Source organism: Podarcis muralis, chromosome 5 (genome assembly GCF_964188315.1).
Source record: "Podarcis muralis chromosome 5, rPodMur119.hap1.1, whole genome shotgun sequence".
In the NCBI taxonomy this organism is placed as follows: domain Eukaryota; kingdom Metazoa; phylum Chordata; class Lepidosauria; order Squamata; family Lacertidae; genus Podarcis; species Podarcis muralis.
Genome location: NC_135659.1, coordinates 44562103 through 44666571, shown reverse-complemented (window position 1 = coordinate 44666571; position 104469 = coordinate 44562103). Strand labels below are relative to the sequence as shown.

General features: G+C 45.2%; 4 protein-coding genes and 3 long non-coding RNA genes across 8 annotated transcripts; 4 read left to right on the top strand and 3 right to left on the bottom strand.

Annotated features, from left to right (window-relative positions):
- The first annotated feature begins 24554 nt into the window (after nt 1-24554).
- Nucleotides 24555-36441, top strand: LOC144327789 (uncharacterized). The gene is made up of 4 exons (XR_013392922.1): nt 24555-24652; nt 26241-26362; nt 34866-34962; nt 36311-36441. It is a non-coding gene; the product is annotated as an uncharacterized LOC144327789 (long non-coding RNA).
- Nucleotides 36442-37353: 912 nt separating this feature from the next.
- On the top strand, nt 37354-39361 carry LOC144327791 (uncharacterized). Its single transcript, XR_013392924.1, has 3 exons — nt 37354-37464; nt 38868-38986; nt 39269-39361. It is a non-coding gene; the product is annotated as an uncharacterized LOC144327791 (long non-coding RNA).
- An 896-nt stretch (nt 39362-40257) lies between these two features.
- On the top strand, nt 40258-50491 carry LOC114598445 (lanosterol synthase-like). Its single transcript, XM_077928706.1, has 11 exons — nt 40258-40760; nt 41135-41206; nt 42201-42251; nt 42498-42647; nt 43671-43767; nt 44682-44787; nt 45525-45590; nt 47747-47827; nt 48160-48330; nt 49308-49386; nt 50312-50491. Exons 1-11 carry the CDS (start codon nt 40710-40712, stop codon nt 50489-50491), a joined length of 1104 nt encoding a protein of 367 aa, XP_077784832.1. The 5' UTR covers nt 40258-40709.
- A 10-nt stretch (nt 50492-50501) lies between these two features.
- Nucleotides 50502-70420, bottom strand: TTC22 (tetratricopeptide repeat domain 22). 2 transcript variants are annotated; one of them, XM_028733362.2, is made up of 9 exons: nt 70168-70420; nt 67123-67868; nt 64281-64336; nt 61091-61206; nt 60578-60696; nt 58500-58661; nt 56679-56831; nt 54799-55297; nt 50502-50636 (listed from the first exon to the last, which is right to left on the bottom strand). In XM_028733362.2, exons 2-9 carry the CDS (start codon nt 67681-67683, stop codon nt 50617-50619), a joined length of 1686 nt encoding a protein of 561 aa, XP_028589195.2. In that variant the 5' UTR covers nt 67684-67868; nt 70168-70420; the 3' UTR covers nt 50502-50616. The 2 variants fall into 2 exon arrangements, with proteins under 2 accessions (XP_028589195.2, XP_028589192.2); XM_028733359.2 differs by lacking the exon at nt 50502-50636 and having other exon boundaries at nt 54663-55297.
- Nucleotides 51036-54398, bottom strand: LOC144327790 (uncharacterized). The gene is made up of 2 exons (XR_013392923.1): nt 53878-54398; nt 51036-53088 (listed from the first exon to the last, which is right to left on the bottom strand). It is a non-coding gene; the product is annotated as an uncharacterized LOC144327790 (long non-coding RNA).
- Nucleotides 70317-86020, top strand: CIMAP2 (ciliary microtubule associated protein 2). The gene is made up of 11 exons (XM_028733364.2): nt 70317-70421; nt 70737-71083; nt 73523-73610; nt 75797-75967; nt 77067-77189; nt 79830-79958; nt 80229-80372; nt 81491-81655; nt 82598-82726; nt 85105-85235; nt 85710-86020. Exons 2-11 carry the CDS (start codon nt 71031-71033, stop codon nt 85753-85755), a joined length of 1179 nt encoding a protein of 392 aa, XP_028589197.2. The 5' UTR covers nt 70317-70421; nt 70737-71030; the 3' UTR covers nt 85756-86020.
- Nucleotides 86021-87167: 1147 nt separating this feature from the next.
- DHCR24 (24-dehydrocholesterol reductase) lies at nt 87168-100588 on the bottom strand. The gene is made up of 9 exons (XM_028733363.2): nt 99900-100588; nt 97512-97667; nt 95652-95757; nt 95306-95424; nt 94955-95218; nt 92135-92278; nt 90976-91173; nt 90651-90829; nt 87168-90212 (listed from the first exon to the last, which is right to left on the bottom strand). The coding sequence occupies exons 1-9, from the start codon at nt 100128-100130 to the stop codon at nt 90059-90061; spliced, it is 1551 nt and encodes a 516-aa protein (XP_028589196.2). The 5' UTR covers nt 100131-100588; the 3' UTR covers nt 87168-90058.
- Nucleotides 100589-104469: the final 3881 nt, after the last annotated feature.

The window sequence follows — 104469 nt, the reverse complement described above, 5'->3', positions numbered from 1 at the left end:
AGAATTTTAAGCATAACCTTGCTAGCGTGTGAAATGAGTGCAATTGTGCGGTAGTTGGAGCATTCTTTGGCACTTCCCTTCTTTGGGATTGGGATGTAGACTGATCTTCTCCAATCTTCTGGCCACTGCTGAGTTTTCCAAATTTGCTGGCATATTGAGTGTAGCACCTTAACAGCATCATCTTTTAAAATTTTAAATAATTCAGCTGGAATATCATCACTTCCACTGGCCTTGTTATTAGCAATGCTTTCTAAGGCCCATTTGACTTCACTTTCCAGGATATCTGGCTCAAGGTCAGCAACCACACTACCTGGGGTATATGAGACATCAATTTCTTTCTGGTATAGTTCCTCTGTGTATTCTTGCCACCTCTTCTTGATGTCTTCTGCTTCTGTTAGGTCCTTTCCACTTTTGTCTTTTATTATGGAAATCTTTGTACAAAATGTTCCTTTCATATCTCCAATTTTCTTGAACAGATCTCTGGTTTTTCCCATTCTATTGTTTTCCTCTATTTCTTTGCATTGCTCGTTTAAGAAGGCCTTCTTGTCTCTCCTTGCTATTTTTTGGAAATCTGCATTCAATTTCCTGTATCTTTCACTATCTCCCTCGCAACTTGATGCAACTATGAACATCCAAAAAAGCTCTTAACAGCAGAGCACTGTGGCAGTGGAGCAAGGGATAAAGTTACTTGTTCTTCTGGTTTGCTGCGGGGCCAGATTTCCCAGATTTTTCTTTTACCTTTGCACTCTCCTAGCCAAGTTTTAAGATACAGGTAAATACATTTTCATGGATCTCAAGTGCTTGGCAGCTTGCAGAAAGTGCCATCACTTCAGAAAGGCACTCTCACAATTTCTGCATATGATACAATTCTCTTCCCTGCCTTATATAGTCTCCATTTTGGGGAATCTTCATGTTAGGTTGTATAAGCATTCATAGTGCACTAGGGTAGATGGTTCAGATAGCATAGCTAAGAGTTCGACCTTGAACAAATCTATACATACATCTTTGGAGGAAGCTATTTTACTCATGATAGATTTTTATCTTCAGAACCAGTCCCTAGGCATACTTTTAATTTATTACATTAACACTCCTGATCCCTGTAAAATTATTCTTGCTGTGATTGGTTAGGTCAGTCTTTATATAACCTTCAAGTATTTTATTGGGAGCATGAATATTTTAGAAATTGTGGAATGTCCAAGGCAGGAACTCTAGCCCAGAGTCCAAGAGTTCAGTGTCCTATTCAGTGTCCTGTGTGCCTGTCTGGCAACATCTAAAACATAACCAGAACAATCCAAGACAGTCTTCTTCAACCCAAGAAGATGTCTGATGGGACGTAAGTACATTGTGTGCAATCTATATGCTATGATGGATATGCTAGGCAGAGGCATAGCAAGGTCAGGTGGTACCTGGTGCTGAAATTTTTTTGTCACCCCCCCCCAAAGAACTACTTCCAACCTCCACCGTCAGTTAACTCATTATTATTTATTTGCTGCAGATATTGATACCTATTTTCAACTTTCCCTCCACCCTTTCAGTTTTGCAAAACGTTTATCAGTTTTTACAATTCCTTGCGGAAATGTTTTATCAAGCACTTTTCTTTTCTCATTTTATATCATGCACTTGTACATGCACATACAACTTTCATAGCAGCGTAGAAAGGGGTCACATGAGCAGATTTTACATGTCTTGTAGTCCACTTTTATGCATGTCAACTTGAAAATAAATTTCACTTAGATAACGTGGCTTATTTATTTATTTATTTATTGAATTTATATGCCGCCCTATACCCTGGTGTCTCAGGGCGGTTCACAGAACAAAATCACTTCTTGGCTTAGTCCCAAGTGTGCAGAGGATACCAACTTTAAAATAAATTTTGAAAAAGCACCAGCAGGACACACCGTGGGGTGGGGGGTGGGAGGTGAAAAACTAGGAGAAGGAGGAAAAACTAGGAGGGGGAGGAGGTGAAAAACTAGGTGAGGAGGAGGTAGGCCTTTCATAGGGTATAAGGCTTACATGCATGCATACCAAAGAAGATTCAGAGCAAGAAGCCAAAGTATGACCATAAGTATTCCCGCAATTTTTTAAATATTTTTATTGTGAGCACACGAGGAACAAGATTTACCACCACAGCAGGTAAGTCTGTGTGTTCCAGTAGTGGCTGGCACCTGTTGGGACTGATAGGGTGGAAGGGAGGGAGCCCAGCAGCGCGCGGCACCAGAGCAAATGACAGGCAGAGCCAACTAATTCTAGTTTTGCCGTCATCCTCTTTCCCTGCTGAGTTTTACAAGAGACTAACGAGAGGAAGCTGCCACAACCAAGGCCACCCCCTGCACTGGATATTTGTAAGAAGGCAGGCAGGTGGGTGGTGGCTGATGTTGGTGGAGCACTGCCCCATTCAACCTGACACACCAACTTCCATTGCCAGTGTGTACTTGGTCTCCAGCAAGCAGAAGACCAGTTGAATGTTCCTCTTCTGCTCCCTCGCCCTCCCCACCACTCCATTTTGCCTGAGTGGCAGCAGAGATCAATCCGCTGGCAAGAGATGCCCATGTGTTCTATGGCACAAAACCACTTCCTTTTGATCTCTAGAAATGTAACCCAAGGTACCACTGTAGAAACAAAGACAAGCGTGCAAGGTGAACAGGCCAATCTACTGGAAATACTGAAGTACCTAAGCCTGCAATTCTTACCTTTGGAAAGGGAGTTGGGCTTCATGATCTTCTGGTCCCTCCTATCCTATGGTTTTCTGATCTGAGAGCTTAGTCATGTTCTCCTAGAAAACAGCCACTGTCTTGCTCTCGATGATCAGTCTTCAATATACTGTGCCTGATACTCATCTCCACGATGCACAGATGGTACACTTGCATGAGGCATTTTGATGTGTGTGAAAATACAGAGAAAGGCCTCTGACTGATTGCTGGATTTCTAAACTGCTGTGATCTCCCACTGATGTGAAGCATTGTGAGATGTTTGCAGCTGTAGATTTCAATTGAGGAATCATGGTGTGGTTGTAAAACATTATTTTGGAACGGTCTCTCATAGCTAAACCGTCCATTACATCAAACAACTTATTGTATTTAGCATGACTATTATTTTAAACCAAAACAACAAGCGCAATCAGGATGAGCATTGTGGTGGCTGGAGAAGAGGAAGTTGCTTCTTTCCCAGCCTGCTGGTATCGCCAGGCAAATACAAGTAGCAGCTGGTAAGGGGCAGCATTTCATTGTGACTCCTTCTGGCAGAAGAAGTGTTAAATGACACCTCCCCATCTGCCATGGTCCCAATCCTGACTACCCTTCCCTGTTCTATTTATTTTTAAATGACCGACCATTAAATGTAACAAGACAAATGTTACATTTCCATACCTTGTGTTGTAGATAGTGTTTATAGTGTTTGTACATTTCTCTTATTTTCCCTATTTTGTTTTACAGAGCAAGTTCTTTCCAGACTTGCCCAAAGCCAACACGGCTCTGGAAGCACTCCAGAAAGCAATGAATTTCTTCTCTGGCCTGTAAGCAGAAGATGGCCACTGGGCCATGGAGTGCTCTGGTGTCCTCTCCCTTGTGCCAGGTACAGGAACACCAGCAGATTTATATTAACTGGCTAAGAAGGAACTCCTTGTATATTTTCTATAAAGCCATTTATCTTTTTTTACCAGATAGACTAGGCACAAATAGTTGGACATTTGGAGAAACCCCTGAAACTACTTAAAACTAGTTTTGACTGTGCCAAGCTGCTCATCAAAATAACTACCTTACCCCACTGGTCCATTTAACGGGTAGTAACCCTCTGTGGTTTCCACAGCTCTATGTGGAGATGCCCAGGAACGAACTTGGGATTTTCTGCAACAAAGCAAAAGCTATCACTCTTTCCAATGAAGGCAGAATAATCTAGAAGAATAGACCTGTGAGTCTTTAGCTATGAAAGGAAAAAAGAGATCTTACCTGTGACCTTACAGCTAAATAGGTTTTCCTCTTCTTGGGTAAGCAGAGATGTTTATCTTATTCAAGCCAGTTCAGACTGCCTTTGGTCACATTTTTGGAATATTCTCGAGTCTCAGAATTGCCACTAGTCAATGTTTTATCCTTTAAACAAAACAATTCACCCCTGTTTAGGAAAACTAAGCCTTTCTCACAAAGCAGAATATGTTTTCAGTACATTCTGAACAGGGGGATAATCCATTGAATCCATTGGGCAGGATATTGTCCATTGTTGGCATTACATAGGGGATGTGTTTTTTTAAATTTTTACTCTCAATCTGAATTATCTATTGTTTTTATGGATAATTTTAATATTTCTTGTAAACCACTTAGAAGTTTTACTACATCGAATCGGTAAATAAATAAATAAATAAATAAATAAATAAATAAATAAATGTGATTGGCATGAAGATTGAGATGAGAGAGAGGCCTTATTAGCACTATTGGAAACAACTCAAGAATTGAAACACAAGCATGTTTTTGAAATTCACTCTTTGCTGAATTTTGTAGTGTAGTTCTCATGCCAAGTAATGTGTCCAACTGCATATTCTAGACTAAGGTGTGCATATAAATGCATTTATTCATGAAAATAACATAAAAAAATGCATAGTATCAGGAAAATTGCTTTGCAAAAATGTGTATATTAGGATGGTGAATTTTCATGAGGAGTTTTCTTAAAAATCACAAACTGATGTGAAAAGGTAAACTGAACTTTGAAATGAGGAAGTGAGAGGAGCTGAATTCAGGGTCAGGTTTGTCCTGTGGCATCTCCTGATAGGACTGGGTAAGACCTCTCTGAATCCCCAGATGGACCAGCAGTTTGAAGGTGCTTCACAGAGAAGCCTGGCACCTGCAGTTCAGTGGTTCACCACACAGGGGAAGTGCATATACCTCCAGGCAATCTCTGTAAGCAGCACCTCACATTGAAAATTGCAGGTACAAATTATGCACCTTCAAGTAAAGTGACAGAAGCGATGATCTTTTGCCTCAACTTGCTGGATGATGAAATATTGTTATCTTTGACCCTTTTCTTCTGTTTCAAGGTGATAAGAAAACTCAATCGTGATATAAAAGCACAATATAATTTTTCATATCCAAACAGGTGATTTAGTGGCAAATCAAACCAAAGCTGAGATAGTCAAGTATTATAAATTGTTCTTCTTCTTTTTTTAATCAAACAGGTCTTTTGATGGAATGCTATATTGCCAGGATATCATTGCCAGAAGAGGTCAAGAGAAAGTTCCTGTGCTATATCCTCTCAAAACAGCTTCCAGATGGTGGCTGGGGCCTGTAAGTAGTCCAAGGAAGGTGTGAGCTTCTCTAGAGTGGCCTGAGAAGAGATGCTCTAATTCTGCATATCTTTGTCTTGGGCTGGTCCATGTTAAAATTCCCCTGTCAAGGCTTCTTTAAGTCACTTCTGCATTCTGCTGTCTTTTGACTGTGAGCCTTTCATTTGCAATAATCACCACGTGGACAGGGCAGCAGGGTAGATGACCAGAATGCAAGCTGGGCTCAGCCTGTACAGCTGTGGCAGAGAAAAATAAAATTGTGGCATGAGGGGTGGAGATAGGCAGCAGTAATGAAGACATGATATTGGACTTCACTATTGCCTTTGAAAACCACCATCTGTAAGAAGTACTAAAATTGATAAATCGTCTGGTGAAGCCAGGCTGGCATCATCCAAATGTATCCTGTCAAACCAATAGCAAACCACAAAATGGTTCACAGTTTGCATTAAGGTAATATACCAGAAGAATGGAAACTAAACAATTCAAAGAGATTTCTCGACATCTGGAGTCACTGGTCTATTTTCTAATGGCTCTTTGATCTCTCTTTATGGTAGCCATCTCAAAGAACAGTCAACAGTATGTGGCACAACCTTCAGCTATATAGCTATGCAAATCCTTGGACTTGGGCCTGACCATCCAGATGTAGTGTGGGCTCAGATAAATCTCCATAAGAACGGTAAGGCAGAAATCTCTGGTAGGGCTGGATCAATCCATATGCTGGAGAGTAGAGCCCAAACAAAGCTGAGGGGTTCTGATGTTGTACAGTTATTCGGGAAACCTCTCTATTCTTCCTTCTTTCCTTCCTTTGTGGGCCCTTTTTGAAATCTCCATAGAAACAATACACTGAGCATAGTTGAAGGCTGTGCAACTGCTACTAGACTTGCCCTCCAATGTGTGGGGTGTGGCCAGACAATGAGGGTGTGACAGGGCAGGGGTGTAAAAATGTGGTTACAAAGCACAGATCGACAAGGATTCTCAGGATTTTTGCATTGGGCTACTCCAAACTCACCATCAAATCACATGTCTGTGGCCACAGCATGAACCACAAAAATCATACACCCACTGTTTTGTTCAGAATATATTTTTCTCTTTTTTCCCCTCCTCTTATGGTCAGGTGCGTCTTATGGAGCGAAAAATATGGTATATTTCTTTTTCATTAAGTGAAAAATATGGGGTGGTGGTGGTGATTTTCTTCTAAATGGAAGAGCACACCCTCAGGTTGCTACAATTAAGTTGAATGAATGTATATATCCAAAATCAGGTTATAAGGATATGAGTATCAATATATGGCTACATTAAGTTTTATTATATTTTATGGCTGGTGGTTAACTACTTATATGAAGAAGTGACTGGAGAAATGTGAAGGCTAATGATATACTAATGAAACCTCTTTGATATGTGCAAACACGCCCCTAAAGGAACAGGACGAAGAGGCACATTTACTTAATTTCCTGGCAGGTATTCACACCACTTCAAATCCTTTCTTGGTAAATTTGACAGAAATCTAAGAAAGGCTTTGTTCACTGAGTGGTTCTTGACATGACCCTCCCCCAGCGCAACACAAAATATAGCTTAAATTTGTGTGCTTGAGCAGGAATGACAGAGGATATGCAACATTCAAGAGATGTGGATTCAGTGGTGAAGGCTGCACATGCTAGGCAATAATTTGGGAGGACAGGATACTCCCCACCCTGAATGAAGCCCAGCACAGGGGAAGCTCAGCAGTTAGGACAGTCCCTGTCTGGAGAAAAGACATCACACACAAGGAAAGGAAGGTAAGAAGAGAGGATGATATTTATTTTATTATGCATTCACATATAGCTTGTTTGCATCTGTTGCACTATCACTATGCTTTGGGGCCCATTTAGGTGCTATCTGTGATCTTTAATGCTTTACATGATCTGGGATCCATATAACTAAAGGACTGGCAGTCCTTTTATATGGCTGTGTACCAAAGTAAAAAATCTTCCTCTTTCAGTAGCTCCATTTGATACTTTCAGTTGGCTTGCTGGTTGTCTCTCTGTTGTCAACAACTTTCTGGTTCTAAACCATTTCCCACTGAAGTCTGTCACACTGTTGTTCTCCATGCTGGCGATTCTTCTCCAAAGCTTGCTTCACTGTTACTTGCACAATACAGTATACATTTTTCAAAACCTGATCAGCCATATATTTCAGGTTTGTTTTTTCGTTATCTGATCAGGCATAATAGCAGTGAGATTTTCTTCTTCAAATTGAGGAAGCCTGGTAGCTGTAGGATAGAGTTAGTTTTGGTAATATGGGGAAGTTTTACTAGTTCCTTCTGTTTCTTTCTTCCTTAAGCACTGGGTGGTTTCCTCAGGGCAACAACATGGGGGTGGGGGAAGGTCGTGGATGGTAGCAAAATTGACCTTCCTTCACTGAGTGGGCATTCTCAGGCTATCCTAGGGTAAGTGTGGCAAATTCAGTTATGTGCAGTCATTAGGGCTATTGTTTTTGTTTCAATGTGCTTCATTTTACATCAAGGGTTGACAACATTTTGTGGCCCATGATCACTTTTGAATTTTGAAAGCGTGTCATGGGTACCACTCTCCCTGATTGCTTCTCCCTTCACCAGTCATTCCCCTTCCCAAAGACAAGGCTCAGGTTAATTTGCTGCTGGTTAACTTTTGGGTACTTAAACAATCGATGGCTTTTAAACTGTGGTGTGTGTTGGGGTATTGTTTTTGTTTGCTACTACGTTGTGTGTGTGTGTGTGTGTGTGTGTGTGTGTGATATGTTATATATGAGTATAGCAAGATAGTTTGAAATAATGTCTGTGTCATAATTAATGTAATTACTGACATACTGTAATAAATAGTCCCTGAAGATTTGAAGTATGAACCAATGAGCAATAGGCATGTATATTCCTAATAAATCCTGCCTTATATAACATAGTATGAAATCACTATGTCCCAAGTGAATGACCAATAGCTTTGTATAAATGAGGAACAACAACAAAACTCCTGGCTTTCCAAATTCTTCACAGAACTGTTCTGGTCTTTGGACACAAAATTCTTGTTTTCCTTGTTTTTAGACTAAAGGCTGTCAGTCATGCATGAGCAAAAAGGGGTAGGAGTGTGACAATTGAATTCATCTGGGATTTGTGTATAAAGGCTAAGTCTTCTGTAAAGATTTGAAGAGGTAGGATTGTGCAGTGGAGCATAGTGATTAAAGTTATATGAAGGCATCCACCTGTCTTGAAAGAAGATGGAAGAGTGCGCCATTGGGGGTAAAGTCAAACTGTTGGAGAGGTATAGTGCCTGCCATGGCTGTAGAGACCAATATGGGAGAGATATGTTTTATTGCAGAAAAGATATCTGGCTTTGCTGGTGCAGATGCAACATGGTGTTTTGTCTATCTCCACTCTTCAGTTTATCCGAACAGTAGTACATCAGGGTAGAACCAATTCAGATAAAGTTTTCTTATTAGTAGGAACACAGTGTTGGGTGTCAACATGGGAGACCCATATTCAAGTGCAGATTCACCCAAAGTTGCTTGGATGACTTTGGCCAGACAGTGCTTCTCAGTTAAATCCACACCACCAGGTTAGGGTGAGGACAAATGAGATATGAATTTGGATTCCCTTTGTAGCTCTCTGTCTTTCCCACCTCGGCTATATACGCACCACACATTCAGAACATCCTTCCCAAAGAATCCTAGGAACACTTAACAAACAACATCTCCCAAGATCCTTTGGGAAAGAGAAATGTGCTTTAAATGTTCACTTGAGGATTATCCCACAGAGTCAACTCTACATAGAAGAATAGAGCTGTATCCACATCATAAGGAACATGCAGCCCCATTCTTCCATGAAGAGTTGGCTCTGTGGAAGAATCCTCAAGTGGACAATTACAACAGAATGGCATGTAAAGATAATGGGGGATTTAAGAAATCAATTAATTGAAACAGCAGATTCACATGAGTGGCAATAGTCAAACATTTAGCCAGCTGTAGAAGATATAATCGCTTTGGGGAAGCAATCTGGCAATACACCCATCTTTGGCATCTCTTTGACTTCTGTTTTGGCCCTGATACACTCAGAACAACACAGTATAAAAAACTCTTTTATGAATTCCCTGTGCTACAGTGGTTACAATGAAATAAAAGCCAGGGACTTCCGGGTTAGCGCCTCCGGCAATGGCGGATTTCCTCTGATCGGGAGGAATCTGCTTCGTGGAAACTAGGGTCTGGACCGCCACGGTGAGGCGGAGACCCACTAAAAACCACAGGCGGGAGAAGCCTGTGGACCTGGGATTCGGCTGGCACCTTTTGCGCCTCCCCTACTCGCGGGGAAACCCGGTTTCGGGGATCCGGAGTGACGTGGGGTGAGCGGCGCGGTGCTTCGAATCTACTGCTCTTTTCACGGAGTGAAGCCGCATTGCTGTTGCCGGAGAGTGCTGACTTTTTCCTGTGGACAATTGGACTTTAAACAACTACCCGTGAGTAGAACAGAAAATTGGAATACTAAACATCGCAATTTGGCACCAAAGCGGGAAGGTTCTAAACAGGAAGTCTGCCTTCCGCTTTTGTAAATAGATTGAAGCAAAGACATTGCAAGCTAAAGTCTGGAAAGTTTTTTGTAAAGGATTAAATTCCCATCGGTTAAAACTACAAAACCCCCCTTGGAAGCAGGAGAAGAGGGGGGAAATCTTAAACTGTTCAAACCTGCAGGAGAGAGAGTAAAGAAAGATAAATTTCTACCGTCTTGAACCTGGGAACGGGCTGTCAAGACAGACGTTTTGGGAAAGTTCATTGACTGTGAATGAAATGTACGTTGACAGATAGTTAAATAAGAGAAACATACTGATTTCAATGTTTCCTTTTGCACTAAAAAGGAACAAAATATTTGAAAAACGAAAGTAATTTTGTTGCTGGATCTGCTTTTAAAAGGATGGATACAAATAGAAATTGTTTCCTCTAGAGGGAGCTTTTGAACTGTTGTTGGAGTGGACCTGGGGAACTCTACAGCTGTAGAGATTAAAGATCGTGAGAACTAGACATTGACCTTGAACAAAAATGTGGACAGAAGAAGCCTTAGTGATTGCTTTTTGCAAAACAAGTGCCTTATTGGAACAGCTTCATGAGAAGATGGATTTGATGACTACTGCAATTGATAATTTCGGACAAACAGTGAACACCTATATAGAACCTGCTCAGGAACTGACCCAGGAATCTGCTCTGACAGGGCAAGCTGCGGAGATGACAAAGGAGGAGGTTGTTGTTGAACCTCAAGTAATACAAGTGGAGAGAGCTGCGGCCCTGCAGGAACATAAGCTGTTGTTTCTGATGACTGAATCTGGAGTGAGTCAGACTTGGAGAGATGGAGTCCCGTCTGGATTGGAGATGGGAAGTTGGACAGATCCCCCTATGCAGGGATGTCCTGGCTTTTGGGATCTGGTTTTGGGCCAGGGGGAGACTGGAGTTGTGGGGGCCCTTAACTTTGGAGGGACATTGAAGCATGCTTTGGAATATCTTTTGGATTTTAGTGCTGACCATGGAGAATGGGCTGACCTGTCGAGAAGGGATAAAGACATTGTTAGGTTGGAGTTTCCCTGAGATCTACTCCTCAGTGACAAAGGAAGGAAATTAAGAACAAGACCAGCAGAAGACAAAGTAAAGTGCAGGTACAAATATGAAGAAGATCTGCAGAAGGGACATGGAAAAGAGTTAAGAGCCTCGGATAGAAGATCACCAGGTTGATGGACTAGATGGAATAGATAGAAAGGACTGACAGAACCCGAGACCAGGAAGAAGAGACGGTGGATGAAGATTGGAAGAAAGTTTAAAAAATCATTTAGAGAAATATTGTAAAATTAATGAGTGTTAGAAAAATCTTGGAATGAAACTATTTGGCTTTAGTAGAAATGTTATAAGGAGTTATGTATAAATAAGTTTTTAAGTTTTAGGGTTTTTTATGGTAAGATAAGGTTAAAATAAATTAAGACAACCAAAGGACAGAATATAGTGAAAGATGGAAAGGATTTGCTGAGATAATTAACAACTAGAATACAAAAAAGGGAGGTGTGAGGAGGTCGATGAAACAAGTTAACGAAGATAAGGATATGGGAAAATTGTATTTGTTTTTGAATTTTTTTTTTGCTTTTGTTTTTGATTTTGATGTGTCAGGGAACTGACATCGGAGCCGAGTGGAGAGGTTAGGCTCCCTAATGATGCCGGAGAGGGAACCAGTAAAGGAAGAGAGAGAACTTCCGCTGGGGAAGGAAGTAAAGGTGACACCAGGAAGAAAGGAGAGGCAGAGAGCACTTCGGAGGGGAGGCTCTGAGACTCTTCCAGTGAGGTCAGTGAGGAGAGTGGAGGACCACCACTTGGCATGCCCAATCTGCGCAGAAGGCTTCCGCGCAGAGAGGCGCGGAGGAGGTTGTCCGTTAAGGAATTCTTATGTTGGAAGAAGTTCAGGAAACGCCCACTGACGGATTCTGCCAGCGACTGAAGCAGCTGTGCCAAGGGCTGCTCAGCCTGGGAAAGGCGCAACCACCCCAAGCAGTTTGGAGCAGTTTGGAGGTTTACACACAAGCAACCCCAATTCCCATTACAGCAATCCGTCAGTCTCTTACGTTGCTTGTGTGCAAGAGGAGAGGGGCACAGTCATGAGTCAAACCGGAGGAGCTGGCGCAGGAGAGGGAGCCAAAGGAGGACCAAGTCTGGAGGAGAGAAACAGAGATTTGGAACAGCAACTGGCTCTACTAGCGGCACGGCTGGATGAAAGGAGGACTCAGGATGCCCAGGGGAAGATTACCCCCATCGCAAGGAAGGTACCCGGACTAGTGCAGAAGTTTGGGGGCAACCCCAGAGATTATAATGCATTTAAGACAGAAGTGCAGTATGCGCTGGACCTGCAGTATGATGACTTTGCAGACGAGGGGGGAAGAGTCGCTTTTGTGGTGGGGCACCTGGAAGGGAGGGCCAGAGATTGGGTCAGGCCCTTAATGGCGGCGGAGAACGCAGCTTTGAAGGACTTGAGAAAGTTTTTTAGCGCCATGGACCACATGTTCTCGAGTGATGTGCAACAAAGCGTAACTCGCAAAGAACTGATGGGGTGCATACAAGGGAACCAATCAGTGAGAGAGTACTGGTCGCGATTTGCGATGTTGATCCATAAACTTGAGTGGGATCTGAGTTCCGAACCAGTGCAAATGTTATTTGAAGAAGGCTTATCCTCTTGGGTGAGAGATGAGCTTTCCCGCTCACCCCGCCCGGAGTCGATGGACCAGCTGACCAAGTTGGCGCTCGCTGTGGGAGTCAGGCAGGAGACGCGCGCTCTGGAAAGGCGGGAAGGGAGAGCAGAGCGTTGGCATGACATCCGCATTCCAGACGTGCCGGCGTCAACTGTGCCGCCCGAGGAGCCAATGGAGATTGGAGGAGCGAGCGCGCGCGGGGTTTCAAACTCTGGCGAGGTTCATAAGAAAGAGGGGAAGGCAAATAAGAAGTGTTTCCTCTGCCAGCAGCCGGGACATTTTGCCAGAGTATGCCCTCAGAAAAAGGCAGGGCAAGGAATGGTGGGGGCAGTGAGGAGTGAAGAGGAAAGGGGTAAGGCGCAGGGAAACGACAGTGCTTGGCTGCAGGAAGGCGGGCACAGCAGCCAGGCGAGCAACCAGTATAAGTGCCCAAACCAGACCCCCCCCGAGCAGCCATAGCCATAGAGGTGGTGCTAGAACTCCCAAACGGACACCCAATCAAGGTGAAAGCGCTGCTGGATTCAGGCAGCTCTTGCAACTTCTTTAGCAAGGATTTTGCGCTGGAACACCAGCTCCAAGTGGTGCCTCTAGAACATCCCTTGCAAGTAACAACCATTGATGGGAGAGAACTCTTGGGGGGGGGGAAGTGACCCACCAGACCCCACCCATGAAAATGACGGTCTCCAGACACACAGAGACAATTGCTTTTCACGTAGCCACCTTAGCGGGACCACCTATCATACTGGGAATGAGTTGGCTAGCACTGCACGACCCAGTGGTAGGGTGGCACCAGAGGACAGTCACCTTTGGGTTGGCCCACTGCGTAGAGCACTGCCACGGGGGAGAAAACCTGAGGATGGCAGTAGCCAGGGTGGCAGGAATGGCAGTAGGGGAAAAGGGGAAGGTACCACCTCAGTATGCGGACTTGGAAGAAGTCTTCAGCGAGAAGGAGGCGGATAGACTACCCCCTCACAGGCCCTTTGACTGTCAGATCAACCTACTCCCAGAGGCTCAGCTGCCAGTGGGTAAGCTGTACGCCATGTCAGATAGGGAGATGCAGGAATTGCGGAAGTTTATTGACAAGAACCTGAAAAGAGGATTCATAAGGGAATCTAGGGCGGTAGGGGGTAGTCCAGTGTTCTTTGTGGACAAGAGGGACTCCAAGGAGCCCAGGCTCGTAGTGGATTACCGGGGGTTAAACCGGGTGTCGGAACCAGTGACCTTCCCAATGCCCAGAATTGATGACATCTTAACCAGGGTAAGGAAGGGGAAGATTTTTACCAAACTGGACCTTCGGGGGGCGTACAATTTGATAAGGATGAGGGAGGGGGATGAATGGAAAACCACCATGTTCACCCCTCTGGGGGCCTTTGAGTACCTAGTTATGCCCTTCGGACTCCAATCAGGTTCCAGCACATTTCAAAGTTTTATGCACCATGTGCTGGGGTCCCTGCTCTACAAGAATTGTGTAGCCTTCCTGGATGACGTGCTAATCTACTCAGAGAACGAGGAGCAGCATGTAAAGGACTTCAGGGAAGTGCTAAAGAGACTGCAGGAGCACCAGCTGTGGGTCAAGTTGGAGAAATGCCAATTCCACGCCCGAGAGGTGGAGTTCCTGGGTTACAGGTTGTCGGACAAAGGCTTAGCCATGGACCCAGGCAAGGTGCAGGCAGTGCTAGAATGGAAGCCTCCCAAGAGCCGGAAGGACGTACAGAGGTTCCTGGGGTTTGGAAACTTCTATAGGAAGTTCATCAAGAACTTCGCCCATTTAACGAAGACCTTGCGGGACCTTGCTCCCCCTGGCGACTCATTGACTGAGCTTGTTGAGGGCTGGAATACCCAGCTCCTGGCAGCCATCGATGAGATCGCACCTAAGCGCCCTCTGCGACCCCGCAGAAACCGGGCTCCATGGTTTACCGAGGAGCTCCGGAAAATGAAGCGGGACCTCAGACGGCTAGAGCGAGTATGGCGGGGTGCCCGTGACGGAGCCTCAAGAACATCTTATAGGGCTTTTATGAAAACCTACGAGATGGCGGTGAAGGCTGCTAAGAAGTCATACTTCTCGGCCTCCATTGCATCCGCTAGCTCTCGCCCAGCGCAATTATTTAGTATAATCAGGTCTTTAACGTCCCTTGAGGGACAGCCAAATTTAAATAACAATTTGACACATAGCTGTGAGGCATTTGCGAGCTTTTTTGCGGAGAAGGTCTTGTTGCTCCGCCATGACCTCCCTGCCAATTTGGATACAATAAAGGAACTGGAGGCCCCTCGACTGTCCTCGGGTCCAGTATTGGACCACTTCGACCGGATATCCCCAGCCGATGTGGACAGACTCCTCCGAGCTGGAAAGCCCACCACTTGTCCTCTTGACCCATGCCCGTCTTGGCTGATTAGAGCGTGTCCAGACGAGGTGCGGGCCCTCCTGGGGGATATCATCAATTTGTCCCTTGGCACGGGGACATTCCCAGGGGAACTGAAGGAGGCAGTGGTGCGCCCGCTCTTAAAGAAAACATCATTAGATCCTTTAGATCTATCCAATTACCGCCCGGTTTCGAATCTTCCGTTCCTGGGTAAGGTGATTGAGAGAGCGGTTGCTGAACAGCTTGGTGGGTTTCTGGATGAAACATTGGCTCTGGATCCATTCCAGTCCGGCTTCCGCGCTGGTCATGGGACCGAGACGGCTCTGGTTGCCCTAACAGATGATCTTCGTAGACAGCTGGATCAAGGCGGGTCGGGGCTGCTGATTCTTCTAGATCTGTCAGCAGCTTTTGACATGGTCGATCATGAACCTCTGGACCACCGCCTTGCCGACGTGGGGATCCAGGGCACAGTCCTTCAATGGCTGTGCTCGTTTCTCTCTGGTCGGGGACAGAGGGTGGCGCTTGGGGGGGAATTGTCATCACGCCACCCCTTGGTATGTGGAGTACCTCAGGGTGCGATACTCTCCCCGATGCTTTTCAACATCTTTATGCGCCCCCTCGCCCAGCTTGTTCGGAGTTTTGGGCTGGGTTGCCATCAGTATGCTGATGACACCCAACTCTATTTGTTGATGGATGGCCATCCTGACTCGGCCCCAGACACACTGACCAGATGTTTGGAAGCTGTGGCTGGATGGTTACGTGGGAGCCGGTTGAAGCTAAATCCTTCGAAGACAGAGGTCCTGTGGCTGGGACGGAGCGATATGGGATGGGGGGGCAACTCCCATCTCTTGCGGGGGCGCAATTAGTGCCAGCACCGTCCGTTAAGAGTTTGGGTGTAATCTTCGACACCTCCCTTTCCATGGAGGCGCAGATTGCAGCTATAACAAAGGCGGCATTTTTCCATATCCGCCAAGCTAAGCAGTTGGCTCCTTACCTCTCTCGCCCTGACCTAGCCACTGTGATCCACGCGACGGTCACCTCCAGACTGGATTATTGTAACTCGCTCTACGTGGGGCTGCCCTTGAGACTGACCCAGAAACTCCAGCGGGTGCAGAATGCTGCAGCGAGACTCCTTACAAGGTCTTCGCTGCGAGATCACATTCACCCGGTGCTATACCAGCTGCACTGGCTCCCGGTGGAGTACAGGATCAGGTTTAAGGTGCTGGTTTTAACCTTTAAAGCCCTATACGGCTTAGGACCCTCGTACCTACGGGACCGCCTCTCCTGGTATGCCCCACAGAGAAACTTACGGTCTTCAAATAAAAACATCTTGAAGGTCCCAGGCCACAGAGAAGTTAGGCTGGCCTCAACGAGAGCCAGGGCCTTTTCGGCTGTGGCTCCGATCTGGTGGAACACTCTGTCACAAGAGACCAGGGCCCTGCGGGACTTGACATCTTTCCGCAGGGCCTGCAAGACAGAGCTGTTCCACCAGGCCTTTGGCAAGGGCACAGCCTGACTCCCTCCTTCGGCAATCTTCGCGGAGCTCTGGCCCAATGGCTGCCAGTGGCTTGAATTAATTAATTTTAGAATGAATGATTTTAGAGTGTTGTTTATGTTGTACTTTTGTACTGTTTTATTGTTGTTAGCCGCCCTGAGCCCGGCTAAGGCTGGGGAGGGCGGGATATAAATAAAATTTATTATTATTATTATTATTAACGGCACCCATAACGGATTGTCTCAGCAGTAAGAAGAAGTTTGAATGGACGGAAGAGGCACAGCGGTCCTTTGAAAAGCTTAAGAGGGCGTTTGCATCGGAAGAGCAACTCCTGCATGTGGATCTGCAGAAGCCGATGAGGCTGGAGACTGACGCGTCAGACAGAGCTGTGGGGAGCATATTGCTCCAGCCGGGAGATCGGAGAGTGTGGAAGCCGTGCGCCTTTTTCTCAAGGAAGCTGAACAAGTCAGAACAAAACTACACGGTGTATGATCGGGAGCTGCTGGCTATTCACGAGGCCTTTCAACGCTGGAGACATTTTTTAATAGGTGCTCAGCACAAGATCCAGGTGTGTACTGACCAGAAGAACCTGGAATATTGGAGAACTGCGCGAGTACTGAACCAAAGACAGGTGCGGTGGGCTCAGGAGTTTTCCAAGTTTAATTTTGAGATTAGGTACGTGCCTGGGAAGGAAAACGTCAGAGCAGACGCTCTTTCCCGCAAGCCCGAGTACTCGGAAGGGGAGGGAGTGCCGGAAGTATGTCATGTCATACCCGAGGACCGATGGGTGTGTGGGGGAGTGTTGGTAGGGAGACAAGAGCTAGCCGGTTTGACGAGGGAGGACCAGTACGCCCAAACCAAGATCAGGGAGATCGGTAATGCCGAAGGAAATCAGGGGGGATTTGAGGTAAAGGACGGGGCTTTGTACTATAAGGGTGCGTTGTACATACCGGAAGGAGATTTGAGGAGAAGAATACTGAAACAACTTCATGACAACCCCACAGCGGGACATTTTGGCCAACACAAAACAATGCTACTGGTCACCAGGCAGTTCTGGTGGCCAAGGGTGAGGGAGGATGTGAAGGAGTACGTACGCGGGTGCCAGCGTTGCCAGGAAGCTAAAGGGGAGAGGGCAGCACCCGCGGGGTTACTGGAGCCTTTACCCACACCCGAGAAACCATGGGAGGTGGTATCAATCGATTTTATGACTGATTTACCCAAGGCCAGGGGGAAAACGGCAGTAATGGTGGTAGCTGACTTGATGACCAAAATGTGCCACTTTATTGCTTGTTCGCATGCAGTGTCTGCAGAAGAGACTGCTAAGCTGTTTGTAGAGCATGTTTTCAGGTTGCATGGCGCCCCCTTGAGGATTTTATCCGACAGAGGCCGGCAATTTACTTCCAGATTCTGGAGGAAGCTGATGAGCCTGCTGGACGTCAAAGTGAGCTTCTCAACGGCCAGACACCCAGAGACCAACGGACAAGCAGAAAGAGCTAATAGCATACTTCAACAATACCTACGCTGCTTTGTCAACGACAGGGGGAACGATTGGGTGGACAAATTAGCGCTGGCTGAGTTTGCATACAATAACGTGGAACATGTGTCCACGGGGATGACTCCATTTATGGCGAATTACGTGTGTCACCCCAGGGCTTTCCCTGGGGCGGGGGAGGGGAGGTGGAGTGTGCCAGCGGCCGAACAATTTGTGGAAGAAATGGAGGCTTTACACCAACAGCTTAAGATCAACCTAGAAAGGGCAAAGGAAGAGTACAAAAGACAGGCGGACAAGCACCGCAGAGAAGGGGAAACTATAAGAGTGGGGGACCAGGTGTGGTTGTCTACCCAAGGGTTACCTTTCAAGGGAGGGTAAGAAATTACGGCCAAAGCGGTTGGGACCGTTCGAAGTAACCCAACAGGTGAATCCTGTGACCTTTAGGCTCAAGTTGCCCTCTAACATGAAACTGCACCCGGTGTTCCACAGGTCCTTACTCTCACTGTTCAGGGAGGGGAGAGAATTTCTGGGCTAACAAGGAGAAACATCCCTGCATCCACAGATGGAGGAAAGGGAATTCAGTGGACATGCAGCTGAAATTCTCGATTCCAGGTGGAGAGGGGGGCGAGTGGAATATTTGGTGGCTTGGGAGGGGGAGACAGAATCGGAAAACACATGGGTTCCAGCAGAAGAGATTAGGGATGAGTATCTGCAGGAGGCGTTTCATCGCAGGTACCCTAGGAAGCCCAAACCACCAGAGAGAGTATGGGGGGAGCAATTTGGGACCACAGATGATGAAGAAGAGTTTGTGGGATTTCCCGCTTCCGAAGAGGAGGAAGGGGAATTATCCGAAGAAGAAGAATCCGACTGGGAAGATTGGGGAGCGGGTAGAGACAGCAGCAGGTGGAGAGAGGTGTTTGAATCATCAGATGAGGGGATAGCGCTTTCCGAGGGTTCCCTGCGTCACCGTCCAAGGAACGGGCGGGGGAGGAGGAGGGCCCTGGGAGGGAGGTGGATGTCAGGGAACTGACATCGGAGCCGAGTGGAGAGGTTAGGCTCCCTAATGATGCCGGAGAGGGAACCAGTAAAGGAAGAGAGAGAACTTCCGCTGGGGAAGGAAGTAAAGGTGACACCAGGAAGAAAGGAGAGGCAGAGAGCACTTCGGAGGGGAGGCTCCGAGACTCTTCCAGTGAGGTCAGTGAGGAGAGTGGAGGACCACCGCTTGGCACGCCCACTCTGCGCAGAAGGCTTCCGCGCAGAGAGGCGCGGAGGAGGTTGTCCGTTAAGGAATTCTTATGTTGGAAGAAGTTCAGGAAACGCCCACTGACGGATTCTGCCAGCGACTGAAGCAGCCATGCCAAGGGCTGCTCAGCCTGGGAAAGGCGCAACCACCCCAAGCAGTTTGGAGCAGTTTGGAGGTTTACACACAAGCAACCCCAATTCCCATTACATGATGTATTGTATGTTTTGTACTTTTTTCTTCTTTTTATTGACTTGTATTTTTAATCTCTTTTCTCTCTCTTTTCTTTTTCCTTTTTTCTGTAATTTTAAATTCTTAATAAATATCATTTAAAAAAAAATACAATGAAATAAAAGCCAAAGCCAAGCCTAGATTATTTAGTCAGTATAGCGTATACAGAAATGAAAAGGACTACACCTAAATCAGTGATTATTTACATCAGAATTGAATAAAAGTGTGCATGTGTGCAGCGGAAATAGTGATTCAGAAATCTGAAATCAAATATTTGGAAGCAAGAGATAATTGCTAGTAGGTTTTCCTTATGTTCATGGATGCACAGTGCATTAGACTGTATTGACAGCACAGGGGCAATGGGATTTCTGAGAGTGATTGGTCCTGGGAATACAATGCATTGCAAACCAACCAGTTTGGCTTTACCCCTGAATTAAAGCATTCTGGAGATAAAACCGGTTCTATCAACCTAATACATTTTTATTTCAATCATCTCTTGATCTGAGGCTGTATAACTTTGCGTGGATTCTTTAGTGAGCTGATATTTAGAAATGCTTTGGTGGTTGATGCAACTGTGGACATTAAAAAAAAAGCTCTTAACAGCAGAGCACTGTGGCAGTGGAGCAAAGGATAAAGTTATCTGTTCTTCTTATTTGCCCCTGGGCCAGATTTTCAAGATTTTTCTTTTACCCTTGCACTCTCAACCAGGTTTTGAAATATATATATAGACATTTTCCTAGATCTCAGGTGCATGACAGCTTGCAAAAAGCACCATCACTGCAAAAGAGGCACTTTCACAATTTCTACGTATGATACAATTTGCTTCCTTCCCATATGTGGATGTTGTCCTCATTTTTGGATATCTTCATGTTATGTTGTATTAGCATTCATAGGGCGCTAGGGTAGAAGGATCCGATAGCATAGCTAAGAGTCTGGCCTTGAAGAAATCTCAACACACATCCTTTGGGGAAGTTACTTTGAGTAACTGGTAGATAAAAATGGTAGATTTTTATCTCAAGAACCAGTCTGTGCAAGCCCTGTCATACATTGACCTTTGTTATTGTGGGTGTGTCTTTCATTGATTACATTAACACTCCTGATCCCACCCTGTAAAATTATTCTTGCTGTGATTGGTTAGGTCAGTCTTTATATAACCTTCAAGTATTTTACTGGATGTGAGCCTGAATGTTTTAGGAATTGTGGACCTTCAGAGGCAGGAACTCTAGCCCAGAGTCCAAGAGTTCAGTGTCCTATTCAGTGTCCTGTGTGCCTGTCTGGCAACATCTAACATATAACCAGAACAATCTGAGGCAGTTTCATCAACCCAAGAAGATGTCTGATGGGACGTAAGTACATTGTGTGCTATCTATATGCTTTGATTAGGATGATGGTTAAATAAAATAACAAAGTGTGCCAGTTGCTTGACTTCATTCATATTGATTAAGCAAGCTTTATTACAGGAGAAGTTTGCAGAAATAAGATGGGAAGAGCAATTAACCTGATGAATTAAGTAATAAAAAGGCAGCAATTTGGTTATTCTTGATTCAGAAATACTGTGGAAAATAGAATAGAAGTTTTTTATTGTGGTTAGGAACAGAAATGAAAATTGGTGTAAAGAAGTTCCATTGGCTATAATAACTTTGAAGTAAAATATATGCAGTTGAGAAATGACATGAAACTAGATGTGTTGATGATGTTAAACTTAGCAAACCCAATTTGATAAATGATGGGAATAACTAGAAGATGGGCAAAATATCTGGCTGCATATAAATAAATTACTAAAGCAGAGTGCAGCACAGTACATACATATTAACTCTCTTTGGAACTGAATCAGTGGTCCTTATTATTTGTCAATTATTGATGTTGAAAACAGTTCAATTAGTGGAGGCCTATAATAGGCCAATTACGAGAAAATCACCCCTAAATTTTAAACATGGAATAGTCTACTAGAACAATCCTATGCATGCTTACTCAGAATTAAGTACCACTATTTCACTGGGGCTTTTCTCCAGGAAAGGTATGCAAGAGATTGCACCAAAGAGATAATGTGAAAGACAGACACGTGAAAATTCATCATTTCCAAGTTAGAAGAGATATTGTAAAATAACTAAGAGAAGATGGGGGGCAGTTTTAGGAGCAGACTTGGGGAAATGAACATATTTGGACAGATTGGAAATTAAAGCTGTGGTCCTATGCCAAATTATCTGAGAATAAGTCCTGTTGATCAGTCTCGGACTTCCAAACTTAAGAACCCTAAAATGAGCTCTGTCATTGGAATGAAGCTGGATATAAAAGAAACTCATAAGCCATCCCTGTCAACCGCTTTCTGCTCTGAACAACTGGGAGAAAAATATGGTTGTAGAGAATAGGAAGTGTTTCCATAATGAGCTAGTTAGAAAAAGCAAAGGATCTATGGGTGGTATATGAATATGCCATACTCAGAGTAGGCTCACTGAAATCAGTGGACAAATTAGTCATGAATAGACCCACTGAAATCAATAGACATGTCAGTCCCTCACTTCTGGCTGGAAGGACCACAGAATGGGGTTCAGAATAACTTTCTGTGATAGGATAACAAACCGATAGTCTGCCTGCATGTTTCAAACTCCCCACCTCCTCTGTGTTCTTTGGCAGATGTCTGCGCAGAAGAAAAGGTGCACATGAAATAGAACCCAAAACTGATCTGACTCGCTGGCGATTCAGCTCCGTGGAAGGGCGGCAGAAATGGTACTACGTGGCAGACAGTGAAGAATGTGCCCGTGAACAGAATGCACTAGAGGCTTACACTTTAGGGCTGGACACTGTAAGTGGCTTAATGATAACAGATGGCACAACACTGAAAGGCTACAAAAGGAGCACAGGGCATGAGGACTGCTGTCTTGGCCCTGCCCAGCAGCAGTTTCCCAAGGGCTGGGTCATTTTTCTTTTGGGTTCTCATCTTCTGACACCTCAGTTAGGAGCACAGGAAGCTTGGTTATTGCTTTCATAGAATCATAGAATTGTGGAGGGGATCATGAGGGTCATCTCCTCCAACCGCCTGCCACTTGGTGCTGTACAACTGCAACTTGATAATGTCAGGGTTGAATATGAAACCCTACTTGAAAAAAGACAAGCCTGCAAGATGAATATGACAGTCTACAGGAAATACTGAAATACATAACTTGGTTATCACTTTCTACAAGGTGGCTGCTCTGTGCTTGATACCTAGAAAGCTGAATGAGTTCATCTGCAAGCCAGAGTCAGTGTAGGGTTCTTACTTGTGGAAAGGGAGTTGGGCTACATGATCTTCTGTTCCCTTATATTCTATGGTTCTCTGATCTAAGAGCTCAGAGGTGTTCTCTAGAAAGCCACTTTCTTGCTCTCAATGATTATTCTCCAGTATACTGATAATCATTTCCATGATGCACATATGATGCATTTGCATGAGGGACTTTATGTGTGTGAAAATACTGAGGCACATGCATTCTCTATGCAGTTTGTTTAGAGAAAAACTCCTGGATTTCTGAACAGCTGTGATCTCCCACTGATGTGAAGCATTGTGAGATGTTTGCAGATGTTGATTTCACTTGCGGAATCACGGTGTGGTTGTAAAACTTTGTTTTGGAATGGTCTCTCAGGAACAAACTATTCATTACATTAAACAACTTTTTGTATTTAACATGACTGTTGTTCAACTACATGAGGACCCAGGCAGGATGGGGATTGTGGTGGGTGGGAAGGAGGGAGTTTTGCCTTTCCCCGCCTGCTGGTGTCCCCAGGCACATACAAATAGCAGCTGGCGAGGGGCGGGGGGATTTCATTGAGACTACTGCTAAGAGGGGAAGTATTAAATGACACTTCTCCATCTGCCATGGTCCCTATCCTGACTACCTTTCTCTGCTATATTTATTTTCAAATGACCCAACAGTTGCATTATATGTAGCAGGACATTTAACACTATGCATACTTTGTACTGTAGCCAGCCTTTTTAATTTCTGTACTTTTCTCTTACTTCCCCCATTTTGTTTTACAGAGTAAGTTCTTTCCAGACTTGCCTAAAGCCAATACGGCCCAGGAAGCAGTCCAGAAAGCGGTTAAATTCTTCTCTGGCCTGCAAGTGGAAGATGGACATTGGGCCATGGAGTGCTCTGGTATCATCGCTCTTGGACCAGGTATAGGGATGCTAACAGACTTACCACAAATACATTAACGGGCCTCCCTGTATATTTTCTATAAATCTATTTCTTTTTTTACCAGATAGGCTAGGCACAAATAGGTAGACATTTCGAGAAACTGCTTAAATCAGTTGTCTTTCTTTTGCCTGTACAAAGCTCTTCATCATAATAACATAGGAAGCTGCCTTATCCCACTGGCACATCTATCTCATCACTGAACTGGTAGCAACCCTCTGTGATTTCCCCAGCTCTATGCCCAGGATCCAACTTGGGAGTTTCTGCAACAAAGCAAAAGCTATCACTCTTTCCAATGAAGTCAGAATAATCTAGAATAATGGACCTGTAAGCCTTTAGTATGAAAGGAACAAAGAGCTCTCACCTTTCAGAAACAGCATGAGAACTGAAACACAGGCATCCACTGACATTTGCTATTCACTGAATTTTGTAGTGCAGGTCTCCAGTCTCATAATGTGCAGAATGGCATATACTAGAGTAACAACAACAGCAGAAACAACAATAATAGCTTTGCAAAAATTTGTATATTGGGATGATGAATTTTCATGGGAACTAAAATAAAAATAAAAATCACAAACCGATGCGAAAAAGTGAACCAAACTTTGAAATGAAGTGAGTGAAGCTGAATTCAGTTCAGTCCCTGCATGCAGAAGGTCCTAGGCTTGTCCTCTGGCATCACCTGACAGGATTGAGTAAGACCCCAGCAGTCTGAAGAAAATTCACTGAGAATCCTGCTGCCTGTTGTTCAATGGTTCACCACACAGGGGATGTGCATACAGCTCCAGGCAATCACTGTAAGCAGCATCCAACATTGAATAGTCCAGAATGAAATCATGCACCTTCTAGTAAGGGGGCAGAAGTGATGATCTTTTGCCTAAACTTGCTAGATAATTAAATCTTGTTATGTTTGACCTTTTTTCTGTTTCAAGATAGGAAAAAAACACCCCATCTACCAGGGGTACAAAAGCACAAATTACATTTTGATATCCAGTCAGGTGGTATCCAAACAAATCAAACCAAAATTGAGATAGTCAAGTATTACACATTGTTATCTTTTTTGAAAAATCAAACAGGTTTTTTGATGTCATGCTATGCTGCCAAGATCTCACTGCCAGAAGAGGCCGAGAGAGAGCTCCTGCGCTACATCCTCTCAAAACAGCTTCCAGATGGTGGCTGGAATTTGTGAGTAGTCCAAGGAGGGTGTGATGTTCTAATTCTGCATATCTTTGTCTTGGGCTGGTCCATGATGCAATTCCCCCATGAAGGCTTCTTTAAATCACTTCTGCATTCTGCTGTCTTTTGACTGTGAGCAATACTCACCATGTGGACTGGGCACCAGGGTAGATGACCAGAATGCCAGCTGGCCTCAGCATGGACTGAAGCTGCCCAGCTGTGGCAGAGAAAAATAGAATTGTGGCATGAGGGGTGGAGAGAGGCAACAATAATGAAGACATGATTGTGACATTAACATATGAGAGAGTGCTGGAGGTGAAATAGTTAAACAGGTTACCCAATCAGGACCCAGGGGGGTGGAGTCAGAGGGACTATAAAACCAGCTCTGGGAGGGGCGAAGGGGGGAGTTTGTTGGGAGTTGGGTGGTTGGTTGGAGTGGGAGTGAATTGGGCTAGAGTTTGTGGGTAGGTTTAGTTAGTGTAACGAAATAAGCTGAGTCAGGAATACTTAGGGGCTAGGAAGACAAGTAAATATCTGAGAGGTGGTTTAGTGAGCGAGAGCATGTAGTGGAAGTTATAGGTCTGGATAGGCACCCCATGTTTGTAATTGACTGATACCGTTTATTAAACCACACGCTTGTTAAACTGCAATAAATAAACAAAAGTTTATGTTCCAATTTAACCCTGACTGGACTCAGGGTTGTACGAGGTAGAGCCTGGGTGGTGGCAGCGGGAAATATAGTGGTGGCACAGGGATCAATAGATGGTGAAACGTCCGGGGACCCTGTGTGATCACCACAATGATATCTGACATCACTCTTTCCTTTAAAAAGCACCATCTCTAGGAAGTATTACAATTGATAATGGTCTGGTGAGGCCAGGTTGCCTCCATCCAAATGTATCCTGTCAAACCAATAGCAAACCACAAAATGTTTCGGGGTTTGACTCATCTTTGAATCTAAATTCAGAATCTGAATTCAGAATCTACATTCTCATTGACCAAGATCAGCTTTATTTATCCGGAATGGAATTTCAACTGGTATTCTGGCTGTATGAGCTGCTCTCAAGCCCATGCTGTCTCCTGAAAAGAAACATTTCAAAGCAGTACATGTCCTTCATTAAGGCATTACTTTTTAAAAAAGGAAATAGAAAACAAAAGTAGGTATTCTGTGGTATCCCGGCTAATGGCTAGCTAACTGGGTATTCTTGGAGTACAGTGGTACCTCGGGTTAAGTACTTAATTCGTTCTGGAGGTCCATACTTAACCTGAAACTGTCCTTAACCTGAAGCACCACTTTAGCTAATGGGACCTCCTGCTGCCGCTGCGCCGCTACCACGTGATTTCTGTTCTCATCCTGAAGCAAAGTTCTTAACCTGAAGCACTATTTCTGGGATAGCGGAGTCTGTAACCTGAAGCGTATGTAACCTGAAGTGTATGCAACCCGAGGTACCACTGTATTCTGACAAGTTCTCAGAGAAGTTTTTGAATTTAAGTGAATGCACCAGAAGAATGGAAACTAAACAATTCAAACAGCTTCTTAGATATCCAAACACTCTGGTGTACTTTCTAATGGCTCTTTGATCTCTCTTTATGGTAGCCATCTTACAGAACAGTCAACAGTATTTGGCACAACCTTTAGCTACATAGCTATGCGAATCCTTGGACTTGGGCCTGACCATCCAGATGTAGTGCGGGCTCGGATAAATCTCCATAAGAAAGGTAAGGCAGAAATCTCTGGCAGGGCTGGATCAATCCATTTTGCTTGAGCGTAGTACCCAGGCAAAACTTGGGGGTCCTGGTGTTGTACAGTTATTTGGGAGGACCTCTCTATTCTGTCTCTTTTCCTTCCTTCCTTCCTTCCTTCCTTCCTTCCTTCCTTCCTTCCTTCCTTCCTTCCTTCCTTCCTTCCTTCCTTCCTTCCTTCCTTTGTGGGTCCTTTTAGAAATCTCCATAGATTGGCACATTGACACCATTTCTATGATCAAACAGAAGATGCTGGTCATATCTTCCCTCCTGTTTTTTTCCTCCTCCAAAATTTATATTGGGAACTCTTGGGAGGGTCTGGACACGGGCCCTTTTGTGCCACTCCGTAAAGCACAAATACAGTGATAAAATATTATTTAATAAACACAAAGAATGAGGTGAGTTATAGCCTTTTTATTGCAGTAGCATTCATACACAGGGTTTAATGGCACAGTGGGAGGTGAAGTACAGTGGTACCTCGGTGTCAGGGAACTGCCATCAGAAGGACAGGAGGTGGAAGGGCTCACAGAGGTTGGGAGAGACTTAGCAGCTGAGGAGGGAACCAGCAGGGGGAGAGAAGGAGCTCCGAAGGAAAGTGAGTCGGAGGGATGGCTCAGAGACACTTCCAGCGAAAACAGTGGGGAGGTTTCAGGACCTCCTATAGGGACACTCACTCCTCGCCGGAAACTGTCGCGCCGAGAGTCCAGAAGACGCGTTTCCGTTAAGGAGCTTTTATGCTGGAAGAGATTCCGTAAGCGCCCACTGTCGGATTCTGCTAGCGACTGACGGAGCCATGCTTAAGGGGCTCCGTTATAGACAGAGGTTTGCGGACTTAACCAAACTCTGAGGGACTAGGATTTTACGCACAAGCAGCTCATCATCCCATCACAGCAATCCGACAGTCTCTGAAAGCAGCTTGTGCAGGGAGAGGCATCATGAGTAACCCAGCCGAAACCGGAGAAGCAGGAGGAGCTGGAGCGGGTCCAAGCCTGGAAGAAAGGTACAGGGTGTTGGAAGTCCAGCTAGCGCTGCAGACGGCGAGGCTCGAGGAGAGGAGGGCTCAGGATGCAGAAAAGGGAAAAACCACCCCGCTCGCAAGAAAGGTGCCAGGATTGGTGCAGAAGTTTGGGGGGGATCCCAGGAACTATCAAGCCTTTAGGACAGAGATGCAATATGCCCTCAATCTGCAGTTTGATGACTTTCCCAACGAGGAATCGCGAGTGGCTTTTGTGATTGGCCATCTCGAAGGGGGGGCGAAAGACTGGGTTAGGCCCCTGATGGCAGTGAATAATGAAGTCCTAAAGGACACGAGGAAGTTTTTTCGCGCCATGGACCTGATGTTTTCCAGCGACATTGAGCAGGGAGTGGTGCGCAGACAGTTAATGGCTTGTAAACAGGGGAGCCGATCTGTCCGTGAGTACTGGACTGAGTTTACCATGTTGATCCATAAATTGGGGTGGGATCTATCAGCGGAACCCATACAAATGCTTTTCGAAGAAGGGCTTTCTTCGGAGGTGAAAGACGAACTTTCCCGGGTGCCCAGGGCGGAGTCTATGGACCAGCTGACCAAATCCGCGCTGACCATAGGAGCACGCCAGGAGGCGAGAGCTTTGGAGAAGCGGGAAGGGAAAGGGGAACGTTGGAGGGATTTCCGCATTCCAGAGATTCCAGAGCCACCTTTCCCGCCAGGAGAGCCGATGGAAATTGGAACAGCGCGCGCGCAGTTTCAAATCCCAGTGAAGGGCGGAAGAAGGAGGGGAAGAGCGCCAAGAAATGTTATCTCTGCCAACAGCCAGGTCACTTTGCCAGAGTCTGCCCACAAAGAAAGGAATGGCAAGGGATGGCGGGAGCTGTTGGGGGAAAGGAGGAGGAAGTCAAGGAGCAAGTAAAAGCCAACGCCTGGCTGCCACTGTCGGGGCACAGCAGCCAGGCCAAAGAGCAGTGAAAGTGCCCACGCCGGAACCTCCAAGACCAGCCCTAGTGATAGAGGTGTTGCTAGAGCTGCCAAACGGACACCCACTAAAGATAAAGGCGCTATTGGACTCAGGCAGCTCCTGTAATTTCATGAGTAAGGAGTTTGCAGCTGAACACCAGATACAGACTATCCCTTTAAGTAACCCCTTGCAGGTGACCACGATCGATGGGAGGGAGCTGTTGGGAGGAGAAGTTAGCCAACAGACCGTCCCAATGATAATGAGGGTGGCAAGGCACACCGAACGGATAGCATTTAATGTGGCTACCTTGGGAGGAGCTCCCATTAGTTTGGGGATGAGCTGGCTAGCGCTACATGATCCGCTAGTGGGCTGGCATCAGAGAGTGGTCTCCTTTGGGTCAGCACATTGCCTAGAACACTGCAAAGAGGGGAAGGCTCCGGAAGGGGCCAGAGCCACTCTAGCAGGGACAGAAGTAACGGACAAAGGGAAGGTGCCCCGACAATACACCGACCTGGGCAACGTCTTCAGCGAAAGGGAAGCAGACAAACTACCGCCACATAGACCCTTTGACTGTCAAATCAATCTACTCCCTGGGGCCCAGCTCCCAGTGGGCAAGCTGTACGCCATGTCAGACAGGGAAATGCAGGAGTTAAGGGAGTTCATTGACAAAAACCTGAAGCGAGGTTTCATCAGAGAGTCCAGAGCGGTGGGGGGCAGCCCAGTGTTTTTTGTGGACAAAAAAAACACGGATAAACCAAGGCTTGTAGTGGACTACCGGGCCCTAAATGCAGTGTCGGAACCAGTGGCTTTCCCTATGCCCAGAATTGATGACATTTTGACCAGGGTGAGGAAGGGAAAGATTTTTACTAAACTGGACCTGAGGGGGGCGTACAACCTGATACGAATAAGGAAGGGGGATGAATGGAAAACCACCATGTTCACCCCTTTGGGGGCTTTTGAATATCTCGTTATGCCCTTCGGTCTACAAGCAGGCTCAGCGTGTTTTCAATCGTTTATGAACCACGTCCTGGGACCTTTGCTCTACAAGAATTGCGTGGCCTTCTTAGATGACGTGTTGGTATATTCAGAGAATGAGGAGCAGCATGTAAGGGACGTCCGGGAAGTGTTGGGCAAACTGCAAGCAAACCAGCTGTGGGTGAAACTGGAGAAGTGTCAGTTTCATACCAAGGAGGTGGAATTCCTGGGGTACCGCTTGTCAGACAAGGGATTGGCCATGGATCCAGGCAAGGTCCAGGCGGTGCTGGAATGGAAGACACCGAAAACGAAGAAGGATGTGCAAAGATTCCTAGGGTTTGGAAACTTTTATCGGAAGTTCATCAAGAACTTTGCCCACTTGACGGCTCCCATTACTGACTGTCTCAGCAGCAAGAAGAAATTTGTTTGGACGGCGGAGGCGGAGCGAGCATTTGAAGAACTGAAAAAGGCGTTCGCTTCGGAAGAACAGCTCCTGCATGTGGATTTACAAAAACCGATGAGAGTAGAAACTGATGCATCAGACCGGGCGGTAGGGGCGGTACTTCTCCAGCCGGGGAAGAGTAAGTCGGAGTGGAGACCGTGTGCCTTCTTCTCGCAAAAGCTGAATAAATCCGAGAGGAACTACACGGTGTATGACCAAGAACTACTCGCCATTCACGAAGTGTTCCGGAGATGGAGGCACTTACTCATTGGTGCACAACACAAGGTGCAAGTGTGCACCGACCACAAGAATTTAGAGTATTGGAGAACGGCACGAGTACTCAACCAACGACAAGTGAGATGGGCCCAGGAGTTCTCCAAATTCCACTTTGAAATTTGTTACGTGCCAGGCCCAAAAAACGTCAGGGCGGACGCTCTCTCACGTAAACCTGAATATTTGGAGGGGGAGGGAGCACCCGAAGAGAGACATATCATCCCAGAGGACCGCTGGGTGTGTAGGGCGGCATTGGTGGGGCAAAGAGAACTGGTAGAGGGAACGGAGAATGATGAATACGCCCAGGATAAGCTCAGAGGTCTTAGGAGGGAGGGAGAGAACCCCGGAGGTTTTGAGGAAAGAAACTGGGCATTGTATTACAAAGGGGCACTGTATATACCCGAAGGAGAATTGAGGGGGAGAGTACTCAAGCAGTTGCACGACAGCCCCACAGTGGGCATTTTGGGCAACACAAGACCATGTGGTTGGTTACCAAGGAATTTTGGTGGCCCAAGGTGAGGGAAGATGTACGGGAGTATGTAAGAGGGTGTGACCAATGCCAGCGAGCCAAAGGGGAGAGGCGGGCGCCGGCGGGGTTATTAGAACCGTTACCCACACCAGAACGACCATGGGAGGCGGTATCGATAGATTTTATGACTGATCTGCCGAAGTCCAAGGGGAAAACAGCCATCATGGTCGTAGTAGACCTGTTAACAAAGATGCGCCACTTTGTAGCATGCTCACATGCAGTCACGTCGGAAGAGACAGCGAAATTGTTTGTAGAACACATTTTTAGGTTGCATGGCGCCCCCTTGAGGGTGGTCTCAGACAGAGGCAAACAATTTACGTCCAGGTTCTGGAGGAAGCTCATGAGCTTACTGCACGTAGAGGTCAATTTTTCGACTGCCCGGCACCCTGAAACCAACGGGCAGGCGGAAAGAGCAAACGGTATCCTCCAACAATACCTGAGGTGTTATGTCAATGACAGAGAGAACGATTGGGTCGAAAAGTTGGCGCTGGCAGAATTTGCCTACAATAATGCGGAGAATGTGTCCACCGGGATGAGCCCCTTTTTGGCTAATTATGGGTGTCACCCCAGGGCATTTCCAGGGGGAGGAGGGGAGAGATGGAGCGTCCCGGCGGCCGAACATTTTGTAGAAGAAATGGAAGCGATCCATCGTCAGCTCCAACTCAACTTAGAAAGGGCCAAAGAAGAATATAAGAGGCAGGCAGACAAGAACAGGAGGGAAGGTGAAACCATAAGGGTGGGGGATCAGGTGTGGCTGTCAACCCAAGGGTTGCCGTTCAAAGGGGGTTGTAAGAAATTGAGACCCAAAAGATTGGAACCATTTGAGGTCATTCAACAGGTCAACCCAGTGGCTTTCAAACTCCGGTTACCGAACCACATGAAACTGCACCCAGTATTCCATAGGTCATTACTGTCACCGTATAGGGGGGGACGTGAAGGGGTGTCCACACGTGGACCAGTCTTAGAAGAAAGGGAACGCAGCAGCCACGTGGCGGAAATCATCGACTCCAGGTGGAAGGGTAATCAGGTGGAGTATTTGGTAGCGTGGGAAGGGGAACCGGAGTCAGAAAACACCTGGGTAACGGCAGAGGATGTCGATGACGAGGTCTTAATAGAAACGTTCCATCAAAGGTTCCCGAGGAAACCTCAGTCTGTAGCGAGGTTCCGGAGGGAGTACTTTGGCACCACCGACGAGGAGGAGGAACTGGAAGGATTCACGGAATCGGAGTTGGAAGAAGGAATAGATTCCGATGAGGAAGAGTACTTAGAGACCAGGAACAGCAACCGGTGGAGGGAAATGTTCGAGACTTCGGAAGATGATGGAGGTTCTTTCAGGGGTTTTGCTTCCTCGCCGCCCATAGAGGAGGGGACGGGAGGGGGTGAAGGGGGCCCTGGAGGGGAGGTGGATGTCAGGGAACTGCCATCGGAAGGACAGGAGGTGGAAGGGCTCACAGAGGTTGGGAGAGACTTAGCAGCTGAGGAGGGAACCAGCAGGGGGAGAGAAGGAGCTCCGAGGGAAAGTGAGTCGGAGGGATGGCTCAGAGACACTTCCAGCGAAAACAGTGGGGAGGTTTCAGGACCTCCTATAGGGACACCCACTCCTCGCCGGAAACTGTCGCGCCGAGAGTCCAGAAGATGTGTTTCCGTTAAGGAGCTTTTATGCTGGAAGAGATTCCGTAAGCGCCCACTGTCGGATTCTGCTAGCGACTGACGGAGCCATGCTTAAGGGGCTCCGTTATAGACAGAGGTTTGCGGACTTAACCAAACTCTGAGGGACTAGGATTTTACGCACAAGCAGCTCATCATCCCATCACACTCGGGTTAAGTACTTAATTTGTTTGGGAGGTCCGTACTTAACCTGAAACTGTTCTTAACCTGAAGCACCACTTTAGCACCACCACTGAAGCGTATATAACCCGAGGTACCACTGCAGTTACTTCTGCATGGATACAGTCTGAGAAGCATATGCATATGCTTTATGCGCCCCCTCGCCCAGCTTGTTCGGAGTTTTGGGCTGGGTTGCCATCAGTATGCTGATGACACCCAACTCTATCTGTTGATGGATGGCCATCCTGACTCGGCCCCAGACACACTGACCTGATGTTTGGAAGCTGTGGCTGGATGGTTACGTGGGAGCCGGTTGACGCTAAATCCTTCGAAGACAGAGGTCCTGTGGCTGGGACGGGGCGATATGGGATTGGGGGGGCAACTCCCATCTCTTGCGGGGGCGCAATTAGTGCCAGCACCGTCCGTTAAGAGTTTGGGTGTAATCTTCGACACCTCCCTTTCCATGGAGGCGCAGATTGCAGCTATAACAAAGGCGGCATTTTTCCATATCCGCCAAGCTAAGCAGTTGGCTCCTTACCTCTCTCGCCCTGACCTAGCCACTGTGATCCACGTGACGGTCACCTCCAGACTGGATTATTGTAACTCGCTCTACGTGGGGCTGCCCTTGAGACTGACCCAGAAACTCCAGCGGGTGCAGAATGCTACAGCGAGACTCCTTACGAGGTCTTCACTGCGAGATCACATTCACCCGGTGCTATACCAGCTGCACTGGCTCCCGGTGGAGTACAGGATCAGGTTTAAGGTGCTGGTTTTAACCTTTAAAGCCCTATACGGCTTAGGACCCTCGTACCTACGGGACCGCCTCTCCTGGTATGCCCCACAGAGAAACTTACTGTCTTCAAATAAAAACATCTTGAAGGTCCCAGGCCACAGAGAAGTTAGGCTGGCCTCAACAAGAGCCAGGGCTTTTTCGGCTGTGGCTCCGATCTGGTGGAACACTCTGTCACAAGAGACCAGGGCCCTGCGGGACTTGACATCTTTCCGCAGGGCCTGCAAGACAGAGCTGTTCCACCAGGCCTTTGGCAAGGGCACAGCCTGACTCCCTCCTTCGGCAATCTTCGCGGAGCTCTGGCCCAATGGCTGCCAGTGGCTTGAATTAATTAATTTTAGAATGAATGATTTTAGAGTGTTGTTTATGCTGTACTTTTGTACTGTTTTATTGTTGTTAGCCGCCCTGAGCCCGGCTAAGGCTGGGGAGGGCGGGATATAAATACAATTTATTATTATTATTATTATTATTATTATTATTATTATTATTATTATTATCATCTTTAATTATGTTATTTGTTCAAGTTCATTTTTATTTTGTTCTGTCATATTTTTAACCAGCATTTTTGATTTTCCTTTATTTAACTTAAAACCTGCCACTTGGCCAAATTCATTCAATTTCTCTAATACTTTTGGTACCGATTCCAAAGGATTTTCTACTGTTAATACTAAATCATCTGCAAATGCCTTAAGTTTGTATGACCTAGTTCCAATTGTGATGACTTTGATTTCTTCATCTGTTCTTATCTTTCCCAACAAAGTCTCTAACACCAGAATAAATAACAGGGGTGACAATGGACACCCCTGTCTTGTTCCCTTTGTTATATTACATTTTTCAGTAACTGTATTGTTTACTATTAATTTAGCCTGTTGCTCAGAATAAATTGCCTCAATACGCTTAACAAAGACCTGTCCAAAATTCATTATTTCAATTACTTTTTTCATATATGCCCATGCTTTCTCTGCATCAATAAAAATCAAAGCTGCTTGCTTATCAGTTCTAACTTCTAGATATTCAATCGCATCAATAATGTTCCGTAAATTATCTTTCATATATCCACCTGGTAAAAAAACGGCCTGATCTCCATGAATTCATGGGTGTAATTCAGGGTGGTACTTTCTGTCAGTTTCCCAACCTTCTATAAATCTTACTTGTGAGGCTCCTCTAGTATAACAGACCAGGGGATCAGCTCACCCGTCTGACTGGTTTGGGATTCTTCTCTTTCAAGAAGATCTCTCCCCTTCTTACTGAATTGAGAATCCAAATAATATGTCCTCTCACATGTGCTGTTCCCAATTCAGCTTCCCAGTTTTCTCTTGTCTATATACTCTTAAAATACACTAATCACTGTCTCTCAAACTAAGTTCAGAGACTTTTTTTCTGATTATAGAGTGGATTTAACACACAGCTCAGGAGCTATACAACTATCCAGCTGAATGCCAGAACGCCAATTCCTTAGCTGCTTTTTTCTCTTGCCTACGCCAAGTGCTGTCACCACCTCCCTCTGGCTACCTGTACCCACAACCAATCAAAAGGAGGCTGTGGCACAGAACTCTAGTGGAATTCTGAGGCACTGCATCACTAAACTCTAAACAAGTTGAGCTTTCAATCTCACAAGGCTATAAACATATCTCGGTTTTCACTGAAGGTTTCTTTGACTTTGCCCCTTCAGTCTATGGAAACGAAAAATTTGTTAATTCTCTTTCCAGGTGGTGCTCTTGGAATCCCTCATCTGGGCAAAGTTTGGCTGGCTACTATGAATTTGTACAGCTGGGAGGGAATGAATACACTGTTTCCTGAGCTATGGTATGTGTCCTAAAGTTTACTCATCCCCAACCCACCCTGCCGATCATGAATTGCCAGAGAAAGGTCTCTGCCTCAATAGTATTACACAGTAGACAGATCCTTCACTAAATAGCAATGACTTGGAAATGGAGACATCCATATTAATCTTCACTACTTTGTGTCTTTGTGACAGAACCTGTTCCTCACAGGATATCATGTAGAGGTTACTCAGATGAAGAACATCTACTCATGAGTCAGAGTGAGGTATGGCTGGTTGCCATACCTCTGCCTGATTGGTGAGCAGACACATGTCATGGATGTGGCATATTCTGCATGTTAAGGAGCAAAAACTGCAAGCCGCAAACGGAGCTTAAACTGCAGCCCATAGGCCTGGGAAATGATTTTAATGATTTTAGGACTGCTTTAAGCAGTGCTTTTCCCCCTAAAAAATTGTTTAGGGGTACTCATTTTCTGACTCATATTAAAATACTGCCCCTCAATGAGGCCAAACTTAGATTCACAAAATGTTTAGATGTATGTGCACCCCTGCATACCCCCAGAAAAGAAGCACTGGTTTTAAGAAAGAAGTAACCAGAAGCTTGCAGAAGATACTAGGTTTCAGGAACTACCGTATGTGTGTAAAGAAATGCTGAGACCATTTGGTCTCTGTGACCAGTGAATTCTTGTCTATCACATTTTTTTAAATTTTTTTTTGGTAATAGGGTATAACAGAGTTTCAATCTGTATATATAAGAGACTATGGACTCAGCTATACAGCTGCAAATAAAACGTTTTAAGTGTGTTTTAAGTGCAATATACAATGTGACACAAGATGGCGATGGTGAGCCATATGGAAAATTCAAGGTATTTTTAAAAGCATTTTCAGAACATTTTTTATATGTGTGTAGATTCTACCTATATAATAGTTTGCTCATGTGCAACCATCTCTCTGCCTTTTTGATGTGCTTGGGATTACAAAACACAGCTACAAAGATGTTTGGTGCACATTATGCCAATGTGCACATCATGGCAATACTGCACTGGTGCCCTCCAAACTTTATTTCCAAGCTCAGAGCACAGGCACTCTCAGAGGTCCAAAGAGGCCTGGGCCGCTTCCAGTTTTTGAGATCCCTAGCTATAATAAAAATGAAGATTAAAAACGACAATACTGGAAAGCAAAATAAGGCACAAAAAATATAGTGGATTGTTTTGTTTGTTATTATGTTATGCATTTTTGTCTTTTTATACCATAAACTGCCCTGTGATCCTTGGATGAAGGGCAATATAACCTGCCCTTAGTTTTACCCCTACATCCAGGATTCCTGACATTGTCTTCCATGAACCTGTTTCTTCCATCTTTCTGAAATAGGCTGTTTCCTACATGGCTGCCGGGACATCCCTCAACATACTGGTGTCTCATTCGCCATATCACCCTCGTGATGAGCTACTGCTATGCCACTCGCCTGACTGTAGAAGAAGATGAATTGATCCAGAGTCTAAGAGAGGCAAGGCAACATTCTCCAAACATCCCACCATCCTTGGTCAAAGTGGGACCCTCAAACTCCCTTGGATCTGCACTTGGAGGATTGCTTGCTTGTATCTGACAGGGAGAAGGCTGAGCTGGGTGTCCTTTTTCCATTTAAGGCAGAAGTCGAGCTCAGAGTATCAGTGTTTCAAAATGCCATGGGAATATTTATTTTGGAGAGAGGCGGGGGCATGTAAACATGCCACTTGGCCATCCCTATTCCATAGGGGAGGGCAACTTTGGGAGGGTGGAATATGGAGTGGAGATGGTACCCAGGGCATCACCCTGCCAAATCATGTAAGTCTCTCTCCTACCATGTTTTTGTTTTAATTTATTTTAATGGCTCTGTGCTTCGTGCTCCACAGAGAATTGCTTCAGACCTTTGCCTCTTCTCCTAAAAACTGACAGACAACACCCATGTTGCCTTCTCTATCGCAGTACCGTAATACCAGACTCCCCCTTTTTGATGCATCTTTTTCTTTCTTTCTCCCTTTCTTTTTGGGTGGTAAAAGGTGTTTTCTCCTCCCCTCTTCAGAACTACTGAAAAACAAATCAATGAAGAACTGTTGAACCATTAATCTCTGGAGTTTCCTCCTCTAATATTTAATTCATTAATTCATTAATATATTATTTATTATAACATACCTCTTTTCATATAAGTATCAAAATGGTGATGAGGAGGACCATGAAAGCTGATGCCATAACACAGGGAGGGGTGGGCTCCTTTCCTAGCACAAAGCATTGCGTTATGTGGGTACAGAGCAGATTTTGCCACACTAACATGAATTTTCTGGGTTTTTTAAAGCTCTGAAATGACAGTTGTCAAGTACACTAATATCCTGCCTCTTCTTTACTATGAAAGTCATTTCACTTCATGGTTTCCTTCTAGGAGATTTATGTGGAGGACTTCTCCACCATTGATTGGCCAGCCCAGAGGAACAATATTTACGAAGCCGATTTGCAAGCCGCACACAGCTGGATGCTAGATGCCGCTTTTGGTGAGTGATGTAGACAAACACATTGTCTGAGGAATAAGACGTGGATGTTTTGCATGTCCTTGACCCAGACATATATCCATCGAAACATACAACACCTTCCAGGTTGCATATTATCACAGCTTGTTAGCTGGAAGCAAACAATCAGCTCTGAGAACAAACACAATACAAACCTTTGTAGCAAATACAAGTAAGAGCCTTGCTTTGTGAGCAAGAGGCCTGAACCATGCCAAGGACATATCCCATGGCATTATGGGTTTTGTTGTCTTGGAACCATTCATGGTGATCATCACTGTGGTTTTGCCTGTCAGACTACAGGGTAGTTTGGGACAAATGATCGTAGAAAGGTTTTGAGAAGGGGATCTGCAAAATGTTCATGGAAGTGTGGGCGGGGGTTACTGCAGATGGAAGGCATGGCATTTGGGGGTTTTTCTCTGTGTTAAAAAAATGATTTTTTATTTTTTAAAAAATCTTTAACTGTTGAAAGCTAAATTGTGTTTGTCTTGGCAGACTCTGGCTGGTATCTGCCATTTTCATCTACAGAGAATGCCCTGAATTCTGGGGGATATGTCAGCTGCCACAGTAACCACCATTGGTGGGCACAATTTTGGTGTGGTAGCAGCTGTTCTCCTTTCCCCACTGAATTCTGGGGGAAAGAAAATGGTCACAATCAGCCTGCAGCTGCTGAGAATTCCGCTTACCCTTTAAATGGGTAACAAGATGGCCAATCACAAATCTGCTAAGTGGTGTCACTTGGGTCCACACATGAAAGAGGGTGTCCCATTAAAGGGATCCACAAGGAGTTGCTTCTGTCTGAACATCCAGGCGGGGCTTAGGGTCTTATCACTCATTGACCAGGGACCCTTTGGGGGGTACCCCAATTTGGTGTAGGTCATAGTATTGGGTTGACCTAGAAAAACTTCCACTCGGTAGGTTGGACTTCAAATGATATACCCAATGCCTATGGCTAACATTCACACCCGTAATCAATAAAGTTGTGGCCTATTTGACCCATTTTACATTTACTCTCTTTGTCCTGTCTGGTTATTTCACTGTAATGGGGGCAATGGGGTCATGGTGACTTGGCACACAAGCTCCTCACTTTTAGAAAGGCAAAGGGAAAAAGCCAAATGACCCTAAACCACTGGTACCCATCCGTGGTAAACCCCTTGTTCACACCCATGTTACTTTTGCAGATTCCCCCCGAAATCATCTTTGAAATTTGGGGGCTGAAATCCTGCCTCTATTTTGAGCCAAAATATCTTTTGGAAGCAAGTGCCATTGAATTCAATGGAGCCTTCTTCCAGATAATTGCATGGAGGATTGCAGCCCAAAACACACGAGGAAGATAGAACCGCATTAACATGACTGTGATGTTCATAGTGTCTCTCTTATTCCTTCTGCAGCTACCTTAAATTTGTATGAGAGATACCATTTCTCCAGTTTCAGAAAGCAAGCTATTGCAGAAATGTATGAGCAAATCAAGGCTGACGACATATTCTCAAATGCCACCAATTCTAGTCCGGTAGGTCCTTTGTGAATGTCTTTCAGAAATAATTGTATCGGGACCAAATTACTTTTGATGGCAGCATATGTTCCTTCTCCTGAGGAAGATTTCCCCCAGAAACCAGTATACTTCCAAAGGTAGAGCTATGCTTGTGGCAATCTTGTTCTGCCCACTTGAAGGAGTTTCTGTGTTTGGCTGGTGACATGCAGAGACATAGCCATGTGGCAGATGAGTGTGCTAAGCATGGAGGTATAGTGGAGGAGAATTTCTAACTGGAATGATATCTCTTTTGTCCTGTAGATTTGTAAAGCGTTTCATGTGCTAATAAGCAGGTATGCTGATGGAGCCAATTCTCCAGCTTTTCAAGAACATATCTCCAGAATTTATGACTACCTTTGGTAAGGCTGGCATATTTATTCCACCCATCTTTGTAGTGTCCTGAACATGGTCTTGCATAAGTGTGGTTTTGCAGACCTGGATCTTTCCTCAAAAAAGGATCAATCAGACTAGAAAACGTAAAGCACATTCACATCGTACTTCAGAATGGTGTGTATACCTGTGGCATCTGTCACATGTGCACAGATGAGCACAGATGCTCAGATGGCAGTTTCATCACTAGGAGTTCCAGGGGGTTGCAGGGGGAGGGGCAGAAAGGGCATGCACACTCTATAAAGATATCTCTGCCCCCTCTGATTTGAACAACCCTGTGCAAATGTGGCTTGCAGTGCAGTGGGATAAAATGACCTTGCTGCGTTTTAAGCCATTGATGTGAACATATCCTTATTTGCAGTATAGGCAGATCTCATGCACACCTATGCCTCACTCATGGTGTTGTATGTAAGAGATATCAGGATGATTTGGGTCTCCTATTATGCAATGCAGATAGGTAACTACATGGTCTTGTGTCTGCTATAATCTCTGCTTTTTATATCTCTGCAGGATGGGACAAGATGGTATGTTAATAAAGGTACAATAGTGTGAACCAATATGTTGGGAAATATTATGGGCTGCAATTTGCATTGCTTTGGTGACTCTGAAGCTCAGCTATCTTCTCCTTGCCTGACAGCGCCAGCTTCTTTGAAGTGAATATCAAAATATCAGGAGATCCAGTCATGGCTCTCCTGCATAAAGTGTAGCTTCACCCCAGGGTTAGGGCTAGGAGATAAGATGTAAAATAACACCAGGTCATGTAGCACCTTTTTAAAATGCTGATTCAGATCTTATCTGATGTGCCAAGAATCCGAAAACACATGCTGCTTAACTGAGAGAACAAGAGGAAAAACTCTTGGACTTGGGGGAATTGATCAGTACACAATACAATCAAAACAAGGGCCAAGCGAAGGTGCAGAAGAGCCCTTTAGTTAGTGATTTACCCCCAGTTCTCTTGCTTTCTTTTAAAATAGTGTATTATTAAATAAAAATGGGAGGAAACCAATTGTTCACCACTCCCACACAATTCTGACCACATGAAATTCAGAGGCTTCCACACCAGTCCACCCACATCTTTCCCCATCTTCCACTCAGTTAAGCAGGAGGCCTTATCACAGTTCCATGAGACGTTCCAGCCCTTCAGGAGTGTGCAGAGCAAGGCCAGTGGGGGAGGGTGTAGGGCGGGAAGTGGACATGACTGGGGAAGCATCCAAAGGGCTGGTTAGAGAGGACTTCATTCAGCTCCCAGGCCAGTGGTTCTCCACCCCTGATCTAATGGACAAAACTGTTCTTCCTTTCTTTATATCAGGTCATGGGATCACAGACCTGGGATACAACATTTGCCATTCAAGGCTTCTTGGAGGTATCGTTTTATATTATCAAATCTTCTGCTTTTGTTCTCTCCACAATAATTTCCATTTACATATATATATTTTAGATGAATGAACTGGCATGTAGATGGTGTGTGTTCATTATTTAACCAAAGCGCATGCATTACGAGATCCGAACACCTCGTATGCCTGTCATGGTTCACCAGGAAAGGCATGTTCTCCAGGTGATTCTTAGGACATGAGGTCCAGAAATCCACACCCTGAGTATTCCTTTTGTAGCACTGAAGTTATCATTGAAGAACTTGCATTTATTTTTGTGGCTGTCCAAAGTGATGCTTTTGTCTGAGATTTTCTCTGTGACTTTCCTGGGTCTGAATCCTTAAGCATGACTTCTGTCTTTTTCTAGGCTGGGGTTCAGAACAATCCTGACTATGCATCTTGTCTGAAAAAAGCCCACGAATTCTTGAAAGCCTCTCAGGTAAAGCACTGATCCTTGGAATAACATACACAGGGAATCAATACTGCTTTCAGCTGTCTCAGCAAAAGAATCAGGAGGGAAACGCTTGTCTCTTTTTGCAAAGTAACATGTGTTACTCATCTTTCATGTGTTACTCATCATGAGAAGGAGCTATTAGGGTATCAAAGGCAATGGGCCTACTTGACCTAGATGTTGAAGGGCAGCTTCCAAGGTTGTATGGTTTCCCCCAGCCCTGCCTCTGATATCCGTGCATTTAGACATGGATGCCTGCATAGGCAAAGCTTAATGTGTGGGTGTTGTGGTCATGAAATGTTGTGCAACCTTGGAAGCAGAGCTAGAGAGTGGTCCAGCTGCCTCTTGATCGCATGAGATTCATTCAGCTGGATAATGTGTCATGGCAGGACTATAGAATAATAGGTTTTTAATCTGAAGCCCATGTGATCCTTGACTGTAATGTCAATTCGGTTCTATAGTGTGGCTTCAGTCCTGTGTAAAACCTTGTATATCCACTGCAATTTACCTCAACCGACACTATGGGTTGTGCACAGTATGAATCCTATTCACAGCAAACCAATTCAGGTTAATAAACCTGCCCAATCTGAGTTCATAAATTTCAGTGAGTTTGCTTTGAGTAGCGTTAGCACTGGACACAACCCTATGTGCTGCCATTGTATCAGGTTGTAGCCATATTCTGTCTTCTAAATTACAGAACATATTTCTGATTGAGTTAATTTTTTTATTCTTTTCTATTGTTTGTTAATTACTGCATAGCCCATCTTCTTCTCCAAGTAGCTTAAGGTGGCATACATGGTTTTCTTCCTCCTTACTGAATCCGCACAACAACGCTGTGAGGAATTTTAGGCTGAGAGGAAGTAGGGATTGGCATCCTGGTCCCTCAGGTCCAACACTCAAACTGTTATGCCACACTGGCTTTCTCTGGTTATAAATATATTCTGATTATCTTTTATTAATATGCTGCTAATCTGTTTTTCAGATTGTAGATAACCCACCTAACTACCAGAGATATTATCGCCAGATGAACAAGGTACATCCAGAATTGTGTCCTGTCTGTGTGACACATAGCCAGCAAAAAAAGAGTCTTTAAGTGTTAATTCTGAGAACCTAAGGAGCCTGCTGGTTTAGGCCAGGGCCCATCTAGTCTAGTGTCCTGAAGAAGAAATATGGATCACCTGTCAAATTCCTGGTTGCTTTATTGGGATCTTTCTGGGAGGAGATTATTCTACACTGATGGCTGCCCAAGGAGTCCTAATGTATTTTCTTCAATATCCAGGGTGGATTCCCCTTCAGCAATCGAGAGAATGGCTGGATAGTCAGTGACTGCACTGCTGAGGCCATGAGGACACTGATGCTACTGGAGGAAAAATGCCCCTTCATAGAAGATCATGTGGCACCTCAGCGCCTCTTTGATGCTGTCAATGTGGTGAGAAGGGGGAAAGCTCAGAAGAGAAAATGGGAAGCAGGCAGGAGGAAGCTATTGTGGGAAGACTGAAGTCATCTAGCATTCAGTAATAGTGCTGAGGAGAATATTGGCTTTGTGGGACCGTATTGGTTTTTTGGGCTAAGAGAATTGGTGGAAGTGTCCCTGTGGCAGCAGTTTATCCTCTGTGAAGGATGATCAGTCTTGAAGTTTGAGTTTCTTAAGCTCAGGTAAAGGGTTGTAAGGTAGCAGGACTGAGAGCAATCTTCCCCAATAAGCTGGATCAAAAGCTCACTGGGCTTTAGGATTCACAACAGCTGGACCATTGATCTTGTTCATTAGAAAGTAGCTATTGCATCATTACAGTTTACTTACAGCAATTCGAAGTCAAATACATAATCTGTTAATCTCTGTCCCTACAGTAGTAATTTGGAGATACAGTGCAAATTAGCAAATTTTGTCCTGGAATCCTCATCATAGTCATGAGGAGCAATGACACTTTCTAGGGTTTGCTAGAACAACGGAATCTCCCCATCCACTGAGTTCTCCATTGGCCTAATATGGTGAGAGAGGGCCAACTGGCATGACTACATATGTACGGAGAACCACTCTCCTTTTGTTTAGTTCCACTTAAAATAAAGAGATTGGTTCGTCAAGAGCTCAGACTCTGATTTTCCACACCATTGTAGCCGGGTGGAGTGGCGCCTGAATTGCATTTGGTGCTTGTGGCAAAGTCTGAAACAGCAGGAATCTATCCAGACTTGAAAAACAGAAAATGGCCACATGAATCATGGGAATTCTTGCATAGGAAGGGGCAACTAAAATGATGAAGGAGTTGGAGGATCTCCTCCATAACATTTGGGGTTTTTTAGTTTATAAAAAAGGCAAGTGAGGAAGGGGCACAGGAGTGGCTGGTGGGGCTGGACAGGAGCGACCAGCCATGTTCCTCTGCAAGTAGGACAAGGAACACCATGCCTGTTCTTAAACCCTCTCCCCGCCCCCCCTCCCACTTGTACTTTTTTGCAGATTCTGAGCATGCGAAATTCTGATGGTGGTTTTGCTTCTTATGAAACCAGACGAGGGAGTAGGCTACTGGAGATAATGAACACCTCAGAGATGTATGGTAAGAACACAGCCTTGATATCAGAATAACTTAAATGGGAATCTTTTGTGAATTCTGGTCCTCTTTACAATTTCATAGTTTTGGGGATAGAGACCATGAACTGAAGTCACATGTTTGAAGGCAGTTTGTTTTGGCCATAGGACCTTGGCAATTGTTCACGTTGTCAGAGTCCACTGTAGGTGCTGATAGGGGAGATGTTCTAAGGCAGGCTGGTGGTTGGTTTCTGGAACAGGCAGAACAAAGATGGCGTGATACGGACAGTCCATGTGGCTCTGACCATGGAACCAAAATGATAAACAGGTACACAAAGTCAGCTAGAAATCAATGGTCTCCTCACATCACACATCGTCTGACCTGTCAAAACTCTGAAGCCACCTCTCTCAGGATGACCCCACCACCTCACAGCCTTCAGGGAGGGGACACTTTCCCTTGAGGGCATTCTGCTGTGAACTGCATGCCAGCAGGGAGTGTGGCCAGAGCCATCTCTCCCTCCTTTCACCACACCCTCTTCTCTTCCTCTCTCTCTTTTGCTCTGTGCCCAACAGGCTGCTAGGGGAGAGACCAATAATTCTTGCAGGGTTCTCAACTGTTTGCTTGCAAAGGGATTTCCTCTCACATCACCCCATCTGTTTCACCTCCACCACCATCTTCCTCTCCCTTCAGGCTCTTCCTGCACTTCTAAAAATAGGCTGAGGTCTGTATGTGAACCTCTGGATGCAGGTTGCCAACCCCTGATCTAGACAAAGAAGGATCTCGCTGATAGTCCTCTGCACAAAATGTTTAAACTGTTTAAACTGTTTAAACTGCTAGGTTTTGCCTCCCTTTTAAAGGATATTTCCGGGGATGCTAGCATTTTATAAATCTGTAAGCCACCTTGAAACATAAAATAAAATACTTCACTTTATGATTTTCAGCTGACTGTATGGTCGACCACACCTATACAGAATGTACTTCATCCATAATGCAGGGATTGAAACATTTTGGGAAACGATTCCCAAATCACCGGGAAGATGAAATCAGGTAAAGGTATGGGGGGAAATTCCCAGAAGCTGAGAAAGATATTATTGTTACAGCATGAATTCATATTCTATAGTCTTGAATTCTGTATTCTAATAGAATATTCCACGTTAAGAGCTCAGGAGTTGCAAAGACTGTTTTTTTTTTTTATTTGATTGCAACTCCAGTCAATATTTAAAATATATACATATACCTCCATCTGCTTACATCCCTGGCAACTAATGATCACACGGTATATCTGAAGTGGACTCCAGTCCAGAAAAACTTTTGCCACAATAAAATGTGTTAGGCTTTAAGGTGGCACAAGACTCTTAGTTGTTTTTGCTGCAGCAAACCACCACAGCTACCCTCTGAAAATGTTTATGTACATGTAACTTACAGCATACATGTTATTTCCAACATAGAAGTGATACAGTATGTAAAGTTGTTGCTGGTGGTTTAAACAAAGACTGATGAGGAACACTCTTGATCTTAATTAGCCATCACCTGGGAGGCTGGTAGGACCCACTACTGGATCACAGCCTGCTCTAAGGTGTGTCACAATAGCAACACTAACGTTGTTAAAACATTAAGAAATGGGCCACTGAATGAATGTTTTGGGTGGGTCCAAGTTCTGAAAAAGTGGAAGGCTTCTTTAGGCCGTTGAATACCATTGTTACACAGAGCTTGCCTTAATGATTGTCTTATCCAGAACCTGGTTAGCTTGAAATGTAAGAAGACTCCTTTGTTTTTCTTCCCAGTGATACTCTAAGTAAGGCTTTGCAGTTTTGTCGTAATATGCAGAAAGCTGATGGCTCCTGGTTAGGGTGAGTGGCTTACAAATATCCCACACTGAACTTGACTGTGGCACTGGTTGGCGGAGTTTCTGAATGCATACATGGTGTTCTCAAAGAATGACTTTGCTGACTGAGCTGTAGAAACCTTCACCTTTTGAATGCCTTTCTTACACAACAGTTTGACAGATAAAAAGGAGAGAACTAGCTAATGCAACACGCTGTTCCATTGTTTCAGCTGGTGTGTCATCCTAGTAGACGAAGTGCTGTGGATCAGCTGACCACTTGTAGTGTAGTTGACAGTCAGCTGTACTATGTTGATACGGACTATGATTGTGGCCCAGTGCAACCCCTCGGGGGACGTGGATGGGGCAGGTCCTTTGTCCTTCATGGCCAATTGTTTTCTTCAACTGACCAGAGGGGATGATGGGAACACCTGTCAGTTTTTAAAATATAAATTGGCCAATAGTGACCTGATAGTGGAGTGGGGCTTCAGCAGCAGAGATAGATACTGAGGGTTCACTCCAGTCCTCCGCTGGAGTATTTAAGCCATCTGCACTGGGAGCCAGCAACATAGTTGGCAGCTGATCATCCCACCCACCTAAAAATTGGCATTGCCTTTGAGGTAAATGGGCAATGTGTATGGAGGACCTTGCTGTGGAGATAATCGCTCACTGTTTTCAGGACCAGGAAGGAATTGGCATGCAGACAAATTGGGCCCATTTGGTGGTTTTGCCTTCTCATAGCAATTGTCACAACTTTCAGTGGATAAGGCATGGGATGAATTTTTGGTCTATTTCTTGGGGGGTAAAATGGCGCATCACCCCCTTCATTTGGTGCCTTATCTCAGGGAACCCTGGTAAAGGGGTTTGGGTAGAAGATTCTGTCCAGAAGTCCAGATGGGGGCAGACAAGCATAGAACTTTCATTTGGTGGCCTGGGGTGGTGGTGGTCAGTTTGGTTGACCTGTGTCTTGAGGTGACCCATCACAGGCACAGTCCTGTTTATCTGCATTTGCACTGGCGACAGCTTGCTCTTTTGGTATGATCTACAAATATGAAACTATTTTGGGATGGAGGGTAAAACACAAGCAAGGAACGGGATTTCTCATAAATGCACAGAATTGCCTTCTCGCTGTGGAGGAGAATGTTGCAGCCTAACTCTATGCACGGGAATGAAAGGATGAGTATGCAGCCTCTTTTTTGATGCAATGAGATCCTAAAAATAAACAGAGCCGGATCAGACTTAACCCTGATGCATGAAATAGGCAAATTCAGCATGTGGCAGCTAAGAGGGCAGTCAGGGGTCTTCTTCACAACCAATAACTGATGTTAGCCTGACTGAGGAATGATTTGAAACCAGCAGCCTAAAATGTAGGACCAATATCTAGGCATCAGCAGCTTTTTCCACCCTCAGTAAATCTATGTCTGTTCTGAGGCAGGATTTTGTGACCATTCAGCTGAGCAGTGTTTTAACGATGTGTCTGCATAAGGTAGTTGCACAAACCTTCACATTATCATTAGACTTAGAGGGGAAACATACTGGTATTTTAAAATGGGGGGAGTGGGTCTTTTTGTCAGTAACATTGTGTACGGATCCCATACCGATCCCTTCATGAGTCATCATGAGAATTCACACCCTTAGATCTACAGCCAGTAAGAAAAATAACTGGTTATATAAATTAGATCTAGTTAAATGTACAACAAGAAAAAAATAAAATAACAAGTTATATAGCAATAAGAGATTCGACTTTGACTAGGAACATGAAATTCGAAAGATTCTCGCATTGTAGGGGGTTGGACTAGATCAGGGGTCAGCAAACTTTTTCAGCAGTCTCTTAGACTTGTGGGGGGCCAGACTATATATTTTTTTGGGGGGGGGGGGAGAACAAATTCCTATGCCCCACAAATAACCCAGAGATGCATTTTAAATAAAAGGAGACATTCTACTCATGTAAAAACACGCTGATTCCTGGACCGTCAGCGGGCCAGATTTAGAAGGCGATTGGGCTGGATCCGGCCCCCGGGCCTTAGTTTGCCTACCCATGGACTAGATGACCCTCATGGTCCCTTCCAACTCTATGATTCTATGAAACAAACAGTGAATGGAAGGGCATACTCAAAGGGTGTAGTCTGTCATTTGTCTCAGTATCTTTCATTCAGCGGCTGATGGGTTTTTCTTCCCTGACAGGCAATGGGGCATATGCTTCACATATGGCACCTGGTTTGGACTAGAGGCATTTGCATGTATGGGATACATCTACCGTGGTGGGTGAGTAAGCAGCCTTTCGGGCAGAAGATTAGTATGAATGTTGCTCTGCTGGGAGCCCTTGATGGAGCTTAGTTTCAGGGGGGTGAAGCGGAGAGACCGTCAGGCTCCTCCACCCAAAATATCAAAGGCGGGAGAGTCATGTGCATATAATATTGACAGTGCCAGACCCTATGCATGCTTACTCAGAAGTAAATCCAACTGAGCTTAGTGGGCCTTACCTGCAGGTAAGTGTGCATAAGATTCTTTGGATGCAGTCAAGGCGAACAGTGGAACAAAACCCAATGAGGCATCTCATGGGCTGTTTTTTCTCTCTCCTCTCTCATATTTTCCAGGGAGGCATGCAAGGAAGTGACCAAAGCCTGTGAATTCTTAGTCTCCAAGCAAATGGAAGACGGTGGCTGGGGAGAGGAATTTGAATCCTACAGGTTTCGCAAATATATTCAGCACACTGTTTCCCAGATCCACCAAACCTCCTGGGCTCTGTTGGGGCTGATGGCTGTTAGGTAAGCACAGAAGATGGCAGTTACCTACCTTAGCAAAGGCTTCTGTCTGTTTTTGCCCAAGTGGTTTCTGCAGCAGTTAGACAAACCAATTAAGGCGTGCTAAAGAAACATGCTTCTAAGTTCATGGGGTTTGGCAAGAGGGGGCTGATCTGCCCCAAGTCCATTTCCTCCAAAGCCTTTTTCACAAAGAAAAAATTATCCATACACTATGAGTGTGTTGCATCACTTGCATAAATTTGTTCTGGGCCTGTTATCCGAAGCAGGCTAGCCATGGGAGATGGAGCTACCAGCACCCAAAAGCAGTGAGCTGTGTACCTTTAAAGCACATGACTTTCTCTAGAGAATCCTGGGAACTGTACTTTATCCTTCACAGAGCTGCAGTTCCCAGGATTCCTTGCAGGAAGTAATTTGCTGTAAACCTATGGTGTGTATGCAACCTAATCCTCCATCACAAGAGGCGCCTCCTTCTGAAAGTATCTTTGGTTGTTCTTATTTTCGTTGGGTGCCATTACTCCTTTGAAAACCTGTGGAAAAACAGGCCACAGACTTCCCTCTCACATGTTGTGTCCCTCATGCCGCAGAGCTAGCTTTTGTAAACTTACAGAGGACTGAATTTTCCTGCAGCTTGGTATGTAGGTGTTCCCAGGTGCTTCTTAGTCCAAACAATTGAAATAATGCCAAACAAAGAGGCAGTTAAGGCCGTCTTAAGGAATGGGATGGGGGCCTCACAATTTCATTTATTTAGCTTCACTTTTCAGAACTTGTGTGAAGGACTCATGCACTTACAGGTCTTTCCACTACGGGGACCCATTCAGTTTCTTTGAACCCATGAGGGGCTTTTTTCTTTTAAAAAGAAATTGTAGTCATATAAGCTTCTTCCCAGAAGAAAACTGATAGGCTTTCCCCTCGCTCCATCCCCCAGCCCTCACTGGGTGCTGATAACAAAACTAATGTCCAGTATTCTTGTGGCATTGCAGATATCCTGATGTTCGGGTTCTGGAAAGAGGAATACAAGTTTTGATTGACAGACAGACATCGATTGGGGAGTGGCCTCAGGTTTGTTAATACTTTTAATTTCTTTTCCTAATCAAATATCCTCATAGCAATATAATTTCAAGGTTCACAGAAACAGTATATTTCAGCCAGCTATGAAATGGACCATGTCCTCCAAATATATGTAAAATGAATGAATGCAGAGCATTTTCCACCAAGTACTGAGAGTGGGGGTGGCTAAGTTGTTGCCTTCCAGCCTACATAGGCAATAGACAGGGATGATGGGAGTTGCAATTCAGCAATATTTGGAGGGCCAAAGGTTATCCACCCCTCACTTACTGAATGAGGCAGATCAGAATGTACTCTCATTGGCATTGTTGTTGTCATAAAGATGCTTCTTGTACATGGCTGCAATGTATTGTGGACACACATGGACACTTGTGTGGCATTGGCAGGTGAAATCTTACAAGTGCTTCCCATATTCTCCCTCTATTGGACACTCTGATGTTCCTGTGGGAAGTATTCTGTTGCCTTAGGCACCCAAGTGATTCATGCACCTGTCTTGTTCCTGCTGTGGCATCAAAATGTGCCATCAGGATTGAGTTTGTGTGGTATCAGAGCACAGGACACAGCTGGCCCTACTGTTACATACATGTGGCAGCTCAGAGGGGTGCCTTTAAAAAGCCATAGACTGCCAGTTAATTATTTTATTTTTTAATCATGGAACCATTTGGATATTCTGCCTGAGATGCTACAATGTCTTTAGTTGCCTTTCCTACATTTTAATTGGCTCTGGTCTCTGATTCCTGCTTCCAGAGTCTTGTTTGCCAAATAAAAGCTCGGTTATAATATATGTGACAGTTGCTCTTAAAAGAGGTTACAACGATCAGGTTACAACTGGGTTCTCAAATGGAATTTAGTCACCATGAAGTCAGGACAGAAGACTGCATGTCGGTTGTTCAGGAATTTCTCTCTTGCCTCTCCTCAGGGTGACATTGCTACAGCGTTCTCCAAAGCTGGTACTCTGCATTACAATGCCTACCGAATCATCTTCCCTATCTTTGCACTTGCCCGCTTCACCCGGCTATATCCCAGCAGCCCTGTTGCTAAAGGACTCCTGAAGAATGGATCTGTGCATTCAGAGCAGAGTCAGAATGGAAGGTGCTGAGCAGAGGTGCACTGTCATTCCTGAGAGCTTGGGTTTCATCCTTCTCAACATCACCCAGTGCTTTTCTCTCTTGGCTGATATTCGCTGTGTAGCATGTGCTGTTTTTCTTCTATTATAATGCCACATTAGATCACTTGAAACATTCCTATAAGATCAGAATGAAGGGCGCATTGACAATTGAGAGACTGTCTTTTCCACTTCCGGGTTGGCGCCAGCGCCGAATGGCGGATTCCCTCCGAGCTCCGGAGGGAGTCTGCTCGACAGGGGTCAGGTCCTGCCGCGCCGGCGACGCGGGGACCCTCAAAAACCACAGGCGCGGATGCCCGTGGACTTGGTGACTCGGTGGGCACCAATAGCGCCCTCCCGACCCGCGAAGGAGCCTTTTTAAAGGCTACGGAGCGGGGGACGGGGAGCGGCGCAGTGCTGCGAGTCTACTGCTTCCCCTGCCAAGCGAAGCCGCATGCCATTCGACGGAGAGCGCTGACTTCTTCTTCTGAAAATCTGGACTTAAACTAAAAACAACAACCCATGAGTAATTTGGAAATTGGATTAAAAAATTTCTTTATTGGATTCGGCACGAGCGGGGGGAGGTGCAAAGAGGAAATCCGTCTCCCCCCCATTGTAAACATTTCAAAGCAAGGATTTGACAACCAAGATCGAGAGAGGAGCTTTTGTTTTGGATAAAAGTTATTAATTGCATGGATTGACAATATAAGTGATTGTGCTGGAGGAGAAGAGTTAATATTTTGATTAAAGTGCCACCCCCCCCCCCCGAGACTGGGAGCGATCCGCGAGAGGAGCCTGCTGAGGAGACATAGAAGACTTTGACAGCTGTCAAATTAGCTGTCAAAGTTGGAAAAATAGAGAACTTTGTTTCTGACGTTCTTGCCGGTTACATTGGACATAATATAGTTACAAGTTGCTGAAAATAAATAAGGACTGAAACAAATTAACTTGGCCTTTGGGTTTGAAGTGAAAGGAATACTGAATAACCATAATCCCTCTAGAGGGGATTCAGGGACATTACAAGAATGGAAATAGGCCGGAAAATACTAGCTGACCTGGATGAGGTTGCCTTTCTCGTGGGAAGGTTACAAAGGATGTATGAGCAAGGCCATGTTTTGTCTACAAGTGCCATAACTTTTGAGTCAACAATAAATGCACCTACTGAGTTGGAAAAGGACTTGACGTACAAAACCCAGGCAGCAGAACAAGGAAAGAATTTAGGGAAAATTGAGGAAGTGGAAGAAGTGGAAGAAGATGCTGATCAGAAGGAGCAGGAAGGAGGGGCTGCAATGCTGCAGAGGGCAAGGGTGAGCCGGAGGCCTGCTAAGATGGAGACTACAAATTTGATCAAGGTGGAAGCTGGAGTCTTTGGGACATTTGGATTTAAAAATATTAAGAAACAAGATTTGAGCTCCACCTTTAAACATGGAGGTCTGGCTGGAAAGATCATGGAAATTATAGGGATTGTGCCCCTCCGAGCCTTGGTGTCAAATACAAAGGACTTTCAAAGAAACCAGCAGAGAGGGACTGAAAGAGATTTAAGAGCCTCAGATGTGAGGTTGCCAGGCTGACAGTAGATGGACTAATGGACAATGGTTCTGGGATCGAAGCCGGGGAAGGGAGGGTGGGGCCTGGAAATCCAAAGGCTGTTTGATATCTTTTATTTCTTTTTTAAATTTCTGTTGTTATTAGTATAAAGATGGGGAATCCGTGGAAGGGAAACTGGGCTGATCTTAGGAAGGAAATCTTTAGTATAAAGGATTAATGTATAAGTTAAAAGCTGATATGTAAATTGAATTAAACATAATAAATAAATTAAGGTTAAAACGTTAGGGATAAGAACTTGCTAGATAAATATTTGGATGTGGAATGCAAGAAGGGGAGGTGAGGGGAAGTTCTGGAAAAAATGTTATTGAAAATTTGGAATTGTAAAGGGGGAAATTTTCTTCTTTGTTCTCTTTTTTTTTCTTTTTATCTTTTGTATTACTTGAAACTTTAATAAATATTATTTAAAAAAAAAAGAGAGAGACTGTCTTTTCCTTGCCAGGCTAACAACATGTATTGCGACCAGGAACAGCTTAAACTATCACATGAGCTAATGTCCAAGCATGAATCAACAGGTGTTGGCTATTTGGCAAGTCCCGCAAGAAATTCATTATTTAAATGCAGTGAGTACATCTCAGAATAGCAGCACCAATGTAACTGGTTGCACAGGAGTGCCAGCTTGGCCCCGTGGCCATGGGTGCCATGCAGCGTGTATGGCCTTGGCACTGAAATGTGTGGGTGCCCGTCCTCTTTATGGGGAATTTTGTAGGTGCTCAGCCACACAGGGCCTCAGGGAGTTGGCACCCACGGGTTGCATACTTGATAAGATCAGTAAATAAGTTACTGAATATGTGATTCTGAATATGACTGTTAACTTATCTGGTGGTTTTAATCAATTGCTCTGGAAATGTGACAAAAGAACAGCCCCACAATCCGTTCAGAATTAATCCATTCTGTGAGTTCAGTATGTGGCCTAGCAAGAAGCCCACATGATATGTGAAGACAATGATTGATTCAAAGGCAGGTGCAGAAAATGTAAAACATACCTGTCAGGGGTTCAGGGAGAGAGGCACAGATGAGGGAGGAGACTGAGAGCGAGGGGGAAGAATCCAGGAACGAGGAGGAGGAGGATGACAATGACTTGAGGGTTTCCATGAGTCTTTCAAGTGAATCGGAGGATTCTCAAAAGGGGGCGCCCCTGGTCAGGCCAAGGGGAGCCACAGGGGGGACTCGTCAGGAGCAGGGGAGCAGCAGGGAAACCCCGAGTGGGAGTTGGAGATCGGGGCCGGCTTCCCCGCCGGAACGGAGTGAAGAGGGTGGAGTTCCCAGTGTGACAGATGAAGCAGAGCAGGAAGCAGAGAGGGGAAGGAGATCGGGGCAAGACGTCCTGCCGGAAGGGGCGGAGAGTAGTACAGAGAGTAGTGTAACTGTCAAGAGGAAGGTCAGGGGTAGCGAACGCGCGCCAAGTTCAAATGTGGAGGCGCGCGGAAATGCGGAGAGCCCGGAGGAGGAGCCTGGTCCCAAAGCACGGAGGAGGGGGGAACAGGCGTCTGGGGACTCAGCGTCAGGGGAAAGCAGGAGGGAAGGAACCCAGGGGGGCAGAAAGACCCTGCGGAAAAGGAAGGACAGGAAGAGGTGGACCAGCACAAGCCTCTTAAACTGGTGTAGAGGCGGGACTGATTCAGAGGGGACTACAGCGGTCTAAGCGTAACAGACGTGGGGCTGCGCGCCTCGGCTGTGGAACAAACAATGTACTTCAATAAAGACTTTTGTAAATAAAGTGGACTTGGCGTTGGTCTCTTGTGAGCTGGGACCTGAGACGGCCCTGACAATACCTAACAACAAAATATAGCGAATTTGGAGGCTTTCATTCTATATTTTCAACAGACAAAACCAAACAGGTACATACATATTCTTGTTTTTAAAATTCTAAATAAACACCTGCTATTACATCTCTTTTTCATTAAGTGAAAAATATGGGGTGATGGTGGTGGTTTTCTTCCAAATGGAAGAGCACATCCCTAGGTTGCTACAATTAAGTTAAATGAATGTATATATCCAAAGCAAGGACATAAGTATCAATATCTGGTCACATTAAGTTTTGATGGTTGAGAAATGATACATGTAAAACGTTGTCAGAGTGTTGCTGTAAATCACTTACACCTTACCTGCTTCCCAGGAATAAATGAAGGCTATTTTATCTCCTGTTGACCTGCTTCTGTGTGCTATACATACATACATAGTGTAAATGTTTTGAGCTTCTTTAATGCTATGCTTTGAAAAAAATTAAGCACGCTTTTATTTAATATGAGCACACATACCTCGACTCCTCCATGTATATGGGATACTAATACTTGGAGAGCCAGTGTGGTGTAGTGGTTAAGAGCGGTAGTCTGCTAATCTGGGGAACCGGGTTCGCGTCTCCACTCCTCCACATGCAGCTGCTGGGTGACCTTGGGCCAGTCACACTTCCTTGAAGTCTCTCAGCCTCACTCACCTCACAGAGTGTTTGTTGTGGGGGAGGAAGGGAAAGGAGAATGTTAGCCGCTTTGAGACTCCTTAAAGGGAGTGAAAGGCGGGATATCAAATCCAAACTCTTCTTCTTCTTCTTCTTCTCTAGAAAGTACCACATTTTATTATATAGCTTTTCATAATTCTTTCCGCAAACTATGGGGAGAGCTAAACCTCTTGCTGTGCCATGTGGCTGAAAAGCAAACCAGCCATTCAAAAGGAGAGTGAGCGTTCATTCCGTCTACCTTTGTTAAAGTCACACTTCATGGTCTCAAAGAGCAATTTCACCAGCTCAGTCTTCCCTCTGGCCACCATGGCTTTGGAGAGCTCAAGCACCTCAGCTGTGTAGTGACGACACACCAGCCTGAGCTCCTGCTGCACTCGCTGTTTGGGATATTTCTCCTCAGCCTTCTTCACCCACAACTCTACTTCCTTCATCAGCATCTCTGTATTCATCCTCTTCTGACTGAACAAGGCAAGCAGCATTTCCATTAAGCAACGGAAGCTCTCTGTGTAAACAGAACCCACATCATCCAGCTCTATTGCCTGCTTGAAGCATTCCATGGCATTCAGGTCTTCATTTTTTATCCGAAGGCATTTCCCCCTCAGCAGCTGGATTTCAGGCAAAACATTCCCCAGGTCTAATTCCATGGCTTTAGCAAAGAACACGAGGGCATTGTTCACAGCATTTTCATCTACAAGTAAAAGTTCCTGCATGGCATCTACTCCCATGTAGTAACATACCTAGAAGAGCAGTGGATGGGAAAGGAGGAACACTCAGTATTTATTTAAACAAACATGTCAAATGAACAAAGATGGCTTACAGCTTGCAGAAAACAAATCCATAAATGTTCACTGTTAAATAACAGCCAGAAAATACATTTTTTAATATAATGGTAATGAATCATAAAAAAAAACTTTCTTGAATATCTTGTACTTTCTCTTAAAGCACGGGGGGCGACCTGTGGCACTCCTGTAGTTGTTGGACTGCATTTCCTGCCAGCAGCGGCCAATGGTGAGGCATGATCGGAGTTGTAGTCCAGCAACATCTGGAGGGCCATAGGTTTCCCCTCCCTTTCTTAAAAGTCTGAAGTGTGAGGCTGTGTGTTAACAGTGAGGCTGTGTAATAACAGAGTTATAGTCAAGAAGTCCCTGTATGGATCAATCATTAAAGAAACTAAAACAGGACCTCAGTGACATTCAGCTCTTCATTTTTTATCTGAAAGCATTTCCCCCTCAGAATGGGCAAGTTTCTATTAATTAAATAAATAAATAAATAATAATAATAATAATAATAATAATAATAATAATAATAATACATTTTATTTATATCCCGCCCTCCCCAGCCAAAGCCAGGCTCAGGGGGGCTAACAACAATAAAATTGAAGAAGTGTGCATGCACACGAAAGCTCATACCAAGAACTAACTTAGTTGGTCTTTAAGGTGCTACTGGAAGGAATTTTTTTGTTTTAACAATAAAATAGTACAACATTATTGAGAGAGAGAGAGAGAGAGAGAGAGAGCACCCCACATAGACAAAGCTATTCCAGGGCAACTTCAGGGCTTTACACAGGTCAACACCATTGGCGCCTTGAGTTGGTTAAGTAGGCTGCTAGGCAGGAACTTTCTATTAAATTAATGTATTATTTTAGAGAAGGGAACAAAAGATTCACAAACTATGGCCACTTCAACAAGGCTTCCTCCCAAGCACCTGGCTTGTGGGTGAGTCACACCAAATAGAACCAGAGCAGAAAGTTGGACTGAAAGTTCAGAATAGCTCCTTATGTTGCTCATCCCTTCAGAGATCCATGCACACACAAGAACTTCTCCAGATGTTACTAGTGGTTAAAAATGGATATGCTCTCATCACATTCTGATTACATTTCTGAGATCTGTCTAGAATTAACACTCTAAAATCAAATAATTAAAAAGTGCAATCCTAACAATGTTTACTCAAAAATAAATCCTATTGGATTCAAATAGTGCTCGCTTCCAAGTTACTGAAGTTAAGAATGCAGCCTTAGCCCTGTTAAAGCCTGAATGAACAACAACACTATTATTATCATACAGATAAAATAAAGTGAAGAGAATGAATATGTCTGGACAAGGTGGTTGATTCACTCACCTGGCCTAGGTCAAGGTAAGTCTTCAGACACGGATGCACCTTCATGACGTTCTCAAGATCAGCTTTGGCATCAGAGAGGTTTCTCTGGTCTGGCATTCCTCCCAGGCCCATCTTCACACGATCCAAATCACGCAAATATAGTTTAAGCAGCATCTAAAAATAAAGAGCTATTAAACTAATTTGCCCTCCCCTCCTTACGCATTAGTTTGTATGACTGTTCTTTATTCCCCAACCTCTCTTGTTAAAAGGGTCTCAGGGCTCAGAGCTTGGAAAGACCCGGTGGTACCACCAAGGTAGGATTTTGGGGCTGAAGTGTGGGACCCCCCCCCCATTCCTCAGAATGAGAAGGGGAGGCTTCAGACACAGCAAGGCTGACTCACCACATATGGAAGTAAGTGAAGTAATGCATACGACCATCTAAAACCCCCTCCCATAAGTCCATTAAGTTCAGAGTCTAAATCAGTAAATTACTGCCTCTGCCAGATACTGCCCTTCATTCACTTTTAATTTGTATACCACCTATAATTGCATGGACAGGCGGAGTCCCCAGATCCCGCGCGGTCCCCCCGTCATGTGGAATAACGACTCAAGACTACGTGCTATGGGATTAAATTGGCCACAACTTTATTAAATTTCAAATGTGGGTAGACCTTGGCTCAGGCATTGGGCGTTCTCCCTCCCCAGTCCCCAGCCGGGGACCTAGGGAGCATCAGGGTTATCCAGTGGGGGGGGGGATGGGCCGGCTCTGGAGAACATATGTTCAAGCAGAGATAGCCGTCCCCGTTACGCCGCCACCGCAGGGGAGAGCAATGACGACCTTTCGGCGTACGGTCAAAGCCTCCCTTCAGAAAACCTCTTTAACGGGGAACCCTGGTATCGCCGCCGCAAAGAGGAAGATGGACAAAAGGATTCCGCCCAAGACCTGATACCGCCAAAGTTGTGACGTTTTGCTACGGGAAAGGCGAAACCTGCCAATGCAGGGAAATTCCTTTCCGGCCCTTTAACAGCGACCTTACGTAGCAGCACCCGCATACCTGTGAAGAAGTTAACCTGCAAAACCTGTGAAGAAAAGTTAACCTGCAAAATAAGACATTAACTGAGGGTGGGTAGGGTGGGAGAAGCTCTGGAGCCAAGTGAGGATTCCCAGGTAAGATCCTCCCTCTATTGTGTGGGCAGGTAATCCCTCCCCTACCTGGCCTGGTCTCCTTGCCAACGCTTCCCCCAGGTGGGATTGGACAACTGACTGAGGTAGGCGGAGACCTCCAGGTATCCCACCTGAGGGAAGGCAAAGCCAAGCCTATGCTGTTGGAGCCGCTCCAGATCTAGGGGCTGCACGCGTCCACGCAAAGGGTGCCCTCCGTTTTAAGCGGGGAGCGGTCATTACTATACACAAGGTGGTTTACAAGCTGAAGAGGTAACAAAATGGACAACAAAGATTGCATACTTAATAACAATCTGATCCAATGCAAAAAAAGTCACAATAACTTTAAAATAAACAGCTTATATCAAATAGACACAGATATTACTAAGCTAGATGGACCAAGGCAGGTTCATATGTTCTAACAGAGTTGGTGGCACTGGAATTTAAGCAGTGCCCTCATTAGGAGAAGTTGCAAGAAGAGACTTTTTGTTTATGCAGTTAAACCAAAATAATTGATGCTGCCCAGATAGGCAGCTGCATTGATGGCTTTTCAGGAAGCACAATGCTGACAGACCCCACCACCCCTGCCCCTATTAATACAAAAAAACAACAACCCACAGCTGGTCTCCCATAGCACTTGTATGTTATAAAGGCCTTGTTTTTAAAGGAGAAATACATACCTTGGCACGCATGCAATATGCCTGCCAGTTAAGTAGTGGATCTGGCAGCACATCTAAGGCCATGTTGCAGACTGCCATTGCCATCTCTTGCTTGCCAAGGAAGTGGAAGATTTTTGCTAGGCGGTTCAGAACCAGTGGGTTTTCTCTAGCTATCTCTATTGCCTTAAAAACAAACAAATCCACAATACATTGTTCCATTAGTGAACTTCTCCTTGCTCTGTTGAACAAGGGGCAATGAAAGGAGAAATTTATGTGTCAACATTCAGCTTGGCCGCCATTGTACATTATGTCCTTCGGAAGGACTGAAGTGTGCAAGGACATGAATTGAGGTGGCACCTTGCTCTGGATGAGAGGGAAATGAGCAAAAGAGGGTATCTCTTCCCTTCTGTCAGTTACAGCACTGCCTTACATATATCTACTCATAAGCAAGTGGTAGCTGGCACCCATTGGAAAGTGGGGAAGACAGGGAGGCCAACAAGAGGTACACCCAGAGTCAACGAATTCTAGTTTCGTGTCCTTCCTCCTCAAGGGTAGAAGGGGTCTTTGTTTTATAATACACCCGCATTATCCTTAATTATAATTAGCACCACTTGAAACACTCACAGCATTAACACCCCAACAGATCTTGCTTCTTCACTGGCCACAGCTTTGGATCTAGCACAGGCCAAATACCGTATTTTTTGCTCTATAAGACTCACTTTTTCCCTCCTAAAAAGTAAGGGGAAATGTGTGTGCGTCTTATGGAGCGAATGCAGACTGCACAGCTATCCCAGAAGCCAGAACAGCAAGAGGGATTGCTGCTTTCACTGCACAGCAATCCCTCTTGCTCTTCTGGCTTCTGAGATTCAGAATATTTTTTTTTCTTGTTTTCCTCCTCCAAAAACTAGGTGCGTCTTGTGGTCTGGTGCGTCCTATAGAGCGAAAAATACGGTACATCTCTCTCTGTAGCTTCTAGCTTCAGCTTTGCAGCTCCACCCACTCTGGCTATTGTTCTGCTAGCAGCAGGGCAGGGCCAGATTAAGATAATTTAGAGGGCCTCCATATATATTTTATTCAAAATATAAACAGTAATAAACAGTAAAATAACATTTTATCTTTCAAAATGAAACAAAACCCACAGTAAGGTGGAAAACAATGTTTATTTTTGTATACTTTTTGTATACTTTTTGTATTTTGTATACAGTACTTCCACTTTATTTATATTTGACAAATTTTCTCCTACTTTTTCTAATTGCAAAGTCTTTGATCAGATCCTCAAAACTATAATAATATAATAATAATTTATTATTTATACCCCGCCCATCTGGCTGAGTTTCCCCAGCCACTCTGGGCAGCTCCCAATCAGTGTTAAAAACAGTACAGCGTTACATATTAAAAACTTCCCTGAACAGGGCTGCCTTAAGATGTCTTCTGAATGTCAGGTAATTATTTATCTCTTTGACATCTGATGGGAGGGCGTTCCACAGGGTAGGCGCCACTACCGAGAAGGCCCTCTGTCTGGTTCCCTGTAGCCTCACTTCTCGCACTGAGGGAACCGCCAGAAGGCCTTCGGCGCTGGATCTCAGGACCGAGGCCATTTAGGGCTTTAAAGGTCAGCACCAACACTTTGAATCGTGCTCGGAAAACTAACCTTACACAACACATCTGCTTCTAAACTTAGTAGAAATAAGGTACCCAGCCTGTCTTGTTGCATAGTTGTTCTGTTGGGGTTTTTAATATACTTCAACTGAGAAAGTGGAATCTCAGCTGAGCAATTTGTGACTATTAATGTTAAAAATCCATCAATGGAAAATTTCTCTGGTGCCCCCCCCCCCACTTTGCTTAATGGTTAATCCAGTCTTGCAGCTGGGTGAGGGGTGTATGGGAAAAATCTCACCCACTTGTTTTATGGTACAGAGCAACTTCATTGATTATGCTAAATCATGGTCTTTAACTGGCCAGGCAAAGCCATTAACCTGACAAAGGAACTGGTTTGGAAAGCTTGTTCTTATACATTCTATCCCCCCAGATAGGGGCCCATGGTATCATCCAGACAGGACCCCCCCCCCCCAAAAAACCCCCAACAACTCGTAACCTACTTTTCCAAAGCAGTCGAGGGGATCTGTCCCAGAGTACCCACAGTCATGAATAGCCATAGGGGTATCTGAGAAGGAATATTTCCTTTCAAACAATATCCCAAGATAGCACCAGGCCAAGGCTAGAAGAGAAGGAGGACAGAATTGAAAGCAGGGCAACATATTACAAACGGCATTGTAAATTCGACTCTACCTTCTCCAAAGCAATTCAAAATGATTTACAGTTACTGAGGTTGGGTTATAGTAGAAAAGTTCCAAAGGAACGTTTTATGTCAGCTTAAACCAAGCACTGAGGTTTCCCAGCTGATGAAACAAACCACTTGTGAAAATAAAGAGTATTTTGCCTCACTGGGCATGGAGATTGCAGCAATGAAGACTCAGTTGGACGTCTTCTAGCTGAGCTGAAGAGCCCAATTACACACACCTGGGTTGCAACAGTCTTGCGGGATGCAGAGCTGCATGTGTGAATTACACATGTAATTACATGGTTTCGATTGTGCAAGTGACTTCTCCTACCTCTATAATGTAGGCTGGAGCACTTCAGGACTTGCTGAAGCAAAACCAAGGTTCTGTTGAAGGCTGGCAACCTTTTCCCCTCATCGTTGCCCTTGTTCATCCACATCGCATCCAACCTGAAGTGAAGAGAGAAAAAGGCTATTGTGATTTGTTGGTCTGCATATACAGAGCTCTAAAACTGGCAAGCAAATGATTTACTCCAAATGCCACTGTTTTACCCTCATCCAATGGGTTTGGCAGCAATATTTCAAAACAGTTAATTTAAAATACAAAAGACATAAAATGCAATATATAGTTCCCCAAAATAACCACAATCTGCTGCAAAATAACCCTTTGAGCAGCGTTTCTCAACTGGGGGCCTTTGGGATATTCCAAGGGGGACACGGGTGAAAGTCGTGTAAATGGGGGGCCATGAAGGGAAGTGAGAAGTGAAGAAAACAGAGGAGTGACCGAGAAAAGAAAAAGAAAAGAAAAAATATTTTTAACAAGAACTTTACAATCATATGTCTATCATAGTATAGTACCCCATATAGTGAGCTCCTGTTGCTCGGTCCCTGCTCCTGCCATCCTAGCAGTTCGAAAGCACATCAAAGTGCAAGTAGATAAACAGGTACCACTCCAGCGGGAAGGTAAACGGCATTTCCTTGCGCTGCTCTGATTCGCCAGAAGCGGCTTAGTCATGCTGGCCACATGACCCGGAAGCTGTACGCCGGCTCCCTTGGCCAATAAAGCGAGATGAGCGCCGCAACGCCAGAGTCATCCGCAACTGGACCTAATGGTCGGGGTCCCTTTACCTTTACCTTTACCCCATATAGTACGATTAATCTTTTTTTAAAAAATATACCATTTCTACTTCAGTTATAGGACAGAACACTTGTTATAGCTAAGCCATTGGTTGTAGCCAGTGGCGTAGCGTGGGTTGTCAGCACCCGGGGCAAGGCAAGTAATTTGCGCCCCCTAACCCGTGTTTTTGCGCCCCCTAACCCGTGGATTTGCCCCCCCTAACCTGTGGATTTGCCCTAACCCCAGATGTTGCGCCCGGTGCGGCCGGCCCCCCCTGCACCCCCCACGCTACACCACTGGTTGTAGCCAATAGAATGTTTTTTCTAGGCTAGCTGCAGTGTTGGGAAACAGTTTGGGAGTGGTCATAACTGGGGAGGGAAAGATTAAGGCACATCTTGTTTTTAAAACTTGTCAAATGTTGCGCCTTATACAGTAATGAATGATCTTTGGCAAGTCTTTCTGCAAAGCATTGTTCTTTGTCCTTTCTAATTTTCATGTGTCTATATTGTTGACACCGTGCTTTCCACAACAATTATCTCTGATTTTGTAACAAAAACCCCTTTGATGTAACATAGGGAGGAAAGATTGTGGCTCAAAATCTCTGTGGTTGTCTTTGATCTAATGCTGATTGGTTCATAGTTCTGTATGGTGCAAGGTGCCTACCAGCACAGTATATGAAATACAGCCAACAAGAAACACAGCAGAAGTAAATGGAAAACAACCCCACACCCACTCAACCTAGCCTTAAGAACAGTACTTACGCTCATTCAAAATCAGTATTTCCCTATGCGCTATGGTGGTTCTAAGACTGTAGTGCTGATAAATTAGGCCCTAATCCACAAGTGCTTAACTCTAATAATAATGCAATAGTGCATTTACTCAGAAGTAAGTCCTACTTCAGTGGGGGTTATTTCCAGGTAAGTAATTTTCCTTCCAAGGCTAAAAAGGTAAAGGGTGATTTTTTTGCTGCAAAGCCCACTCACCCCTCTTGGTGCAGCAGTGTTGCGGGACAGCAGAGGCTTCACTGGGGCACCAACAAGGGAACTGGAACAGTGGTGCCCTTCCTGGATCCTGCACCCGGCTTTGGCGAATAGGGATGCAGGCTAGGGACTCTTGCTGTGCCAGGGGGCAGAGCTGACAGCTGTCCCTCCTGAACCTGCCCTTCTCCCTTTCTTTTTGCGACTGAAAGTGGCATGCTTCGTGTCATGTTTGGCTTTAACTCACTCCAGGAGTTCTTGTGTGGTATAGAGGACTTTGCCAACCTGGTGCCCTTGAGCTGTTTTGAACCATGACTCCCCATCAGCCATGCTGACTGAGGTTGATGGAGAGTTGTAGTCCAAAACAGCTGGAAGGTACAATGGTACCTCGGGTTAAGAACTTAATTTGTTCTGAAGGTCCATTCTTAATCTGAAACTGTTCTTAACCTGAGACACCACTTTAGCTAATGGGGCCTCCCACTGCTGCCGCGCGATTTCTGTTCTCATCCTGAAGCAAAGTTCTTAACCCAAGGTACTATTTCTAGGTTAGTGGAGTCTGTAACCTGAAGCGTCTGCAACCTGAGGTACCACTGTACCTGCTTGGCATAGGCTGGACTACAGCACTGGACTATGGATCAAACCATATAATTCTGGGAGGTCTGTGATCAGATGCCCTCATGGAGCTCTTGCGGTTATGAATAATGGTAAATACGGCCACAGGAATCCTGATTCAGATCAGGGCAGCAGTGTTAGGGCTTTTTGTTTCTTGTTTAACTCATTTCTAATGCTGCTTTCCTGACCTGAATTGCTCCCCCATTACCTGCAACTCGTCCCTTGTGAGACAAATTTCAGCCAGGGTAGGGGAATAGGACATCATAGGACCACACCTCTGATCCAAGTCTGGCGATGGCAGAATTTATGATTGAAAAGCATGCTAGGAATCTGATGCAGTGATGTCTAGTTGGGCCACTCAGCCACAAAACTCACTGGCGTTGGAGCAAACGGCAATCCGTAGAAAACATGAGTTTCCATTTGCTAGGGCTGCCACACGTCCAGAATTTTCTGGACATAGTCAGAAATCGCTGAAGTGTCTGGGAAAATCTGGACATATGGCAGCCCACGTTGGTAGTGTAGATTTTGGCAAATTTCATTAAAAATAGCTCAAAAACTACGGCAACCCTACCATTTGATCTAATTCAGCGGTAAATATTGCGTTTTCCTGGGGAAAGCACCGGGCTAATTTTTTTTAAAAAGCACTCAGACAGGAACCGGGGAAGCAGAGACCTGTGCACAAGAAAGCATGGGGCAAAAAGTAAATGTGGATAAGCCCTAAGTGGATTCCATCACAAAAAGTTCTAGACTTGCCCCTCGGAGCCCATCTTGTTTCTGTTTCCTTTGAGGTGGCTTTTTGTCCTGGATTCTTGCCTCACCTGATGTGCAGGGTGGCCATAGTGAAGTACCAGCTTCGTTTCTCCTCCAAAGGGATCTGAAAGAGGGAGAGAGAAGTTCTTAGAAAAGCAGTATTTGCCTCCCTGCAAATACATTTTAAAATATCATTGCCTTCTATTTATTTTCCAACCATTCTTCGGTTGTGGAATCCAAGGTGGCATTCATGTGGTTCCCAAGCAGTGGCCACCCAACCAGCCACCTGCTTAGCTTCTCTAAGATAATGGCCTCAGGTGCCTTCAGGTCTGTGCTGAACACCAGTAGCTGCATTAAATCAAGGACTTTGGCAGCTACTCCTGTCCTTGCCATGTTCAGTAATGTAATATTAATAATGCAATGCATATTAAGAGAGATGCACATTAAATGGTGACAAGAAAATCACAAACTGATGCAGGAATTTGATGAAATGAACTTAAGAAAAATGGAAAAATGGGAAACTAAGAGAAATCAAAACTGACCAATTCTTTCATTTCTAGAAGTAAATCCCACCGATATCAGTGGGATTAATTCCAAGGAGCACAATCCAGAGAACATATTCTTTTTCTTGTCTCTCTGTGTGTCTGTATATATGCTGATATATGCACATTGATTCACATAAAATTGATTATTGATTGATTGATTGATTGATTGATCGATCAATAAACAACTCAGACTAATTAGCTAAGATTTATTTAATTGGGCAGCCATGAATAACAGGAAACGGGTTCTAGCTACAAGAAGCTCTGAGCAAAACAGGTAGAATAGCAGCATTTTAATGTGACTCAAGGTGGCAATCATTTTCTAAAACATTTTTGTCGTTACTAGTATGGTTAGTTTGATGTCCCCCCCTCCCCCCCACTGCTGCTGCTTTCTCTAATGTCTTAAGAAGTTTGGACTCTGCACAGTTGTAGTTTAAATATAAATATAGCCCTGCCCCTCAGTGCAAACATTTTGCTTTGACAAACAGTGCTCCAGTTCAGCCACCTGCATGTTCCCTGTTGTCTGTCGCTGCAGGGGATGATAAACTGGGTGTGCAAAAGGTTGCACCTTTGTTTGGACAGCTTGAGCCAAGTAGTCCAGAATATTTAAAAAGCATCTAATCAGAAAACGGGATAGCGTTAGAAATTGGTGCAGAGGGTTTGTGCTTTGAGCCCAGGCTGTTAAGAGACTTCTTGGGAGCACTGCAACCACTTCTCTAATAGGTTTGAACATTCCAAATAAAATATTTGAATTGACCTCATCCTTGGTTATGTCTGGTTCTTTCTTAAAGCCACACGTCTAAAGCATCTTAGATTTATTAAAAATAAATAAATGATCAGGGTTGCACCCAGTTACAGAATCCTTGTTTAAATTTACCCCCTCCCCTGTGACAGCATGCTCCTCCCATCTGGGAGGATACCAAAACAAGCCCCACCTCCACCAGTGACCATAGCTGTTTCCAGTCCTCCAACCTCCTCATGTTCCTCCAACCTTCTTTGTTAAAAAGATTTTTTAAAATTTTCTTATTACAAAAATTGTACACGCATATCACAAAACATACATGACCAACCAAAAAATGAGTCACTAGAGGGGTAGAATTCTAAACATATGATTTTAGAGTGCATAAGAATGAGGTGATTACAGTTAAGTTCCTCCAACCTTTCCCTGTGATTCTGAAGTCACATTTTCAAAAGAACCTAAAGACCTGAAGCTCCTATGCAGCACTGTGCTAGAAAGGTGAGTGTCATGCCCTGACTTTGTACCTGTGTGTCAGCTTCATGGTGGTGAACGAGGGTAACAGAATGCATTGCCCGGCTGGCAGCTGTTGCTGTAACCTGATGTGTATGAGCAATGCCCCAGAAAACTATTGCGGGCTGGTTGTGACACATGTGCAAGCCATTTCATCTGCTGTAAAGACTATGGGTCTGACATATTGTAGCAGCTTTTTCCTAACAGGATGGTTATTAACCACACACACATACAAAAAAGCTTCAACCCATCAGGTCAAATGCCTGCTGGAACAGAACAGTCTTGGTCAAGCAGTGAGAAGCCAGGGGAGATAGAGAGCAGAGAGACCTCCATAGGAAGCTGCCTTGCACAAAGTCAGGCCATTGGTCCATTTAGCTTAGTATTGTCAACACTGACTGGCAGCAGCTCCCCAGGATTTCAGACAGGGGCCTGTTTGGAGATGCCAGGAACTGAACCTGGGACCTTCTGAACACAAAGCAGATACTCTCCCTCTGAGCCACCTCCCAAAGCTTCACAATCGAACTGAGGTGCTGTTGAAGCATAACAGGACAAAAGGGCCTCTCAGCCTCACAAGAGGCCATGAGGATCTAGGGCTCTGATTCTAAAAGTTGCCTTATCAATATTATCCATTGGCATCTCCTTTTGTTTGCTCTTGCCCATTTATGCAGGATTAGGTGTTTGAAGGCTACAAGTGGTTTAAATGAAGCGGTGGTTCTTAATGAGAAGAGCTTTCTCTTGGCCTGACTCAGCTCCCAGAGGGGTTGTTTCCCTCCAAAATAGCCTAGCATACGAAAAAGCACCTTTCCCTACACAGATCAACAGCTAAGATGCCTAACCTACCTCACAGGGTTGTTGTGGGGATTAAATGACTAGGGGGAGACCCTGGATACCGCCTTGAGCTCTTTGGAGAAAAAGCTGGGATATAAAGGCAATAAATATATAACAACAACTAATGCAGCACCCACACTTCTAAAATATTTCTAGACAACAGATGGGTATGGTGTGCCTTCTGAAACAGAAAATGAAAAGGGGTGTGTGTGTGTATTGGCTAGTATCCCTCTTCCAACGAATGACCCATTGAATGGCAAGTGACATCAGAAGGTAAAACAGCCTGCCTACCTGCTTCCCATAAGCAAGAGCCTTGCTGTAGAGAGTGAGGCCTGCGGTCAGTTTCTCCATCTTCTCTTCTTCGTTCACCAGCCCAACGTCGAAGGCATAAGCATAGCCCTGCTCAGCCAAGCAACGGGCTGTTCTGAGCTGGGGGTCCCCTTGCGGCTTCTGGTCTTCTGAATCCAAGCCCATTAAGAGGGAGAGTCTTTCGGTGCACCTAGCCTCTTCTTGCTCGTTGTTCAGCCTGTCATAAACGTAGGCGAGGTTGGCCCAAGTGTTCAGATTCTCAGGGTCCTCCTGAGAGATGCAGAGGAAAATCTCCTTGGCTTGCTCCACTTCTTCCAGGTAGAAAGAAAAGACCCCAAGGAGGTTTCTGATGGCATACTGCTGCAAGCCAGTTTCGAGCTCTAACTCATAGGTTAGGCTTTCTCGTTTCAGCTTCAAGTCTCTCCCTTGGAAATTCATAGGTGAAGAAGACTCAAAGTTCAAGTTCATATCTAAGTGAAAGTGGCCTGGAATGTAATCCATCTCGTCAATGAGAGTATCAATGTCCACCTCGGCTTCTTCCATTTTCACGTTGGAAAGAGTATCAACCACTCCAGGCTCTCTCGAACAGCTACTTTCCCCTGTTATTTTTCCATTCAAGACGTGGTTTTTTTGTTGGTTTTTTTACTGTCCTGTCAGGGTATTTGCCTTTGGAAATCCTCCACCTCTTTCTCTACCTGTATTTCTGGTTTAGCTGATTCACATGAAGTCTGGGAAGGGAGGAGCAAAATAGAACGCTTGTCATTCCACAGCCAACCAGCTGGTTCAGGGTTCTCATTTGGTCAGTGAATAGCAGAAAGCAAAGACAAGAACTGCTCAAGCAACCCCTCATTTGTCAACAAAGGAGAAAGCTCCAGGTCCTGGAAGGCATGGCAAATACAGTGATCGGCTCCTTTGATCAAACTTGCATTTCAAGTACGTTATTAACATGCCTTTGAAAAGGCTAGCAGCAGGGAGAGCAAATGGTGCTTCATCCCAGCTACCCATAATGCCAACCCATTATGAGAAATGCTTTAGAAGGTCAAGTTTGGAACTGAGTGGGATGCAACCTAGTACAAACCATATTGTTGCACAGCACTCCATTCTCCGAGCAGTGCAAGATCCCAGAGTTTCCGGGAACTTACCCAGGGTTTGCATTTCCTTTTGGAAATGAGACACAGCGGAGACTCTAAACCACTGAGCCTCTTGGGCTTGCCGATCGGAAGGTTAGCAGTTCGAATCTGCGCGACGGGGTGAGCTCCTGTTGCTTTGTCTCAGCTTCTGCCAACCTAGCAGTCTGAAAGCATACCAGTGCAAGAAAATAAATAGGTACCACTGCGGTGGGAAGGTAAACAGCACTTTCATGCGCTCTGGCTTCTGTCATGGCCAGAAGTGGTTTAGCCACACTGGCCACATGACCCAGAAAGCTGTCTGTGGATGAACACCAGCTCCCTGGGCCTGGAAGCGAGATGAGTGCAGCACCCCATAGTCACCTTTGACTGGACTTAGCCATCTAGGGGTCCTTTACCTTTACCTTTCTTGAGTGTTTTTTTTTCTGGGGGTATGCATACCCCTAAACATTTTGTGAATCTAAGTTTAGCCTCATTGAGGGGCAGCATTTCAATAGGAGTAGGAAAATGAGAGTACCCCTAAACATGTTTTTAGGAAAAAAAATGCACTGATTTTCCCTGCCTTACATATCTATACACAACCTAAGCCTACAATGGAGGGGTTCACAGCATTAGCGTCTCAAAAGGGCCTTGTTTCTCCCAAAGCTGCAGCCTTGGATTCAAGCAGAGATCAAACATTGTGCTCCGCCTCTCTGGCTTTCTAGCCTGCAGCTTAACTTCTAGGTCACATTGCACACCCTTTCAAGTCTAATCTCTGGTTTTTGTCTTTCTTACTATCTAAGAAGTAGGAAAGGAGGGGCCCCATCCATTTGTCACCTGGCACAAAACCCCTTTTCTTGGTTCTCTTAACGGCCCATCACCTAAACACAGGAAGCTAGCCTGCCTTCTATTTTAACACTTGCTGGGCTCAGGGGTTAGAATGGGTCTGGCACCCAGTTTAACACTATCAGCCTTGATTAAATGATAATGCTTGCTGGGTCCAGGGGTTATAGGAGCCTGGCACCCACAAACTCACAGAAATATAAAAGGACAAGTTACCATTCCTTGTTCCTTTTCCCCTAGGGGTGGGAAGTTCCAGAGGTAGTCTTGGGTTTCCTTTGGAGAACTCTGGAGATAGATGGTGTCTTCATAAGAATTTTATTACTTGTATTGTGAAGACAAAAACATTCCTTCAGCAGGTAGGGCAGCTGCTAACCTTGCATCAGAGTGCAGCTGATACAGCCTCAGATTGCACCCCCGTTTACCTACCTCCATCTAAAACAGGGATGGGGAACTGGATCTGTCTATCAGGTGATTGCACCTTCAGGTGTGAAGGAAAAAGCTCCCTTTGCAGCTGGAGCTCCTTAAGAAGACTCTACCTTTGCCTCCCTGGCTTGAATTCAAGCTGCAGCTGAAAATAACGAATCAGAAATGCACTCCTGGTTTTTCCTTTGCAGCCAAGACTTGGCTCTTTTCATATTTGGCATCTTTTGAAAGTGCCAGTTTTCCCTACCAAGGAAGAAATGAGGACCTCATGGCTTGAACTTCCCCTGCTTGGTGTCATATATGACAGCAAACATGGGAAAGGTAGGTATGGCTTGGCAGTCCAATTTCTGAGGCCTAGCAGGCCTGAATAGTTCCATGGGCTGGAGGTTCCAAACCACTGATCTGAACTCTCAGCCACACTACCATCACCACCAGGCTGGGATGTGGATAGTTTCGGTTATCATCCTTCACTGCTCCCAACAGCAGAGTGTCTGATTCAGGCATAGGCCCTCCAGATGTTTTGGGACTACAACTCCCATCATCCCTGACCACTGGTAGTCCCAAAACATCTGGAGAGCCGAGTTTGCCTATGCCTGATCTAACTGCATGTGTGAGGAGATGCCTTTCTCCCAGTGATCAAAACACCTGGTACTACCTGGTCATGGTTGCTGGGGAGCTCTCATGGATGGGGGTCCTAGTCTCCTCTGTGGTCCCCACGGAACCTCTGAAAAGTGGCAGTTGAAACTGCCACATCAGCTGAGGCCTGGAGAGGGATAACTGCCACTATCACCTCCCCACCCTGAAGTTTATAAGTCACCACTACCTTGTCAAAGAACCTCGTTGTTGTATTATTTTGTACTATTATCACCTTTCAGTTACTGTCATCTAGCCTGGAGGCCACACAGAAAGGTCTTCAGAATATTAATATAATATAATATAATATAATATAATATAATATAATATAATATAATATATACAAATATATAGAAATCCTGGTGTATCATAAACATATAAATGATTCTTTATTTGCTGCAAAACTGGCTGCAGACTACAACTGTTTCTCTGCCTCTCCCTTTAGCTGAAAGGCGTTGGCTCCTGAAGGCTGGATGGAGGGGCTGATCCTTCCACATGTCACGATCAAGACAAGTGGTGACAGTCCTGAAAGAGCAACCGTTGTACACCACCTCTCCCACTCCCTAAACCTTTCCCATATTTTTACTTCAGCTTGCAGTGCGAGATAAACTGTGGAAGACTCTTATCACCTGGACATGCCCTAAATCACAACAATGTCCTTTTGTACCACATGGGATTTCTGGCACTGAACCACCACAGGTGCCTTCAGCACTGAGAAATACTCATGAGCATATCAGGCTGTCTGAAGACCTGCTCCTCCCAGCCACTTGGAAACAGAAAGCCAAGCATCTAGTGTTGTCATGGCAGTGAAGTTCCAGAGCTCTTGTCAGAAGCAATCTCCAAGAAGGAAGGGGGTTGTCCTTCTTCTGCTCCAAGCATCAGAGGATGGAGGAGCCAAAGGGATTCACAGGTGCCCCCTTTTGGAGTCAAACGGCAAGGTAAGGGCTGCTCCCACAGGAATCGGGTTGGTTTCTTTTTTAAAAATAAAAAAAAGATTACACCTTCTCGAAGACAGGGCATAACTTGTGCTAGGGCTTATCAACGATCATTCCTGAAAGACGGAAAATATAAGAGTCTCTGAGCATGTGGTGAGTGGCTTTCCCACTTGAGAAACCACAGCCATCCTTCCCTTAGGAAAAACACCAGAAGCCTTTCTTTTGGGAATTACAGACCTGGATATTCCCAAAAAAGCAAAAGAATTTTTTTTATATGCCATGGTGGCTGCAAGAGTTCTTATAGCAGCAAATTGGAAGAGTGATAAAATACCCTCAAAGAAAGAATGGATTTCAAAATTAGTGGAATATGCAGAATTAGATAGCCTGTCTGAAAAAATAAAGAACAAATCATTATTTCAAAATGGGAAGCCTTTAAAATATACTTGAAAAATAATTATCCCGGTTTAAATTCTGTCGCAGCATTTGAATAACTTTAGTAGCAGTTTTAAGTTTGCAGTGAGAGATAACATAGTTCAATCATATTTACATTTTGATCAAATGTATGGTGTAATGGCAGTAAACTAATGAAGATTATCTGAGGTAAGGAGTGGACAGGAAGTCGGGTCTATAGTAATTAAGACCATTTTCAGTTTGTCATTTTGTGTTTAACATCGTGCTTAGGATTTTCTTTTTGATGTAGATGTTGTTGTTGTTTGATGTAGATGTTGTTATTGTCTTTTTCTTTTATGTTCTTGGGATGCTGTATGTGGATATCTGGTTGAATTTAAAAAATATATGAGAGAGAGAGAGAGAAACCATAGCCATCCTTCCAGATTTCTGGGATTTTGAGCAGAGGGCACTCTTTTCTGGCAGCTTTGAGTAATGCAGGCATTTTGTGTTTTAAAAACCAAGCTACAGTTCATATACCACTTGTGTTCGTGTTACAATGCTTACAAATAATTCACCATGGATTTTAATTTTGCAAGAAATGTAAGTTGTCACATACAAATATTCACACAAGTATGGATCATATACAGTTTCTGTCTTGTAGATCTGTATTTATCTTGGTTCAAAGTCCATGTAGACATACCCTAAGTCACAATCCTACACAAGCAAACAAACATACCCCTGAACCTGCTCAGAACTGCATTCTGCGCATCACATCAACCTAGAACACAGATTTGTTGGCTCCTTAATAGAAGACAACTTCAACCGCACAAATGTACTCATAATAAGACATAATAGGGTTGCAGTTTCCTTCCATAGCGGGAGTGTGCAACCTGTGACCTTGCAGATGTTTGACTCCATCATCCCAGAACATTGGCCACACTGGCTGGTGCCAATAAAATAATAATAATTATACTACTAATAATAATTTTATTATTTATTCCCCACCCATCTGGCTGGGTTACCCCAGAAACTTTGAGTGGCTTCCAGCACATATAAACGCATCATAAAACATCAAACATTTTAAAAAGGAGTCCAACAACATCTGCAGGGTCACAAGTTGGGCGCCACTAATTCACGCCTTAGAGGGCTTCCCATTTGCCTCAGCTGTTAGACACTTCAAATTCAATTCAAATGTTACTTCTATTACAAATGCTTTATCTCTGTAAGCACACCAGCTTGCCAGATGAAACAAACACCCCCTTTCATGTGCTGTTCTGGGGATCCTCCAACAGCCCCTTGAACCAATTTCAGGGGGCAGGGGGGCATATAGGGGGAAGGATTTTAATGTAGATTACCCTGTGCCAGAATTCTGCAAGTCAGATTGAGCTCTGAAACAACCTCATACAGGGCTGGCCTTATCATTAGGCAGACAGGCAAGTACCTCAGGCAGCAGATGCTGGTAGATAAGGAGTGGTGCGAAGGTGCTGAAGGACCAAGTGGCATGTACCCCATGCTGCCCTCAGGTATGATGGGGTGCTGCTGCTCATCATCACCAGGCAGCACTGAAGTAAGAGTCAAGAGCCCACCTGCTTAGCTTCTGTATATGGAAGTGGGGGGAGGAAGGGAGGGAGGCACCATCTTGTCCTCCAGGCTCCAAGTCAGGCAGCAAAACACCTGGACTGGTTCTAATCTTATAGACAGATTAACTGGAGACCAGAGCTTTTTCTCACCTGGAATTTGCCGGAACTCAAGTTCCAGCACCTCTCAGGTGGGTGCCATTGCCCTTCTAAGAGAACAAAGGGAGTTCTGGCACCTCTTTTTCTCGAATAATAGCACTGCTGGAGACACTGAGATGCAGGATCTGGATTTTGAAGCAGCACTCTGCATCATTCCAAAGACAGGTTGGCTGCCTATATATACCCTGAAGCTATTATTGTGGTTATATAGCTAGAGTGTCAAAAATTGTTTTGAAAGCAACTGTGTTACATGACTTTGATTCAAATGGCCCCAGCAGGATCCTTCAGCTCTCCATATTTGTATTTCTCTGGCTAGATTTGATGTGTCAGCAATTTATCCAGATGTCAAGAGACCAAGTACTTACCTGCAGGCCCCATACACCAAAACGGTCTGCTCAGACTTGGTGAGTCTATATCTCAGGGTGCCTCACATGCACAAAGCAAACCTAGTCTTCAGTTTTACTGTATGCGTGGTTGAACAATATTTTTTTAATGTACAGTATTCCCTCCACCACCACCACCCCTACCCCGCATCTACTTTAGACCATCCAGAACTTTGTCTCCCACTATAGCTGCAAACTGACTATTTACAGAGGGACAATCTCTTGGGAGTTTGCTGTTGTGATGTCAAACTATTTCATTTGAGTAGTCTGCTCATAGAAGCAGTTGCTTGCATGCCACCCGTGTGGAGTATCATACAAGCCAATTTAGACGTACATTGCCTAGCCCTAGAGGGATTCCACTCCTTGATCATTCTAGAGCACGGTCAAGACATACTTGGCTTTTCTCTAATGAAATGGACTGGGACTCCAAGTCCTAACAGGAGTGCTCTTTTTCATGGTTCTATCCAGCCATGCTTTCCTCCAGGATATGCTATTCCACCCCCACTTCAGTTTTTCTTTTCCTTTCCAACTGATACTCAACATTCTGTGGCTACTAAATGTGCTTGATCCTCCTTTTTTCCCCTTTTGGTGGATATTTTGCCCCCTGAGGGTCTGTTTTAATCTTTTATAGTCAGTGCTTTTTGTCTAAAAAAAGTGTTTAGGGGTGTTCTCATTTTCCTACTCATATTGAAATACTGCCCCTCAATGAGGCCAAACTTTGATTCACAAAATGTTTAGGGGTATGCATACCCCTGCATCCCCCCAGAAAATAGCACTGTTTATAGTTCTGGAAACCTCAGGGTCTCTCAAAGCATTATGATGCCACCTCCTTGTTTTTCATTGCCTGTGTTTTAGCCTCATTTCTGTCAGCATTCACAGCCCGAGTTTGCTATTGGAGAGGGTGAAAGTTGTCTTCTCCTTGAGCAGAAGGACGACGGCATCATATTGTTATGAGTTTGGGTGCCAGAGTTTGTGGATGCAAAGCAGCCACCATTCCTGAATTTAGTAAGTGTTAGAATTGAATCAATACTTGTGGGCTGCCAGATGCTGGATTTAGCATGTTAAAATACACGTCAAACCAGCTTCCCATGGCAGGTAAATCACCTGGGGGAGAAAGACTATTAAAAGAGGACTAAGAGAAGGGACAGAGCCATCAAAAAGCAACAGACTCTCTGCCAGCCAACAAATGGGAAGAGCCCCTCCCTGAGCTCTGTGATGGTTAGTCAGAAGATAATGCCAGAGTTTTTGTTAAGAGGAAGTTTTAGGATTTCAGTTGGGTGTGGTGTGACCGAGGGGAAAAAAGTGTCAGTCTGTTAAATGCAACAAAAGGGTGGTCAAAGCGTTATGTGGATAGAGGGATTGAATCCAAGGCAGCAGCACTGGGAGAAACAGGACCCTCTGGGAGTGTAATGCTTTGAACCCCTCCTGTCAAAAACCTTAGAGGAATATTACCACAAGAAAGCTGTTACAAAGTAGAAGGGATGGTAAACAGTGGGTTAAATTTGAACTACTTATAGGTACCGGTACATACTAAATTTCCAGTGTTAAATGGAATTCTTCATAACTGTCTCAGTAGTGACCCCACCTATCCTCTAAGTCCCTCGCCTGGTAGCGGAAGGTAGCGGAAGGAAGAAACTTATTATACCCTCTGTTTCTTCCCACCCCCTCACTCATTTTATTACTTGCTTCTGCTCTACAATGATAGCTCAGTCGGTAGAGCATGAGACTCTTAATCTCAGGGTCATGGGTTCAAGTCAAAGATTCCTACCTTGCAGGGGGTTGGACTAGATGACCCTCGTGGTCCCTTCCAACTTTACAATTCTGTGATTCTGTGTCTTTCCCGCTGGTGCAACTAACCTCGTACCATTCCGTTCTAGAATATGAATTATGCTACGCTGGAGAGGGAGTATTATGGTTTCATTTGTGGATGTCAGAGGTATTGATGTCAGAGGTATTGATGTGGGTAGGTGGATTGAGATCCAAGAGCAATATCTGTAGTTTAACAGATATCAGTCGAGGCCTTCATTAGCATATTAAAATATCCTGCTGAAATGGGATAACTAATGCTGAAGGATACCCATTGAACCAGGGTGCTTCAGAATGTACAGACTTTTTACCTAATAGTTTATCTAGCCCTGGTGATGCCGTTTTTCGAAGGAACTGTAGCTATGCAAGCAAATGCAGAAAATAACCATATCTTTTTTTAGAACCGAAAACTAGGACCAGGCACCTACAGCATTGACTATGGAGGCTTCAGTTCTAGTCATCTGCATAAGAAGATGTCAAGCTCTAGTTGGGCGAAAGCCCAGGAGGCAGCAAGGCTCACCAAAATGCCACATTTCAATTTTAAGGAAATATGCAGCAGGGCGAAAGCTCTGGTGAGTGTTTGGCTTCAAGCTCTTTGTTACATGTTGGTTTAGTCAAAGGGTTAAAATATCAGCCAGTTTTATTTCAGATACAACCGAGGACATGGGCCCACAGTTTTCTCTGAGACTGGTATCATCTTTAAGAGTATTTTCCAAATGGCATGTGGTTTGTCTTTGTTACATAACCAAGAATGTTATCATTGTGAAATATGAAGGAAAGGCCCATCAAGCGTAACAATGGGCATCAGGCAAGTGTAAGGGGGAATCTTGTCACCGCTGTCTATTTCTCAGGCAAGTACGCGGGTGGCATTGTGGTCTAAACCACTGAGCCTCTTGGGCTTGCTGAACTGAAGGTCAGTGGTTCGTATCTGTGTGAAAGGGTGAGCTCCTGTTGCTCTGTCCCAGCTCCTGCCAACCTAGCAGTTCAAAAACATACCTGTGCAAGTAGATAAATAGGTACCGCTGTGGTGGGAAGGTAAACAGCATTTCCATGTGCTCTGGCTTCCATCACGGTGTCCCGTTGTGCCAGTAGCAGTTTAGTCATGCTGGCCACATGACCCGGAAAGCTGTCTGTGGACAAAGGCTGGCTCCCTTGGCCTGAAGTGAGAGAAGTGCCACATGCCATAATCACCTTTGACTGGACTTAACCATCCAGGGGTCATTTACCTTTACCTTAACCATAAGCAGTATTATTTAATATTAATAAAATACTATCAAAAACTAAGTAGGAAGGAAGCAAAAACAACAAAAAAAAAAAGATAAAAAAGAGGTGCTTCCACTCTTCTATCTGCCAATTATATATAACACGGTTATTTCCAATATTTGGCATATACACTCCAGAATAACTCCTGATGAATTATGACATTCATATCTGAGCCTGGCTTCCCTAACAAAGGGGTCATGTACCAGGTCAGACCTACCTTTCAATCACCCCCACCCTAGTTTCTGCCACTAGCCGGGGGCACAATCTGCTGTGAAAAATAAAATAAAGCCTGGAGCTATGCTCCACCTCATTCCTGTGCTGCCACAAACTCCACATACCAGATGGCTGTTTTAAAGCTGCACATGCCATCTCTTAACCCTACTCACGTGCATCCTTTGTCTCTCCAAGAAAGCAAAGCTGGGTCCTGGGACTTATGAGTACTCAGATTTTCTACAACTCCAAGAGAAACGTCCACACAGCATTAGAGGAATATGTGACACCGGAGCAGTGAGATTTAAAGACCGCATCAGGGTAGGCATCTGTCCTTGTTGGAATGAATTGTGTGAAATGCAACATTCTTTGCGAATGGTTTTTGCCATGTCTACTTTGAATTTGCTATTTTTAGTATAATCTTCAACTTTGCTACCTGGATTGTGGGGTTTTATTTGTTTGTCTTGGTTCCTTTGATCCTGTCTTTCAAACCACCAGTTGTGGTGCAATTCCGTATTGATGCAAAACATATTCCATTATGCATTCCCGCCTCCATGATTCACATGGAATGGAAGATGTGTGGACAGCTGAATCTTGAGCCATTCACCACGCCAACATATTCCATTATGAAAATAATAGAGATTTTTATTAAAAGAAATTGTCTCCATTTTAAAGGAATCATAGAGTTTGAAGGGATCCCCGACTCTATGCTCATCTGCTTCAACCCCCTGCAATGCAGGAATCTAAACTAAAGCATCCATGACAGATGGCCATCCAACCTCTGCTAAAAAAGGAGAGTTGACAACCTACCAAGAACATTCGGTCTTTAAAACCTACGTTATGGGTCTAGGCTGAAAAGTAGGCTTAGAGAAACCACACCATGAAGCCACTGTCCCCAGTAATACGAGCCTATGTCTCTCCAGAGCATCAAGAAAGGTGGGTGGGACTGCAGCATCAGGAATCAGAAGTCAACCATTTGGGTTTTGTTCCTACTAGAGGGGTTACCAGAGGTGGACCGTGGGTTCTCAAATTACAGTGGCGCTCTGTGTGACACTAAAATTTGGCACCTTCCACCTCTCTTGCTCCGCTCTACAGCATTGTTGTGATGCCCCCAGCAGCACAGTGCCCAGTGCAGCCGAACTGGTCACACTACCTTAAAACCGCCTCTGGGTTTACATTTGGCTCAACATCTAAAACCCCCTTGTTCTAACGTGTCATAAATGAGATTGCAGCCATTATGCATGTACTAATGGCTGCCATTGCTATGGTCACCTGCTTTGTGCTCCTTTCAGTGTTTACATTCCTCCTTCCTCCACTCCTATCACCTGTAGAGTCTACCACCTGCTCATTACCTCAGGAGTCCGTAAGTAGGGGTGGGAAGCCTGTGGTCCTCCATATGTATTGGGCTCCCAAGTCCCATTATTCCCAGCCAGAATAGCCAACAGTGAGGAATAATGGGAGTTGTAGTGCTACAACAACTTGTGAGCTTGTGTCGTAAAAAAAGAAAGGTTTTGATGTAGATGGAGAGATGGTGTGGTGAAAGGCTCAAGATTCAGCTGTCCGCACATCTTCCATTCCTTGTGAATCATGGAGGTGGGAATGAAGGACAGCTATATTGGCTGCCTTCCAACGGTTTTGTGGTTTAGCACCAGCAAAATAAAAATTATTCATCACCGGACTGACACATTTATGAAGCAAGAGTGACTCACAGTGGATTAGTAGGTGAAACACATTAAAAATAAATAAATACTACAACTCTTAACTGCTGGAAAGATTGTTTTGCCTGCAAAATACCTTTAATCGCAGTATTATTCATTGCGTTGTACTGTTTTCTTTGTTCTGAACTATTGTGCAGAATTTCCAGGAATTGTTTTTGTAATGTTTTTCTATAATCAACATATTCCAAAAAGCCAGGTTTTTCTACGCTCACTTATGTCACAGTAGCAAAGATGATATCAATAGTACCACAAAAGGGAAACTGTCTTAAAGTATCAAAGGATATGGACATATGTAATACTCTAGTCTGTGCGAGGTTTTGGTTGTTTTTGTAGCTGATACAAATCTCAGTAAAAGTGTGTGTGTGTGTGGTTTTTTTTTTAAGGGTGTTTTCTCATAGCATCTCCTCGCTCCTGAAGTCAAGGGAAGGCTCCTTGCCTTCCTCCAAGAACCTGAGCTATTTCCTCCGCAAGAGGCAACTAGGAAGCAATTGGTAGACATGAAGAACCAGCTTATGTACATGTGGCAGAAAACAGCAAGGCAGGGATTAATAACCTGTGGCCCTCCAGATGTTGTTGGACTCCATCAGCCCCAGCCAGTGTGAACCAGGGTCAGGGATGATGGGAGTTGTAGCCCAACAAAATCTGAAGGGTCACACGTTTCCCATCCCTGATCTAGGGTTTTTCCTCTGGCAGGCCTGCTGTACCTTTAACAGCAGTGTGACAAGCAGAAATTCATTCTGTAGGTGAAACTTTCCCCATTGCCCCATCCAAATGCTGGGGAAAGCTCCACCCTTTGAATGCTTGCTGTTTTCACACGAGCCCTACCAAAGTAACTAAACAAGAACTGCCAGCCCAAGACTTCGCTAATAATTATTGAGTATTCCTCCTAATTAGTTTGCCAGGTGATTAGACAGCACTAGCTATTTAATGAACATAGAGTCTGATTTGTTTGCAGGAAGGTTAGATGACATGGTGTCATAATAAATGTGACTATATATGTGCTTTCTAGTGCAACTCCCCATCATTTCTCTTAATGCAAAAAGTCCAGTATTTTGGTAAGATGAACTTGGTGAGCAGGAGCTCAAAATCAACTATAATTGCATAACATGAAATTGCCAGGATGTGGTTGCATGCTCAAAAACAACACCAGTCTGGAAACAATGTGGAGTCCAGATAAGAGATGGGCATTGCTCTGCTGTGGTTATGTTAATGCTCTCTCTCTCTCTCCACCCTAACATCCTAGGAATGTTATCCTGGCCCAGGAACCTATGGAAATCCTTATGCTGCCCTGGATAAAAAGGAAAAACGCTCTGTGACTGCACTTGGAATAATGGACAGTAAAACTTCAAAATGCTTTGCCTTTCCCAATGTGGCAAGTTTAGTTTCTTAGTTCTCTGCTTGGCTGCTCTCGATCCTCAAAGTCTTCCTGTTGAACTGGCTGGAGAAGGCTTGTGTTGCTGATACGGGATTGCATTCCCATACCACACCTTTGGCAAGGGATTATGATCCCATGTAGTTTCATACAACTACAGCCACAACAGGACCAAGTCCTCGCCTATTCAACGCAACAGATGCTACACTTTTGCAAACTGCTTAAGAAGCCTCTCCCTCTCCCTAATCCTTTCTTAATCCTTGATTTCAGGGAAGTGGTTTGGGACCTGGCACCTACAATATCAAAAACGGGGTGGATGAGATGCTGAAACGCGTGGTCAGCTTAAAAGGCCCTTATGAAACCTTCACAGGAGACAGGTCAAAGCCTATTGTCTGTGGGCATTACGCTACTGATGTATGTACGCTCATCTTCTTTGCTTGCAAACTTTTTTTTAAAGCGTCATGTTGCTGGTTAGTAATTCAAATGATAGAGTTGCCAGACTTCAGATTGACTGGCAAAACATCAGAAAGTCCATGAACCTTCCCCACACTGCTTCTTTTAAGCCTCCAACTTTTGGAGTAATGGAATTAAAGAAGATTCTGATTGTCTTTAAAAAGAAGAAAATATAGAAACACAAAAAGAAATAATTTTGTATGTGTTAAATTTTGAAGTTTTGTGATCTGTCAGGTTCTGCTACTTGGAACACTGGTGATTCAGATGAAAAATGTCTAAATTATTAGACAGGCATTTGTAAGAGTTCAAATGTCTCCACTGCAATATTGTTTTTAATGTTTCTAACACTCCAGACCAGGGTGAGCAAACTATTCTGATTATATTGATGATTAAGTACTTATTTAGCATTTTGTCACAAGTGTTCCAATACACCGCATATTCCATTATCTCAGCACCCTTACAACAAATCTTGTATTATACAATACTACAGATGGATCTGAGGCTGAACAATGCAAATAACTGCAGCTGTTTGGAGGAGGGTGGGCATAGGAAATCTTGGGGATGGCCCTTTCTTCTAAATTTTCTGCCAGTGATAAATATTGCATTGCTTTCCGTTTCCAAAATGTATAAATTTACAGGTTGAATGAAAACAGTATAGAAAAAGCAGCCAGTGGTAGATGAAAAGCAGAATCAGGGCAAATCCTACAGTTCAACAAATTCAATTGTACGTGCATTTTAACTGTTGTAAGCCTACACAATGCATGTTGAAAATTCATTTTATATAAGATCATTGAACCTGATAGAATCTTCCTTCAGATTATTGAGCTTGGGGGGGGGTTGTGTGTGAAAATTATAACTGTATTCCATGAAAGAACAGCAACAAGAGTACCCTCAGGTGACTTCCTTCCTTCTTCTTCTTCTTTTGTAAAATTGCACAGATTTGATATACACATACAGTTGTATCTTGGCTGTCGAATGGAATCCGGGTTTGTGGCATTCGGGAGCCAAAACATTTGAGTCGCAAGGCGTTCGAGATCCAGGGTACAACTGTATCTCCTTTCCTTGTTTAATGTTTCTAGAAAAAGTCCATCGAACTGAGTGGCACCACACTGAAAAGCTTCCTGGAAGAACTAGAATCAAGGGATAAAAGGAAGCACGGCACTTTCGGCAGTCATGTTTGGAATCCCAAGTGCCCCTCTGATCGGATCTTCTGGGCCACTGTCAGCCAGTGTCCACGTGAACAAGTAGGTAACTTTCCATTGCTTCTTGGTTGCAATCACAGTGCCAGTTTCTTCCGGATGGCAGGGTTGGGAAGTCATGTGAGGTGAAAAGGGGTGGGTGGGGAACAAACAACAAAGAACAAACAGGCTGCTAGGGCAGTCTACTACGGGCCCCAGGCTTTCCAAAGAGCTGAACTAACTCCTCAGCTTTAGGTAGATGCCGAACTGCAGCTAATCAACCAAGCAGAGTTGAGGGCAACCAGCCACGCACCTGGAGTCTAGGGGTTTGGGGCAGAGTCCATTGTGAGATGTAAAGGTAAAGGTAAAGAGACCCCTGACCATTTGGTCCAGTCGTGACCGACTCTGGGGTTGCGGCACTCATCTCGCTTTATTGGCCGAGTACAGCTTCCGGGTCATGTGGCCAGCATGACTAAGCCGCTTCTGATGAACCAGAGCAGCACACGGAAACGCCGTTTACCTTCCCGCCGGAGCGGTACCTATTTATCTACTTGCACTTTGATGGGCTTTCAAACTGCTAGGTGGGCAGGAGCTGGGAGTGAACAACGGGAGCTCACCCCATTGCGGGGATTCGAACCACTGACCTTCTGATCGGCAAGTCCTAGGCTCTGTGGTTTAACCCACAGCGCCACCCGCGTCCCTGGCCATTCTTAGATAACGTCAAATTAATATATGTTTTGGAGGTTGTGTTTCACCCTTTGTTTCATAAATGTCATAGGCATATCTTGCTCCAAGTACATAGAAGCCAGTATTTTATGTGGCGTCCAAACTGGTAAGCGATCAATCACACAATATTGCTAGTCAAGTGAACAAGGGGAATCTCTAGCAAAACGTTGTGCTGTGTCTCTGGCTCAATGTATCTCCCCCAGGATACTTTTCTATACTCTTTGTGCTGCTACACAACTGTTGCATTCACTGATTCAAAGTAATTTATTTTACTTGTTACAGTACCTGACAGGGCCAGGCTCATACGACATAAAGCCCATCAAGAGAAAAGAGTATGAAAATCAGCCACCGTTCTGGATTGGTGCAAAAAGATTTGACAGGAAAGCATACCGTCTGTTTGTTGGAAATGCTGTGAGTGGGAAATTATATGATCAGAGTTTGACTAAGAAAGACCGCTTACCGTAATTTTCCCAGTGGCAGAAAGGGAGAGAATTTGAATTCAGTTTGCATATAAAGGTGCGGCTACCTAACTTGCCCTTCCTGAAAAACTATGGAAATCGAAACACAGCCATTTTTCAAAATTTGCACTTCTCCAGATATTCCAGTGCAGTTCTCCTGCCAAGTAATGTATGTACTAAATGGGAAAATGAGAAAGGGAGAGAAATCAAAATGGATAGATTTGCCTGTCCTGAGAAGGGGCTCAATGGAGCAATGGGTATCTCACATGAGCCTACCAGGAAGCATGGCAAAGGCACGAATGGTGAAGTGGCAGAGAATTGGATTGGTTGGAAACATTTCCTCTGCCACTGCCAAGTTGCAGGTGGGGCCACACACACATCCGGCCATCCCTGCCTTATACTTTGACCACACTCCTATGTGTACTTACTTAGAAGTAGGACTATTTCCCCCCCAAGCAAACACATTTATGATCAGGAATTTTGCAGTGCTCAAATAAAATACTTTTGTCTCCACTAGGCTCAAGTGCCCCTTACTCTGTGCTGGGTTGAGGGAATCTATTTTAGATTGTTTGATAGTGTCGCATCCCTTTTGCTGATAGGCTGAAACTCCTTTTAGTAATGATGTGCCAAAGGGATGGCTCTGGCTCTGTTCCTCCTTCTCCTTGTGCCCTTTCTTGTATCATCTGCATTCATCTTTTCTGGGTTCCTGTGGTGAACTGGAACAAAGCTGGGAGGACTTAGTCAGCGAAAGCTTTCATTTGAAAGAGTTCACTTCCACTTAGGGAACAGGTAAGGACTCCCAGGCAGGGTTTGTTCTCTCTCCTTGATCCTGGAGAGCAGGGAACTTAAAAGAGGTCAAGAATGAAGGGCTCTTTCATAATTGATGGGGAACTTTGCTGGTGGTGATTAAGTGTCGCGGATAAAGTTGGCAGAGAACTGAACTTACCTGCCAGCGGTTCGAGAGTTTTTAATGCAATGGAGGAGCAAATCGTTTTGCTCTGGCCACTGGGACATCTAAAAAAAGCCTACTTCAGAGGGGCCTCCTCAGTGATCTGGGTTCAAATAGCCAGAGTTAGCAAAATGAATGAGAATTCTTGTACACATATGGAAATGAAAGAGGGGATTGATGTTCTCAAGTACAAAACATGCAAATGGGGTGTTGTTGATAGCTGGAACAGCCTCTCTCTGTTCTACTGCCATTCTTACCCCAAGGGGACGGGGAGGACCCTTTGCAGAGGCGTTTTAGATGCATGGCCTCTCCCTACAGCAATTGTACTAATGGCAACATTGGAAAAGAGGCATAGCTCAGAAGAAGAGCCAGTGTTTGGCATGCCAAAGGTCCCAGGTCCAATGTTTGTCATTCTCAGTCAGTGGGTGGGTGGACTTTCACCTGAAACCCTGGACAGCAGCTGCCAGTCAGTGCAGACAGTGCTGAATTACATGGGCCAATTTATTTTTTAGGCAACTTCCTAACAGCAGCAAGGGAGAAGGCTTTGCCCCCATAAAAGGCTAGGTGGATTGTGGAACATTTCCCTCTAGCAGGGCCACTGACATTTCTGGTGACAGGAATCCCAGTGTGAAATCGGGGGGGGGGGGGCTGTTGGAGGACTAGATGGCATGGCCTAATATAGGGTCAAGCCATTGGTATATTGTCCAAATAGATTGGTTTGAAATCATTCTACTCATTAGACTAATCCACTGCACTTATAGAGATTCATGAACAAGTGGAGTGAGCCTTTGGATTGTGATGTCAAAGCCTTTAAGGCTATGTTCACAATTCTTCCAACCCATTCTCCCTTTGAGAGGATCAGAAGTCTTCCTTTAAGACATGTGTGGGGAGCCTGTGGCTCTCTGTATGTTGAACTACAACTCCCATCAACCCCAGCATGACCAATGTCCATGGACGATGGAAGTTGTAGTCCACCAAAATCTGGAGGACCTTATGTATGGGGTATCAATGAGGTAGATATGTATGGGGTATCAATGAGGTGGATGTCTGTTCCAATGTTATAAAGATGAGAGGTGGTATCATCTTCACTATAGTGCAGCTGAACATTCATGATGTCGCTCACAAAAATCAGAAAGTCTCAGATATAACAGGGAACATTAACAAGCAGTTGTGAAAGTAGTCCAAACCTGTGCATTTTACACTTCTACTGTCTAATGCCAGAAGGGGATTTTGCACAGAGGGAATGCTTAATGCCCATTCATCTCCCCAGCATGAGCTTACTTTCATTCCATTGGCCAGACAAGAAGTGGATGCTCAAGGGCTTTACAGATCTGCATCTCAGGATACCCAAAGCTGCTCCTTGTCTGCTTTCCTGTTTATAGAACCCAGTTGGAGTTGGCCGCTATGATACTATGAAACATGAGAAATACCGAAAGAAGATCAGATACCGTTCGCTTTATATGCATGATACACAGCGTTACCTTAGTAACCTGGAGAGGGACAAGTGCTTACAGTAAGTAAAAAAATTACAAAACACAGAGGAAGCAGCAACTTCTAAGTTCTAGCAGTACGTGAAATTGTGCTTGAGCAATTCATTCGAATTTGTACACTTGGCCTAATTTGCATGCCTTGTTTTGGATGACAAGTTTTGATTGTAACTTAGTTTTAGAATTTGGAAACTTTTCAGGATCTAGAATAGTAATAGAATTGGGCTTGTGAAATGTTGAGGATTTGGCTCAGGCCAGTGGGACAGGAAGCGTTTAGAGTGAAAATGTCTCATGTGGAGATAAAAAGATGTTGCCCATTCTGCGTCCATAAGGCTAAACAAACCAGGGGAACAATAAACTAGAACCCAGAAGGAGTGGAGCTTAACTAGAATTCCTAAAATTAATTCTTGAATTGGGTGCAATTTTCAGCTCATTTGCATGTCTTTGAAGGTAAACATTTTGCTGGCTTACTCTTCTCACAATTCAATCCTCTTTTTCAGGGAGAGGATTACGCCTGTTAATAAAGGCCTCCAAAAACTCTGTTAATCTACCTGAAGACTTCCTGAAACATAGTATAGCTAAGTCACCAGGTATCAGCTGCATTTCTAGTTAATGTCCATAAAAAATCCTGCCAAGAGGACACAAGACACCTCAACATTTGCTATATCGTATCCCGTACCCATCTACGTTCATTTCTTGGTAATTGTGTATAACACTCAAATCAAAACACTTGGTGGAATATGGTTAATGTGTTTTTTGAAAACCAGCATGCTGATGTAATTATATCAATATTAAAAATGCTAGACACAAACTGAACTGCTTACTGTTACAAGTAGTCCACACCAGCAAAAAAATAATAATTGTACTAGTCGGTTGCATGAGTAAAGAAATCACAGTTTGCAGTTGCTACTGGTTCCTCCAAATATTGCAGACAATCAGGGTCAGGTGTTTTTAAAGTGCCTCTCTTCTGCCAGGGATCTATCTGGAAAGTTTGAACTCGTATCAGAAGCACCAATACATGCTGGTTGGTGGTGATGGAGGAGGAGGAGCTTCTTGGCTCCAGTGTAATACCTGAAGTTAACTTGGCAGGTGTACAACGTATGTGCACATAGAAACCTTGTGCAATCCTTCAATGCAGTCACACAAACAGAAATAGCAGCAGTTGCTAGAGACATAAGGCTGTATCCGGACAGGGATGATTGGCATGAATACAAGTAGTTGTGTTTCCTATCAATTTGTTGTTTCATTGATGATTAATACCATTGAACATTTTCTTGCTTTTTTGTGGGTGGGCATATTCCCCAGAGATCTCATAGGGTAGCATTGATTGTCACAGCATTTGAACACTAAATGGTTCAATCCTATTTGGTATATGAAAAATTATATTTAACTAGACCAACATGAGCCAACAGATGCTTTCCAGATGTTGATGCAACTACAAGGACCATCATCCCTGATCATGAGGCCAACAATGTTTAGAGGGCACATATTTGTTACTTCTGAACCAGATAGTAGTGAAGCACAAGGAATTGAAGTATTAATTCATTTTGTCAATTCCTTTAAGGACATTTTATTATACTTCTGAATAAATGTTAACTTGCACATAATGTGGTAGAATAATGCCAGGCAAGACCCTGTAGGAATTTATGGCAAGGTTTACTTTTGAGACATTTTATAGTCTAATGGAGGCATAAATTCTTTTTTTAAAAAAGGGATGAAATACAACATATTCTATAAATATGGATGTGATTCCAGGATTAGAAATAACAGTTAAGTCTAGGAAAAAGCTAAAGATGAATTTTAGCTTCAAAAATCCTATGAGCACTTCAAAAAGCTCCTGAACCCAGCTTCTATGAAGACCTACTTCAAAGTTTTCAAAGAGTTCTGCCCAATAAATGACATTTCCAATGCGTCTTCCATTCAAAGTGACTTGAGATAATAGAGACGTACAGCAAAGATCTTCTCAACACCATTTTATTCAGTCACATCAAAATAGCATATTTTTTTTATGGTGGTAGCGCAAGTTCTGCCCGAGAGCAGCAGTACAAAACAGCTGACAGTTGCAACGTAAGTACACTGTGGCTGCTGGTATAAAATTAGGACATCTGAGTGGTTGGGACTCTTTTTCACTATGGTTGTAGCAAGAGGACAAACACACTTGCAGATACAGCCTGTGATGAGAAACAGAACCGTGTGCGACACAAAGACATACTCTACAGATTACAGACTCTGGCACTTTCCCCCCCTTTGCCTTTAGAACTCATTCCTGCACACACAAATAATGGCAAGCATGGATTGCGCTGTCAACTCTCAGTCCCTTTCTGGATTCAACCTATGCCCAACACGCTGGCACAGCTACAGTGGCTTTTTACTGCTACTGCCACTTCCTACTCTCACAAACATTACGAGAATGGTTTTCAGATGTGCTACAGCAGTGTATGCAGGGCTCTCCCCCATCAAGGAATAGTTATCAGATGGATCAGTCTAAACGCATGTGCATTACTGAGTAGCTAAAATATGCTCGTTTATTCTCTTCCAATAAATAAAACCATCAGCTGGTCATAAATAAAACCCCACAGACAGTAAGATGTTTTCATATTGTCTCACCAAGCCGAACATTTCTCCCTATGTTCAGATAAATAATTCCACGTGAGAATTTTTGAGTCTTGACTAGTCTTTGGATCAGATTTTGGTTAAACTTGGTGCAATGAAAAGGAAAGAAGAAACCCAAACCCACTTAACCCTTGTAAAACTGATTACAGACGTGAAGCGAGTTTTATTATGGGGAAGTTCATGGCCCCAGCTAAACTTAACCTATTGCTATTACATTAAGTTTTTAGGAAGCATTGATGTTAGAGGCGTTGGGGGCTTATTGCTTCAGTGCAGAAGCTTTACCCTAACAGAAAAACCACTAGCTTGTAGAATTGTGAAAAAGAAAACAGCCATGTTAACATTTTAACATTAATCAGAATGTATGGGAGAGGGGGGCACACATAAAAGTAAAGTTGAGGCCCGCTCCTCTCTCACTAGTGTGCAACCCAAACCCCTGGACCAAGGCTAGGTTTAATGAATTGTAGCCACTGCTACTTCCACAGCCCTACTGACAACACACCAGCCAGTGTGGAAGAAGCAGGGGGCAAAATTCCCCCTCACTAGAACAGCTCCCAGGGCTGGGCTGGTGGCCTAGTTTGGGCCTGTGGCTGCCAGCAGCTGGGATGGCTCAGGATCCAGTTGATCATGTGTTGGTCTCTCAACCCCAGGTTTCTGCTGAATATCACCAGCTGTATCTGTCACCCACCTTTTGAGCGAGCACTTTGGAGGGCTTGACAGATGGCAACAGATCTCTCTCGCTGACAGATTTAGGCAGAAGGACAGCTCTGCTTCATCCAAACCCTCTGCCTTTTGTTGGGCAGGATGAGGGTAAAGAGGATGAAGAAATGGTATCCGTCCTCCTACAAGGCTGGCTGCGTGCAAGTTTGGCTTCTGGATGTACATGGCTCTCTTAAGGCTTACTGAAAGTGGGACTTGTGGGTAAATGTGCATAGGATTAAGTTACATCATACAAAAGCTTAAGTTTCCTTTCATCTACATGTGGGGTGCATGTTCCGACATTTTAAAAATCTGGATATCTATTCCTACCCCACCCGCATTTCCAAACGCTAATGAAGTCTAAAAAATAGGATGGCTAAAATGATCCAGGTCTCTTCCAGTTGATTAAGGCACTAAAAATAAAAACTTCCTAAAAATAAAAGATACCCATGGTGAATACTGCCTTTCAAACTAAAGTTATGTGCATCATCTACCGCACAAAACCCATAATTTGCTACACATTTCAAAAACAAAATAAAGCCTAAATTAGTTAGGCAACAAAATGAAACCACTTTGCTCAGTGTCTGATCAGTCTTGATCTTCTCCGTGTATTATGAAAAATGAGGCCAATCTTGCATTTCTGACAATCCATTTAAACTGCTAATCCAGTGTTTGTTACCCCAAAAAACAGATAATCATAGCATATTCTGTATCTTGTAGCAGCAGCAGCGATACCAAAAAGCAACACAGGAAAACAAACAAACAAAGGCCATCCAGCGGCAGTTTGCACTGAAGACTTGTAGAACTGGGGGCAGGAGGGAGAACAGACAAAAGCAACATCATTTATAAACAGGAAAGATAAATGCACCAATCCCTCCACAGTGCATACCAGCAAGTCTTCCCCTGCATCAAAGAAACCTTGATGGACACAACTAAAGAAAAATGTAATTCAAAGTAAAAGAGAGAGGCTGAACAATTCAAATTGCCTGCAAACCATAACTTCCAACGCTTCCAGACAGACAGGTCTACAACTGTGAATCTAATGCATGGTTACTTTTAACAATTCAAATGGAAATCCTGGGAAAGCTTAGTGATATGGTATAGGCAACAGTGACGTAAATTAAAGGCAGTCTCATTTGGCAGGTATTTGGCACTACCCTCGCGTAGAGGTGATTTTCTAAATTACAGGATCCCATCCCATTACATTTGTAGTAGTGAAGCTCCTATCAAACTCCCACTGGCAATTGCTAGCTAGACTGCAGTTCTAGCATCCTCAAAACTCAGATTTTTCCCATTTTTCTACAGGAAACCACTAAAAGATCTATAGCAAACCTATAATTAAACCTTTTAGGAATTTCCATTTCTAAGCTATAAGATTATTAAGTGTAGATTTTTTTTTCATATAAAGGCAGGAGTTTATATCTCTTAAATCACAAATATGCTTGAAGTCTTTGGGACAGCAACAACATGCTTTCGTTAAGGGCAGAGCAATTATTGTAAAATCCAAATTCACCCAATTTCTTGCTCAGGTGAGTCCGATTTAATGTCTTGCAGATTTGCAGATTTTATCATACACCTCTGGAAAAGCATCATTACAATGAAGTTGCTTCCTCAGCTTGTGGTACAGCGAGCCATCAAACATTTCCCAGAATTCCTCACGGGTCATATAGCAATCAGCATACAACATCTGAAAACTAAAAGGAAGAATGAAAAACAGATCTTAAAATTGTTGCATCAGAAGGTGGCAGAAACTATTGCTCATTTCTTAGAGCAGGCTATTTTGCCAGCACAAACGTTCAGATCTTGTCCTAAAGGAACCCTTTTGTCTAGTCCCCAGTACTCCAATAGAACCCCATGAAACCAATTCTGAATTTTAGAACAGAAAACACTTCAGACTGCTCAGTAGCCCCAAAAGTGAAGTCTGTCATAGCAGCTTATAATGAAGCACATTTTTGTTAAATTATATATGTCTTCAGGTAAAAAGGATCCTTAAAAAAACCCTGTCCAATAAAAAATTAAGTTAAAATTATTTTTGTTTTTGCAACATCGTCACGCAGCAAGCTGAAAAGTTAACTGCGAGAGAGTTCTCCTAACAACTTGAGAGAATGCCCTTTCGGGACTTAGACCCTTACCCATGAACACTCCTTACAAACTTTTCTATTTGCCTGGTGGAAGCCTTAGCTTCGAAGTATTTTGTTTTGGGCTCTCCGTAAGCTCCTACGTCCACATAGAGCTCTGCTTCATCTCCTTTTGGGTGGATCATGCCAGGGTTATTGGGCAAGATGAAGGGGCAGAGCCACAGAGGATAAACCTAGAGACAACGGAAGAACAAAAAAAATCACGACAAAGCAATACATGGGAGCCACTACCCAGCCCTTCTGAATCCTGTAGTCGAGACATGTTTTGTTTAACTACTGCTACTAAGAACAACCTGGAAGGTAGGAAAGATGCACTTACTTTAATGTCACTGTGGAAGGTTTCGATACATTGCTCAAGGCTTTTTATGGGGACCATCATGTCTTGTACAACGTGATGCTGCTCATAGAGCTTCCGAATTGCTTCTCCTTGGGTCAGTTTTAAGAGGGAGATTTTAGGAGGAACCATCCAACCAAACAAGTAGCGGAAAATAGGGTTATTGCCAAATGGGATGATATCCTAGAAAACAGACCAAATGCATGTCGTGAGAAAACTACGCGTTTCAAATCTGGATCGCCGACTTCAGAAATAACTGTCTGCCTTAAAAAACAACACCTCAACACTTTTTCATCATTCATTTATTTTAACAAAATTCACATGCTGCTTGATTGAAAGAAAACCTGTACAGTGGTACCTCGGGTTAAGTACTTAATTTGTTCCGGAGATCCGTTCTTAACCTAAAACTGTTCTTAACCTGGAGCACCACTTTAGCTAATGGGGCCTCCTGCTGCTGCTGCGCCGCCGCCACGTGATTTCTGTTCTCATCCTGAAGCAAAGTTCTTAACCCAAGGTACTATTTCTGGGTTAGCGGAGTCTGTAACCTGAAGCGTATGTAACCTGAGGCGTATGTAACCCGAGGTACCACTGTATGCAGTTTACAAAAATCAAGTCGATTGCAATTACTAGTGGCACTAATTAGTACATACAATAAAATAAATTAAAGCTACAGCACATATGGATTTAGCTAATTAGCGACTAATCCCACATAACATTGGAAGGATCTTCTGTGCAGTGAGCTGCAGCAATATGATGCTTTTCAGTCTGGGGAATGACCACAACCATTTTTCCAGTTGGCTCACACTGGCGCTTACGACAAGCCCTGAGGGGAAATGCCTCCCCTTTGCTCCCGTGGCTTGAAATCAAAGGGCGTGGGCAAATGAAATGGGGTTTTTGCACTAGCCGCTGATCAACTGATATCAGGCAACCAACAGGTAGGCAGCTGTCAAACTGGCCCATGGGAACTGGGACACGTCAGCTGGTCAGATCTAGTTCCTACCCTGATATATAATATGGGGAAGAAGTTCGGCCTAGTCAGCTATTTCGCTAACTAGGTTTATCATTACCAGAGAGAGGGTTGAATTGATAAGGATGTGTCTGTGGGCTTGATTGACAGCTAATATGGCATGAATTGGAACCTTACCTGGAGCTCCCAGAATATGCTCCGTGTATGCCTGTGATAGTATTGCCTTGCAGGGATATATTCCGTTCCCGTCTTGTTAGCCTTTAGATAGTTCTCCACATGCTTGAAAAACCATGGCTTGTAGTAGCATCCAATTCTGTTGATCTTAAGATAAACAGAAACACAATGAACACACCAGCACAAAAGCTACTTTGCCTGAAGACAAAGTTTCATAACGTGGCTCTAATTACAGCTGCAATTGAATGCAAGTTCTTTTAATGCTCAGCACATTTCTGCAACTGTTAAGAGTAAGATTGCCAAGGAAACACCAACAACAGGTTGTGTTGATCAGGGGTAGCTATGAGGGTTGCTGCTCCAGATGTTGCTGCACTACAATTCCCTCCACCCCTAAGCACTGGCCAGCAATGGCTGGGGCCGACTGGCAGTTCAGTCCAACAACGTCTGTAGGGTGACACACTATCTATCTTTGATGTAAAGTCATGCAATGTACATCATTTACATGCAAATGTCTGTATGCAATCAACACTGGCAATTATTTTTGTAGATAAGAACTGCCTACAGGCCAATTCTGTGCACTTCTATCAGGCAGATTGGTTTGACCCAGGCGTGTGGGAGAAATAGTTTTGTAGAATGACCTCTCCCACCAGATTAATTACCGTATTTTTCGGACTATTGGATGCACCGGTCCATAGGACGCACCTAGATTTGGGGGGGGAAATAAAGGCAAAAAAATTTATCCCCCCCCCCCGCCAGGCGCGGGGCTGGGGCGGGGAAGCCCGAGCTTCCCCCTCCCCCAGAACGGGACCCAGAGCCATGCCGAAGCTGCGCGCAGCTTTGGCATCGCTCTGGGAGCTTGCGGGGCTGGGGGAGGAGGAAGCCTTCCGCCAGCCTCCAAACCATGTCGGGAGACAGCGGGATGGCGCGCTGCGCCTCTCCCGCTGTCCCCCGAGTTTGCGGGGCTGGGCCAGCCTTCTAACCAAGTCGGGGGACAGCGGGAAGGGCGCGCTGCGCCCCTGCCGCTGTCTCCCGAGTTTGCGGGGCTGGCGACGGGGAGGAGCAGGCTTCTCCCCCCGCCAGCCTTCTAGACAAGTCGGGGGACAGCGGGAAAGGCGCGCTGCGCCTCTCCCGCTGTCCCCCGAGTTTGCGGGGCTGGCAACGGGGAGGAGCAGGCTTCTCCCCCCGCCAGCCTTCTAGCCAAGTCGGGGGACAGCGGGAAGGGCGCGCTGCGCCTCTCCCGCTGTCCCCCGAGCTTGTGGGGCTGGCGGTGGGGCTCTCCTGAAGCCTGGAGGTTGTGGGGCTGGTGGGGGGGAGAAGCAGGCTTGCTTCTCCCACCCCCAGCCTCCAGATCAGGTCGGGGAATAGCGGGATGGCGGAGCGCCGCCATCCCGCTATTCCCCGACCTGATCTGGAGGTTGTGGGGCTGGGGGGGGGGGGAGAAGCAGGCTTGCTCCTCCCACCCCCAGCCTCCAGATCAGGTCGGGGAATAGCGGGATGGCGGAGCGCCGCCATCCCGCTATTCCCCGACCTGATCTGGAGGTTGTGGGGCTGGGGGGGGGGGAGAAGCAGGCTTGCTTCTCCCTCCCCCAGCCTCCAGATCAGGTAGGGGAATAGCGGGATGGCGGAGCGCCGCCATCCCGCTATTCCCCGACCTGATCTGGAAGTTGTGGGGCTGGGGGGGGGAGAAGCAGGCTTGCTCCTCCCACCCCCAGCCTCCAGATCAGGTCGGGGAATAGCGGGATGGCGGAGCGCCGCCATCCCGCTATTCCCCGACCTGATCTGGAGGTTGTGGGGCTGGGGGGGGGGAGAAGCAGGCTTGCTCCTCCCACCCCCAGCCTCCAGATCAGGTCGGGGAATAGCGGGATGGCGGAGCGCCGCCATCCCGCTATTCCCCGACCTGATCTGGAGGTTGTGGGGCTGGGGGAGGGAGAAGCAGGCTTGCTTCTCCCACCCCCAGCCTCCAGATCAGGTCGGGGAATAGCGGGATGGCGGAGCGCCGCCATCCCGCTATTCCCCGACCTGATCTGGAAGTTGTGGGGCTGGGGGGGGGGGAGAAGCAGGCTTGCTCCTCCCACCCCCAGCCTCCAGATCAGGTCGGGGAATAGCGGGATGGCGGCGCTTCGCCATCCCCCTATCCCCCGAGCTTGTGGGGCTGGGGGGGGGAGAAGCAGGCTTGCTTCTCCCCCCGCCAGCCTCCAGATCAGGTCGGGGAATAGCGGGGTGGCGGCTCTGCGCCTCCCCGCTGTCCCCAGCTTTTGGGTGCAGGCTGCTGCCCGCAAGCCTTGCGAGCCCGCGGGACATCCCGCCGGGCTTGCAAGACTTGGGATAGCTTCCTGAAGCCTGGAGAGCGAGAGGGGTCAGTGCGCACGGACCCCTCTCGCTCTCCAGGCTTCAGCAAAAGCCTGCATTCGCACCATAGGACGCACACACATTTCCCCTTCATTTTTGGAGGGGAAAAAGTGCGTCCTATAGTGCGAAAAATACGGTATGTGCAAGACATTCCACTCATGGAATTGATCTGCCCAGTATTTTGTTAAACTAACAGTCACTCCTCCATCCAGAGAACCATGGGAACTACTGTTCTGTAAGGGAGGCTGAGCTCCAAAAAAGAATTCACAACACTCTCAACGAACTACTGTTCTCTAGGGGAAGCTATGGCATTAAAAATACCATAAAAACTAAAGGAAGCCTGTACTGCAGATGGGCTCTCTAAACTTTAGAATAAATGAAGGGCAGTGATTGGTTTTCAGAGGCAAGTTTGGCTAGTTCTCCCCCCGCCGGTGTCCTATTTACCTGAAGAAGTGAAATAATCAATGTTGTTACCTTACTATGATCAGCTTCATTGGTCAAAACTCCGGTCATTATGACAGCTTCTTCTAAAGAATAAACCAGACCCTCCACAAAATGGTTTTCTTTCTTCTCAGATTCTTCAGCAAATCTCTTGCAGATTGTCTTCAGTCCTCTCACAGGCTCATAATGCAGCTTCACATATTTTTTCGCTGGGATAATTTTTATTTCAGCTGCCACCAGGAAGCCCAGTGTGCCACAAGACCAAGGAACCGCATAAAATAGGTCTGAGTTCTCCTCCTGCAAAAGGCACGCAACACTAAGGCGCATACAGATACAGAGCAGGAATAATGTCACAAACCACAGCAAATTAGAATGTTATCTTACCGGTGTACATCTCACATGGCTCCCATCAGCAAGAACAAGTTCATAGGCCACGCAGGAATGCTGAAACAGTCCATAGATGTGGGAGGATGATTCAATACCAGTCCCCATGATCAAACCACCTGAACAAGAGATCATTGCACAACAATCACATGAATTGTATTTTCATTTTCCAGAGGACTTACTTAAATAACAAGTGAATTTTCACAGCTTGGGAATCATACAGTGAGCATTAGATCTTATGCATCACAGAAAAGTATAAAAATAATTTGCTTTTAATTGCTAAGTGGAACTGTATTGAAATATTTAAGAGTTGTAGTTATATTTTACAAATCCCAAGACCTCTCACCTACAGTAAGATCATCAAGTTCTGGTACCACTGGAATAGTCCAGCCTATGGGGTTGAGGTGTGCTGTTAATTGTCCCATTGTGACCAAGGGTTCCACACGGACAACCTAAGGAAGAACACATTTTATATGCCAAGACTGAATGCCACATCAATACAAATCTGATGCCGAAGCAGTAACACAGAAATGCACTCTGCCCCATCATTTGGTGCACACCTTAAAAGTTACCTCGGTCTTTGTGAATCAGGAAATACAGTGGAAAAGAAATACTTTAAACAGGTTAGTGTTGCAATCATGCTTGCCTATCCTGGATGTAATTAGGCAAATTACAACTAGGAAACCCGTAGCACGAATGCTTTAAGACTGAGCAGCACAACAGTACTTTCTGCAGCAGACAAGGCAGCTAAGGTTGCACCAAAAACTTGAAAATTTGGCCCAAGAAACTCCTGTCTGCACTGTTTATCACAAACATATATACTAGTGCATGAACAAAGTGTAGGGTCATGCCTCTGTTCCTGGCTATTGTACCTTCCACTTGCTAGGCAGAGTTGTGTAAGCCAACTTCCCATGAACAGAAGCCTCATCCTTCAATTAGCATACAGAAATGGCAGTTATCTACATTGACCTCCTTTAATAATAATAAATGCATTTTGCAGTGGTTCCAACCCTACCTTTGGAACTGAGTCCAGAGAGTAGCACTGAGAGTGCCTTTCAACCCCTTGGTGGCTACATTATGAACTTGCCACAGCTTATTATCTTACAGGTATCTCCAATGCTATTTACCATATTTTTCGCTCTATAAGACGCACTTTTTCCCTTCTAAAAATTAAGGAAAAATGTGTGTGCGTCTTATGGAGCGAATGCAGGCTGCACGGCTAAGCCAGAACAGGGAGAGGGAGCGCTGTGCAGCGCTCCCTCTAGCTATTCTGGCTTTTGGATGGCCTCGCGAAGCTCCCCGTGCCCTGCGGAGGCTTCGATCAAAGCTAGACCAGCTATCCCACCAGCTATCCCAGAAGCCAGAACAGCAAGAGGCTATCCCAGAAGCCAGATCCCTCTTGCTGTTCTGGCTTCTGGGATTCAGAATCCCCCCCCCCCCGTTTCCTCCCCCCAAAACTAGGTGCGTCCTATAGAGCAAAAAATACAGTAATATCTACATGAAGCTATTGGGATCGGTCATTATGAGTTTTGGGGCAAGGTGCCACCAGTATGCTGATGAAACTCAGCTCTATCCTCCGTAACATCTGAAGTGGGAGAGGCTGTACAGCCCCTGGGATAGTACTTAGATGCAGTGGTGAAATGGATGAGGAAAAACAAGCAGAGCTTGAATCCTGCCAAGATGAAGGCACTGTAGGTGAGTAGTTTCCGCATCCAAGATGCGTAGGCAACTCTCCATAAACACAGAGAAGTAGTGGTCAGTGGAATGGCAGCATTTACTTGCCCTTGCGTCACTGGTGTTTCTACATATTACTGGGAGGGAGATAGGAAGGTGCAAGGAGTGCCAGATTGGTTCCACCAACGAGTTTGCACTGCACCAACCTGGCCCCTTGCAGTAAGCTGGAGTGACATGAGGTCAGGTAAGTGCTGCTGCCCCACTGCCTGCTACTAAGACAGAGTGAGCAAAAGATAGCAATTCTGAAGACACCAGCTAGTGGGGAAACATCCTCAGTAGTACTGCCACACCAGAGGTCCTGTGTCCCAAGGTCTGATTCTTCCGCTTCGAAATCATGCGCCTCATCCTTGGTCAGGCACCTCAAAGAGGACCAGAAAGCACAGAAACCAACAGGCTCAATGATGTTCAGCAATGGCCACATCCCTTGAACAAAAGCTCATCACTTAAATAGAAGGATCAATTCCAAGCTTACCATTCTCTCAGTGTCCACTTCCAGAACATCCATCAAGTTGATTGTTATATTTTTAAGTGTCTTCTTGTACTTTCCAACACGAAGAGACACTGTAAGCCAGCCAGGACGTCCTGTGCACATATATGTTTTTAGCCCTTCTTTTTTCCATTCTCGTACCTGCAAGAAAGGACGATTAATTTAACACCTTATATATAACAACTTGATGTTGTTTTTGCAAGTAAACAGATCTGCATCTGAGAAAACTGATTCTGACTAGAAGAATCCTACGTACACTTCCCTGGAAGTCCCATTAAATATAATGGGGCAACTGAAAGCAAACATTTACTTAACAAAATTTATATACTGCTTAATTTAGAAAACCTAAGCCAACAGTTCCTGAACTCCCCCTCCCCCAGATTACTTGAAAGTTCTTGAAGGTCTTGGTGGACCACTTAATGGTTTTTCTGCCTGTTCTCAAGATAGTACCTTTAACACAAAAGGTTTTAAAATTTGCATTGGTATTGCAATTAAGACAGAAGAAGAGCCTACTAGGGCTGTGTTCACACTCCCACTGTGCTCACTGCCATTCCGGTGCAAATGCATCCTGGACTTTGTTACACTACTGTTTTATGAGTTTCTCCCCAAACTAGCTTCACACTGATTGAGAGTCCTTAAGCCATTCACAATTCATCTCCAGCCAAGGTGTGAACACTTCTACATAGGGAAAAGGTGTCACTGCCTGCCAATGCACCCTAGTGTGTACACAAACAGACACAAATCTTACACTAGTGGAGCCATGTTGATGTGAAAAGCTGGGGAGGGGGGACAGAATGAGCTGTGCTGCAAAATTCACTGGGGCAGCGGAAGGGACTTCACTGAGCTTTAAAGTGGTAATGTGAACACACTCTACTATCTGAAAAGCATGACAGCACAGGCCAGTCTGGCCTTGTTTGCACTGTGATGAGCAGAAAACTGCAGTGTGAGGTTAAAGTATCTCATGCTAATGAAGCCCACGATGATGATTATACAGTGCCGTTGGTGTGCACCGTGTTCTTCTAGCTCTAGCATGTCTCCTCTTAATGGCCTTTTCTCTACACTAAAAAGCCCCAGGTGCTGTAACCTTTCTACACAGGAAGTTGCTATTTTCATCAACAGGAACGAAAGAGTAAAGGCTTGTTTGGTATAATGTTGTAATCATTCAACTTGTTTTTATTATTGCTTGTAAGCCGCTCTGAGCCCGGCTTTGGCTGGGGAGGGTGGGGTATAAATAAAAATTATTATTATTATTATTATTATTATTATTATTATTATTATTATTACCTGTCAGGGAGACACATGGCACAGAATAGGCTCTCTGCAATTTGAATGCTTCCTGATTTATGGTTTCCCTAGCATCAGGCACATACCTACGCAAGCCACATATGGACTCCACTAATGTTTATGCCTGTTATCCATAAACAAGAGGACCACTGAGGACTAGGTGTCCCTTGTGGTCCTTTCCAACTCTACAATGCTATGATTCTATGAAGAAGATACTGTCTAGAGAGCAATAATATGCCAAATGCTGGCACTGCTTTTTTGCAGCACCTTTCCTTCCACTTACAATTGGTTTGTGTAACAGTAATGGAATGCCTTCTCTGCTGAAATACATCACTATTTGTACTGACAATCTGCCGGTTTCTGAAAACACACCTGTTTGCAAGATGTGTCCCTTGATATCTTCATCTGGGGCAAGCCACTTAGATGAGCATCATCTGATTTTCCCACCTTTTAATTTTAATGGTACTGTTTTCTAGTGTATTTTAATGGCTGGGTTTTTTAATATTTTCTAAACTGCTCAGAAACCTACTCTAGCATTACATGTTATATAAGTAAAATAAGATATTAATTTAGCACTGTATCACTGCTACAGGCCCACAGCTGATTGGTCAGGAACGGGGAAACTGACTGCAAATCACATCAGCCTCAGCTAGCAAAGCCAATAGCTGGGATGATTGTAGTTGTAGTCCAACATCATCTGGAGGGACACAGGTTTCCCATCCCTGCTTTGGTCCAAGGGTGCAGCCAGAGATGCAACCCAAAGTAACAGGGCAACAACATAATTGCCAGGGTATCTCCTCTGAGTTTTTGCATGAGAAAAATTTCCAATATCAGCAATATCACAAAACTGCTAAAAGGGGGGGGGGGCACCAGACTCAATGGCTGCTGTGAGTAGTCCTGATCTGCAACTCAAGACTTCTATTTAGCCTCATTCAAACCTCTGGCCAACTTCCATGCTTGAAAACCTCTGCTCCAGGGAAGGAAGGCCAGGAACACCCGGAGTCTTACTAGGAAACCTGAACAGCCTGCGCTTCTTCCAACTTGTAAACCCTTTTGGGGGGACTTCCCCCCTCCGCCCGCCCTTCTCACCTGCTCCTGGATGTTGCGAACACGCAGGTTGTGCTGCCGGGGCGCGCTGTGCATCTTCTGCACCATCCAGGCGCGGAACTGGTAGTAGATGTCGAAGAGCACGGAGAGGGGCAGCAGGAAGAGGCAGACGAAGACCCAGCGGTGGTGGACCAGCACGTACGCGAGCCCCTTGTAGCGGGCCCACAGGATCAGCAGCAGAAGCCCGACCCCGAGAGACAGCAGAGGACCCATCGCGAACCCTCGCCGGCCCTCACTCACACGCAACGCGCCTAACAACCCAAGTCGTTCTCCTAATCGGATCCGCTCGACTCCCGCAGCACCCAACAAGCCGGCACCTCCAGTCCCCAGCTGACTCACCTAGCAGCCACCTGTTCTAACAACCCCCGAGACACCGCTGCCCTCCGCCGCCTCTTCCCACGTACAAGGGTCAGCACCGTCTTAGCAGCGCTGCCGCCCTATACAACGCAAGGCGGGCACTCGTCCCTCTCCTCGCAACGGGGCAAGCCTCTTTACAGAGTATGTTTGGAGACCCGAGTTCAGAAGAACCGCGTCGGGGACACGCGCGCCCCTTCCCCACGACCGTGTCACACTCGCTCGCGGACCCCAGCTCGCGAGTCAACCGTTCCTCGCGCTCCCCTGGACAGCCGAGCCGAGCCAACGTTCGGCGCTTGACACCCGGCGCTCCGCCCCCGGCCCGACTCGAAGCGCAGCCCACCTCCCTCCTGGTTGGCCGGTCGGGCTCCTCGGCGGTGAGGAGAGGGACGGCGTCCAACCAATGGGGTGGCGCCGTTTGGATCGGATCAGGCGCCGAGTGGCGGGATTGGCTGGCGAGGGGGGGCGAGGGGGCGGGGAGCTAAACACCCGTACCGGCCGGGTGCCTCGGAGCAGCACGAGGCCAGTTGGGCGAGCGAGCGCCGCGTGCCGCCTCCCCGCCCTAGGCAGGCATGCCGGCTGGGTGCTCTCGCCCTTGGGGGGGGGGGGGGAATGACGCTGCAAGGCAGGTTTTTTTTCTATGGAGGACCCAACCCTCGGTTCTGTTCGTGAACTGACGAATAGTGACCCGTCTCTGGTCCTGTGGAGGGTTCCCCGCAAGCCATGCAACGGGGGAATGCCCGTCCTAAATTGCAGCCAGAACAAAGAGGCCTCTTGGTCGGATACCGAAACACAGGAGAGGGAAATAACGTTGCAATCCTTTACACACCTGAGAGTTGATCGGTATAGGAATGCGCTTAAGTATTTTTGCAAATGTGCCTCCTCCTCTGCTCATGGGACAACTGGCATGCCAAGGGAGAATTCCCCCTGCCCTGCCTTGCTTGCACACGCAGATACAGTTCTGTGGGCTCGGAAATGCAGTTGGCACGCTGGGGTGAAACGGCAGCCAGGGTCTGGAGCAGCACCAGGGGGGCATCCTTTCAGGCCACGTGCTGCCTGGTGGCACCTCGCCTGGAACGTTGTAATCCTGCCCCCTTTGTCCGGGGCACGGTGCCGCGGCACGAGGCGAACCATCTGCAGCCTTTGGGCGTTCGCCATGTTAGAAGCCGTGTCCAAGTTCTGAATCTTCACGTTGCTTGCTAAAGGGTCTGCATAAAAGGCGGATCTACACGGATCCTCATGGATCCTCCACTTTTTAAAAAGTAACTCCAACAAATGCAGTGTCAAATCACATCTGGAAGGCACGATTACAGACTGGACTATAAAAAACGTGGATCCAACACTGCAGCACCACAAAGACATGGATCCGAGGCACGGATCCTCATGAATTCATATGATTTTTATATTGAAACAAAATAAAAACACCATGATACTGTAGACCACATCTTAGTCTGTAGGCAGAACCAAAAAAAATCACGCATCCACTGTTTCGTGGTGCCGCAATGGCGCAAAAACATGGTTAAAAAACACGGATCCTCATGGATCCTCATGATTTTTGCACTAGATCAGCCCAAAGTCGCCATCAGATTAAATTTCATGGCCATGGGCACAGCATCCACCACAAAAATCATGGATCCACGGCTTCCTGGCCGTACCGTGGCCCAAAAACGTGGTTTTGAAGCACGGATCCTCATGGATCCTCATGCTTTTTGCACTGGGCCACCCCTAAATCACTGTCAAATCACACATCATAGCCAGGGGAACAGCCTGCACCACAAAAAAACTCAGATCCACGCCTGCCTGGCCATACCGTGGCCCAAAAACATGATTTCGAAGCACGGATCCTCATGGATCCTCACGCTTTTCGCATTGGGCCAACCCAAACTCAACGTCAGATCAAGCATCATAGCCAAGAGCACAGCCTACACCACAAAAATCGCGGATCCACGGTTATCTGGCCACTCAATAGCTCAAAAACGTGGTTTTGAAGCACGGATCCTCATGGATCCTCACACTTTTTGCACTGGGCCACCTGAAACTCACTGTCAAAACACACATCATAGCCAGGGGAACAGCCTGCACCACATAAAACTCAGATCCATGGCTTCCTGGTCATACCATGGCCCAAAAACGTGGTTTTGAAGCACGGATCCTCATGGATCATCACACTTTTTGCAATGGGGAACCCCAAATTCACCCTTTATTCAAATATCTTGTAGATAACCACAGATCTGACCCAAACATCATGGATCTACTGCTTCATGGTCCTGGCCAGATGCTACCCTGGATATATTGGCCAATTTTTTGCTGGGTGTGCTGGGATGGAGGAAACGGAGTCGGCTGAATCTCTGTCCATTAAAGGTGGGCGTCCAATGGCTGGGCCAGAATGATTTCAGTTCGTTTTGCCAGCTCCCAGCTCTTCATGGGGCGCAATAGTCACCTGTAGCCGCCATCTGGAGTCCCAGTGTGATCCTGTATGCTTCTGTCTCTATGGAGGCATTGGTCACAAATGTAGCAAACTGGCATTTTTTAATCTATGTCAGGTTAGGCGATTGGTACTGTACCTGTCCCTTTCCAACCTAGCCATGGTGATCCATGCAGTAGCCACCTGCAGACTAGACTACTTTAACTTGCTGTACACCTGAGCCGGGGAGGGCAGGGTATAAATGCGATAGAGAGAGAGAGAGAGATGCAGGGCTACCCTTGAGACTGCTCCAGAAACTCCAAATGGTCTAAAATGCAGGTGCATGAGTTCTTACTTGGACTTTGTGGAGAGCCCACATTCAGTTGGTTGTTCATCAGCTGTATTGTCTCCAGGTGGAGTATCAAATCAGGTTCAAGGTTTTGGTGCTAATCTTTAAAGCCCTAAACAGTCTGTGACCTTTCTTATCTGTGGGAATTATCTTCCAATACACCCCGCCCCCATGAGTGTGACACTCATCTGACAGCAACCTACTGGTGGTCCCTGGCCCAAAACATATCCAGCTGTCCTCTTTGGTGGAGCCAGAGCCTTTTTGGTGGAACGCTTTGTCTAATGAGACCAGGGCTCAGTGCAATCTATCTCAGTTCTCTCACTTGTCGTGGTGAGTGGGCTTGCACATTCCTATGACCCTTGTGAGCGAAGCCGTTGGGAATCTCGCACTCCCAGCAGGGTCACCCAAGGTGGTAAGGTCAAAGAAAATTAAATATGCTCAGAGTCCTGTAGTGATTTCATGCTCTTTATTGCAGCTTGTAAAACAGTGACTGAATTTCCCTCCAAACCTCAGGCTTTTATATACATTATTTACACAATGAGTCCCATCTGATTGGCTGATTCTGCTTCCCTCCTGGAGCCTGATTAGTCTTTTCCTGCAAGCCAATCAGTTCTTGCATTCTAGGATCCTACTTGCCTATTGTTCTAGGATCCAAGCTTAGTACATAACAGGGAAGGAGCTAGACAAAGAATGATCTAAGAAGTCCTCAACGGCAGAACAGGCGGATGATAACAAGCAGTGTGTTACAATGGCTGTGAAGGCGGATGAAGGCTGCAGCAGATAGGATCCACCAATTCGTCGTGACTACTCATGCCATCAGAACAGAGCCCTACTGCAAAGACTGTGCGTTGGTCAGCGTGCACTGATCTACACACATAAAACAAATTCACGCACAGGCGTCTTCCAAAAACCCAACCTAACCCCCCCATGGTGATCAGCAAATGGCTACGGGGGCAGGAATGTGAAATCTGGAAGCCCCTAGTCATGAATCGACACATGGGCGGTGGATACAGATTCAGTCGTTCTGACTCAAGGAATGAGGCAGTTGAGCAGCTCGGCAGCTGTATCCATGACTGAGCAGCCCTTTTTAGGATCCACTCTGCTCACCCCGAAAAGAGGGAGGGGCTGGAAACGGTGCCCTAAACATAGTCTGCCTCCCTTTTCCCCTGACTGGATTACCGCGCCCAGTAGGGTCACCACCCAGGGGTCGTAAAAGACAATTGAACTTTGGAACATGGAATATATGGACTTTGTCAGATAACACAGACAGTGAACGTCCTAAACGCAGAACTGCCATCATTGCAAGAGAGCTGCGATGTTTTAACATCAATATTGCAGCGTTTCAAGACTCTCGAAGAGCAGGCGAAGGACAACTGAAGGAAGAAAAAGGAGGCTACACATTCTTCCGGAAAGGTCTATATGAACAAGAACATTTAATACATGGG

Bases quoted from the DNA above. Each gene is read 5' to 3' on its own strand.
- TTC22 (XM_028733359.2), bottom strand. From the start codon at position 67,683: ATGGAAGAAGCCGAGGTGGACATTGATACTCTCATTGACGAGATGGAT. The intron at 60,697-61,090 runs GTAGGAGAAGTC...CTTCTCTTCTAG, and splicing joins CTCCAGCCTACATTATAGAG to CCTTGGCCTGGTGCTATCTT. The intron at 55,298-56,678 runs GTGAGTGAATCA...CTGCTCTTCTAG, and splicing joins CTTACCTTGACCTAGGCCAG to GTATGTTACTACATGGGAGT.
- DHCR24 (XM_028733363.2), bottom strand. From the start codon at position 100,130: ATGGGTCCTCTGCTGTCTCTCGGGGTCGGGCTTCTGCTGCTGATCCTG. The intron at 95,425-95,651 runs GTGAGAGGTCTT...TCTCTTGTTCAG, and splicing joins ACTTGATGATCTTACTGTAG to GTGGTTTGATCATGGGGACT. The intron at 95,219-95,305 runs GTAAGATAACAT...TGCCTTTTGCAG, and splicing joins GCCATGTGAGATGTACACCG to GAGGAGAACTCAGACCTATT.
- CIMAP2 (XM_028733364.2), top strand. From the start codon at position 71,031: ATGGAGGAGCCAAAGGGATTCACAGGTGCCCCCTTTTGGAGTCAAACG. The intron at 75,968-77,066 runs GTGAGTGTTTGG...TGTCTCTCCAAG, and splicing joins GCAGCAGGGCGAAAGCTCTG to AAAGCAAAGCTGGGTCCTGG. The intron at 80,373-81,490 runs GTATGTACGCTC...TAATGTTTCTAG, and splicing joins GTGGGCATTACGCTACTGAT to AAAAAGTCCATCGAACTGAG.
- LOC114598445 (XM_077928706.1), top strand. From the start codon at position 40,710: ATGGGATCACAGACCTGGGATACAACATTTGCCATTCAAGGCTTCTTG. The intron at 40,761-41,134 runs GTATCGTTTTAT...GTCTTTTTCTAG, and splicing joins CCATTCAAGGCTTCTTGGAG to GCTGGGGTTCAGAACAATCC. The intron at 42,252-42,497 runs GTACATCCAGAA...TTCAATATCCAG, and splicing joins ATTATCGCCAGATGAACAAG to GGTGGATTCCCCTTCAGCAA.